This window comes from Zootoca vivipara, chromosome 9 (genome assembly GCF_965207765.1).
Source record: "Zootoca vivipara chromosome 9, rZooViv2.hap1.1, whole genome shotgun sequence".
Classification (NCBI taxonomy): domain Eukaryota; kingdom Metazoa; phylum Chordata; class Lepidosauria; order Squamata; family Lacertidae; genus Zootoca; species Zootoca vivipara.
In genome coordinates, this window is record NC_142592.1 from 45861669 (window position 1) to 46005847 (window position 144179).

At 44.0% G+C, this 144179-nt stretch overlaps 2 protein-coding genes and 1 long non-coding RNA gene across 16 annotated transcripts; 1 reads left to right on the forward strand and 2 right to left on the reverse strand.

Moving 5' to 3' along the window:
- Window positions 1–2329: 2329 nt before the first annotated feature.
- TOM1 (target of myb1 membrane trafficking protein) lies at window positions 2330–34812 on the reverse strand. 7 transcript variants are annotated; one of them, XM_035126696.3, is made up of 16 exons: window positions 34723–34812; window positions 25348–25432; window positions 22693–22771; window positions 22093–22242; window positions 21100–21234; window positions 19311–19457; window positions 18559–18675; window positions 18191–18324; window positions 18044–18077; window positions 17459–17564; window positions 16879–16999; window positions 11519–11594; window positions 9637–9699; window positions 5085–5144; window positions 3911–3950; window positions 2330–3466 (listed from the first exon to the last, which is right to left on the reverse strand). In XM_035126696.3, exons 1-16 carry the CDS (start codon window positions 34772–34774, stop codon window positions 3318–3320), a joined length of 1548 nt encoding a protein of 515 aa, XP_034982587.3. In that variant the 5' UTR covers window positions 34775–34812; the 3' UTR covers window positions 2330–3317. The 7 variants fall into 7 exon arrangements, with proteins under 7 accessions (XP_034982587.3, XP_034982585.3, XP_088532844.1 ...); XM_035126694.3 differs by having other exon boundaries at window positions 17459–17567; XM_088676718.1 differs by lacking the exon at window positions 34723–34812 and adding an exon at window positions 33878–34373 and having other exon boundaries at window positions 17459–17567.
- LOC148684627 (uncharacterized) lies at window positions 34755–39703 on the forward strand. Its single transcript, XR_015951738.1, has 2 exons — window positions 34755–34892; window positions 39350–39703. It is a non-coding gene; the product is annotated as an uncharacterized LOC148684627 (long non-coding RNA).
- HMGXB4 (HMG-box containing 4) lies at window positions 36709–59569 on the reverse strand. Of its 8 annotated transcripts, none has more exons than XM_088676714.1 (12): window positions 59377–59569; window positions 56418–56523; window positions 55707–55852; window positions 55215–55332; window positions 54847–54922; window positions 52892–53895; window positions 51164–51245; window positions 47618–47682; window positions 45137–45242; window positions 43009–43178; window positions 41071–41193; window positions 36709–38838 (listed from the first exon to the last, which is right to left on the reverse strand). In XM_088676714.1, the coding sequence occupies exons 6-12, from the start codon at window positions 53801–53803 to the stop codon at window positions 38794–38796; spliced, it is 1503 nt and encodes a 500-aa protein (XP_088532840.1). In that variant the 5' UTR covers window positions 53804–53895; window positions 54847–54922; window positions 55215–55332; window positions 55707–55852; window positions 56418–56523; window positions 59377–59569; the 3' UTR covers window positions 36709–38793. The 8 variants fall into 8 exon arrangements, with proteins under 8 accessions (XP_088532840.1, XP_088532842.1, XP_088532841.1 ...); XM_088676716.1 differs by having other exon boundaries at window positions 59137–59569; XM_088676715.1 differs by lacking the exon at window positions 56418–56523.
- Between the last annotated feature and the right edge of the window lie 84610 nt (window positions 59570–144179).

The following is a 144179-nucleotide window of genomic DNA, read 5'->3' on the forward strand; positions in this document are numbered from 1 at the left end:
CTGGTTGCTACATTTAAAGTTGGGTGTGTGCAGGACCCTCTCTTCCCCTCTGCTCACTGCTTTCCCTCTTAGTCACTCTGAGCCGGAGAGAAGTGTGATTTTGTGCCCTCTGACACACCCCTGCCCTCACTCAGGCCCATTATGTATTCTGAACTGTTACTGTTTGTTGTACAAACCAGGAGATAACCATGAGTTATATCCCAGAGACAAACCATTGCTTCTCTCCAAAAGTTTCTTTTCCAGCTAATGTACTCGTCTTTGGTGGGTGTCTGGACAAAGGACAGCGAAGGAAGGATGCTGGGTTCACATGTATCATGAAGCCATAGTTAAAACAAACTAAAGCTCGCAAGCCACCAATGACCCATGGCTTTTTATCATGGTTTGTTGCCAGTAAACAAAGCACAGTTAAACCACTGGGCACGTAACACTAAGTTATGATTTAATGAACCATGGTTTAGCATTCTGTGTGAACCGGACCATTGGATACAGCAGCAGTAGTTCTATCAACCCTGTAACAACACATCTCTGGTGCCAGAACAATGCGAGTATAGAATTGCTTTGCCCAATGTTTACAGAATCATAGAATGGTAGAGTTGGAAAGTAGCCCAACATTGGCACATCAACATTTAGGGTGAAACTTAACTGCCTTTTCATATTATCCCAATTACTGTAATCATATATTTGTACCCAAAGTATTAAATGCAAAGCTCCTAAAGGATTGCCCCTTATGTGAATGCAACCAGTGTTAGAAAACTGTAGTTACCCTCAAAAGAATGAGCCAGCTTTTCTATATTATAAAATTGCTTAATATTTCAAAATGACATTTGCAGTTTTGCTTCTGCTTTCTGAAACTTGCGCTGTGACACGTCAAGCATTGCTCAGCAGTCAAAGAGGCTACTGCTGCCTCTATTTTCTGGTAGAGCTCTTGTACCTTCAAAAATTATTTACAAGGCAGAAATAGCACAGGAGCGGTTTCCCCCAGCTTGGAGAAAGTAGTCTTAAACATTTTTAGAACATAAAAATCCTGCAATGGCTTGCCTGAAACGCAAAATAGGCACACAATCATATGCAAGGTAATCCATAAGACCAGGAAGACCAAGAACTGTAAGGAGTTGTCCAAGAACAGTATGCTGCTCTGTGCATAGTACAGCTCTGCTGACCTCTGCTGGTCTCTTTATTTTGGAAGCAAGCTCTTTTACATGGACAAAGGACAAGCAAGATTTCTGCATAGAGAAAAAGTGCGAAACTTGCCTGTCTGTCACAAGAAGTGGCAATCTTACTTGGATGTATTTCCCAGCACTTATGCATGTGGATAAGTTGTGATTGGCCAATAGCTCCTAGCATATGGTGGTGTGCCTACATATAGTGAAATAATGTGTAACATTATGTACACTCTGTACACTGATTTATTGGGTTTCCAGCTCTAAAGAGAAGTACTTTTGTGTGTGAGAAAAGTATAAAAAGATGAAGCTGCTGCCAGTGAACATTGGCTTTCCCTGAACCCTGTCCCTAAGCACTGGCGATGGTGCCTGGTGGAATGGCTTAGTGGAAGACCAGTTCCTAGAGTCATTTTAAGAGGCACTGTGGCTTGGCCCCTCCATCCCCACCACAGGGAACATCCAGTCATGAATGGAAAGCTCTGGCTGGACAGAGGCAGGACAGAAATCTTATGCTCTCCAGGCCTACAATTTTTTAAATCAGGAGTAATGGCTGATGAAAATCATGGAATACACAGAGATGGCAAAACTGGTAGCGGTGGTAAGAGTCACAAGTTTAGAATCTTTCAAGGAGGACTGGAAACCTTCTCTGGTCTATCTAAAATAAAACTTCTCATATGCAAAGTCCACAGTGGGGTTTGAAGTCTAAGAAAAAAAAAGAATAGCAGAACATATAAGAACTTTGTTTAAAAGGATGAAACTGGGTATGATGGAATTTTTAAAATGCAATTTCATGTAATTGCAATTATAAACACCGAGGTTGGGTGAGTGGGAATTCATCAATGTTGTAGAACAGGATTATAACTGTTGAGTGATGAAGTGTAACTTTGAAATGAAATAAAATAGTGAAAGTGAGAGAGAAATTATTTTTAGTTTGGATGTGATGGCTCTAGTAGTAAATACAGATGGTGTCTGATACCAGCAAGAGCACCACTGTTCCTTTCCTTCCACTGCCATCCCAGACAGGACTCTGTTGAGGATACAGAGCCACCATCTCTTCTTGCTCAGAAGCCCATAATCTTCTCCTGCTCCTCCACTTCCCCACCTTGCAAGATGGCATTTTACCCCAGGATCCAAGGCCCAAACGTCAGTGAAAGCACGCACATCTCTAGTGAAGTCAAATATTGTCTTTAATAAGGAATATAAAAGGCAAGTCTCCCAGTTACATGGAATAATTCAGTATTTCACCCCAACGAGCTCCACCCATTAACACAGTGAACGCTGTTTCCTTGGTGTGTTTTCTGATAATGCACAAAAAGTGTCCAGCCTCTGCAGCGAAGAGGGATAGCTTGTGAGGAGGAGGAGCTCTAAGGGAAGGTTATGGCAGGGAAAGAGAGATCATGATCAATGGGGGGCCGTATGAATTAATTTCAGAAGAGGCTGCCTCCTGGATGTTCCTGTTTAGGAGGCAGGAAGAACCCAGTTTTAGAAGGATTTGGTACCACTGAGAAGACATGTGCCTTCTTCCCTGTGTTGCTTCATAAGACAGGTACCTGGGCTGGCTACAGTGAACTTGCGTGTTCTCAAAGCAGTCCTTACGCAATAGGCAGTGTTATAACAGAGGCCCACTGGGGTTGTTACCCTACTCCCAAAAGTGTTCTCTGGTCATTAAAAAGGGTTTCCGCTGTTCCTGCTCAGCCAGGGGAGGGCAAAGGATGGAAAAGACATAGACGAGAGGGGAGCTGCTCGGTTTTACAACGCAGTGCAGCTGCCTATAGGGCTGGTAAGAAACTACAGATCCCACTAGCTATTTCCAGCACGGATTCTTAATAGTCTCTTCATCAGGAAAGGAACAACGAAACTGTCTTGCCCACAAAGGAGGAACCCCAAGCCCGCCGACTCACCGGGCGACCCATTTGGCAGCTCTGCAAACCCTTCCCGCTTGTTTCTCTCTTGCGCCCCCAAATGCAGCAATGCTTAATCTAACCCCAAAGCAGCCTAGAAAAGGAGGCAGGAGGAGAGGAAAGGGGGGTGGGAGAAAGGTCTCTCTTCCCCAACACTCTCTCCTTTCGCTTCCCTCCTCTCCCACCCCAAGAAAGAGGAGTGCAGTGCAGCACACAGGTCCTCTTGAAACCACAGCACACCAGTCCACAGTAGGGTTCATAAAGCAAACATCGCCTCCTCTTCTTTGTCCTTCTTCCGCGGAGGGCCAGAGCTGCTGTTGGAGGAAGGAGCTCCAGTCGGGGGACTGGGAAGTGTAGGCAGCCGTTCTGCCACTTTTGCTCGCTCTTCCAGGAACTTGTCGAACTCTGGCAAGGAAGAAGAAAAGGGAGAAGGAGGAATCAAATCAGAGTTGGAAGAGCCCTGAGCATTGCTTCTTATGTAATCGTTTCCATGGACTGGAAAATGTGTAATTCCAGATATCTTTGGAGATTGATAGTTCACATTCACTGTTCAGGGGTGCCAATTATAAACACAACACCTTCATGCAGGACATTTCTACATGAATAAACATGGAAGCAATACATCCCAACAGACCTGTGCAAGGAGAGCCACATTTTGGGATTTTTCAGAAATCCCAAAGATTGAGAAGCCATTTGCACAGATTGCTCATTCATAGAAAATGTTTTTTTTAAAATATATATATAAATGAGTAGACATGGAATCAATCAGCAGACAACATCCCATGCCTGCAAGAATTCATTGGAAACGTAACCCTCAAAGGCAGGGCACAGGGTCTGCTAGCAACTTGCCTTCGCTGGTGACTCCCTTTGGATCCACTGTGTCGTTTCCCTGAGAAAAGAGAACACAAGGAAGTGTGGAAATTATGGCAGATCATATGAAAATGTGCAGGGCTTAATTACATGGACAGAAAATTCCATTTTTATTGGGCCAGGGATCTAGTGTGTGCTTACTCACCTTGGTTTCCATCACCCATACCAGTAGAAACAGATAGCATTTTAAGGCAGAAACAGGATGACATATGAATAGCAAAAGTCTACTTCCCCAAACTACCATTTTAGTCAAACAACAGCCATTGCCTTTCAGAAAGGATGAAATGCAGCGAAATTAGTTCTACACCAACGTCAGAACAGACAAGACTCCAGGGCAGTGGAAAAAGCAGACCCTGTTTTAGCCAGTAAATGAGGAGGCTGATTCACACAACTAACTTTCCTGTGGCAGGCAGCTTCAGCTATGTTTTGCCTGCATTTTGTTCATGGCAAACTAGTTATCTGAGAATTGAAAACTCAGGTCATGTTTGGGGTTTATGATGATGTAACCCTGGACTGCGGTGTGTGGAAATGAAATGACCCATGGCAGATAGTGTGGCGATGCAAACCACACCTTAGCTCAATATACCGCAAGCATCAGGTGCTTATAGTAGTTTGCAAAGTAGTAAGAATGGGAAGGGGCATTAGAAGCAAAGGAAACTGCATAATGACATGCCAGACCACTGATGCATGTAGCTCAGTGAAGTTTGCCGCAGAGGCAGGCAATGTAGTGCCTTCCAGATGTTGTTGGACTCCAACTCCCATCAGCCCCAGCCAGCGTGGCCAATGATCAGAGATGATGTGAGTTTGAAACAACATCTGGAGGTTTCCAACAGGCATCTTCCAGCCCTACATGGAGATGCCAGGGATGTGAAACTGTGACCTTCTGATGTGCTTTACCCCTGAGCTAGGACCCCAACTCCAGAGTCAGAACACCCAAAGGCTGATTCCAGGTAGCTCTGCTGAGCATCTATTACAGATATTTAAAAATAGAAAACTGGCCTCATACCATGTCAGACCACTGGTCCATTTAACTCAGTACTGTAGATATTGACTGGTGGCAGCTCTTTGGGGTTTTAGGCTCTACCACTCACCTAATAAGTACGTTCATAATCAGCCATCACTAACAAGTATGTGCTTTGGCTATGTTACTTACCACATCAGTAGAGAGCCACTGCTCAATATCTTCCATGATGGCAGCTTGGGGGACGGGAACCTGGCAGAGAAAGAGAAAACAACAAAGAAAGGCAAAAAATGCTCTCTTAAGTGACAGCTGCTTATTTTACTCAGCACTTTTTTTAGGACCAGTATCTGATGGGAATCCATTTCTCGTACCTACGGGACCGCCTCTCCTGGTATGCCCTGCGGAGGACCTTAAGGTCCACAAATAACAATATTTTGGAGATCCCGAGCCATAAGGTGGCTAGATTGGCCTCAACTAGGGCCAGGGCCTTTTCAGTATTGGCCCCGACTTGGTGGAACGCTCTCTCACAGGAGACCAGGGCCCTGTGGGATTTGACATCTTTCCGCAGGGCCTGCAAGACGGAGCTGTTCCACCTGGCCTTTGGGTTTTGATCTGGGCCATTTTAAAATGAGGCTGCATTTTAAAACCATTTTTTAAATCTAAATTGTATTTTAATCTGCATTTTAATCAATTGTTTTTCTTTCTTTTACATTTTATTGTAACATTATTGATGTCAGACGCCCTGAGCCTGGCTCTCACTGGGGAGGGCGGGGTATAAATAAAAAATTATTATTATTATTATTTATCTAATTCCAACATCACTTGAGAATGGTTAGATGATTCTCAGGTTCACCTTTCAAATGGCCTAGGCCTACACCTGACCATGAATGACACTGATAAACAGCTACGTCACGGACTGGGTCTCATGGGGGATATCAATTAAGCAGTAGTTTCAGAAGTGACCCTCAAAGATGGCAAAGTTGTTCAGCCACAAGATCTGTCGTGCATACACAGTATTATCTAATATTATGCCACCTTGGGAAAAAGGGCAGGATATAAATAGAATAAAACCAATAGGGAAGCCCTAGCTGATTTTTAGTCTTTATTAACACAACATGAAAAAAGTTTTTATTTCGATTCTTAGCATGAAACACTAAGAAGGGGCAAGCATTTTTTTAAAATCCAGGATTAGATTTTGGTGAATTGCGACAAGCTGCCTATCACAAGCTGCAATGTATTCCAGTGAACTTCAAATACCACAGAGCAAATCCCTGTAGCCACGGCATTTCGAAAATATCAATATTGCAGTCTTTTGCATTCCTGGTCAATTCAGGACACACCATCCTGTTTTTCAAGCTTTCCTGCATAAATCTAAGAGCAGGCACCCCCAAACTTCAGCGCTCCAGATGTTTTGGCCTACAACTCCCATGATCCCTAGCTAAGAGGACCAGTGGTCAGGGATGATGGGAATTGTAGTCCAAAACATCTGGAGGGCCGAAGTTTGGGGGTGCCTGTCTAAGAGGATCGGAAACTTCTGATTTTATTGAAAGCAGCGAATTTGCACATGCTGAACCACATTCCAGTGCCACAGGGAAATGCCTCAGTGGAATTAACATTTTGCCACCACTTCCTGATGCTAATGCTGCTCAATGCTCTCTCTGCCACCACTGAAACAGGCACATCATTATTAGTGAATTGGGATGTGGCATGTCAGATCTGCTAAGGATTCTTCATTCACTTTCTCTCACCCTTCCTGTTCTTAACGGGTCCATTTCACTTTAAAGTAAAATTCAGTGAGATTGTTAAATGCAATGCTATCTGGACCCCGCCCTTCATATTGTCACTTTAGAAAATTGCTATGCTTGCACCTCCAATTTGGAGCACATCTTGGGTCTGGTGGTAAGCCCAGAATTGGTGGACTGGCATGCAAGGTCCACCTGGCCTATCCGTTAACTCCTGGCTATCTTCAGTGAATGGCATGCATTGGAGGTTGCCTTCCTGCATGTCTCAATCTTGGGTACTTGAATGTGCCTGCCCGTCTCCAGCATGCCACCTTCAAGATGCTTAAAACCATTTCGAGGAAGATAATCTCTGTTTGAGACACAGAGCAGCTAATGGCCATGACCTTCCTATGCCCTACTTGTGAACTGTCAGCAGCAGACCTCTAGTTATGGCTAGAAACCAAATGCTGGATTATCACTTTATGGACCCCGGTGGGACCCAGGAAAGCATCTCATACAATCTTAACACCCATGGAAACGTAAGGCCATGCTAAGACTATTGGACTTAGCTGAGAGGGTGAAGTTGACGTGTGCAATTAAGAGAAAAACCATTGTCAATATTTACTAAAGATTGGAAACTCCTTTGCATGAAAAAGAATTGAAGTGGATTTGCATGAGGATTGAAGAAATTATTGGTTTATAGAAAGAGGAATTGTTGGGTGTTATCCTGGAGTGGATGTCTTGAATATTTTTCTATATATAGCTGACAGACGAAAAATCAGAAGTTCTATTCTTTTCTCTTTTTCTCTCCCCTCCCTCCCTCTTTTATTTCTTTTCTTTTAAATCTATTTTTGGATTGTGTTTTTATTTAGATTAGTTTCTTGGGTATTTGATATTAACCATTGTGTATACCTTTTTCAAACTTTAATAAAATCTATTGGGGAAAAAGAAACAGAAGGCCATGCATAAATTCTTTGGTATTTTAGGTGAAGAGCTGAGCTATTGCTACTGAGCATATAACCTGTATTTGCAGTCTAACAGAATTCTGTCTTCATCCTAAACAGAAGGGAAGAGCCTGTGTGATACACTGGATTGTCTGGAATGATACTGTAATTCCAGGAAATGAGGAAGAGGTAGCTATGGTAAGGAGAAAGGCATGCTTCCTACAACGATTCCTTCCAAAATTGGACCCTGTGCTAATCCAAGTTATGGGAAGCTGCTCAAGGTGGAAAAAGTGATCTCCATAATAATGAATTTTCAAAAGTGAGGTTTCCCCTTTCACTGTGAAGAAGTGCTTCCCCCCGTCCTCGCCAGCAATCAGATGATCTCCCAGATTCAGAGGTTCTTAAATGCAATAAGGAATTTCTGCTTTAAAAAAGAGACAGAGAGAGCGCAGAGGAGAACAACTAGCAATTCCCATAGGTTACCTTAAGCAGAAGTAAAAGCAAACAGATTCTTGCTATTAAGTGTAGGAAATTTTGCTTCCAAATCAAAGAAAAAGTGTAAAAGCAAAATGTCAGACTCCATCTCACCCAAGAAAGAAAAGATCCCTTTAAAGCCATTACTCAGAGCCTGAGCTATTCTTGCCTAACCTTCCTTCCTCTGCCAAGGTAAAAGCTCTTATCTGCCCAGCCTCCATCAGACTGGTTAGCATAACTGGAGATGTGCTGAGGTTTGAGATGGAGCGGCACAATTTAAGAAAACGAAACCAAGATCTCCTTTGTCCCTAGAAGAGCTTTCCAAGACAGAGGGAAGAGAGGCATACACAAGCCAGTTGGTACAGTGTGTGGGCACACCTTGGACAAAGCATCTCAATTGGTCTTCTAATCCTGTAGCCATTTCCCTCCACCGGTTCAACTGTATATATTGAATTTGGAACCACAGAAATAAAAATGACAGACAGCCCAATACTGATCAAGTTACGAGTGTAAGTTCCCCTTGAGCTGGCTCTTATTGGGTGGCAGAATCCTGAAATGTTGGTGCTGCATGGAGGATATGGAAAATGGTGTGCCATGCATGAGCTCCCTTCTGTGATGTGGCAACCTAAGAGCTGGCCAGTAGTACTAACCCATCATCCCATAGATGTTCTCACCTGGTGGGAGAAACATCTCTAGTCTCCAGTGCAGGAGGAAAAGACAGCAACGGATCATGGGTACAAGATCCCTGGCTGAAAGAGGCTTGGGGGGGGGGGAAGGTTATACTAATAGATTCAGAGATCAGTTTTTATTCCACTAAGGCAAGAATGGAAAATCTCTAGCCTGCCAGGCCTAGGGTTGCCAGATTTCAAAAAGTAAAATCCCTGATATCCACAAAGTTGTTGAGCTTTTTAAGGAAGACCCCAAAATTTTTAAGCATTGTTGAACATCCCCCCAAATAGTGATGTTAAGCCAGGGGTAGGCAACCTCAGGCCCGTGGGCCGGATGCGGCCCAATCACCCACAGACGGTCCAGGAATCAGCGTGTTTTTACATGAGTAGAATGTGTCCTTTTATTTAAAATGGATCTCTGGGTTATTTGTGGGGCATAGGATTTCATTCTTTTTTTTCCTTTCCAAAATATAGTCCAGCCCACCACGTGGTCTGAGGGATGGTGGACCGGCCCATGGCTGAAAAAGGTTGCTGACCCCTATGTTAAGCTTTTGGAGCTGTTCCTACTGCTTTTTCATATATCCAGGTTTTCCCTTACATTTTTACGCTTTGGCAAAAATTTCCCAGCGCCATTTTTACACCCGGAAGCCAGGACATGTCAGGAGTTTTCCTGACGTATGGCAAGCCTAGCCAGGCCTCTCTTTGCTTCTGGCACTCCAGTATATGTCCCCATCCCAACCTGCATTGAACTGGCTTCATGGCCAGACTGCCATGAAGCCTTACGGACTGTGGATTTTATTACTGGGAGAGGTTGCTTGACTTCCAGCCCAGCCACATTACTTTCTCTGATGTCTGTCCCCACACACTGTTCAGCCAACACCGCACCCTTGCATAGCAGCCTCTATTTTGCTCTTCCTTGGCAGCGACACATTCTCACCATTCCTTGGCGCATCATCCAGTTTGCGATTGGGGCTCCATCAGTGGAAGCACCTGGCTCCGGCTAGTTGAGAGAGAGTTTGCTTTCAAAGCAGCTGGAAAAGGTGGGAAATGTGGGGCAGGGTAGGGAGAAATGCAGGCATCTTCCAGGATAAAGGGCTCATGAGCTCAGAAGGGAGAGCAGCCCCCCCCTCCTACAAATTAAAGAGAGCTGGGAAATTTCCTTCCTCCTTCCCATTTTTGTTGAGACACAAACAGAGTGAGGGAGAACCCCCCCAACCGAGCTCATGGCTTATGACCATAAAGATATAGTTGCATTGCCTCCGGGGACGGAAAGGTGTGCAAACCCTAAACCAGTTTCTTTCCCTATGGATGGGAAGGTCTGAGTTGAAGAAGGATGGCCTGCAAGCCTTCTAACCCAGACCTTGAAAACAAGCAGGATTTTAAAGCCTGTGTGATCATAGTTAGTCCAACCTCATATACTTAACAATGCATCGGGCCCAGGGGCTAATCCAGCTGCATTCCTTGCCAGACTGCTCCACACCCTTCTCAAGTGGCTTTGCCTGGCTAGAATGTCCCATTGGACTATAATAATATCTCTTGACAGAGAGACAAGAAAGAGAAAAGAAACCTCTAATTTTGTGCGGCTGGAATGTAGCCTACAATATGATGGCACAAGTCATATCCTTTGCTCTGCCCACCTTGCCTCTGGTCTCACCACTGCAAGTCCATCCCATCACTGGCTTGTGGCCCCTAGAAGGTTCTTAAGATGGAATGTAGCATTTGGACTGAAAAAGGCTCCCCACCTCTGTATTAGCCCCTGGATGGATCCCCTAGACATTACATATACACACAACCTCTTTTTACTGTATTTTTGTGATTTTAAAATGATTATTTAGTTGCAGGTTTTTAAGGGTTTTACATCTTGCATTTTGATAGCTGCTACTAACTTGTTACAGCTCAGAACCATAATACACATCAGCAGTAACTGAAAATGACTGTAGTATTACTGAATTATTATTATTTTTACTTTTTCGTCTTATTGATCGAGAATTGTTTCAAAACGTTACTATTTCTCCGTATATACTGAATTCTTAAATAAACTGCTTGATATGCTGATGCTTGCTTGCTTGTTGTTGTTGATGCTTTGTGCTGTGCAATTAGGTACTTATGATTTAATAGTGTGCAGTTGCATGCTCTGCCACTACCGCTGTGGGGACAGGGGAGATGTGTGAGTCCATGTTTAGGTGTTAATGAGATAGGAAAATACACGAAACTATGTAATTAACCTCCAAAGCTGCTCTGATGAACTGAGTGAGCAATGACCTAGGTCAGGAACTGGCGTGGGGGGAGGGGAGAAGAACGATCCCCCTCCGGTCCGCATACCGGCACGTCCCTTGCCCTGTCCCGAAGGTGATTTACGACCTGAGGCTGGTGAGCTCTCAGGCACGCGTAGCAGAATACTCACAGAGATATTAAGCACCGTGTAGAGCCACTAGGTGTGCACTAAACTACTTTATTGCTAAGTCTAGAAACGACAGAAAGCAAACAGGTCTTCTCATGTCCGAGAGAAGAGCAGGGAAAAAACCAGTGGCAGGAAACAGAATACAAACATCCGTCTCCCGTGACTCCAGCAGTCCTTCTGCTGAAAACATAAACACAGTCTTGTGACCGTCCAATAGCTGCGCGGTGAGACAACAGAAACCTAACACTACTCCCACTAGCTCCAGCCAGTCAGGAATTTTGGGAGTTGTCGTCCCCCCGAAAGCCTCATACGGAGGGCACCATGGTATACATGGACCTACAGCTGATGTCTTGGGAAGGCAGGGGGCTAATCTTTTACACAGAGTGGTCATGGAATACCTTTATAGTTAGCAACTCACCGCTGCTGTGTTCTGTTGCCGGGCATCCAAGGCTCCAGCTAGTCCTTGCCTGGCCAGAGGGTCTTCATATTTCACCCTGGAAGAGAGAAACAGGTCAAAGAGAGGAAAAACCAAGCGGAGAAGCTACTGAAGGTTATGGCATCATCTTTGAAACTAGATATAGAAAATGGATATGCTTCGGGGTCCTGCTTTTGCTAGGTAGACAGGATTGTTTACATCCTTTGTCATAAGGAAGAACGACTGAAATTTGGTGAACGTCAACCTACACACTCTCTCATTGACAGCAGGGCCAAGCTGGGATAATTTCTGTGAAAATGTTAATATTCAAAGCACTCTTACTAACCATTCAGCATTTTTTTCAGGCTGGATGTACATGTGCTAACAAAGAGGCCCAATGGGCTAGGATAGTCTAAGTTAGTCATTATATGAAGCACTGACTTATTTCTAAATGGACACTCTTTGCCCTTCGTGACATAAGCTCATAGCCCAATTGGATCAATCGCAGCACCGTGATGTCATCGGGTCTAATATGTGATGCCGATTGGGTGGGATCACTTGAGGATGGAACGAAACAGAGAAAGAAACAAAGAGCACCAGGGCAAGAGCAGGGGAGTGGTGGTGAATAGTCACAGACAGCCATGGAGAAGTTTATAGCATTATAAAAGGTTTTCAGGTTCCAGGGGGTGGAAGCTGGACATTGCCCGTTTTGAAGTGGGTCTGAACCAGCCAAACATGGCTCAGTTGTACTTAGGAATCCCAACAAATGTGACGATTATCTATTTGGCTGCCAGGAGTGCTCAAATAAATGCATGAAAAAGTGAGCAATGCAATTTATAAACAAATACTAAACAAATCCATGCAAGGCAGGTTAGTCTGAGAACCAGTGACTTGCCCAAATGTGAGCATTATGGCTGAACAGTGGATGCTAGCATGGCTCATCTATATCTTCACCCAAAGCTTTTGCTATTATACTACCTTAGCTCACACACATATATATGCATAGTTAGAGATCCCACTGAAACAGGGACAAGCCCTAAAGCTGCACCAATATTCCATGAGTTTTGGGAGAGTTTATTGTGGATTTTGCAACATGACCTAGCACTGTGCCAGCCTTGGTCCTGGTGTCAAACCCAAGCTCACCCATGTACTAAGAGGTTCTAGGCAAACCCTTTCTCTCCATCTCAACCTGTAACATAAAGAGGGACTGCCCTCGAGGGTTTGAAGGAAGGTAAAATGATATAAGGAAATGTGTCTATCACACACCTTAGAGATAGGCTATAGAGATTATCCCATATAGGCATACTAGCATTCTCAGACCATACACAACTCCTTCATTGCTAATATACACCACACATCTAGAGTTGTGTGTAGAAGTAAGTTAATAATAATAATAATAATAATAATAATAAGTAATAATAATTTAAAAAGAACATTTTGTGCCCAGACATTCCAAATTCTGGACCAAGAAAATTTCTGCACTCTATATTGTTCAAATGAAGTACATATGCATAATTTCTCTTATTTTGTACAACAGATGCTGTGATCTTTACAATCTTGCATGATTTAGTCTGGTATTGCTAATTATGAGTGGAGTCAAGGAAATATGGTGGACACTGAAGCTTTAACCCAACCACCTCTCCACCTCCTGAGATTTCTGCAAACATTGCCTCCACGCTTTCAAGCAGAGCTTTTAAGACACAGGGACTAGAAAACTGCCATTTATATATTAAAAGGGGAAAAAAGAGAAAGCTGGGATTCTCAGAAAACTAAATTCTGCACTCATTGTCCCATTCTGCACTTTTTCTATGCTACTGCAGAACTGTGACATGCATATAAACCTGGATGCACTTCTGTTCTACCTAAGCACATGCCCTTAAAATACATTCTACATCCCTCCACATTTCTATTTTGTTTTGGGAGAGACAGTGGGCAAACTTATGCAGTGCAGATGGGCTTGGACAGACGTAACTGTTTCTGATTAATCAGTGCATGCACAGCTACAACAATACCTCTGCACTCAAATATCATGACTGCCCCATTTCCTGCGAGAAATACCTTCAGTTTCAAGACCACCCCGCCAACCCTTTGCCCTCACCCTCCAATCTATGCAGATTATTTCTTACACAAGAAGGCCAAAGTTTCCTTGGGCGATGATATCCCAGTGGTGACTTCCCCCAAGCCATGTCTTTGTCCCTCCCATGGTCACCGGGAACTGTTCCCTGCTGGAGCCAAGGGGTTGGGCCACTTTTGCTCAAACTTTTCAAAAAAGAGCTTGTCCGTGAAAGGCCCGCTGTGCACAATGGCGTCAAGAATGAAGTAGAGTGCCACCACCATGCCACTGATGAGGCAGAAGGGCAAGAAGGGTTTGAGGTGCTGCCAGAAAGTCTGCAGACAGATGTTCATGGGGCTCTGGGAAGACACACGAGCTAGCTGTGGTGGTTGCCCACAAAAGGGGTCTCGGTCTGGAAGTGAAGTCGCAGGAAGGGAGGGGAAAAAAGGCACAGGAGAGCATGAGGGGCTGTAGAAGAGACAGTCCTGAGATGGCTTGCTGGCAAGAAAAGTAGGAGGCAGATAGTCCAGCTGGGAGAAAGAGGAATAAATAGAAGGAGCCTCTTTATTGGAAAGATCACACTCGTCACAGGAGGATCAGGTTTTGCTGGAGAAGTTAACAGTGCTCAGTTCCAGGGTTGGGAGGAGAGTGGCCGGAGGGTGCGCCAAGAGGTTGGGTTTCAGCATAAGATCAGCTGCTTCCAGCCTTCTCGCTCTCTGCCTTGTTTCTGCACCATTCGACTGCACTCCGCACTCAGCAAACCATTTGCTGAGAACAATATTCGGACAGCCTGGTACACAGGCTCACAGCATCCTCCTCCCTGTGTCTGGTGTGCTTCCATCAGTTGGTGAACTCGGCTGGCTCTTTGCGAGGGCAATCTGTGAGTCAAGAATTATAAGCCCTTTCAGCGGCAGAAAGAGCTGCAGCAGCGGCAATTAGAAGGATGCTGGCTCGCAGCCCGGTTTGCTAAGTGTTTGGGGTGGAGTGCATTTCGTGCCCAAGCGTAACCGCACATGCCCAAAACAAACATCTGTTTCTACAATCAGTAGGGGTCACTGAAAGGCTTCTTGCAGGTTTGCATTACCGAGCCTAGGACTTTTCCCTCAGACACATCTGTGGGTTTTGGAACTACAAGGCCGAATTTGCCGAGTACAATGGAAAGACCAGATCTTCCACACCTAAGTCCTCTACAGAATAACCATGCTTAGCATTATATAGTACTTCCTGAGCACGCAGAGTGCTCTGCATAATTTTAACCAGAAATCCTTCAAGCAGCCAACCTGAAAGATAGGTCGTAATTATAACCAGCCCCATATTGCAGATTTGGGATGGAGGGGGAAAGGGAGGCTGTGAGAATAGTGGCTGCCCTGAAGCCAACTGGTGAATTCATGGCTGAGGTGAAATTGACCTCAGGAACTTCCTCGTAGAGTTTAGCTGAAGCGTCAGGCTCATCCTATTTGCGGGAAGTAAAGGAGATGGGGAATGTTTCAAGCCAAGATCCACTCAGTAGTCACTGGCCATCAATTCCTCGTCCCCTTGATGTTATACACCATGATGCCCTGTTGCACAGGGGGAGCATTCTGGGGAAAACATTTGATGGCCCTTCTTCCCAGAAACCCCCACAGCTCAATGGTACATCATGGTATAGCATGTGAAGAGGCTTCTGGGGGGAAAAGACTGTGGCTGTCAGAAGGAACACTGATTGCTCCAGCTGTTACTGCCATGTGGTGACTGTGAAATAAGGCATAAGGATGTGAACAGAAGGATGTGAATCCTTGAAATTGTCTCCCAAGTTCCACAAAAAGTTTTCATTGGAGACCTTTTGGCCTACTCTTACATTTTGGCTCTCAAGAAATCTAGATCATTGTAACTGGGACAGCAGGAGCAAACAAGGTATGTGACTAAAGATACAGATAATGTATGGTGCAGGGGAAAGTAAACCTCCTCTTTACAGGAATATTCATTCCCTGCTTTAACCCCCCCCCCCCAAAAAAAATAGTTCAAGTCATTTTTGCAGGTGTGAGATTTGTTTTCAAAACTAAGGAGAAAAGGGAGATTCCAAAATCTAGAGACTTTCACTCTAGGTTACCCCAGAGAATTTTTTAAAATGCATTTATTTACTTAGTACCGCAATAGCTATTTCCCTCTGGGGACTGTACAAGAAAATACTAAAGCAAAATATAAAAATCATATGAATTCTGTAATGGAAAGAAGCAATGCTAAGTACAGTAGGTGCATTAGAAGAAGAGGTTTCTCTCCTTTTCCAGGCTACAAGCATGGGCCACCATAAGAAACAAAATACAAGTATTGGGTATAGGTGTTGTTTACTCTCCTGGAGTATTCTCTGCAGCACTGACACACAGTTCTGCTCTCCATTTGGCCCACGCTGTTAACAATAAATTATCCATTTCACTGCTGCTAAAATTACTGGAAGCCATTAAAGAATGACAACAAGAAAAAAAAGAGTAGTGGAGAGAGTTAAATGCTAATGAAAATTCAAGTCTGCCTTTATTAGTTCTGGTGGGGATGGAAAACAGCAGCAATAAACAAAACAAAAACAAATCCGTCTCCTAAAAGACCAGGGTTTTAAACAGTACAGACAGTCTGCTCTTGAAATCTGGAACTCCACCACCAAAGAACATTCAGACTGGAAAATCAAAGGTGGGTGTGATGTTGGAAGACTCACTCCTGCGCTACAAGCAACCATGCAAAAGGGAAATGGAAGCCGGCAAAAGAGCAGGGACAAACATGTAGGCTTTTTCCTATCCAGAAAAACTGGGCATGAGCAGGGCTGAGCCAACAGAGTTTGGAAAACAAAATATCTAACAGCGATTCACTGAAAATAGAAACTATTTGTCCCCAAAGGACTCTGTGCTGGCACTCAAGTCCCTAGGGGGCTTCAACGACACATGCTGAGTACAAGCTTGTTTGTTTCGTATCTCTTATTAAACATACTATTCATCCGACAAGCACCCTTGATTTCAGTTTTTCCTTTTCCTACTTGTGATACACTAGAATTTAGGGCTTATCCATTTGCTTAAGCACATGGAAAAAATATCAAGGGGCAGAGGGCCATAGTTTCTAGCAAGATAAGTCCTGCATTTGAAAAAATAAAATAAAAATTCTGCATGGATATAAATCATATTTTGCACCAAAAGCCAAATTCCTCTTTTCCTATACATTATGCAAACCTGCATAACTTCTCTTGTTTTGGGTATGAATGAATGAACATTCATTCTTAAGCCTGAACAGCCAGCATGCAACTCTTGTATACAACACCTAATTTGCCACAGCAGGTGCTGTCACTTACTCTTTGCGCTGATCGGCCAAGTTGCTGCCTCGGGTCAGTGCAAACATGTCAAACTCTTCCTCCAGCTTGCCAGAATTGTTGAGGGACTGCAGTCCTGCACTGACGCTGCCGGAACCCAGATCTGCAAGGTGTAAAAAGTCAGGAACAAGGTAACATCTAACGCACGTTCCGATCCGCAAAGCATAATGTGATAATACGTACCTGTCTGAAAATAGGATCACAGGAGGTTTCATTACTTTTTGCCGGAAAGGATAATTTTACGAAGGGTTGCATGCGCCATGCCTCCTCTGTAAGCCACCTCTCCCCTCCCTCCAACCCCCCCCCCAAGTGCTGCTATCAGGGTAAGTTATGAACATCTGCATACGTTTGCTGCATACGTTTGCTGCTCGACATGACTGATTCTGCTACCTTATATTAAATTAATTCTGAAGTTTGTAAAGCAAGGACTGAGGGAACATAAAGAAGAAAAGATACAGAAGCTAGAAGACAGGTGAGCTAGTGGCTCCCAGAATCATGGGGCTGGGGGTAGGGGGCAGAAAAGGGAACCACACAGCAGAAGGGAAACAGGTAAGTTACTCACTCATTTCTGCAAGCTGAGATGAAAGCGTGGAGGCGGCTTCTGGGCTTTTTTCTACTGCTTTAGGTCCCACATCAACCAAATTGCTTGCATTTTCTGCATTGCTTAGCTGCTTTAAAGAGACAGAAAGTTTGCTTCATTATTTTGAAACTATTCTCACAGCATTTCTAACCAACAGCAACAACAGCAACAACAATAAAATTATCCTTATTTATTACTTATACCCCACCCATCTGGCCGAGCCTCCCCAACATGGTTCTGCTTCAGGAGGCCATGAGTTTTGAATAACTGAGGAAATCTAAGACACCATTCATCACCCAAAATAGTCTGAGAAATTTGGAAATAATGGAATCAGCCTCACCAAGAATAAGACAAAATATCTGACTCCACCACACTGAGGACTATTTTACCCTTCTAAGAAACATGAATAATAATAATAATAATAATAATAATAATAATAATAATAATAATAATAATATATTTACACCCCACCCATCTGGCTGGGTTTCCCCAGCCACTCTGGGCGGCTTTCAACAGAGCATCAAAAACCTTGTTAGCATGCATTAAAAGGAAGGAACACTCATTCACCTTAGCAGGCTGGCCAGATCGGAGCCGTTCGAACCTATGAGAAAGAGAGAGGTGAGCAGATGGGCTCAGGTGGAAGGCTTACACAAGCTGTTTTGCTTGCAAGGAGGTGAGGGCAGGGGAACGAGCAGGGGAGGGGCGTGGGAATACCGTTCGTGGCGCAGGAAAATGTTGTTGAGGTTGTCATTGACAATGAGCAGCTCCTCTGTTAGCTGTTCATTGAGGATGCGGGGGATCAGCTCCAGCACACGCTGCTGCATCGCTTTACATGTCCGGTTCAGTTCCTACCCGCGGTAAGAAAACGTACATTGTGAAAACTGAACCAAAAAGCCTAGGTTAACAAGTGGCAGCTAGTAACCAGCCCGGGCTAAAAATCCGTTCCTATTGCTCAAGTCACTGGCACGATGGGTTATTTTTGTCGGCATAAGCTAAGCCCACCTCAGCACTTGCTGGCCCGAACCAAATTAAGTCCTTACTCACAGCAGCAGAAGCAAACTTGTGTTTTAGCCGCTTCCTACCTGGAGCAGGTCAAGGTCGGAGGTTTCAGCTTGTCCTGGCACAAGCTCTGTGAGCATCTCAGACATCACTTTCACATTCCCATTCACCACTTCCAACTCGCTGCGTAGTTTCCCAATCTGAAAGCACAAACGCCCACCCATTAAGTCCAGCTGGGCTTTCCACTCTCAAGAGAAGGACGAAGGAAATTACCTTGTATTATCAGACAACTGATTGACCTAGCCCAGTACGATCTGATCTCTCCAGAGACAGGTTTTCCCCCATCCTGCTGCCTGTGACGTATATCTGTGTATACATACGCACGTGTGTGTGTGTGTGTGTGTGTGTGTGTGTGTGTTAGGACCTGGCCATACCCTTGCTAAACAAATGAGACCTCTGGCAGTGCTCCTTCAGGCACATTTTCATTACTGTTGTAACTGTGGAACTTGCAACCATGGAAGAACCGGGGTTCCTTTTAATGAAATAGTCTTTTCTCCATATGAGGAATTGAATGGCTTGTGGAACTCGGGGGGGGGGGGAACCCCCAAGCTGGATGTATTGGAACAACATCACTACACTGTAGAGATGGAAAGACCTAGAAAAATTGGGAAAGTGTGTGGAATATTCAAACTAAATCAAACTGTGGTGTGTGTTTTTTCAATTTTCCTGGGAAAAAATGGCTTTGGGGAAAAACAGGTCCCACCCCCCAATTTTCCCATTCCCACCCACCCCCTTCCAGGCCTTCCCATCTCTATTACGCTGAAGTTGAACCTACCTGGTCTGGTGTCGGTGTGATGGGGGCATCTGCGGTGGCCCCTGGAGAGACAGGGAGAGAGACAGGATGCAGAATAGACTCTATTGCTTGAGGAGAGTCTGCTGCTGGTGAATTCCCTCCGGTAGGGGAGCCCGAGGTATATACGGTCTAGAGAGGAATCCGTAAAATAAAAGAGAAAGCGGTTCAGTAAGAGCTGAAAAAAGCAAAGGATATTTATTTTTATTCCAACTCTATTAATTCACCCAGCAATGTTCTACGGCAGGCATCCCCAAACTGCGGCCCTCCAGATGTTTTGGCCTACAACTCCCACGATCTCTAGCTAACAGGACCAGTCGTCAGGGATGATGGGAATTGTAGTCCGAAACATCTGGAGGGCCAAAGTTTGGGGATGCCTGTTCTATGGTGTTTTCTACTTTCTTTGGTGTTCCTCCGAGTAATTTGTTTATTAATTACATTTATATGGCACCTTTTTCTTCCAAGGAGCTCAAGGTAGTATACATGGTTCTCCTCCCCATTTCATGCATGCAACAACCGTGTGAGGTGGGTTAGGCCAAGAGATGGTGACTGGCCCAAGGTCACCCAGTGAGCTTCAGGGCTGAGTGGGGATTCGAACCCTGCTCTCCCAGGTCCTAGTCCAACACTCTAGCCATTACGCCACAATGGCTTTCCAGTAACGAGCTGGACATGAAGCCCACCAACCTCCTTACATTCTCTGGGCTGACCGTTAATCCTCCTCTATGGATTCCAAAACAGACTGCCCTCACTGAGACGCACCCCAGCCACAGGTCCCAATGAGCTGGCGGAAACTAGGTTTTCGTCTCCGTATGTGCAGTGAGGACTCTAGTAAGCTTCAATGTACTGCTTGCTTTTTAAAATTGAAGAGACTGAATTAGGTCTTGTACTAATGGAGAAACGGCTGAAAATATACTAGGGTCAAACCTTTCAGGCCAGCTTTTCTTCACCATTGTGAAGTAGGAAACCACTTCAGACAAATCCAAATGTTTCCAATAATCCAAATGTTGCTGTATCTTATAAAATAGCGAATAAACCTATCTGTATTATATCTGAATGCAACAGCAGTGCATACATTATTGCTGAAAATGCAGGGAACATTCAAATTTTTTACACTTTATCTTGAACACAGAATCTGGACTCTCAGTTTGTTCCACTTCTGCAAATGCCTTTCCCTATGGTTCTTCACTCTTCACATTTGACTGGCTTTGTATTTAAGCCCTTCCAGGGCAGTCTCGAGCAGGTTGGGCGCCCTGGCGCTGAGGGGCGGAGATCGCTCTGGCGCCCCACCCTTGCAGGGCGCAGCATGGTTTCCGCGTGGCTTTGCCATGCAGCGCCCTGCCTACCGGCCCGGCGCCCTGGCGCACTGCGCCACCGGGGCTCTACCTAGAGCTGGCCCTGAGCCCTTCCCTCGTCGCCATAGACAAGAAGCAACAGCATGCAGGCGAGTGCTTGGGATTCCATGCAGGCTTGTGAACTGGATGGCGGAGAAGGTGGGGGCAGTAGCTCACTGCATCTCTCCCCCAAGCATGAAAACTAAGTGGGCTGCCAAAGGAGAGAGGGAACCCCCCCTCCTCTGTCCCTAGAACAGAACTGCAGCAGGCTGGTGCAAGAGGAATGGAGCTCTCTGCCTCTCTTTTGCCACCCCCTAGCAAGCTAGTAAATATGCTTGCAGGCTAGTAACTTTTGTGGAGTTATTTGCAAGGCTGCCTTATGCTCTTTCAGGAGCTACGGGCTTAAAAAGACCCTCGTGATGAAAGGAAAGTGTTAACCTTACCCTTTGCGGTGTATGGATGGGTGAGAGCATATCGAGATCAGTCATGGGAAACTCCAAGCCTTTCCTCCTCAGGTCCTCATAAACAGCCACAACTCCTGTCAGGTCTGGTGTACTACGGAATGCATCTGCCCAGGACTGCAGAGACAGAAAACAGGTCTCATAATCTGTCTTCCCTTTCTTAAATTCTCATGGGGGAGAAGAGCAGGGTGTGTTATTGCTAAGACTCTGTAAGAGCACAGAAAAATTGCATAATGTGGTATCGGGAGCAGGATTCAAGTTTCCTGAAAATCTCTGCTTTATTTGTTTATTTAGCTTCTAGGCCTTATGGCTTCAAATATATGGATTAAAAAATGTGTCAACTATGTCAGCTGAAACTTCAGCAGTGGCTGAATAATGTTTGGTAGCTGAAAGCAGGCTTCAGTGCCCTGTCTGCCTTCTTCTTCCTCCTACCTTCCTTCGTCCGACGCAGGGATACATTATGCAAAACAGCATATGCTGCAGAACACATTATGCAAATGAGATAAAATTATATTATGCAAATTGAATCTCTCTCTCTCTCTCTCTCTGTGTGTGTGTGTTGCAGAATTCAACTTTTCTGGACTGAGGATTTGGATTGTAAAGAGTGTAATTTTTTACTTTTTAAGAAACAGAATACACTCAGACCTGAAAAAAACCTGGGTGTGTGCCTCAGCCCAGGTTCAGACTCAAAATAACTATATATATTGTGGGGCTCACGTTTTAATTCTGTGTCACTGTTCGCATGCAGCATGGTAGGGGCAGACACTGTGCTAGAGAGATTAATGCACAAAGTAGCACCTTGCCATACTTATATAATAATAATTTAATAATTTATTATTTATACCCCGCCCATCTGGGGTATACTTACGTCTGAACTGACATCCTTTGCTCCCTTCTGTTTCATTTGCTGGGAGTTATTTGCCCGCGAAGGAAGGCAACTGTGCACACTTGTTGCAACTCATCTCATGCACTCACCTGTATGAGGGTCAGCACCTTGTCATGTACAATGGCCGGAGGGTTGTTTTTGGGAAGAATAGTTCGCACCAGCACACCTTCCACAAAATCCTGGCTAGCAATCAGCGTGTGGAAGCGGTGGCCACAGTTTTTGACACATGTTTCAAGGACCTGTAGAACCAAATAAGATCTCAGTGAAGGTGTTTTAGGTCCTCCTTCCCATGCAATCCCAACTGGAAATATCAGTATATCCACTGCAAATGTTCCAAGTGGCAGGCAGGCATAAGGATATGTTTCGGTACCCAGGGTATTTCCACTTGCTTTTGACTAAATCAAACACGCACAACATATTTTTGTAGTCTTTTGGCGCTTCCCCACTGCTTAATCCAAGATTTAACATCCCCGCTCAAAGGTTTTTATTTTATTTTATATACCTTCAGACTATCTCTGTCATTGATTTAACTACTGAACTAAACAGAATCAAATGATTATAATGGCACCCTGCCCTAAAACTCCCCCTGAAACAGATGGCAAGAAGCAAATGCAGAAGGCTGCTGGGTCGGTGGGTGGGAAGAAATTGATGGGTTCTTGTGCTTCTTGAGAAAGGGGCATCATACTCACTGTCAAAGCCAGCATCACCTCATGGAAGTTCTTATTCCCCACAATCCTTTTCTTTATGGCTCGGAAAGCATCTTTGGGGCTAAGAGCAGAAGAAACAAGATTACAAAAGATTGGAACAGAGACAAAATATGCAGCTGGAATTTGCCAGGCCATAAGGTTTCATCAGTTTTGTTCCTCAGTCACTACTGTTAAGAAGCCTACCCAATTCAACCAGCCAATCGAGGATGCTACGCTAGCCATTCCCACAATATCAGTACAGTATCTTATCCCCAAAGTGTATTTGCTTGAATTAGAGGCAGAAATGCAGATGTCAACAGGAACAAGAACGGCAAAGAATGCAAAGAGCAAGATACAGAGAGGTATAGAAATTTAATACAAATTAAGTAACTAAAAGATGTTCAAGGGAAAGTGTTATTCATGAAACATGTCCAGGTAAAGTCCTATATTGTTGTCTCCTACAGAATGAAATGAAAGAGTCATATCATATAGCATGCCAGAAAGGGACAGCTCTTGGGCAAAATCAGAGAAGAACATAAACAGCCCGCCTACTGAAGAATATCCTGTTTCAAAGAGCACATTCGTTTTGCAAGCTTGAGATCCATTCCACCAGTGGCTTTAAAGGAGTAATTGTGAACAGAAGATGAAGATGAAGAATTCAGAAAGCAAGACATACAAACCAAACAACCGTTATTTATTTTGGCATGTCTTGCTTTCTTGACACTTTACAAGCTTTCTGGATGAAACCCAAAACTTCAGCAACACCTAACAAACTTTTCAACACAGGGCACTGTGTTGTGGGGTGGGGCTTTTTTGGCAGGAGTGGGGGCAGAAGGTGGAACGAGATGCATTGTAGTATAGAGAAAGAGAAGCAGAAGACAAATGTAACCATGCTAGGAGGCAGTGGATTTTGAGAGCAGTTAATGATGTTTGGGGGCTACCCAGTGGTAATCGAACCCCAACTGCTGTGCTGTTGCCTGGTAGTGCTGCCAGAGGACTCGTGGTTGTGGCGAGGGGGTGAACCAGCAGCTTGCAGCTTGCTGGGGGTCCCCCCCCAAACCTGGAACTAGTCAGGAATAGGATTACTAGCCTTCACCAGGCAGAGGGCCTTCTCGGTAGTGGCGCCCGCCCTGTGGAATGTCCTCCCATCAGATGTCAAGGAAATAAACAACTATCTGACTTTTAGAAGACATCTGAAGGCAGCCCTGTTTAGGGAAGTTTTTAATGTTTGATGTTTTATTCTGTTTTTAATGTTCTGTTGGGAGCCGCCCCGGGTAGCTGGGGAAACCCAGCCAGATGGGCGTGGTATAAATAACAAATTATTATTATTATTATTAACATCACCAATGACACTTAGCATATTAAAAGGGCTTCACAATATTTATCCCGCTAACAAAAATTAAACCAATGAACCTTGCATCTCCCGAAAACAAATAAAGGCAAACAACCGCCCATGGAATAGACCACATCATCAGATGCACATCTTTTACTCTCACAACAAAAGATGGGGATTCAGTAGCCTCAGATAGGTCCCAAGCCCACAGCTAAGCTAGGATGCAAATCCATTTCCCCCCAATGTCCAAGTAAAATATGGAACCTACTAGAACAGACCCAATGAGCCACAATGGTATTGTATGAAAAACAAAAGTGTGTGTGAGTGAGTCATGCTGGGCTCATGGTGGGACAAAGGCCTAGGGTTGGAACAGACATAGGGGCTCCAAGGCGGGCGCGAGGAGATACAGCTGACAGAAACAGGACAATGCAGCCCGAAGCCATACCACGTTGCAATAATGAAAAGAACAAGACGGCTTCCTTTATTTTCTGTATGGGGAGATATCTGCAGCCACGTAAGCACTGAGCTGCATTCCATAGAGGCACCACTCCTATTGCATGTTGTTCTTGCCCTTCCTGAGGTCGCCAGCGAGCCCACTGAGAGTTATTTATAGTGTTCAGCATGGATGGGTTTGGCATTCCTCAGATTTCTGGATGCCTCAAAGCTGGGTTGTTCAGGGTATGTGCATGAGAGAGACAAAAGATTGGCAGGGGGAAATTGGAATTGGAAACTTCAGACTTCTTTGCACCTCTCTGCTATTACTGTACTATCCGTATACCTGGGAGAACCTCAGTTGGAACTGCATAATGTCAGAGCACTGAATGGGGCCAGGTGAGATTTTTTCCTGTCTCCGTAGTCACCAGCCTGGAGAGTATTAGACTCCCAGCGAGGGAAAAGAAGACAGAGACAGAGAAAGAGAGAGAGAAAGAAACGGAGAAGGGAAAGGAGGCCAATAAAGAAGGAACCCATCAAGCAGTAAGCTGTGTGAGAAAAGGAAAAGAACAAAAAAAGGAAAGAATGCAAGAGAGAGTTTAATGCTATGTAAAAAAATTACGGGAAAGAGCTAATGGTATATCTGGCAGCTGGCGGTACAAAAGCCGGCTTCAAGCAGAACGTTGCTCTGGAAGCATTCTCTTCTGAAGGTGTCAAGGGACTTGGGCTTTTAAGACTAATGACTTACATTGCCAACCCCTACACAAGCAATTTTCCCCTGAACACTTTCCCCACTCATACACATTAGCGTAGACTGATGCAAGTCCGTCAGTGAGCATGTGCAAGCATATGGATAAGGCCACTTGTCTTGTAAGCAGCACTGGCTTCCTTACCCTTCTTCTGTCTCATTAATGATATCACAGATTTCCATGTTGAGGGCCCAGTTTTCGTTCTGTAGGGAGCCATCAGTAGCTTTCTCTGGAGGAGGAAGAAAACAGACAACATCCTTAGATTTGCTTTTGAAGTATAGAATCATAGTTAGAAGGGACCATGAGGGTCATATAGTCCAACCCCCTGCAATGGAGGAAACTATTTTTCCCCAATATCTTCTTTTTCACCATTTTATATCCCAGTAATTCTTACTGCTGAATTTACTCTATCACTGCTAACTTTTTAATATGTTTACAATAATTGTCGAAACAATCTATAAAACATACTTCTTTAAATACTTTTTCATCCTGATCTCTTATTCTGTTTGTTAATCTTGTCATTTCTCTACGTGGTACCTCTACTTACGAATTTAAAGCGTTCCGAACGCACATTCGTAAGTCGGAAAAAATCGTAAGCCGAATCCCATAGGAATGCATTGGGAGAAAAAAATCGTAAGTCGAAGCAACCCTATCTAAAAATTCGTAAGTAGAAAAAATCCTATCTAAACAGCATCCAAGATGGCGGACGGAGCTCCGTTCGTAAGTAGAAACATTCGTAAGTAGAGTTATTTGTAAGTAGAGGTACCACTGTATTAATTTCGTCTGCCATACTTCCTTTGTTGGTATTGTATCAGCTATCCACTTCTGAGCACATGCCATTCATGCTGCTGTTGCATACATAACAAGAGATTTTTGGTCTTTAAATACACTTACATCTATTATACCAAAAAGAAAAGCTTCTGGGTTTTTAACAAATCAATCTTTTAAAACATTTTTTTCCAGCTCATTGTAATGAGATTAAAAGTCCCAGGCTTTATGAATGGCAGCTGCAGCGGAACTGAGAATGGAAGAGAGGAAGAGGCAAGATTCCAAATATACACCTCCTGTCCAATAATCTTTTCCACAACAGACCTAGAAATAGCCTCCATATGGTCAGAAGCACTGGCAGTCTGTGAGGTCACCATGACATCAGTAGCCTGTGCTGGCCACCACCAGCCACTCAGCTGCCATGTTCCTGAATGGTGGCAAACCCAGCAGCTGCTAAACCTTTGCATCACAACACCTTCTGGTACAGGCTACAGGTCCCCATCCCTCATGTCGCCAGATGCTGGTACAGTAGCCTATAAACAACTGCCTCCTGAGCCACTGCCGTTCCCAGGTCTCCACCTAGCGACAGCTTCTGACTGTAACCAGCCAACACCTAAGCCCTATTCCAGCTTTCTCTTCATGCCACTGGCTTCATGCCACTCACCCTCTGGCAGTGCAAGTTTTCTCCTTGCAGTACAGCATCAAGGCGCAGGAGGGAAGACAGTGACTTCCTTGTTCTTCCTCTTGTGTTGCAAGGAGAATTGCAATGGGGCACTGAAGTGAAGCAACAGGCAGCTATCATGGCCAGCAGCTAGGAGCAGAATCTCCATGCTGCACGGCCAGAGAGTAGGGCAAACAACACGGTGAAAACACAGCAACCCGTTTGTAAACTTCCAGAAATATCTAGGTTCTTTCACATTCGTAAGGACTCCCAAAGAGGCCCCATAAATCAAGCCAAATCAGGAGCAAATACATGTGAACGTATAAGAAGGAGGGAAATCAAGCTTCTTATTTCCATATGGATCTCATGAGAGGATAGCAGCTTGCCTTAGACAGCAAATTCTGGGATACTCATTACAGGGCAAATTGTATTTTCATTATATTTTTACTGGGGATGGGATGGGGAAGAGACACACAAAAATGTCATGGGTAAACTCTGGTCGTACAAAAGTGCAGAAGCTGTTTAGCTTCTTAACATCCAAATGAATGGGATGGGTAACAGAAAGCAACGAGGGCAAACCAAGTCTTCTTTTGATGGTGTCTCTTTCAGTCGGTGTTACTCACTCACAGCAGAATGTTGAACAGCAAGTTGTTATTACCAGCGTCTCCACCCTGTAATCAGCTCAGCCTTAACCCTTTGTGGCAAGTGGGGCAAGTAAGTCTAGGCAGAAGCCTGGACAGTGTACAAAGAGAAAACGGACACCAGCCTAGCAGCAGTGGCACATGAAAGTCTGCAAAACAATAGGCTGAAAGAGGGAAAGAGAGAACAAGTCTATCAATTGTTCACAGTAGCATGTACCAGTGGCCAGTGGAGTAGTGGGACAACTAAGCATTGTACTTAGATGTACAGGTTAGGATGGCCATCAATTGTACATGGAAGTGCTCCTCTGCCTTTGACAGGTATAAGGTAAGGAGAACTTCCAACACTTCAGGGAAGTTTTTAATGTGTGACATTTTAAATGTATTTTAAATTCTTGTTGGAAGCCGCCCAGAGTGGCTGGGGAAACCCAGCCAGATGGGCGGGGTACAAATAATAAATTATTATAATATTATTATTACTTGACTGCATTGCAAATATCAGAAAAGGTTTTCTTAGGAGAATTTCTGAAGCTCTGTTGAAAGGGATGAACCTATCACTGCTGTCTAAGGAGTAGTCAAGGATGTCAATGAGATAAGGAGGGCTGGAAGTAATCTGCACGGAAAAGGCTTGGCAACAATAGTCCTTGAAGGGTAGTACAGTCGAACCTTGGTTTTTGAACAGCTTAGTTCTCGAACATTTTGGTTCCCGAACACCACAAACCCGGACCGAGTGACTGTTCCAGTTTGTGAACTGTTTTTGGAAGCCGAACGTCCGACGGGGCTTCTGATTGGCTGCAGGAGCTTCCTGCAGCCAATCAGAAGCTGTGCTTTGGTTTACGAACGTTTTCGAAGTTGAACACACTTCTGGAATGGATTCCGTTCGACTTCCAAGGTACGACTGTAAATGATGGGTAAAATATATAGCTGCTAAATTCATCAGGTCTTGATGATACACTGAAATTCTCCGGATCAGAAGCTAGCAATTTTAGTACCTTTTAAAAACAAAACAAAACAAAACAAAACCCAAAACACACATGTGAGATAATTTTAATTCTATTTTCAGAGTATACCATACTCAAACTTCATTAGGTTATTAAGTTTTTATATGTGTTGGAAGCTACCCAGAATGGCTAGGGCAACCCAGCTAGATGGGCAGGGTATAAATAATAAAATCACCATCACCATCACCATCATTATTTTACTGAACTGGAAGGTAATAGCAAATGACAAGGATAGTTAGGGACAGGTGTAGAACAGTAAAGATGCCAAAAGCTACAGTGTCAGAAAGTGACCTATATTATTAGAGCAGGTATATCTTCAGTTTCTGGAAATGATGACAAATGTCACCTATTCTTTACGAATATAATACCTTTAAAATCTCCCCGCCCCCAGCAATGAAGGCTAGGAACTTCTTTGAATGGATGCCAGCCTCAGCAGAGGTAGCCACTTTCTGTGCGCCAAGCGAGGAATATGGGGCTGGTCTACGCATGCAGCAGAGGAACAAAACAGAATCAAATGAGCTACTTTAGACTCAAAGTGGGGGATACCACTTTTGAATACCTCTCTGTGTAAAAAGACTCACGGATTGAGCTGCTGAAAAGGGGGATACTTTAATATTCCTCTTCATTACATTTCCCCCTGCCTCGGTTCTAACTGCAACTTTGCTAACCTCTACCCCAATGTGAAGAGATCTATTCAAGGTCCCAAAATATTTACTTTCCAGAAAGGAATGCAAACAAGCTGCACATACTCCTCTAGCAGTCCAGGAAAGAGGCTTACTAATAAGAAGAGAAAGTCCAAAGGAGTAGAACTCAGCCAAACAACTAGATGACTATTAACTCACCAATTCAGAATCCAGTTTTATTATGGCCAACAGCAACAGCTTTGGAAGCTGAAACAATTCCTTGTATTTTGACGCATGTAAAGTACACACAGAAATCAAAGCAGAGACCAACACCAGCCAGTACATGGTGAGATTAGCAAATAAATCCAAGGACAATGCGAGCAGCAATATATAAGGAAGGCTGGGCATATGCTGCATATCCAAAGTAAAAAATAAACGTAGAAAATCCAAGCTGCTTTCAGAATGAAGGCTGCACATTTGCCCTAGGCACACCGATTGTCGGACAGATAGATACAGATATATTGTAGTATTTCATCTATTTTAATAAAAGTACATAAATGTCCACATGTCAAACCCCACACAACTTTCCATGATGTGTTTGCTGGTCAGCATAGAACACACACAGGCAAAGTTTTACAACGGGTGGCTAGCATTCAGTTCAGTTTACTGCTAGGTTTATTGCAGCCCAAGAGCTTAACCATATTCTCACTAGGGACCATAGACTCATATTTTAGACTCAGCCGCATACCTGCAACACTGATATAATACTAGCATAGCTTATAGGATTGATGGAAGCGTTGCTGTGGTAACAACAGGGAAGCATACTGAATCCAATTTTTCAAAGTGTCCTGTAATAATTATAATTATGATTATTAAGTTCTGAAAGGAAGTAAATGTGATGGAACAGAACCTGTTCTGTGAAGATATAGGCCTAGGACCTGCACCTACGTACCTAGACCAGAAGTATATGGATGCCAGGATAGAACCTTTGCCACTGAAGGTGTTAGGACATGCAAACTGGGGACAGAGCTGAGCTGCCAGCTTGGGTATAGGAGATCTTTGGGAGAAAGGGACTGTTCTTCTCCTACCTAGGTAAAGGTAAAGGGACTCCTGACCGCTAGGTCCAGTAACAGACGACTCTGGGGTTGCAGCGCTCACCTCACTTTACTGGCCGAGGGAGCCGGCGTTTGTCCGTTGACAGCTTCCGAGTCATGTGACCAGCATGACCATGCCACTTCTAGCAAACCAGAACAGCGCATGGAAATGCCATTTACCTTCCCGCCAGAGTACCTATTTATCTACTTGCACTTGACACGCTTTCGAACTGCTAGGTGGGCAGGAGCAGGGACTGAACAACGGGAGCTCGTCCCGTTGCGGGGATTCAAACCGCTGACCTTCTGATCAGCAAGCCCTAGGCTCTGTGGTTTAGACCACAGCGCCACCCACGTCCCTCTTCTCCTACCTAGCATAAGACAAAGGTGGGCATCTTGTAGATGCAGACCTACCACCCCACAAATCCCTTTAAATTAATTTAAAATAGCACAAAATATTTGACTGAAGTAAATTAACCCAACAAAATATGAAGTATATTATTATGTTAAATTATTTTTCAGTAATCGATTATAAAGGAAAACAAATCTGAAGAAGTGTGCATGCATACAAAAGCTCATACCAGTGACAAACTTAGTTGGTCTCTAAGGTGCTACTGGAAGGAATTTTTAAATTAAAATAGTTATCAAACACACTTCTCTTCCAGACCCAAAGAGAACACTCTGTTATTACTACTATTTCAACTTATCACCTGTTTTATGGGAACTGTCAGTGCCATTTCCAGCAATTAACAATCCCTCTGACAGACCACAGGCATTCAAGTGGAAGTGGTTGTGGGTGAGTGTGGGTGGTCCAATTCTGACACCTGACAATCTAGCTCAGAGGTTTTTTTAACTGCTTGAGAGGGAGTCTCCTGAAATACATATATGCAAAACCCTTCAACAGGTCCGTCAACAGCTATCAGTCAGTCAAAATCCTTCAACAGCTATCAGTCAGTCAATCACCCATTTCCACCACCCTTCTGAGTGATACCCCCACCCCCTTTCCCTACATAAGCGCCTGGGGACTTCAGCTTCAGTGTATCTGAAGAAGTGTGCATGCACACGAAAGCTCATACCAAAATAAAAACTTAGTTGGTCTTTAAGGTGCTGCTGGAAGGAATTTTTTTTATTTTGTTTCGACCACGTCAGACCAACACGGCTACCTACCTGTAGCAAAATCCTTCAACGCTCAACTCAAATTGTATCATCTCATTGCTCCCATCCTTCATCTGAGTGAATGTGGGATTATCAAATAAAAAAGAAAGGAGGGAGCATTACCACATGGGACCTCTGGAGTGACCTTAAAAACAGAGAATGAGCTACACGCCCACTCAAACACTGACTATCTACAAAAGAAGTGGGCCACAGGGATGCCGACAGTGCTACAAACCTCTTCTGTCACTCTAATTGAGCATTTTAAAGAGCACCTTTTTAGACAGACACTTCATACAGCTGGAATTTTAATCAGTTCCAGCTTCTTATTCGTAATAAATCCACGGGATGGATTTTGAGTTAGTGATTTTTTTAAAAAAAAAAGGAAGGGAGGAGGAAATCCTGGATTTTACTGCTTTGATGAAGATTTACATAAACACAAAGGCTATTCATTGGTCACATGAAGGATCTGGATGCTGGGCTCTGCTTCAAGAGCTGTAATTAGAACCATCTACACCTTCTGAAAACTAACCCAGGGCAACATGGCTTCTGCACAGAAGGGTGTATAAGACAGCAGATCCACAGGAGCACAAATCTCACTAACAACAAACATGCCAAATTGTAGGTTAGCTTAGCAAATGGAGCACTCCAAGCTTCAGCTTGTGCAAGCCTCTCTGGCTTACTTCAAAGTCAGTTCAGGAGGGTGTCAGTTTGCCTCCAGGGTGTGGTGACTGGCAATTTTGTCACACAACATTAAAGTGTTATGTTTTACAGGCCTGTCAGGTTATTTCAGATTTCAGGGGGCTCGGGTATGCTCTATAACTGAAGCATTTACTAGCTGTCCTCAAAATAAGTGCCAGGGAGGATGTTCCAGTGAAAATTCTCAGTGCAACTATCAGATTAAGAATTGATTTTTAACCCTAGCTATTCTCTGTGATATGGTTCAGGGCTGATTACATTGTTGTAAACAATACATGTGCCTCCCTTGAAAGGGGGCAAAGCTTTTAAGCTGGTTTTCAAACTATAGAATAGGGATTTTAGAAATATCACCTAGAAATAAATATTGCAGTATTCCATTCAGTTTCAAATCACTTTTACTCAAATGATTCATCAGGCACTACTTCACAATGATCCTAATTGGATAGATTTAGTCTTCAATTCAGCATATTATACATTGTTACTAGGAGATATTTTCTGAAGAAGGACATTCTCAGTACAGTAAAGGTAAAGGGACCCCTGACTATTAGGTCCAGTCGTGACCGACTCTGGGGTTGCGCGCTCATCTTGCATTATTGTCATGTGGCCAGCATGACAAAGCCACTTCTAGCGAACCAGAGCAGCACACGGAAACGCCGTTTACCTTCCCGCTGTAGCGGTACCTATCTATCTACTTGCACTTTGATGTGCTTTCAAACTGCTAGGTTGGCAGGAGCAGGGACCGAGCAACGGGAGCTCACCCCGTCACAGGGATTCGAACCGCCGACCTTCTGATCAGCAAGCCCTAGGCTCAGTGGTTTAACCCACAGCGCCACCTGGGTACAGTACAGCCAAATCAGTGTGTGCCATGGGAATGAAATAAGTACCGGTAACTACGAAGAGAACTGTTATTTTATGCTAGCTCTTCCTCATGTTTCAACTTCTGAATCATCCTTCATTAATCAGTCACAAACCCATGACCAATAATCATTTAAAGGGATTAAGTCTACACTGGACAGAAAATGCATGAATTTAACCACATAATATCTATATTGTCGTCTTAACTTTTAAAAAAATAAAAATAAAAAATACAGTAATCTCCACCTACTGGATCCTGACTCACCAGTGGGTCTGATAATCTCCAGAATTTTCCCATGCACTGTGGAAACTTTAGCTGAACATAGCATTATCAGAAGATGGATATGAATGACAGAACAGAGCATTTAATATCTGCCAGCCTTTAGTGCATCCTTAACTAATGAAAACTGGAGAAAATATACAGGATTAGGCATCCCACTCCACTCCGCCCCCCTTTTTGGTGTGGGGTGCAGTGGCAGTCAAAATTGTGGCGCCCCAAAGCTCTGTGCACAGTGCAACCAAACTGATCACACTCCCCTAAATCTGCCTCTGTGGTTGTTCCTGTTTGTGTAGAGTTTACAAGGAATCCCGAGGGATTTATATGCCCTCAGCTTTATAATCACTTGTAGCACACCTCCTACAGATACCACGACTGCCTCAGAAATAAAAATTTCCCTGCCTTCCAACTCACGAGCCAGTATCAGCGATAGTCATCTGCTAAACATCCTAGCAGGCCAGCCACCGGGATCCACCACTTTTTGTGGCTAGACGACCCAAAGTGTCAGGCAGCTGGGTCTCACTGCTGTTTAAATTTCCCACAATGCCCCAGTACAACACTGCCAGCTACCCAGTGCTGCTCCTGCCATCCCAGCACATGAACCCATGGATGAAGGACCACAACCTGTGCCTCACTCTCTTGGCCCCCCAAAATTTTTTTTAAGGAAATAAAAACTGGATGTAGGGTACATTGCCAAAATATAAGATAAAAAAACAAATAAAATAAAACCTACATACAGCAACAGTGTTTTGTGTTGTGTATTACCGGTACTTTGATAAAATACATATTTTGTTATTTGCAAATGGCTTTAGATGGTTCATAAATTACCATATAGCATATGTTCAACACAAAAAACAGTGACAATTTGTTGTTGACAAAGGACCGCTGGACAATAAAGGGCCCCATTACCTTCAGTCGCTTAGGACCTCATCAAACTTAAATCCGGCCCAGCATGTACACATTTAGTGGTTCGCTGGAAACAATATCAAGCCTGTTTCTCTGGAAAGGAGCTTCTCTCTATGTCTCTCCTTGGAACAACCATATGTGACTAGCATCTTTTAGGATTGGCTTCTGAGATCTCTAGGTCAAAGACCAGCTTGCTTGGAGTTTTGCACGGAGGTGCAAACAGAAGGCCAGAAAGCAGCACCTGTTTAAAGTGTCCTGCCAACAAATGCTGTTGCGACACCCGCAGCTTCCTCCACGCCTCTACACAGAGCCACTAGGTTGGCAGCCGAGGGACTTTCAGCGGGACTTTCCCCTGAGCCAGGTACTTGACAACCTCTCCATATTGTCCTCAGGCAGCCCCCTGCCCTCGCTTTGGGAAGGGGGCCGGGGTGAGCAGCGAAGAGGCTTTGGCTCCAGGGGGCGTGGCGCCGACTCGGAGCGGGGCGCGGTCCCTTTAAATGAGAAAACTTTTTATCTAGTGCTCGAGACTCCTCCTGTCCCCCCCCCTCACCACAAGCCCCGATTGGCTTAGGAGCGCAGCCCCGAGAGCCCACCTCCTCTCTCGCTCCCCATTGGCTAGCACTCGTTGCCGATCAACATAATCCCGTCTTTCCATTGGCCCAGCTACCCTGAACACCGCCTTTGGGGGACTACAGGCCCCGCCTATTCACAGTAAAGGTAACCCCCCCCCCCCGCCTGAGGTAAGAAGCTCGATGTGGGGGGGGTAGAGAGAAATACGCGCAAACGCCACAGAAGCGAATTTGCGGAGTTGGTAAAAGGAGGGCCGCGGCGAGGTTTGGCGTTCTTACCGATGCGCTGCCCCACGGGAGAGCTGAAAGGGTTGCCCAGGAGAAACTCCATCGCCGCTGCCGCACAGCTCAGCAGAGATCAGCTGACATGGCCCGCGAGAGCGCGTCACGTGACCTCCTCGGGACCGAGAGAGGCGTGTCCGCGGACCTCCCACCCCCGCCCTCGTGACGTAAGCGCCCGGCGCGTTCCAAGCTGAACTTCAAAGGCGATGTTGTTGGGGAGCTTTACGGAAGGGATGACTCAGCGGGCCAAGGGGAAATGGAGAGCCCGATCCCAAACATGCTCGCCGGGAAAGCAAGTCCTAATGCGTGTGGGACTTGCTTTTTTGCCAGCATGCTTGGGAGTGGAGGCTTTCAGCGGAGAGAGGTCGGTTGGCTTATGACGGTGGTGGGTGACGTCACAGCGGAGTTAACTGGGACGCAAACACGCACACTCACTCTCCACCCCTGCCCTGTGGTTTAATATGTTCCTTAGGCAGTTGCTGCTTTTGGAATAGCAACGTGGCCAGTGCAGGTCTATGAAACCTGGGGGTTTCATAGATCGTTCTGCCTGCCAAACGAAAATGTTTCTCCTCCGTGTACCATCCAGACTAAAGCACAGGATCAAAAATTTCATCAGCTGCTTAAACTGTAGCAAACTAGTTTGGAGCTAGTCTTGGATTAAGAACAGGATACAGATACCATCGGGAAAGATTATGGACTTCTTAGCCTGGCGCTGACTAAAATCTAGTTGGAGAGGCAGGTTCATCAGTTAACACAGCAATTAACACGCATAGAAATTTTAAACTGCTTCCAGCGTTCTCGGTCACTAGAACGTCCTTTGGGAGTGTTTAAATCCTGCCTAACCACAAAAAACCTCACAAGCAAAAGAATCACCCACAGGAATGTTCGCTTGAAGAGTAAATGTTTCCATATTTGACAACATACGGTATAGGTCAAGGGTCAGCAACCTTTTTCAGCCGTGGGTCGGTCCACCGTCCCTCAGACCATGTAGTGGCCCGGACTATATTTTTTTTTGGGGGGGAAATATGAACGAATTCCTATGCCCCACAAATAACCCAGAGATGCATTTTAAATAAAAGGACATATTCAACTCATGTAAAAACACACTGATTCCCGGACTGTCCGTGGGCCGGATTGAGAAGGTGATTGGGCCGCATCTGGCCCCTGGGCCTTAGGTTGCCTACCCCAGGTATAGGTGAACCATTGTGTTCTTCAAATAAACACACTAGGATTCCTCATGGCTGTTTCATATTTAGGCAATTACAGCACTGGACAGTATTTCAACCTGGGCAGCATAGGAGGCACAAAGTCATTCAGAACCACAGAATTTGTAGAGATGGAAAGGACTCTGATGATCATTTATTTAGTCCAACCCCCTGCAATGCTGGAATATGCAGCTGTCCCATACAGGGATCAAACCTGCAACTTTGGCATTATTTTAAAACATTTATATGCCACCTTTCTGAGTAGCACTCTTCCAGAGTAGTTGCATAATAAATTTCAAAAATAGTATCAATGAAAATGCGTAACATGAAACAAAATAGTAGTTCCATAGAACCAGCAATTCATGAAGAACAGGTTAGGGAAAAAAGGGCTCCTAGCCAGTGTTGTTAATGTAAAGACACCTTCTGACATACAGTAGTCTTAAACCTTCTGACAAAGTCTTAAGAATTAAACAGAAACCCAATTGCAATCAGTGAGTTAACACAGTGACCGTTACCAGTAGATCATACTGCTTGCTTTCAATCTAAAGAAAACTGGTGGAATGAGTGAAAGTAGAAGGATAGTTATGGACTATACAGAGGCATGTAAAAATTACTAAAAAGAGAACTTGTATAGTTGTGGAGTGTGGGGGTAATGAACAGGGATGTTGTAAAACATTTATTTTTTAATAATAATAAAAAAAGTAATTTGCCAAGACCAAACATCTCATAGATGAAATATTGGTGGTCTTGAGGAATATGAAATTAATCGAGATTCAAGTTCCGATTTTTAAAAAAAAGTTTATATACATTAGGCAAAACATTTATACAATGCAATTTGGACTAGATGGCAGGAAATAACAAATGTAAAAAAGTATGAGGGGTATATTCAAAGCTCTCCAGTACCAAATGTCACACAACACAGATTATACAAATGTTTACAAATTTTAAATAAAAATACATCAGTACATTTATCTTTTAAAAAGTCAAGTTTGCCATAGTGCAGATGGCAGAACTGAAGTAGAGCCCCTTCAACTCTTTGACTCAAAGCCAAATGTTACATGTCTCCTCTAGAAAGTTTCTGACAATTATCCAGGTTTAAAGTGATTGCGCCAGGATTCTCTTCACCGCTCAAATGTTACTTGAGACACAAAAGGCTCTGTAAAAATCAAGACGTTAGCTCCCAGCACATGGGTTTGTTTACGGAATAGCACCTAATACAGCTAGCCTGTCCCCCTTGGGATTAACTAGGGAAAACTTGTGAAGAAAGTGAGAACTTTTTTTATTAAAACGTTGCCAAGAAGTTTGGAAAAAGTGGGCAGAAATAGTTTTCATACACTGAGACTGTGATCCTAAAGTGGGTGGAGCACATGGAATGCAAAGGTGGTTCTATTGCCATATTCAATTCCCTGTTGGGCTTGAGCCAGCCGGGTGGAATGTGGGTACAGTAGAGGCTTTTAAACTGCCAGGAAGACCCTAGGGGTCTGAAGAAAGAGCATGTAATTTATTTATTTAATTTACTAGTCCTGGAACCAAAATTATCCAACTGTCTTCCACTTTTAAGTTTTCTAAGTAACAAGTGGCAAGGGAACTTAGGGCAGAATATAAAGTTTTTAATTTTTGTCTCCATCCAACATCCAAATCCCACCGCTACTATTTCCTTCATTGCCAGCCTATGCCTGAAAAAGGCAGACAAAATGCAATTTTGGCAGGGTATCCAGGTAAAAACACGTAGTTCTCGATTTCCAAACATGGTTGGTGGAGGGGATTTTTGCTTTCATTATAAGCTATATACAGAAATATACAATATAAATTAATCTACTACAGATGCAGTATATGAAAATGTAAATACACACGTTAAAAATGCCACACTTCATCCTAGGTGTGAGAGAAGTGCTTCCTCAAAGAGCAACAGGCACTCGAAGCGCTAAATCCTGTGGCTGGGATAAAGGACCTGCCCTCTCCTTCTCTTCCTCTCAGCTAAAAGCCCTTAAATTTCAGCTTAATCACTGCCTCTACAACGCACATTTCAGCACCATGAGAGGAGGACCATGTCAGTTCACTGCTGGTGATAAGCAATTATAAATCAGTATGTGAACTGTAAGGGAGCTGGAGGAGCCCCGGCCCTCAGTCTTTTATGGTGTTACCTTAGGTACTAGTTTTTGAAGGGTGCTGGGGGTGGGGGTAGAGAGATAGCAGAGGGGAAGATAAATTAGCTAAAATCAGGAGGAGTTGGGGCTTGTGGATCCTCCTCTTTAGAATATCCCAGCACAGTGCTAAAATACCATAATCCATTGATTAGCTACAACCTGTGAAGAAGTGATGCAGGCTTTCACTAGGATTTACTACTTATCCATCTTAAGAAGCCCTTGTTTCTCCTAAGAATTTGAGAATTCACTCACCACACCTGCTGAATCTGTATTTAGCAACCTACCTACAACTGGAAGATTTAATGAGGATTCCTGGTGCCAGCACAAGCCCTCAGCAAAACACTATTCCCCTCAACTTTCTTTCCCAGCATTATTTTAACAACATGCAAGCCAACTCTTCAATTAAACTTGCTTGACTTTTCCAAGTAAAACCAATTCATTAAAAAAACCCAACCATATTAAGGCTAATCTATCAAAATATTTCCCACCTCTAATTGTAGAGACATCCAATCTGAGATAAAAACCGATTCCCACAAATTACGGTTGAAACTTTTCGTAAAATCAAGCAAAATAGTTACAATTCTATTTGATATGTTACAGACAGAAAAACCTCAAAGCCCTATACATTGTCCTCTGGAAGAATACCAGGATAGTGTCTCTGTACACACTTCTGTTACTTGGCAGCATGTTGTTCACTTCCCATTATCCTTTTCCTGTCAGAGTCCAGGCATGATGTATGCAATGTTGTCCAATGTGTTTGACTGGAAAGGTGGCCAGGGGGAGAGAGAGAGAGAAATGCATATTAAATTGAATCAGTATCTTACAAAAAAAAACCCCACAAGCATGCTTTTGACATTAATGCAGCAGAACAAATGACTTAGGAAAAACCAAACACCTAAAGACATGACAAGGGTAGACAGAGTGCTTCCTTTGGAGATGCACAAAAGCCTGTGGATCTTTCAGAGGTACTGGGGAATATTTTCATTCGTCCTGGGCTTTGATAGCTGTCACTAAGCCAATAAAGAAATATTTCAGCACCAATGATTTTGTGGCACCCTTTTGGCTGGTCTTGGTAGCTGGACCAAAATCTGTGGTCCTCAGGACTTTCGGCACATGAGCAATAAGCTCCATGATGCTTGCAGGGGTTTACTCCAAGGATACTAGGAGTTAGGTCCTATCTAATTCACTTCTGAGTAGACAGTAAGATTGGGTCACTGACGGTGTGCTTTATCTTTGCTACTCATTGCCAAAATGGTCACCTTGCCTCCCCAGACAGAGACTCAAAATGGCAAGACTCAGCCTTCTGCGGAACTGGAAAGGGGAACAGATATCTTCCTGTATTTCTGTTATAACCTCCAAAGCTCACTGCAAGTCTTAAGAGATGATCTCCACTGCTTCCTCAACTCCAAGCTGGAGAAGAAAGGACAATGGAACATTCACCATGGTGAGCAAAACTGGACTGCTGCTCAGAATTATGTTTTACTGTACTGACTTTCTGCTTTTTAGCACTGAATGTATTAGCTTGCTGCATCATGCTTTAATTTTTAACATGGAAGGTGCCTTGAGCATCCTAGAAAAGGCAGGATATGAATATTTAAAATAAACTCAAGACATGTTTTTATAAAATTGCAGTTCTTGCATAACACAGCCGCCTACTGGTAGAAAATATTAACAGCAGGTTGCAGGAGGGACAGCGTTTAATAAATGTTTCAGCTGCCTGGGACAAATGAAGCAACCCTCCACATAATTAGGTGTGCTCCACAGCCAATGTGCTGTGATGGTTAAAGGGTTAGTTTAGAATGGGGGAGACTTGGGTTAAATTCTCATTAGGTGAACTTGAGCCAGCCACCACCTCTCAGGCTAACCTACCCCACAGGGGACGGGGGTACCATCTCTGTTGCCTTGCATTCATTGGAGAAAAAGTAGGATACGGATGCCAATTTGTTTTCTAAAATGCACTATACTATCCTCTATTTATTTATTTTACTTTATACAAGCTTTCCTTCAATAACAAAACCATTATTTATTTATATCCCACCTGCCCCAATGAGCTCAAGGTGGCGTAGTTTTGCCCCTTCTCATTTAATCCTCACAACAACATCCCTGAGACTTACCGTAAGTTAGGCTGAGAGACAGTGGCTAGAAAGGACTCAGGTCCTTCCCAACTCTACAATTCTATGACTGGCCCAGGGTCACCCAGTGTGGTGCAGAGCAGGCTTGGGATATGAACCCTGGTCTCCTAAATCCTAGTCCAGCAGTTTAACCACACCACCACACTAGTCCTCTAAATATTCTATTCATATACAGTCATACCTTGACATCCGAACGACTCGACTTCCGAAGGTTTTGACTTCCAAAGTCGACAACCCCGGAAGTCTTTTCACCCCGTGTGCGCATTCTGCGCCTGTGGAACGGATTGTCTTCGTAAGTCAAGGTACCACTGTACAATGAATACAAAATCTGGTATGGAGTGTATATTGCATCATCTCACATACAAAAAAGTGTGCTTTGAACACAGGAAAAGGTGGGACTGAAGTGCAACAAGGAAGACATGTGGACGCCACCAACAAATTACATACAAACTGTATGTTCAACCCAGCCAATGGGTGCCAGTATTGCACCCTCCATATGTTGTAAATACAACTCCCATTGTTACTGACCATTGACCATGCTTGCTAGGGCTGATGGGAGTTGGAGTCCAACAGCTCGAAGGCACCACACTGGCTACTCCAGGACTAAGAAATACATGATTGTGCAAAGGGCAGATGGAAAAAAAGACAACTTGAATCCTGCTACGTTCAATCAGCATCTCCTTTCTAGAAATTCCTTAAGCTGTGAGAGAAGAGGGTACTAACATGGGAGTATCCTACATATAAAGCAAAGTGCTGAATGTGTGTGCTACAATTATGGCAAAAGCCATGCCTTTCATGGGCAGAGGGAAGCTGTAAGAAATAGTGTGAGACCTTGGCATTCCAAAACAACACAGAACTTACCAAAACATGTTTGGGGCAGCCGTTTAGTTCAGGGAGCTGGGACGTCAGGCATGCCAAAGGGCCTAGAGCACAAATGATTGAATCTAGGAGCACTGATAAACTTCCTGATACAGCTACCATACCCTGGGAAGGAAAAAAGGAAGAAGTAGTAGTAGTAAGAGATTTGTCTCGATAGTTTGTTATCTTTGTCTTAGGCCCAGCACAGATTCTCTCATTCTCATGGAGCTGGCAACCCTGATTTGCTTATTGAAGCGCTCTTCCCTTAGAAAAGATGAAGCTCAAATGCAGGAATGAAAGAACAGAGATGGAAGATATACTTTCTCATTTTTGAAGTCATTTCTGGCCACTTCTACTCAACACACCATGGCTGCACAACCCTGCGCCCTATGTCTAAAGTACCAGGAAGAATGATAAATATGGGAGCACAGCAGGTGACAAAGCACTGTACCTGGAGCTTCCATATAGTCATCATGACCACAAGCCACAAATTAATGGCTATATGAGGGGTTCGAAAGCCTTTCCAGCTCAAGGGCTTCATTCTGTTCAGGGAGGGGCAGGAGACACATTCTAGTAAAAGGCAGAACAATTAATGTAAATCTTATCTCTGTACAAGAGGCTGGTTTTTTCGACACATCCCTTGAGTGCCCATCCAGGCAAACAAAAGTCCTTTCTCAGAGTTCAAGGACTCATTCCAGCCAGACAAAAACAAGCAAGAAGTCTATCAAACAGGGCTGGTGAGAGGCATCGCCAGGGAAGAGGGTATATGGCTGGGGAGAGTCCCAAGATTCATGGACAGGGCTGGAGGGTTGCACTTGGCCCCTGGGCTTAAGGATCCACACCCCTGGGCTATATTAAACTTCCATGTTCAGAGGCAATAGATCTCAGTTTCATATCCTAGCAGGGTTTCCCAAACTTGGGTCTCCAGCTGTTTTTGGTTTTTTTTTTGGACTACAACTTCCACAATCCCTAGCTAGCAGGACCAGTGATGACGAGGATTGTAGTCCAAAAACTGCTAGAGACCTAACTTTGGGGAAACCCTGTCTTATACTAAGAACATAAGAGAAGCCTGCTGAATCAGGCCATTCTGGTCTCTATTCAGTGTCCAACCACATACCCATGGGAAGCCCAGAAGCAGAGCCTGACTGTAGCAGAAGTAAGTCATATGAACAAAGTTGGAAACAAAAAAATCACCTGAAAGCAAAAAGTAAATAAATAAAGAATACGGATAAAGGGAAATGTACTCAGGAATTGAATATCCAGACACGAAATGTAGTTAAACTAGTAAATGAGGGTAAAATCAATTTGGGTGGATTGTTACTTCATGCCACTTTACAATGCAAGAGCTTTTCACTCTTAATGGATTCATCATTTCAGGGCAAACTGTTTGGGTAGCTGCCAAAATCCCCATTTGGGCATTTTAATTTAATGTCATTAGCAGTAATGCAGGGCGTGTCATCTTGTTCTGCACATGCAGTCATCTCAGAATGATGCCATGAAATGGCTGCGGGTAGTTTGTATACTAGACTAATGTGATCAACAGTTTCCATCTAATCCCTCAAACACAGCAGTAGCCAAGCAATATATTTTGGAAAACATTTATTCTGCTTTATATATATAAACCTTAGTTCAACCAAACATCTTGACATAGGATTGGAAACCATGAGATTTTTTTTTAAATGATGGCAACTCAGGAATGAAGCTTGCTTAACCTGCAAAAGTGGAGTCCTGATACACAACTAAGAGCCCTTGGGGCAAATAAAGTTCCACGGAGTGGTGTACACACTCGTTCAATGTGGCACTGAATGCAGTATGCAGAACAGGCAAACTTGTTCAATTCAGCTTATTCCAATTAGTTATCTGAACTTTGTGAATAAAATAACAGCTCTATTGTTTGAAAATGAAATGACTACATTCACGTGCGAAGGTTCCTGCACCTACCTCTGTCTCCTGTAGCCTGTGGCCAATAAGACTTAGAGATTCACCCAGCAATTGCAGATGTGCAGCAACATCTATGGGATCCGTTTCAGGAACTTTAACAGGTGATGCAGAGAGCACTACAGTGCTAGATGGAGACTTCTTATGGGGTGAAAGTGCCCCTGTTAGAGAAGCTGAAAACAGAAAGTAAAACACTTTTTTTTTTTTTTTACTTACAGCCTCTTTGCAATTTTGAAGTGACCTGGAATATCAATTATACATCTGGCCACTTTTCTAATGCATCATTTTCCAGTAACAGAAGTAGCAGGAATTCTTTCCCACCTAACTACCGTGTTTCTCCTAAAATAAGACACATCTTATATTAATTTTTCCTTAAAAAACACACATCACGGCTGATTTTCAGGGGATGTCTTTTTTTTATTAAGTATGGTACAGCATTATTAAGTATGGTACGGTGCTTTCTTGCGCCACCCGCTGAGCCTGCTCCTGGGTCCCAGGGCTTCACGCGGCGCGGCTGAGGCTGCTGCTGGCTCCTGCCGGGTCCTGGGGCTTCACGCGCCGCCCGCTGCCGGGTCCTGGGGCTTCACGCGGCGCAGCGCGGCTGAGGCTGCTGCCGGCTTCATGCGCCACCTGCTGAGCCCACTGCCGGGTCCTGGGGCTTCACACAGCGCGGCGCGGCTGAGGCTGCTGCGGCTTCGCGCGCCACCCGCTGCCGTGTCCTGGGGCTTCGTGCGACACAATGCGGCGTGGCTGAGGCTGCTGCCGGCTGCTGCGGCTTCGCGCGCCACCCACTGAGCCTGCTGCCGGGTCCTTCTGGGTCCTGCGGCTTCGCACAGTGCGCACCAAAGCTCCTGCTGGGGCTTCGCGTGGCGCGCGTTGAGGCTCCTGCCAGGCCCCAGGGCTTCACCTCTCTCTGGGTCCTGCTGGGTCGGGGCTTCGTGCTGCACTGACAGGCATCTTCCTTTTCCTCTTACTAATGGAAGCGCCATCCAGACCTGCTCCCACCACTACCCGGTACGGCTTATTTTCGGGGTATGTCTTATATTTTTTAAACTCAAAAAAATCCTGCCATGGCTTATTTTGTAGGCACGTCTTATTTTAGGAGAAACACGGTAGCAGAGCCACTTCAAAGCTCCCTCTCCTCTTATTTCTGCATTTTCCATAATATGAAAACTCTGCATCAACTGCAGAGTTTACATAGCCAAACTATATGGCTATAGAAGTTCAGCCCATACTATTTCTTTAACCCACTTTATTTTTAATGCAGTTTTATTTATTTATAAATCATCTCTTACATTTGGCTCTAGCTGATTCACAAACATACCACAAAACAGCTAAAAAGGTTTTCAAAACAGTAAAAAAAGGCAAAATATAGGTGTTCATTTTTTACTGTTTTTAAACATTTTCATCCAGAGGGAAAAGCTTGTTGGAACAAAAAATGTATTCAATTGTTTTGCAGCTACAGTAGCAACAGCCTTAAGGAAACTGAGAATCAGTCTGTCCTTAATTATTCAGGTTTCACATTGTCGGCCTAATTTGTACAGATCTATTTGGAATTTGCTCCAACAGCATTTTTGAGCAGCTTTATATTCTGCACCATACACCACATGTGGAATAACTTTCCCCGGAAAGATCTTTTAAGTGCAGATCTTAGATTACCTCCTTGAAAGCAAGCATAGTTTAATATGGCCTTACTTATAGTTTCGAAGTCCTGTGGATACCCAGGTATGATTTTCATTAAACTGCATTCCTAAATATTTAAAGCCTTTAGGATTCCAAATAGTATTATTGTCTGTGTATGTGGCCTAGGCCTTTTAGTAAGCAAAGTAAGTTCAGTTTTAGCATAGATCAAAGGTAGATGTTCTTTTTTTTCAAAATGAAATGAATTCAAAATCTTAAAAGGGTCCCTCATACTAAGCATGGACGAAGATACAAAGGGCATGTCATCTGCACATATAGCAATATGGAGGGTCTGCCATCAAAAACTGTGTGGGATAAATACTGATGATCTTTGAAGATCCTGGATTACACACACACACACTCAAAATGGACTAACAGACACCCTCGTCTTACACTTGAACAGCCTCATTTTAAGAATGGTATGTAAGAAACTGTGGAATATAGAGGTTACCTTTCAGTTTCGGTGCACCCTCTGAGGAGGTTGCTTTCCTCTTCACTGTTGTAGCCTCTGCTTTATTCTGCTTGTGTTGCAAATACTGCGCCTTCTGCTTCCAAACCTGCAAAGAATAGGGAAAACAAAACTAGTGTTAAAAAAGGCAACATCAGCTGTCCAACCATACAGATGGAGCAATTGTAAAGCAGGATGTCTGGCCAATTTTGTGTGTGTTTGTGTGTGAATCAATACCAAACATTTCCCATTCACAAGCAAGGGTAGGTGGGGCTTCCGGATTCAGCGCCAGCGTCGATCGGCGGGGTTTCGTCTCGTCTCCGAGACGGCCCGTCTCTGCTAGGAGTGGGGAGGGCAGCGAGAGCAACGCTGCGCCCCTTAGAACCTCGGGAAGGGCGTCCCGAGGGCAATTTGCTCGGCACAGACCCAATCCGGACTCCCCAACTCTTCGGTTAGCTCTAATAAGAGCTCCGGAGCGAGGAGGGTAGAAGTCGCGGGGGCCATTTTGAGCGGCAACGTTATTCTAGCAGGGAGAAGCTTCAAGCCGAAGGCGGAGAGCGCTGGATTCTTCCGAAAATAAAACGATTGGAAAAGACTGTAAGTAACCTCACGATTTGGATTATAAAACAATTTGGTCTGGGAGAGAGGGGAGAAAAGAGGAAGCCACCCCCCCCCCCACGGCAACAAAGAGACAGTAAATAGAAACCCGAAGCCATAAACAGAAGATTTGTAATTCAAAAGGATCCCTCAAAGGCATCAAAGAGAATATCCCCTTTGATGCAGGGTGAAAAGGGGAGAGAGACTGTGGTTTATGACTGCCCTGCAGCAATGAGGTAAAGCCTAAGAAAAACCTTTCTTTCCCTCGGGAGCCGGCAGCCTAGGCAACTCAGTGAGTTGATCAGGATTTATAAGTCAATTTTTACTTCACTTTGTATTTCTGGACTTTGTGGAATTTCTTTTTTGGCTTAAGTGCTTGTGAAATGTGAGTTCGAACTTTATTGTTAACAAGACTTGAAGAATGCAGCCAGCTTGTTAAAATGGAGTCGAGAAAATAAACTGTGATCATATTCCACCCCACGTGATAAGTTTTGACCTTGGCAGGACTGAAATATGTCAACAAAAAAGTGTTCCCCTGAGTTCCAGTGGTCTGTTTTGACCTTAATGTGGGAAACAAGAATAGAGTTATGTCAAGAGGAGACACGACGACAGGAGTTACAGCAGAAATTTCAGGAGGTGATGGCGGAATATGATTTTCTAGGAGATGAAGCTTTTGACACTGAAAAAGAGCAATGTGAGAATGGCAATGATGGGGAAGGAAAAGATGAAGATGAGGACTGTGATGATTCAACACAAAATGAAACACACCATGAAAAAAATGATGACTCTACTCTACAAAAAGTTGGATGGAGTGCCCTGTCTTTGAGGGGGGCACGATTGGTATTATTGGAACTCCAGAACGCCCACAGGGAAGAAGGAAAAAATATGCAGAGAAGAGAAGAAATTCAGGGGTCCTGTATGGTGACCTGGATGGCAAGAGACTGTAAACAGGGGGTGGGGTGAAGGGAAAGTGATGTTGTGATTATAAGGATGGATTAACAGGTTTATAACTGGTCTGCTGATTTTGGAATTTGCTGGATTGGGGGGGGTGGAGCCGGTAATCGGGGATGTAAGGTTAAATTGAGAATAGTTATAGTTTTAAAAGTGAATGGATTTTGGAAAATGTGAAAATATGGAGGCTTATAGAGGGAGAAAAAAAAAATTAGGCACGGGAAGAGAAAATGGGAGTTTGAATTTTCAGTGATTTGAATATTAGATGAAAATGTTAACAATTGATTTATAAGTTGTATAAGATACAAAGGTGTATTTTTATAAAGTAAGAAACTGTTGCAGATGATAAAAAAGGGATGAAAACCGGGGAAGGGGGGGAGGGGAAGCCCATAAAATATGGTTTTTCAACTATGAATGCAAGAAAAATTTTTCTGTTTTGTATTGTTTTTTTCTTTTTCTTTTTTTTCTTCGCCCTTTCTTTTTCCCCTTTTTTTCCTATTTCTATTTTTCTCTTTTTTTGGTATAACAATAGATGGTTGGATGGATGTCCTCCTGCGTACTGCCCTGGTTTGCTGGAGCTCCCTGGTGGCAGGGGGGGGCTTTGGGGTCAGGGGAGGGGGAGGAGGACAGAAATCCAAGCATAAAATGGACCATTTCTGACTGTTCACAAACATGGGATACTTCTGTGGCAGGGGAGGACCCATGTGGGTGGGTAGGAAGGAGGTGGAAAAGGGGTTTAAGTATGTACCGTTTTTTTTGTTTTTTTGTATTTTGTAAAATTAATAAAAAGTATGTTTAAAAAAAAAAACACAAGCAAGGGTAGGTGATATGCAATACACAGATTTGGAATATTACCATGGTGGCAGGATTCCAGGACCAAGTCAGTTTTCTGCCTACATGTGTTACTTTCTGTAGAAATGTTTATCAGATATTTACCAGCTTATCTTTCTCCGGAAGCTGCTTCCAAACTTCTGCCAGCTTTTTGCTCAGATCACCAAAATCTAACGGGGAATCAGAGAAATCAAGCCATTCAGAGAAAAGCAGAGATTTTCTATGTACATTCAGTTAACTACTTGAACCGTTATAGGACTCATTGTTTACAATACATATGATGCTAAAATTTCTCATTATTGCCTGCATACATGGAATAACAATCCATGGAACAGTTGGGGGGGGAAAAAATCACAGCGAGGAATTTGAGCAAGAATATAAGAAAGAGCCTTGCTGGGACATACCAGAGACCTAGCTAGCCCAGTATCTTTCCCCCACAGGGGCCAACTAAATGCCTATGGAGGACATGAGTGCAGTACCACTCCCACTTTTGTTCCCCAATGAACAATATTTAGAGGTACCATGTTTCTCATATTATAAGACATGTCTTATATTTATTTTTTCCTCAAAAAAACACACTATGCTTTGGAACCTGACAGAAATGATACGGCAATTTGTAGCAGAATCACTAAGACACCCCAGGTCTATTTTCCACTGGGGCAACTGAAAAAGAAAGTACTGTAGATCTTGTCAAAATGGCAGATCTTTTCCATGTGTAAATCACACACAAAAAATACTCAAAACCAGTCTAGAAAATTTAAGTGGGCAAAAGTTAAGGCAAGCACAAGGGCTCACCCAAACCACCACCCAAAAGCTTGGTGACAGGACATCTGGTAACAGAGGGCTAATGAACAGAGAGCTGGATCTGATCTGCAGGAAGACCTAAGTTTGGCTGCATCCGCACTACACATTAGAAGCATCATGCCACTTTAGAGAGTCATGGGTTGCCCCAAGGAATCCTGGGAACTTGCAGAAAAGTCCCACTTCCAGCCAAGATGCATGATCAACCTCTAAACCACCTGAACTGCACACCCCTTTCCCTACACACCAAAAAACTGCCATTAAAAACCCTGTTTATGTTGATAACATGGAAAGAGAGTGCACATCCCAATCAAAATTATTCAGGATTCAAACTCCATCAAGTCAGTTGACCAGCTCACCCCGGCTGAGGGCCCCCATTAAAGTAAACAGCGCATGGTACCCAGGGCAAGGAAAAACAAACACACACTTTATTAAAAATAGGTTGTGTGACAGATAGGGATAAGATAAGGAGGACACAATATTGGTTAGAAGGAAAAAAAACCCAAACACAGCATGCTGTTCCCTGCTTAGGGTCTTTTAACCATTTCCACGTCTGGTTTTCACTAATTAGGTTTGACCAGCAATAAGAAAGTTCTTATGCTTAGTGTTGTATTATCCTGCTGTGGAGTCTGGATAATGATTTTATGGAGCTCAGAGTCTTATCTAGCAGCGTAGTGGCAAATTCAGAGGTGTGGGGTCTTTTCAAAACAGTCACACACACCTGCCTTCTAAGATTATACAACAATCCTATAATGATGCAATAATAATTAGGGACACATTCCAATGATTGCTGCAAATCTTCATGCACTGCCTTTCAGCTACAGCTACCATTTTCTGTGCACCTCTATTGTGTGAATCGAGCCGTGTGGGTTCAAGCATAGGAGGAATCGTAACGAGTTAAGATCTATGCAAACAACTTGCTGCAGAAACCAAATCAGCGGCAAAAGCGGCATTGCCAGTAGCTACTTAGAATGTAAGTAGAAAAGCAGCAAATAATTTTTTGGAAAAATTTAAATAAAAATCAAGTGGTGCAGACAGTAGTACCGTGTTTCTCATATTATAAGACATGTCTTATATTTATTTTTTCCTCAAAAAAACACACTATGACTTATTTTCAAGGGATGTCTTATTTTTTTCCTCCTCCTCCTGCTGCGGCCGGCATTGCTGCTGCGCCTATCACTATGTCTTATTTTCGGGGTATGGCTTATATTCCTTGAATGCTTAAAATCTTGCTATGGCTTATTTTATGGGTATGTCTTAAAATATGAGAAACAGGGTATACTGACCTGATTCTGGAGGTATCACACAGCCATCATGAAAAGTAGCCTTATTCTCTATGAATTTGTCTAATCCCCCCTTTTTATTAAAGGTTTTCTTGATTTACAGAAATCAGATTTGTTACAGATTTGTAAATTTTTACAAATCGGTTTCATTTGCTAAGACATTGGGAAGAAAGAGGGGGACAGAAGTAGATGGGGGGTGTCAGGTGACGATGTTTCTATTTTACTTAATATGTGTGTGTGTGGGGGGGGGGTTTTGTCAGTGTCACTTGTGCAGGTTCTCTGTTGTTCCCTTGTGTTCCTTTGGTGGCGAGAGAGGTTGGGGTTGGCCTAGCGTATGGTTGTTCATTTGTGGTTGGCTGTAGTGGTTTTTGTTTAGTGTGTGAGTGGGGTGGGTAGGTGTTTTGGATCAGGTTAGCCATATTGATTTGTATGCTGCTGGTGGATTTTTGTCATTGTCTTGTTGGGCTGTGTATGTGATAAAGGGGTGTCATTGTCTTGTTGGGCTGTGTATGTGATACTGGGGTGAAGCCATCTTCTTCTATTTGTCCCTGTGTCAGTTTCAGCTTATTGGTTAATTTTTCTAGTAGAGCCGTTTGTCTAATCCCCCTTTTAAAGCTCTCTTACATTAGTGGCTGGTCTGAGTCCATCCCACACAATGTTGTAATGCATGCTACGTGGTCAGGACTTGGGACAAAAAGTGGAAAGTACCAAGAGCCAAGAAATTCAGAATTCTATGCTTGGGAGGATATGTGACAGCAGAATGGAAGGTAATTTCCACTGCTATGCATATATGTGGCATTTAATCCTGTCATCTACCGAGAAAAAATACTGTATGTCTGCCTAACCTCCTAGTATTCACAATTTAAATGCTAACATGTTTGTTCCTAGCAAGGGTGCTAATCATTTTTGGTTTATGACATAAGCCACAATTGCCCGTTTCTAACAGGGATCTGGAGGTCTGATATGTCTGTGTTTCTTAAGTTTGAAAAAAACCCTTCAGTCCCTTTACATGGGGTTCTGCAGAGGAGACAAGTATGCTGATCTAGACTCCCCAAGCTCCAAAAGTCATGTGCACAGAGCCATCATAAATACTTTGAAACAGCCTGAGTAAAGGACTTTTGAATGCCCTGCTTGATAATCACACCTTGACCAAGTAGTGAAGAATGGCATTTGCATTACAACTCTTAGTGCCATTTTTATTTTTGCTGCCACTAATACCAAAGAAACTGCCCAGAATGATTGGTTATATGCTTTTTGAAAAAGTGTATCACCCAGATTCATAATGGGAACACAGAGCCTTAGCTGGAGCAGACAAAGTTCCTTCATTTCTTCTCCACAGCTTGTGCTTTCATTTTGCAGTGGCCCAATGGGCAGGATCCAACATCGTGCCAGTAAAAATGTCAGGCATTCCCCTACCTATCTCTCCCCTACCTCTCCTTTCCAAAAGGTCCCCCAATTCTCTGGAGCAGAATTGCTGCAGGGGGAAAGAGAGAAAGTGAAGTGCAGTGTGTCCAAGTGGGTTGCCACAACTGGATATCTCCCAAACCTTACCGGACACTTCTATTACCTATTCCTGGATGCTCAGCCACAATGTTCACACGATACTCTTTACAGAATACTTGGTAGGCAGACATGTTCTTCTTCTTTGGCTAATCAGGAAGAGGAAAAAGAAAGCAAGAAGTTTATATTGGAATATGTTGTAAAATGTTCAAGCTCCTTTAGAAATCCCCAAAGAAAATAATCTTCTGGTGCATTCTCTTAGACAAGTTAGAAGTGGGTTAATTTCAAGCTGACTTGTTGTATGATGTATGTTATCTAGCTACTTATATTCTTACTCAGTCCTTGAGGTCATTGTTGGAGGCCTCTCTGAGTGCAAGTGCCAAATGAGACCCAGAGGACGGATATGAAAGAGAAGATATTCTCTGTGGCAGCACTGCATCATCTTTCTCAGAAAGGCATGCCTGGTGCATACTTGGTAACCTTTTCAGTAGCAGGCAAGTACTCTTTTATTTTCCCATGTGTTTTAATGGATTTTTAATCAGTAGATTGCTTAGCGTCAAGGTTATTTATATCAAAAAGGGAAAAAGTCAATGTAAGTCTGATTTAAATAAAGTTTCCCACTGATACTTCTTCCTATTTCCTAAACAATGGTGGGAATCTGACTATTGTTAATTTACAACTAAGCAATACCATTTGTTATTATTTTTAATGCATTTTTTACAACTTATATATACATTATACAATATTCATCATTTATCTCTTATCTTCAGACTTCCCAGTCCATCTCCTCCATGGCATTTTCGGTAGTCTTTTGTCGGCTGCATATTGTATTATTCTACCCATTCCTTTAGTTAGTGTTATCTGCTCCTCATATGTTCATTCCTACTTGTAGGTTAAATTGACTATTATACCCTGTAATATACTCTTCAAAGCACTTCCACTCATCTTATCTGAGACTCATCCTTATTTCTTAAATTCGCATTCAGTTACTAATTCTGTGTATTCTATCAATTTATTCTGCCAAATTTCTTTTGTGAGTATCTCTTTTTCTTTCATTTTTTTTGGATAAACTGTACCACTCTAGCTGCAGTGGTCATAAACAATACCATTTAAACCACTCTTTCTTTCTTACCACTATCATGCTTCTATCAGCGTTAGTCATTATTGGTTATTACTTAGTTATTATTATTTAGTTATAGTTATTATTTAAGAGAAACACAGTAGATATAATTTTTTAAAAATGCAGTGTAAACAAAAAAAAACTGATTTATTACAAATGTAAATTTTTATCCACACTGGTTTTTTCTGCATTTTGAGGTTTTGATTTTAAAAGTTTCACTGCCCATTTGTATTTAACTTTTATTGATTTGTATCTGGTGTGTTGTGTTTTATACTGCAATTGTATTCTGCAATTGTTTTGCTATTCTCATTGCATTTTATCAATGTTTATATACATGACTCAAAGAGCTTCAGCTACTGGGCAGCACAGGGCTGCCATCAATGAATAAAATAGCTACTTCTACCAGCTACTTTTACCAAAATATTTCTAAAGCAGAAACTGATTTGTTTCAATGTTGAACACATTGGGGGGGGGGGGGGAGAGTGTACTCCTTGAGAGTGTTTCTGGTTGTCTGAAGTTCAGGAAGACAACAATCAAGATAATTTATATATTCGGTTCCTATTTCTGAAGTTAACTAACAAAACCGCAAAGAACACTCTAGCGCCCTCTATTTTGGGAACAACAGTCCTCAGCATTTCTAATTACCCACTTGTGCTGCCACTTTTTCCTTTTTACCTTTTCTTTGTCCAATTTTTCAACCTTCTCCTTTTCTTCTTTCTTCTTCTTCTTTTCACTCTGGCCATCTGTATGGAAAACAGGTGGCGGTGGAGGTGGAGGAGGAGGGGCAGGAACGGCAAACTGCGCACTGGTTGGAGAGACTGGGAGTGGTGCTGTTACTTCTGCTACTGCCAGTGAAGAGGAAAGCCCAGAAAGCCCAGAACTCTTTTTGGATTTGGAATGCTTCTTTTCCTTGTGCTTCTCCTTGTCCTTCTTCTTCTTGCTCTTCTTTGATTTCTTCTTCTTCTTTATCTCCCGGTACGAATCATCAATTACTAGCTCTCCAGCTTCCAGTTCACCTCCAGAGGACGAACCTGATTCCGCTTGTGGTTCCAGGCCTGAAAGCTCAAATTCACTGCTTTGGCCTTCGGGGAAGAGGGGTGTGTCTGGGCTAAAGCTCTCAGCAGCTGGAGAGGGATGTGGATCCTTCTCCAGTGGTTTGTGCTTCTTTCGGGATGATTTCAAAAAGCCATGTGAATCATGACTTGGGAGAAACGATCCCTGTTCATCCCGAGCTGACTTCTTAGAGGATTTCTTTGTGGCTGACGGATGTGGAAAGGGCTCCTCTGTTGTGCTTCCCCCCTTCTCCTTAGGTGAGAGGATGAGTTTCATCTTTAAGCCATCAGGTTCACGCAAGGTCAACGTTTCATTGTTCACAAAGGGGGGCTTCACCTTTTTGGACTTGTGGAAAGTACTTTCATCCAAGGACAGGTCACTGCTACTGCCACTCAGCTTTTTCTTGTGGTGTTCCTTCTTGCCTTCTGAATGGCCAGAGGCAGAGAGTGAAGAATGAGATGACTTTTCAGATGTCTTCTTCGAGGACTTGGAGCCTGTGGCCAAAGGCGAGGTGATGGCCTTAAGCAGATCCATAGCAGTGTCAGCAGAGGGTGGGGTTGTCACTACTTTTTTCCTCTTCTTTGCAGACGATTCCAAAGGCAGGGATAACTCAAACGAAGAAAGTTCTGAAAGAGTTCAGAGAAGGAGGATCAATGGAAGTGTACCCAACAACAAACACATCTTCACTTGCACACCGTCATATCTTCACGGCCTCATGTTCAGGTGAAGATATTCGGCCTTGAACTGCTAAGAACTATCCTACAGCAAATCAATTTTGGTTTATAAATCAGTGAGGCCAATTGGCGAGGCTGAAATATAAGGACACATTGGTTTTTAAGAGGCTGTTTTGTTTCTGGTGTATTCAGTAATGGTTGGCAGCTCTTACCTGACCTGTGAGTGGTGTCAGTACAACATTCTGGGAGAGGGGAGGTGGCAGTGATAAACAAACACACTGACAGCTGATCTTGCCTCTTCTCCTATCGGTAAGCCAGTGACACCTGTGATGGGAGGCCAGGCATGAAAGTCGACCACATGGCTGTTCCCCAAGTTGGTGAGGCTTATTTGACAGCAAGACAAAACCAAGCCCTGTGGAATACCCTACCAATGGATTCATCAGGCACCTTCTGTTTCAACCTTTAAATGTCTGCTGAAAACCTTTCTATTCCACCAGGCTTATTCGAGCAATTAAGAATACCCATTTCCATAACAGTTAGCTGATTTCTGACTTTTAAATTTTATTTGTTGTTTATTGTATGGTTTTATGTGTGACTGTTGTAAGCTACCCTGATGCTATTTATGAACAGTGGTATATAAATATTTTTGTAAGTAAATGAAAATAAATTAGCAGACAAAGTGAATATGCAATATATGCAGCTGCCTCCCTTTCACTGATTGGCCTCTCCCTTGTCTATCTTTGGACTGGAAGCTTTATGGAAAAAGACCTGGCTATCTATCACTTTACCTCCAGGAAGCACAAAGCCTATTGGCAGAACCTTAGAAGTACAAATTGAACCTTAAAATCACCACTCAACTTTTCTCCTTTGCCATATCCCTTCCTATGTTGCTTCCACTCTTACCTCTGTAATAGTACTCATTGGAGTGCTTCCTCTTCTTCTTATAAGCGTCTGTCCCCAGCAAGAAAATGTCACTTTCCTGCAAAAGAAGAAAAAGAAGATAACAGCATTTTGGAAAGAAGAAAAAGAACCAAGTAATGAAGGCATATACATATTCTTTTCTAATACAGATGATCATAGAATTCACATTAGCTAACAGAAATGCTCTCTATGGCATGGCATTTCTGTGCTTTGAAACAGAAGATGGTCTGAGTTGCCATGTGAATTGATATTCTCACGAGAAAGCAGAACTTCCCTGTTTAAGAGTGGAAAACAACTTTTCCAAGCTGAAGATTTAGAAAACAAAACAAAAACAAAGCTCAAATAATCACCTCTAGACTAATAGGAGAGATTTCAGGTCAAAGGAAATGTTTTGAGGAAAAGCTGTCTGTGTTAACATCCCCAGGGAATTGAATGAGATAGGTCACACCTCATTATTTTTCAGGCTACCTGCAGAATCAGGCAAACAACAACATATCAGTTTGCATCCTGCAACAATATAATGATGACCTATGCATCCAAAAGAATAATTTCTATTCTGTAATGATCATTCAATCTCTAATTCAAACAACAGTTTAAGATGAGTGGATGATAAAAAGTTACATTCATCTCATCCTAGTTTTTAGAAGGGGATACCATTTTATAGAACTTTCTAAAATAGGGAAATAGTATGACTTCTAAATCTGTTTCTATAACCCCAAGAATCCTGTTCTCTCATTTCTCTTAATGTGGCATTTACTACCAACAGAGCAGTCCAAATTGGGTGGGAGAGAGGCAAAGTTGGACTGGCAAGCTTTTCCCATTCTCTTCTCAGACTCTCTCACCTTCAGCCTCTTCTGTGAATTCTTCCTGACCTGAGCAGCTATCTCCTCCTCTTCTCGAAGCAGGTCTTTGTAGGAACGTTTCTTTTCTCGCTGGGTTCTGCCAGCTACAAGTCCCACGCCATCAATTCGGTCGCTCTCTAAGCAGTCTGAAGGAGGAAACACTGGCATGGTCAGAAATAATCTATGCACAAGAGAAAACACTATGCACAAGAGGAAGCAAGCAGTCACAGACACACACACACACAAAATCTACTCACTACTGTAAAGCACTGCCCCAAACCTTTAGGGAAATGCTTTAGGCTGCCGTATCAAAAGCTGAAGCTTTATTCCTACTCTTGGGTTTCCCCCCCTTGGATAGCAAGAACTGAAAAGGCTTCTCAGCCAAATGAGGACCTAGGCATCAGTGTTGTGTTGTGTTGAAGGTCTGGATCCAGTCCCCAATCCAATTATAATTCTACGGAGCTGACAAGGGTTAGGAAGTGTTGCTTGTGGCCAAGCCTCATAAAAATTAATCAGCACTTTGGAGCTATTCCTTGTGAGACTCATGTTTCAATCCAGGTACACTTAACTTTCCGAGTATAAGGGAGGGATCTGGAATGCTGCAGAAACCCAATCCATGCAGGACACTGGCTTTCTTTCCTAGTCTCTCACTCCACGGACGGGGGGTTGTACTTTCCTTGTAACACCTCTCAGATTATGAAACAATCCTACCTTCTTTTTTCTTGGAGTCATCATAAGCCATGGTGGTCCTGCAGGGGCCTGGGAATGTGTTGCCACGCCTGGGCTCCTTCCCCCGTTCCCGTCTACAGGACAAGGTCTAAGAAACAGAGAATGAGAATAACCCTCCCATAAAGTGGAATCATAATGCAGAAGGGGACTGAATGAAGATTTTTTTTAAAAGAATGAAATGGGAAGCAGGAGGGTGAAGTGGTGTGCCTTCTCAGCAGTTTATCTTTATCCTCCAGACATTCCAGGGCTTGGAGAAAGATCCCAGATTCAGCAGGCGGTTTGGTTCAGCTGATTTTCATGTTAAAAGTCAGGAGAGGAATGTTTTTCAAGGTGAGAGCTAAGCCTGTGTTCCACTAGTTTTAAACAGATTAACACCATGTGATATACAGTATTTCAATGAAACACAAGGACAGTGACCAAATAACTATATTGGGCTTTTGTATTGTTACAAAAATGTTCAGAGTGAGTACTGTATTGAATCCTGCATTTTTTAAAGGAAAGTGTGTAAGAGCCATGGAGGTGAGGGAATGAGAGTTTTATAATCTCTTATTCTAGGATAAAGTGAATTGACTAGAGAGAAGAATTTAATTTTTCAGTCCTGTGTGATGTTCAGTGATGTCAAACTTTAGAAGCTAGTGATGGTGCAGCAATAGTAGGCATGTCCTATTATTCCCACAGGTGTTGTTCAGAGTACCAAACTGGGGAAGGAAAAGGGAAGGAAAAGGAGGAGAAAGAGAAAACTGAAAGAAGCAGTCCTTTTTCCAGGGCCTCTGCAGCATTTCCAGTCTCTGTCACCTCAGATGCTCAGGATTTCCCCAACCTGCCTCAGGAAGGATACTGATTCAGGAAGTGGGGCACTTGCTATTTCTGTTCTTGAATAATGCTTTATTCCCCTTAAAATTACAGACATGCAATATCTCTCAAAGCATAATTGTGCAGTTTTTATTTTGAGTCTCACAATAATTTAAAAGGATTCAGCTCCTGGATAAACATGATTTCCCCTGTATAAACCATTTGAATTTTGAATGCATTTATACATAGCTGTCATAAAAATGCTGAATTAAAGAATAGGTTCTTTAAAAGGGGGAGTTTTGACCTCCTTATAGTAATGTATTTTACAAACAATTCAAAAATACAAGATGTTAACCGATATCAGCTGTTAGATATCTTAATGTAAACTAGTGGGTTAAGTTCCTGAAGAATATTTCAGCCTGTGAATGGAATAATATTTCACCTGATGAAGAAGACTTTGAAGAATAGTTATCTGCATATTAGAATTCCCTCAGTAATTTGTTCTGATGCATATTATTTATGATGCATTCATAACAAATTCACTAACAGAATAAAGGGAGCTCAGAAACCTACCTTGTTTTTGCATATAAGCTAGAAAACAAGCCTCTGCTTCTTCATGTACTTAAAGGTCAGGCCTCACACAGACAATCATACAATAAGCTGTAACTCAGCAGAATTGGTCCCTGTGCAAAGCAGGGCTCCCTGGTTATAGGCAGGGAGAACTGGACGATTTACAGGCTTGACAACTCAATTCTATACACACTTATTTAGCAATAAGTGGGCTTGAACAAAGTAGGATTTACTTCTGATGGGTGCTCACGACCAGCGCTTGCAAGTTCCCTTTCAAGTGATTTTAACAACCCCAGCAATTTAATTTTGTTACATCACACAGCCATCTTTCATAGGAATACTTCTGAGGCTTCCAACTTGCCAGTAGTGAATAGGCTATCAAGCATTTGACTACAATAGTTATCGGAAACAGTTTTAAATGACATGGTGCCTGGAAGAGTGGTATACCACAAGCAGTACGGGAACATTACCGCCCATACCATGAAGTCCACACAGGCGTTGGTTATGTGAAGAAAGGCCCATTACTCAACTGCAAGGGACTTACAAAGTTGCAGTTTTATAAAATCAGAAAAGGTCAACTTATGTTTCCAGCGTTATTCTTCCTCTAACAGCTCTATTTGTTCACACATCTGGGTTAGCTCAGTTGACAGAGCATGATACTCTTAAATCTCGGGGTCATGGGTTCAAGCCCCAGTTGGGCAAAAGATTCCTGCATTGCAGGGCTCTTGGTCCCTTGCTTCCTTCCAACTCTACAATTCTACTAGCAACCCTCTGAATATTAGGCCCACTAGATGCCTCTTATTTCCTAATACGACACCCCTAGAGAATAGGCCAAACACCCAAGCCCTTGTGGAGCAGCACAGCCCCATGCGGCAAGCCCTGGGCCAGCTCTTTACTCTTGACCTGGAGCCCAACCATGCCCCGCTGCTTCCTTCTGGCCGGGTCAAAGCCTGCATTTCTCCCCCATTCAGCACCAGTCTGCCACCATCCCATTCATTCATTCTGAGCATCTAATCGAAGCTCCACAAAGGCCCCCGAGTTCGGAGCCCGGCAGCGGAGCACATTCCGGCTTGACACAAGTCACCACAGAAGGATGCCAGAGATCCAGGAGCAACAACACCCCTTTATTTTGGAAAATCAACTCCCGCCCCTGCTAGTTTTAAGAAGGGGCGAGGATCGTTTCCATCACTCCCGACAAAGGACAATGCCTCGATTATTATCGCCCAAGTGGCCGGAAAACAGCAGCGGGCGGAGCCTGCGGGGAGTTGCACGGAACAGCACCCGAACCCAGAGCTAGCAAGAGCAGCGGCCAAGCCCGCGACGCCGGCCGCTTCCTCACCTGCGGCTGCTGCTGCTGCCCATTTCTGAACTGCACCTGGTCCAAGCCGCGCAGCAACGCCCTCTGTCGGCAAACCCCGCTCGCCCCCGGGATGCCCAGGCGCTACGCCCACTGCGCATGCGCACCCGCCCCTCGAGGGGGTGGGGGCAAGGACCCCGCGCGACCCCTTTCCCGCCTGCTCAGTTTGAACTGGCCCCGGCCGTTGGCCGCCCTGTGGCCCCTCGCCCTTCGCGCGCTCACCCCAGGCGGGCTTCAGAAGCCTCCGGAACGGGGCGGAGGAATTTGTCGACGCAGCGAGTGGCGGCGGGCAGATAACGGAGCGACCTGCCCCCTCCCGGCAGAAGGTTGTCTTCCCTCCCCCGCGGCGGAAGGGGGTGGGGGAGCGGCCAGACTCAGATCGCCTCGCCGCTTCGAGCGGCCGCCATCTTGGTGTGGGAAAGGGACGCCCGCCAGTTTCAGCCGCTAAGGCGAAGCAGCCGAGCGCCGAGCTCCTCCGCTCTCGACTCCGTTAAGAGAGCAGAGGCTGGAACCTGGCGCCGAGTGCATCGATTTGCCAGGTGTTTGGGCTTCTGCGAGCGAAGTACAAAAGCTGGTGCTCAGGATGCTACCGAGCGGCGGTTCTAGCACCCCTTTGAGTTGCAATTTTTATTTTTCTTCAGAAAATGGGGAAGTAAATGTACAGTAGAATCTGGAGAGCCAGAGTTTATAGGATTGTTTATAGTTCAATCCTAGGCATGTCTGCTCGGAATCAAGTCCCCGTATATGTACAGAAATGGGACTCCCCCCCCCGGTTTTGTGCAGAATTTGGGTAACTACAGTGGAACAGTGGAACTACAGTGGAACTTGCTTCCTACCGTAATAAACCTCCGTAGCGTTGCCCGTCCTCAAATACGTGAATACAAAGAGGCATTTGTTAGTGATTTGTCTTTTTGTTTAAAGGTTTCCTCGTGTACCTAGACGGCAGTTGGCGGTGTAGCACAGGTCTCACTACGATTCTCAAAGAAGGTTTAAGCAGTTATGTTGTAGGGGAAACAGGGAACTCAACCTTAGTCCAATTTGTGACCAGCTCTTAATTGGATCAGGATGTGGAACAGGTATGGGAAAAGAAGAGGAAGGAATAACCTGAACTCTCAGGCATACTAGGTTTCCCTCCATGCCCAATAAGAGAATGTTAGCACCCCCTTTTTTCAACCATGTGTTCACCCAGTGTTTACTTTCTGCTGGGGTTCACCACTGTTGTTACTCAAAATTGAAAAATGTTTACACTAGCACATTACATCATTACTAACCACTTACACATCACTCCCCCCCCAGATGAAACTTGTTAGCAAAAAAAAAAAAGGCACAAATTTGCACATCCTGATCTATCTATCTATCTATCTATCTATGTACTTCTCATAGGGACGCAGGTGGCACTGTGGGTTAAACCTCTGTGCCGCTTAGGCTTGCCAATAGAAAGGTCGGCGGTTTGAATCACCGCAACGGGGTGAGCTCCCGTTGTACGGTGCCAGGTCCTGCCAACCTAGGTGTTTGAAAGCACGTCAAGTGCAAGTAGATAAAATATGTACTGCTCCGGCAGGAAGTAAACAGCGTTTCCGTGTGCTGCTGATTTGGCCAGAAGCGGCTTAGTCATGCTGGCCACATGACCCAGAAAAACTGTGTGGAATCAGACAAACGCTAGCTCCCTCGGCCTGTAAAGCAAGATGAGCGCTACAACCCTAGAGTCGTTCACAACTGGACTTAATTGTCAGGGGTACCTTTACCTTTATGCACTTCTCATAACAAGTAGTACAATTTATGTTGAAATACAATACATTTCACCATAGTGGAGAAGACGGTGACCTAGGACCATGCTTAGTCTGCTATCTAGCTTCTAACATTCAATGGGCAACTTCAGGACCCCACCCTCCTTTCTGATAGTAATTCATATTTAATCTGAGTTAGACCAAATAGCGCTTTAAATAGAGGACTCATCAAATGGAGGACTGGCCTGACATTCATTGCCTATTATCTCTTCTGAGCACACAGCATTAAATCATGAAGGACAGTTTTCACAGGTGTGGTTTTTAGGAAAATGATGTCATGGGCTAAATTTGGTACCCCAGAATAGCAAAATTGATCCATGGGCTGGAGGTTCTTTATCCTGGAACAATATAATCCACTATTGTTTACCTGCTAGTTTCCCCCTTAAAACTACTTCTGCCTCCAATTAGTCATTATCATGTAAACAAATCTAGAACTGCTTCAAATTACAGGGCTATGTAGACAAGCTATCAATAAACACAAGTATAGGAAGTAATTCTACCATTAGAGGCTGAAGGAAGTGTATTTTGTATCACATTTGAAAACCAGGATGATGATGACATAGAATAGATGAGACAGACATATGATTAGTGAATAGGGACAGGGAAAGTGTAGAAAGCTTTTCTCTCTGCTTCCAATAATTAGGCATAAATGTACTTCCTTTGAAGGTTAGTTATAGCAAATGGTTTAGAGGCATGGTTAGGTTGTGTTCCAGATTGTATGTGGGGGTGAGAAAGCATATGTTTTTCTTTCAGTCTTAATCATAGAAATGTCTTGTTTCTTTGAAGGAAATGAATTTTAGTCATTAGAATTCAAAACACTTTGCTACATAAAGTTACTGAAATGCTGTCTAATACAGCACACAAAGCTTACACGATGAGCTCACTTTTTACTCTAGTTTCACAGAAGTGTTTTGAAAATTCTATTATGTGTCTTCCAAGCCAAATTATGAAAATAATAATAATAATTTATTATTTATACCCCGCCCATCTGGCCGGGTTCCCCCAGCCACTCTGGGCGGCTTCAAACAAAACATTAAAATACAGAAATCCACCAAACATTAAAAGCTTCCCTAAACAGGGCTGCCTTAAGATGCCTTCTAAAGGTCTTGTAATTGTTGTTTTCTTTGACCTTTGGTGGGAGGGCATTCCACAGGGTGGGTGCCACTACCGAGAAGGCCCTCTGCCTGGTTCCCTGTAACTTGGCTTCTCGTAGCGAGGGAACCGCCAGAAGGCCCTCGGCACTGGACCTCAGTGTCTGGGCAGAACGATGGGGGAGGAGATGCTCCTTCAGGTATACTGGAGAAAAGACAATTTCGAGCATTATAGTGTGCTCCCAATTGATCCTCTGCAAGCAGGAGTTGAATTCAGCACCTTTTAAATTTGTCACCAAATACAAGTTCTGCCAGGTGTTCAGGAGCTGCTGATCAGAGCTTCTAAATGCATCTGATCCCTGCCACAAGTTGGATTTGCTTAAGGTGCTGAATTTAAGTTTAGCACTGAATACAAGCCCTGCTGGAGTTATCTGCATGTGGGAAATTGCACATTTCCCACATGCAGCTGATTGAGGGCAGCTGATCCCTGCCACAAGCAATAGTTTGCCCTTTTGGTTTATGCACTGCTATTTTAAGTTCCAGTGTCAGTTAATCAGAGGTGCATTCCTTGGCCATCGTAGATTTGAGAACTGGAACAGAGTCCAGTTTAAGTTTTGATAACATTAGTAGATGATTCCTGAAAGTTCCATTGAATTCAGTCAAATTTACTTCTGAATTAATATACATAGAATTGGGCTGTTAGCTAGCATGATACACTTGCATCCAAACTTGCACCTTCACTGTAAATCTGGTATATCTTTTTCCATCAGTGTAAAGCCATATTTTATTATGTGCTGCAGCAAAACAATATTACACTCTTCCACAAGTATTAAATCAGCTTGAGAGGCTTGGATCTGCTCCTTCAATAACACTGCTCCTTCTCTCTTATTCCACCACAATACCGTGTTTTCCCTTTTTTAAGACCCCTTCTTATAACTTTTTTTTCCTAAAAAAAACCACAGGGTGGCTTACTTTCGGTGGGATGTCTTATTTTTTTATTATTACCGGTACAGTTTTTGCGGCTCAGGGCACTGGCTCAGGGCACTGCTGGGCTCTCTTGAGTGCACGGCGCTGCAGCAGCCATTGGTTCTGGGTGGCGGGGCGGCAGGCGTCCTTGGCCGGGCCAGGCGGAGGCCACTGGCTCAGACGCTCCGCCCGCCGCTGCAGGGCGCTCCAAGCTCCTTGGCCAGGCCAGGCAAGGAAGAAGCAGTGAGCCCAGCGGTGGCGGCAAGCACGGAAGCGGCAGGGACGGTGGTGGACGAGTAGGCGGAGTGCGGGGATGTAGCCAGCAAGGCAGGAGCGCGATCAGCTGTAAAGCGGAGCTCTTGGAGCGCCGCTTCACAGCTGATTGCACTCCTGCAGTGCATAGAGTGACTCTGTGAGTGGAGGTGCCTGTGGGGGTTGGTTTCCATAGCACGGAAGTATGGCTTATTTTCGGGATATGTCTTGTATTTCTCAAATGCTTAAAAACCCTGCCATGGCTTACTTTATGACTACGTATTAAAAAAAGGGGAAACGGGGTAATAGTGCTTTTTCATCCTACGGACATGAACAAACAAATAAGGAAATCAGAAAGTCTCCCACACACTGCCTATTTTGGCCGTTGTTAGTTTGCTTATTTATTTTCCATTCTGTAATTGTTTCTGGTTGAAGAAACCTGAATAAAAGATTATGATGACTAATAGATTTGCACATTATCAATGCTCAAACACCCCCATAAACTGCTCTAGTAAAATTAGTAGGATGAACAGCTGTTATCATGCTTTTATTCCAATGACAACTGTAAATGAATTTTAAGGCTTTGTTCACATAGAATTTGTCTATAATATTCAGAGAGGCAGGCAGCTGACTGAGCACAAGAACAGCAAATCTTAGGAAGAGGAGGAGGCAGAAAGAAGGAAAACAGATTTCCCCCTTCCTTTCTGGGTATGTACATCTCTTCTTGAGATAAGGCAGCACAGCACCTGTTGCATAGCTGCCAAGTTATCCCTTTTTTAAAGGGATTTTCCCTTATGCTGAATAGGCTTCCTCGCGAGAAAAGGGAAAACTTGGCAGCTATGACCTGTTGTCTTATCAATATAAAGCTATGATATTTTTAAAATTTGCATTCTTCATTCTTACTTGAAAAATTTAATTTTAAAGAAACCACCCACAAATTTTCCCTGGGCTCAGTAGCCTGTTGTTTCTAGTAGCCAATGAAACTAGACTTTCTCACTTTCTATATATTTTATTTCCTTCATCTACATATTCCCTTCCCATAGACCATTTTAAAATAATGCTTACAGCCTAAGATACAAGACGTAATACAAGAAGGAAAAGCAAAAAGCAAATTCATGTTCCAACTTTTTCATAATGTTACATCATCATGGAGTGGGCATCATGTGGGTGGGCTGGGGAAACCCAGCCAGATGGGTGGGGTATAAATACTAAATAATAATAATTATTATTATTATGGGCAGCCAAATGGCAATTGGTCCCAGCTGAGCCAGTGGAGAGGTCCTTGCATAAGGAGCTGCTTTATAACACATCACACCATTGGTCAATCTAGCTCTGTATTGTCTACACTGACTGGCAGCGGGTTTCCCTGGTTTCAGACAAGAATATTTCCTATACCCACTTGGAGATGCTGGGGATTGACTTTGGGCTTTTCTGCAGGCAAATCATGCACTCTCCCGCAGAGCTATAGTCTTTCTCGGTGTTTCACCTCTTGCTCTGATGCATGAAAATGGAATAACTGCTAACATTCTGTAGCAGCAAAGTGAGTGTCTGACAACAGAGGTGTCGTACAATCTTACCCCTCTAGTCTGTGACTGTTACTGCATTTGCTTACAAGGCACAGTTGTATTGGCTGAGTGAGCTTTGGAATAGATTTAGGGTAGGTTTGAAGCTTGCGACCCACCAAGCCAAATGCAGCCTAATCTTGCACTGTGGTCTGCTAATTGCTTGAAGGTTCACAGTGTCTACATCAAAAATGGGATTTTCTAGGCCCAGTGAGAATGTGTGCGCAGGAAGTGTAATATGTGTACGCACACATACCTATGTGGAGGACCTAGTAAGATGAGAGTGGTGTCTCTGAAATATAACAATCAAATTCTACCTTTGGAAATAGACAAAGTGGTAGTCTAATGCCCTGTGAAAACCAATGAATCCATTTTGCACTGGAAGTCGACTGCTACTGTCTAATTATGGCAATGTATATGCAGTGTTTCTAGTTATCTCTGTTCTTGATCAATGCCACATTCAGCTCCTTCAGAATAGATTTAATTGTGCCTAGATTTTCTTATTTTACTCATTTCATAAATTGTATATATTGCTTGATTGTAAAAACTCAAAAGTGGTTTACAAAGAGACAAGAGTGAAAAGCAAATACTGTATTTAAATAATTCAAAAAATAGTATCAGCAATAAACAAAAAACATATGCACATGCCATCTCAACTGGGGGACACAATGGAAAGGGCCTTCTTGCAGTGCCCCCACATTTCTGGAATACTGTACAGTACTTTACCAGCTGTGCTTTGGTAGACCCTAACACTTCAAGATTTTATGATAATCCTTGCTTATGTGTGCTTTTTTCAATTGTTGCTTGCTTATGTGTGCTTTTTTCAACTGTGTTCTTGCTTTTTAAAAATAGTTTAAAAATATTATTTGGCCTGGTTGGTTTATTTCCCCCTGACTTCTATTGTATTGCATTTGAACTTTACAGCATCTTGGGTCGTTTTTTAAACCTTAAAGGTGGCATACAAATATTTTAAAGGGGGGGGAATCATGCTTATGCACATGGCCCCTTGGTGGTGCTGTTAAACAAGGTTTCCACTCCTCTGTCTCTTACACTGCAATTCTGATTAGAATCACACACTTTCTTCCCTGCCACAGTTGCCTAACGTATAATCACAGCAAGACACGGACGCCCTTCCAAACACTGAAAGTCTGCATTAAACATGAAAGTGTGCATTAAACATGAACCAGCCCTACTGAGTAGATTCCTCTTTAAGCAAATATATGTTTCCCCACTATATTACTGTGATATTGGTGTTTCTTCCTCAATTTCTTCGTTTAACTAGATTTTAGATACTGGGAAATTAGAACAACAGCACTAAGGGGCACAGAATGCTGCTCTACCTGTATGCCAGGAACTCAATTTTTCACTAGGCTGTACTTAACATGATTATGTTATGAGAGGCCAGCTATACTGAGAGGTCAGTATATTTGGCCCATAGACCAGAAGTTTTCTACCATTGCTGTAGACTAACAGTACTACATTTGGAGCAAGATTTGGGAGCACTTGGCCAGAGCAGTCTGAGTGTGCTCCAGCAGGCCTCTCTTGTTAAAGAATAATAATTTTAATAATATTCATAAAATTTATATCCTGTCCACCTTGCCGGATTTCCCCAGCAACTCTGGGAACTTACAACATAAATAAAGACACAACAAAGCATCAAACATTAAAAAACAAGTTACAGGTAGGTAGCCGTGTTGGTCTGAGTCGAAGCAAAATAAAAAAATTCCTTCAGTATGGTAGCACCTTAAAGACCAACTAAGTTTATATTTTGGTATGAGCTTTCGTGTGCATGCACACTTCTTCAGATACACTAGAAACAGAAGTGTCAGACCCTATATATATACAGAGGGTGGTGGGGGTGGGTGGGAATGGGTGATGGGCTGATGGGAGTGGTAAACCTGCCATCTACAGGTTTACCACTCCCATCAGCCCATCACCCATTCCCACCCACTGTATATATATAGGGTCTGACACTTCTGTTTCTAGTGTATCTGAAGAAGTGTGCATGCACACGAAAGCTCATACCAAAATATAAACTTAGTTGGTCTTTAAGGTGCTACTGAAGGAATTTTTTTATTTTATTAAAAAACAAAATATCCTATACAAGCAGCAAACAAACCAATAAATCAATAGAAACCAACAACAACACCAACAACAATAAACAGTTTACAGTTATACCCAAATTAAAATAATTTCCAACCCCAACTAAATGTTTAACCAACATCAACATCAATAAACATGACTCTGTGGGCCAAATTATAAAGCTTATCATATATGTGCAGCTCCTGTCCAAAATGGTGCCCATGCAACTTGTTCATAACTTTTACTCAAGAGATCCAGCATCATGATGATCTTCTAGAAGGTCTTATCTGATGCATTCTTCAGTTCCCCATCCCCACTATACATGATTGCTGATGTTTGGAAGGGAAGGGAGGGAGGTCTCAGGCATCAGGGAATCTGATCCACCCACGGAAGGCTGCCAGGAATAGATAAGACAGGGAAAGTTCTTACCAATGTCTTTTATTCAATATTCACAGACAGAGGCTTAGAAATGCAGCCTCTTGGATTAATGGTGTTGCTCCAAGTAATTCACCCCCCCCCTTCTCTTCACTTCCTCAATCGTCAACAGCAGCACCCACCTTATTGTGGCCATTTAGGGTCATTTGTCTCCGAGCCCTATGCTCTCCTACTTTCAATGCCCACCGGGTTCTGGGAGAGGGGGGCAGGTCTGGAATGCTAATGTGTCAGCCACCTGCTCCATCTCTGCCTCCTCTTCCTCTCCCATTATTTCCCAACTTTGCCCTTCATCTGCCTCTGTGCTATGACCTCCCGCAAACCACTGTTGTAAATCTATACTGTCTTCCTTTTCTCTGGAAGGTTTAGGCTGGGGAGGTGGCCACCACCACTCCTCCTCTGTCTTGTCTCTGACATGAGGTGAAACAAGTTCTGTTAAAAGTTATAGAGGAAGGAGAGGAACTTTACTGTCCCTAAAGTTTTGCAGTGTTCAGTTCAAGTGCTATGTAGTTGGACTTTCTCCCCTTAATATACCTTTCTGAAAAACTGAAATCTTTTCCAACTTACACACCTTTCTACCTGAAAACCTATTCACTCTGGTGGTTAAAATTGACAAGATTTGTACACGTTCCTCCCTCCCAATAACTGGTTTTAGGTTTTCTAATCATTGAACATTACTAAAAAAATTAGATTACTCAGCCATTATTGGCCTAAATGCACTGAGTACCATCAGATTTTGTTTTCCTTTAACTAAATAAAACTTTATTATTATAATAAATAAGCCTGCCTAATATGTCATATCATCTAGCCTTCAGGGCTGTATCCAAGTTCATCAAGTGGAATCAGACTAGATGAAAATTTTCTACCCTTGAGGCTTCTGAATGAAAAGAGGAACTAAAATGAGATACGAACATTAATGGAGACTCATCAGCATCAGAATAAACTCAAAAATAGACATGACATCTTGCATTTGCATAACTCTGTCAGCTGCTACTATAGAGACAGGGATCTATTACCTCTGTTTATGCTGCTGCTAACATAATTTATAGCAATTTATTCTATAAAAGTAGATTGTAACTCTGTTGGCTGGGAGGGGAAAAAGAAATCACCTTAGCTGCTCTGAAAATAAAAATGGTAATGTGTATAATAGATTTCTGATAAAGTAATTTGAACGGTGAGCTAATATCTAGGCTTGGCTAAATGCATTTTAGTGAACCTCATCACAACCCAGCAGCTAATCTAGATGCATTTATAGACAGAAAGATAATTCCATCTCCTGACCCATGCAACTTTTGTTGAATGGGACATGATATCATTCCACCCACAATATCATATTCTCTAGAATTCCGGAGAGCGGCTCACATCTGAAGAAAGAGAAAGTGCTAGGATAGAGTCAAGTTTTGTTTCATTTCATGTATCTTAATATGCCAGCTATAAAACAAACTTCATTCTTATGCATTTATACAGTTGTTGAAGCACAATTCAAACTGCCTTAGAGGTTAGATGCTACTTGGAGCTATCCAGGGTGCTGCCCACTATACTTGTTCACCTTTTGGCCTTTTACATTTGCTTTTCTTGGCCTTGCTCATCTGGGTCTGCCTTTTGCTTTGCTTGACTTGATTTTGCTTTCTGGAGCCTGAAATAGTGGTATGTGACCTGGTGCCCCAAGACTCTACGGACTCAGGTAAAGGTAAAGGTACCCCTGACCGTTAGGTCCAGTCGCGGACGACTCTGGGGTTGTGGCGCTCATCTTGCTCTATAGGCCGAGGGAGCCAGCATTTGTCTGCAGAAAGCTTCCGGGTCATGTGGCTAGCATGACTAAGCCGCTTCTGGCGAAACCAGAGCAGCGCACGGAAACACCGTTTACCTTCCTGCCGGAGTGGTACCTATTTATCTACTTGCGCTTGACGTGCTTTCGAACTGCTAGGTGGGCAGGAGCTAGGACCGAACAACGGGAGCTCACCCCATTGTGGGGATTTGAACCACCAACCTTCTGATCGGCAAGCCCTAGGCTCTGTGGTTTAGACCACAGCGCCACCCACGTCCCTACGGACTCAGCTATATAGCTGCAAATAAACATTTTAAGTGTGTTCTAAGTGCAATATACCATGTGACACTAGATGGCGATGGTGAACCTTAGGGAAAATTCAATGTATTTTTAAAAATGCTTAAAAAAACAACAAACCCATTTACAGAACGTTTTTTAATATGTGTGTAGATTCCACCTGAGTCTACTACATGTTCCCACTTTGGCTGGAATCCTGTCCCAAGGGTGGGACCACCTCTGGGGCAGAATGCTAACTAGTTTCCAAAAGCTCATTTACTGTGATGCAGTTAGACTCCTCAGAGATTTGGGATTGGCTGCACCTCTAGATAACAAGTTAGTGGCTAACCTGAATTTGTTGCCATGTAATCTGTGAAATGGCTCTTTCGCCTTTCCTGTTTTTACAAATCATTTCAGCACAGCTGTGTGGTACCATTCTGCAAAGCATCCCCAGTTCTATTGAAGAGGGTTTGCTATTACTGATCTAAGCTGGAGACACTTTAGCTTTGCAAAGTTAATGCTTCTCTAGCCACCCCCCCCCAAAGGTCATCAACACCAGGAACACCCAATCTAAGGGTGGAACCAAAAATGTATTTATGGCAAGACAACATGGGGCAGTTGCACAGAGTGATACATTTGATGAAGAGGCATTGCACCATCAGACATGCCTTTTAATTGGAGCTCTTTCCCAACCATTGCTCTTGCGGCGGGGGTGGGGGTGTGCACACACAAAATGCTATACGAAGGTCACAGCGCCAGTTCCTCCTTGGTCAGAGTGACAGAGAGAAAGCAGGAGGGGCAGCAAGAGAGAATGTGTGTGCATGGGGTGGTGTGTGTTTGTGCTTTGAAAATATTGGCAGGAGGGAGACAGATAAGAGACTTTGAGCTAACTCACAGGAGATAGAGAATGTGAAATGAGTGATGGGCTCTCTGCTCACACCAGTCAGAAATAAATGCTACATATATAAGACAAGTAGGCTTATGGTGTGTGAGACAGTGTGTGTATGCCAATGCTCGTCTTAATCCTGTTTAATTTATTACTTAGCCAGCAGAGTAAACAGTGGAGTTAAAGGTTCCTTTTTTCTCCCCTGCCTTCTAAAACAAACAGCTGGATGATATGTGATACCGTCCACAAGACTGGGGGAGTGAGGTGTCCAGCCTGCCAAGATCAGGCTGGCAGCACCAGCACTGAAACAGACTAGTTCCAAAGTAACTCTGGAGAAGCTGCCTGTTGGCTTCACAATGGCAGCTAAGTCCTGCACAGGAGGGAAAGTCTGAAAATTGGGTCTGTGCCTTGTGCGAGGGATTCCTCTCCTTGCAGGCTGAGCTCAAGTCACAATACAGCAGGAGCACAGAGTTGGGGAAGTTGGTTCCTCAGAAAAGTCACGGCCAACAACAATTCCCAATTAAGCTGATACGGCACTGCCACCGTGGTGTACAATGAAGCTGTGACACCACTGGGAATTGAGAGAGGAGAGGATTTTGAGTATTTAGGAAACCAACAAAAGAGTGAAAGAGAGAAGGGTCAGAGCAAAGGACACAGGGTGTGGGTAGGTGGGGGTCATATACCATCTGAACAAGGTGGATGTTTATTTGATTTTTTATATATTTTAGTCCATGTATTTAGTCCACTTCCTATGAAACATCTCTAAGTGATTAGCAACTATATCCTTCTCAGAGGAGAGTGGGGTAGAGGCAGCATCTGACATGTGCTTTAAGGTGCCATTAAAGGTAAAGGAACCCCTGACCATTAGGTCCAGTCGTGACCGACTCTGGGGTTGCACGCTCATCTCGCATTATTGGCCGAGGGAGCCGGCGTATAGCTTCCATGTGGCCACCATGACAAAGCCGCTTCTGGCAAACCAGAGCAGCGCATGGAAACGCCGTTTACCTTCCCACTGTAGCGGTTCCTATTTATCTACTTGCATTTTGACGTGCTTTCGAACTGCTAGGTTGGCAGGAGCTGGGACCAAGCAACGGGAGCTCACCCCGTCACAGGGATTCGAACCGCTGACCTTCTGATCAGCAAGCCCTAGGCTCAGTGGTTTAACCCACAGCGCCACCTGGGCCATTAGGACACCAATATTCTAAGACATGTGGCTTCATTATGAGTCATGTTGGCCATCCCTGCCCTTAAATATCAACCACCTAATCTGTCCCATAAGAGATGCAGGGCTCTTGCAGATAATACACTTTCTTGCTAAGGAAGAAAGATATTCTTAACCAATAACAGACACGATTTCTGCCATGGGCGTAGGCAGGGGGGGCAGGAGGGGGCAGCTGCCCCCCCCTAGAAGCAAAAAAATTAATGTATTTTACAGACCATAACCAGCACTTTTCCCCTCCAAAAACTGAAGTGGAAAGGGCTTTGCTTTAGCAAGAGCAGCTAAGCCTCCACTTGCTGGGGGGGGGACACACAGCAGTAACAAAAACACATCAAATAAATAAAGCAAAGTGGCTACCAGTAGTTAAGCAGTTAAGACAATGGAGCATATATCCCCAGGCAAGATTCGATAGCTGACCATTTCACCCTATTGTTCTTAAGTGGGAGCTGTTAATGAGCATTCAGGAGCATTAAGTGTTCTATTGGCGATTTAATGAGGGTGCAGACTCAGGGGATTCAATTTGACTAAGGTGGCTCTGCAAGGCTAAAAAGAAGTGAATAAGAAAGGGGGGGGGCTGTAGCTTTGACAGACACAGTGATGTTTATAAAAAGCATTGGTGTTCCAGTCTGCCCCTCCTCCTGCATCTGTATACTGTAAATCAGGGGTGGCCACCTCCCAAGAGACTGATCTACTCAGAGTTTAAAACTGGGGGTGATCTACCCCCTTTTGGGGGGTTCAGGTCAAAGCTGTTGAGTTTTTTTTTAAGGAAGGGAAGCCCTGTTTTTTGGGGTTTAGGTCAAACTTGTTGAGCTTCTTTTAGGAGGGAGGGAGGTCCATTTTTGTTTAGGGCTTCAGGTCATAGTTCAACTTTTTTGAGGGAGGAGGAAAATTTTGGGTGAGCTTTTTTTAGGGGTGCCAGTGACCTACCAGTGATCTACCACAGACATCCAGTGATCTACTGGTAGATCACAATCTACCTGTTGGACGTGCCTGCTGTAAATCAAGCAGAGAGAAAGCTGCTTATAAGGCTCCTGTACATGCAGAGTTCCAGCATCCCAGCATCACCCAGAGGCACCCACAAATATGAGTTATCCCTCTCTCTATTTCTTCCTTCCTTCCCTCCCTCTTCCATCCTTAATAAAATACGGGGGGGGGGCAGATAAGCCCCACATAGAAAGCCCATCAACATGGGGGGATGACTCTTTCAAATACGGTATTTACCAGTAATTGGGGGGGGGGAGAGGGGCACCTAGGCCTCTAGGAGTTGGATGCTATGCCTAGGAGTAGGACAATTCAAGAAAGCAGAATGATGCATATGCTATGGTAATATATCAATAGAATCATAGAATTGTAGTCGGAAGGGACCACAAGGGTCATCTAGTCCAACCCCCTGCAATGCAGGATTTTTTCCTAAGGTGGGGCTTGAACCATGGTTGAAATATTATGCTGATATGCAGCAACGCCTCGGAGCCGTCGTGGCTGCGGCCGTGTCTTGCCTCGCCCTCGCCCGCCCTTCCACCCCCTCTCGCCTGCCCGACCCTCCCGTCCTCTCCAGCCAAGCAGGGTAGCCGCCAACGCTACCAGCCCCAGAAGCACAAGGTGACCGCTGCTGCCACTGCCACGATGTCATCAGGCCCGTTGGCCCTTTAGCCCCGCCCACTTTGTGGCCCCTCCCCTTCTGTGCCTTGGCCCCGCCCCTGAACGACCATGGCTTGCCCCCCCCTAGTTTTGATCCTGGCTACGCCCCTGATTTCTGCCCTGTTGACACAATGTGCTACCACAGTGCGAGTAAGAAAGACAATCTTGCTTGACTGTACGTGGAGCATTCCTTTAAAAATACAGGCTGGCTACTTTCAAAGAGCCCTAGCTTCAGAGCTCCTATAGCTCACTGTTTTGTGCCTGACTTGCTCAGCTGAGCTGCTTTGCAAAAATGAACTAATATTGATACTTGTTTCTGAGCTGAAGGGATAATGCTTTAATCCTCTTAGGGTAGGATTCTGACTCCAATGAAATCAACAGCCAGATTCCCAATGGTTTCCGTGGGAGATTAGGTTTTTGAGGAGGGATTTGAATGGGGTAACTTGACAGAGAGAGGCTTTTCTAAGCAGTGGACACAACATGGACACAGGCGCAAAGCAAAGGAGGTCTGTAGGGCATTGAATCTCTTTAACCTCAAAGGCAATTCTTTTATGACCTGAAAATGTTCATTTCCCTCATTACTCTTACTGCCTTCATAGTCCAAAATGTTATTAGCAAACATATAAAATTAGCCAACCCTCTTTAAAATCTAGCTCTAGTGTTGGGTTGGAGTGACCTCTTGGGGCAATGAATTCTATAGGTTAATGCTATGCTGCACCAAGAATTATTTCTTGTTTTATTGGTTCACAACCTGCTGCCCTTTAAAGTCAGCAAGTGGCTGCTGCTTCTCGTAATGTTGGGGGGGGGTTGAGGTAAAGAGAGAGAATCAATCTATTTTGCAGCAAACCTTTGATCATCCTGAATGTCTCAGACATGCCACCTTGTAACCATTCACCCTTGCAGGCTAAATAGCTCTCATCCTGCAGTCCTTCATCTTATGCAAATTCATCTGCTCTGTTGACCTTCACCAGACCTTCCCAATGACTTCTACATATCTTTCCTTCACTAAACACCCTCCTGAAAAGCAAACTATTCTGACCCACAACTTCTTGTGTTATTCAAAAGGTCAATTCCTATGTCTGCACTGATTCATGATGATGAATGTGATTCCCCCCCACATTCCTATTAATTGCCCCCTAATCTTCAAAGAGATGCAGATGCTTAGTTTCTTTAAATTCAACGCAGATGCACCAACTTCTGTTTTTTAAGTAAAGGGATTTCATTTTGTTTGTTTGTTTATGAAATCATTTGGCCCTAGGATCACACTGTGGTCTTGAAGTGTGTCCGCAAACTGGCTCACAATAAAAGAAGAGAAGCACAATAATATCCAGTTACAATACTATAAAACTGTGCTGAAGATAATCAACCAAAACACTATCTGCAAGAAGACAAGAAATTCAAAGCCAGATTAAAAGCTAGGGAGAATAAGATCATCTTAGCTGATTGCCTAAGATTAAAAGAGGAGGAGGCAGCTGAATCTGTTGAGGATGTTCTAGCTCTGATTTTCCTACTCTGAGCAGAACATTGGACTACTTGGACCACCAGCAACACTCTAGGAATACTCTAGGAACCTCTTTATGGTGGAAGTTCCACAGCTTGGGTGCTGCAACTAAAAAGGCTATACTCCAACCAGCCATATTTCATAGATGGTGGGTCATGGAGCAAGGCCTCTGATGATGACTGCTTTGAGCACATTGCAAGCAGGCACCTGTTAAACTTTGGTTGCCTTTCAGGATCCCCTTTAACCCCAGAGTTCCCTCTCTTCCCTCCCTTCAGCTGGAAGGGTCATCTCATCCAAGCTCTGATGATGCATTGAAACACATCAAGGGATTTCTGATAGAATCTTCTCCTTAGCATAATTAACTTGTGGCCCTCCAGACATTGTTGGAATCCAGTTTCTATCAGCCCAGAGATTAATTAATTTAAAGGAATGTTATTCCACTCTTCAGCCAAAAAGGCTTTCAACACAACTTTCAGGATCACTTAAAAAAAAAAAAGTCGTAACTGTCAGTCTTAACATCTAAAAAGACACAACCTAAGTGGAAAATGGATTGGGAGGGAGGAGGAAATGAGCAAACTCAGCTACAAGTTTTAATTACCAGTTCTAATGACCAGCTAGGTGGAAAAGCTCATGGAGAGAACGTGCTAAAAACGCAGTTAATTCCAGTGCTGTCTCCTTGTCCAAATATTTTCAGATGACAGCACCTCTAAAAGTGCAACTTAAGTTTTAGAACATGAAATAGGAACACAAGCTTTTAAATATCATCTAGTTCATATATCAGTTAACACTTATTTGCCTCCTCTCTCTCCCTTGAGTGGTATTTGCATTCAAATTTCACACAAAAAACCCCAATCAAAATCTAACACACAGAAAACACACAAACCAATTTCCTCCCATTTAAAACCTAATTGCAGTGGAACAGCTGAAAGAAGAGACTGACATAACTTTCTTCTTCAGGGAGAGAGGCGTTTTCTTGTATTCATTCATGAATGTCAGACAAGCAATTGGTAAGCTGTTCAATTGCACAAATCTCCATTAAATGCAGATGTCAGTCTGAGAAAATATAAATGTTCTGAAGTTTTTTAAAAATGCAAGAGAACAATTTCTGCCCCAAACGGTCAGTGGCTCAGGGATTCATAAATTCAGCTGCACAGATGCCAGTGGTGATTTTAAAATTGTGTCTGGCAAATAACACCCCTGAAAAGGCAGAAAATAGACTTCCATTTCTTCCATGTGTGCATGACCTGGCAACTTTTAATACGATTTCCCCACCCAATTGTCTTCCTTGTCATCTTTTCTAACCCCATGTCACTTTGCCATCCTTTATCATCTCTGCAACCATTTTGCTTATTCTTTTTTGCTCTACTTTTAGACTCAAACTGCTGTTTCCCTCTTTTCTCCTAATTCCCAGTCACAGCCATAGCCACTGTAGGCTCAGCCTTGGAGGTGTGTGTGTGTGTGTGTGTGTGTGTGTGTGTGTGTGTGTGTGTGTGTGTGTACAATCAGAAGATACAAACATGTTGGGGAAAATGGTGGGTGCAGCTCCATCATCATCCAAGGAAATGCAGCCAGACTCTCAAGTGGTGAGCCAACATCAATGCTCCATGGACACAGAGGGAACCAATGTGTCCTTGGAATGGGGGCGGGGAGTGCATTCTGCAACACTGGATTCACCCAACATGGAGAACCAGGTAGAAGCACCAGTTGCAGCCAGAGGAAAATCTGAGCTACCCTCTGCTATAGTGGCCCTCCACACATGCTCCTAGGATGGCTAGCTTGAATCCCCTTGTGACAAATGTGACAGACTCTCTGGGTGTGCAGCAGGTTCAACCCTCCCTGTTAACAACGCTAGAGAAGACTGTTTTAACTATTTGTGACAGTGTTTTATTAAAACCACAATCAGGTGTTTTACTTGTGTGAAGGATGCCCTGTGCCCACTTATTCCCCATTCAGAGGTTCACAGTAATGAGGAGGCACTTCTGGAACAAAACTAGATTAATAATAATAATAATATTATTATTTTTGTACCCTGCCCACTCTGGATGGCTTCCAGCATAATATACAGACACACAACAGAACACCAGACATTAAAAGCATTCTGATACAAGGGCTGCCTTCAGATGTTTACAGAAGGTCATATAATGATTTTTCACTTTGACATTTGATGGGAGGGCATTCCACAGGGTGGGCTCGACTACTGAGAAGGCCCTCTGCCTGGTTCCCTGTAACTTCACTTCTCGTAGTGAGGGAACCGCCAGAGAGCCCTTGGAGCTGGACCTCAGTGTGCGGGCTGAACAATGGGAGCTTTATATTTATTTACACTCAGTGAGGGTTTTAAGCTTGATGACTACTCACGCAAGGCACAATTCTTAGTTCCAAGCAAACACCATTTACAGAGAACTCAACAACAACAGCAACAACAGCAGCAGCAACAACAACACCTTTTATTTATACCCCACCCTCCCCAGCCGAGACCGGGCTCAGGGCAGCTAACACCAAGTATCTAATACATTTAAAACACAAAATCAAATGATTAGTTTAAAATAAAATTTGAATCACATTTAAAATCATAATAAAATTAAGTGGGAACCCATGAATCATAACTGTAGGGGTAAGGAATTAAAAGTTCACTAGGCCTGGCCACCCATGCTGGTCCCACACGGGCCAATAGAAAGAGCCAAGGAGGCCACTTACATACAGGGTCCCATAGTATAAGGGGACCACCAGGGGTCAGCAAAGAGCCCAACCTTACAGTGTTGTAGAACACCCCTGAAAACAAATCAGAATGAATACTTAATAAAGACTGGACTAAAGGTGCTTTCAGATGGCCACCATTTTCAGGTGAGATTCAACCACATAAATTCTGATAGCACAATTAAAGCTGATTTGGGGCTCTGGCAAAAACAAACAAACAAACAAAACCCACTCCCCCCAATATCAGACTTTTTGCAATAAGGAAAACTATGGGAAAATGCGTTGGAAAATGTGAGGTAACTCTGGCTTTGGCAGGTCATCTAAACTCCCCACAAGCAAATGGGTATGACTGCTAATAAACAGGCAATGGCGTCTAATCTCTCTGCAAACAAACCAGGTTGAATGCTCATGAAACAAGTCATCTGGAAGCAAACGTAGCCTCGCCTTTGTGTCAGCTTTGTGCAATGAGATCAGGATGAATGCTCCATAAAAACAGGTTGTCTGGAAGGGGCTAGAGGAGGAGGAAGCTGAATGTGTCAAAGGAGAGCTCAAACCCAGGCAGGGTTTGCCAAGGCAATTGCACCACCACCATCTGGGCTAGAAAGCACACAGGAGCATATTACATCTCTGCTGATGGCTGGGAAGGGAATGAAGTGGTAATGCATATGCATGCAGGTGCAGGAAGTGACACACGGGCAGGAAGACAGTGCATATGCCACTTGAGAAACAAGTCACTGTGTGCAAACCCAGTGGGCGTGGGGAGGCAGCCAACTCCACCTTGCCTGAACCCAAGGGGTTCTGTGGATGTCTTTGTCATGGCAATGGTTTATCTAGTGTTCTGCTGCTCCTGTAACCCTTGAGCTGAGGGGTCTTTGGTACACGGTTGCCCTGATTAGATAGCAAGACTCTTGGGGTGAAATTATTATTTTGCAGGATCTTTGATTTCCGTGGTAGTTCACAGGGCACTCTTGGTTTTCCTTGTCGCTTACGCAGGGCACACCCCCCCCCCGCTATTCCAAATGAAACAAAATAGTCCGCAAGGAAAATAGTTTATTCTGTGGAAAATCACAGTCTGCCAGCAGTGCGCACATTATAGAGATTACAGCATTAAAAATTTAATTTGAGAAATTCTAAAGCACTTCATATTAAAAACTCCCTGAGATATACTTAGAGAAAATGCTTGTAGAACTCATAAGCTAAGCAATGCTTTAGTTATGAAATGTTAAAGTATGCTTTAATTTATCAAGAACAAGTTTGTGTCACGAATATTACATTTCCATTAATGCAGGATATATTTTTCTGTTCTTTTACTTTTGTCTTTTTTGGCAGCTCCCTGCTGTAATTTTTTTCGGGGGGGGGGAAGGGAAATATAAACATGCCTCAATTATATTAATGTATCATTATATATTTTTTGGAGAATCAGTCTAGATGATACCCTGGGTCCCTACCAAACCTGTGATCCTGTATCTGTGAGGATACAAGGGAACCTGTTGAACCAGTCAAACCACCAGGTAGTTCCTTTGTTAAGGTAATGGCCCAAGCCAGTCAGTTGTACTCATCATTCACATCTTAAAAAGTGGGCTCTGTTGCTATGGAGACAAATGGATGGGCCTTTCCCCATCTCACCTGGCTGGATGCCACATCATCCGACCTGGGATGAAGAAGCGGCCAAGATGGGGAGGGCTGTATATGTGGAAGTTGTGTGAGTCTGGCTCATACTGGAAGCTGGAAACACGGAGACAAGTGTGCTCTGTGCTGAACCCTGGGGGCTGTCCTGGAAACCTAATAGGGATGCAAAATCTGCTGGTGTGTTAAATATTGCGAGCCCTTCCATCTTATGTCCAGGTTGTATTTATGTGTAAATGAAACCATATGTCCTAAAGACGCCGCAGTCTCTGCTGACCTTCATTCCAAGGAAACTAAACACTTGGTAATGGCGGGAACCTTTGCTTGCAGATTGGGGGTGGCACTCAAAAGTATTAATGCTCAACTCAGTGAAGACTGATTCATAATGAAGTTCTGTCTCAGTCTGCCCCCATCTGCCAGCCTTCTATTTACAACCAGTCCAGTGGGCAGAACTCCGTGTCAGCTTCCTCCTCTTGCTTAGTCTCAGAGTTGACCTTGTAGAACTCAGCAGAGAGGAGGATGGTGAAAAGCAAGAATGAGTTGTTTCTGCCTGTCATTGGCTCTTGGCTCCTCCTACTGTTGGCCTCTGCCTTCCTCCGTACTAGTCCAAATGGGTACCAGCCACCAATGCAACTTGCCTATGAGCAAGTTACAAGTATGCATGTGGTGTGGGTGTGTGTTGTAAACAGTGGGATCGAAGAGAAATGCAGTGCAGAAATGGTCATTAACAAACCAGTAGTTGATGGGTTACGCGGACATCCTAACCTTCGTGAGCTTATCAACACAAACATTTCAAGCCATGGATGATAGAGCTAGACCTCTTGATGAACTAAAGTTCCTTTGTTCGATGATAGCCACTTTCAAGGTCAATTACAGAGTGTCCTGGGAGGCTGAAATGTTTTTTTTTAAATTGTTTTTCCCCCCTGATGCCAGATAAGAGTCCATTTATTCCTTTGCATAGAGACTGGTCTTTCTGTCCTATGTAGAACGCAGAAAGGCAGTGCTGGCAGATAATGGCGTGTAACACATCAAGATGAACACTGCTAATTATATAATTATCAGTTCTGCATATTAATTCCCTCTGAGCTTACTATTCACAAGTCCACCCAAGAAAATCCATGTGTATGTGTTTGTGTGCATCTACTTGTAACAAAGGACAACACTTTCTGGAAGTGATGAAATGCAATGTGTAGTCCACAAAACCTTGTGCCATAATTTGTGAAAGATGCCGAAGACTCTTTGCTGTACGAAAAAATATCTCTCACTCCTGCCTTGAACCAGTCCTTGCAAATTCTAAGAACTGCCCCCTTGCACAATTTCCCCAGTTCTCTTGATCTCCAAAGACCACTAGCTCTTTCCAAGTCCGTAGAGAGCCTGTGTGACTAAGGACCAGTCCCAGCAACCTTTGTGAAGCTTCCCTCCCTAAGGTAGCTAGTAGCTGGAGCAATTAATCAAATGTGAACGTAACAGGGGAAAATCAACCTGCCTACACCTTCTGCTTGCACAGGCCACTGCAATCATTTGGGTGAGGGTAACAAGGGAGAAATGAATGTAAAGTCGGCTGAACAATCAATAAATCTGGCATATTTCTTCTCACTTGTCAGTCAGGAGGGAATGAAGCTACACTATATATATTTAAAGCTATCTGATTGCTGTGCCTAGAGCCAGATGCTATGGTTGCTTTTGTTTGGTGGTACCGTAGGTTTTAATGCCCCAGACTCCCTAAGTGGGTTTGTGTGCTTCTCTGCAATTTCCCCCTGAGGAAATCAACGCCAATGCCAATTTTTCAGATGAGAATATACTTGGGCTGGCAATGTTCCTGTCATGGGTTGCCAACCAAGCACCCATGGATGCACAGCACACTTGGAGGTCTTCCCAGGTGCCCACAGGGCCCTATCCTCCCCTCCCCCTGAAATTGGGCTTGAAACGTGTCCAGAAGAGGGCAACCAAAATGGTCAAAGGCCTGGAAACGATGCCTTATGAGGAACGGCTTAGGGAGCTGGGTATGTTTAGCCTGGAGAAGAGAAGGTTAAGGGGTGATATGATAACCATGTTCAAATATATAAAAGGATGTCATATAGAGGAGGGAGAAAGGTTGTTTTCTGCTGCTCCAGAGAAGCGGACACGGAGCAACGGATTCAAACTACAAGAAAGAAAATTCCACCTAAACATTAGGAAGAACTTCCTGACAGTAAGAGCTGGTCGGCAGTGGAATTTGCTGCCAAGGAGTGTGGTGGAGTCTCCTTCTTTGGAGGTCTTTAAGCAGAGGCTTGACAGCCATCTGTCAGGAATGCTTTGATGGTGTTTCCTGCTTGGCAGGGGGTTGGACTGGATGGCCCTTGTGGTCTCTTCCAACTCTATGATTCTATGATTCTATGAAAGAAGCCTAATGCAGCTAAGAGAAGGCGTCTTCCATACCCTCCAACATTTCTCTAATGAAAATACTGTAGAGACATCCCATTCCATAATGATAATTTTACTATTTATACCCCACACATCTTACTAGGCTACCCCAGCCACTCTGGGCGGCTTCCAACATATATAAAAACATAATAAAACATTAAACTTTTTTTTTAAAAAAACCCTTCCCTATACAGGATTGCCTTCAGACAGCTCAGGGGTCAGATAACTCCATACCCACCAACATTTCTCCAATGAAAATAGGGACATCCTAGTGAGACATTCTGGGATCAAATCAGAAACCGGGACGGCTTCTCTAAATCAGGCACATGCCTGGAAAATAGGGACACTTGGAGGGACACTTCAAGCTTAGTTACAACAGGGGAGGGACAATTTCTTGGTGAAGTCATAGGTGTGGAGGGAAGTAGTAAGCCTTCCCTCCCCAATGGTGACCCCTTACACCAAAACATGTCCCACCCTACTGCAATTAAGCATTCTTGCAGAAGGGTTCCCTCCCAAGCCTAATTGTGACAAAGGGAGGGGTTCTAGATGTCCAGAGTCCCAGTCAGTAGAACGAGCAGGAAGGATCCCAAATGCAGCAGGGCTGAATCACCCCATTTGGAAGGAACACGGTACCTTCTAAAGAACACAACCATTAAGAGTAGAGCAAAAATTACCTAACAGCACTGTTGAATTAGCTCAGATGCTGTCTGGTATGAGCTAAATTTATAGAGAAGGAGAAAACAGCAACTTCTGGAACTGCTGATCTGGTACGTTCGCTGAGTGCTAAAACACACGTGCCATTATTAGGGTTTTGGGGAAAAGATGTCTGAGAACAGCGCGATCATTTCTATTATTTTAAAAATAGCTTTTAGATTATGCCCTTTATTGAGTTGGTGGCATACCAGCCTGATGGCCATTGCATTTGAATTTCCCGTTACATCCATTTTGTGCCATCAAGGCAAACTCATATTTGCTGATTAATGCTATAAGCCGAGAGATTTGCTCTTCCCTTTTGTTTCGTTATTTTTCTAAATTGAATTTAGCACTGGCAAACGGCTGCACAATAATGGATTTAGAGTTGGAAATATTTTTCTTAATCTCTAGCACACAATGCCTGTGTGTTTACAAGATATGCAAATTTCTTTGCCACTTCTCTCCCCACCCCCCTAATACCTTTCCACAATGTGAGTCACAAGAACATCCCTCCGAGTTAACTGCAAGTTAACCCAGAGAGATGCTCATTGAATTACATAACTGGAATGAACCTCCAGGTTATTTAGCCTAAACCATTGAATTGAGGCACTGGGGTGTAACATTTAAACAGCACTGCCTCTAACACCCAAACACAAGGATATCTCCCCCTGCCCTGGGCAGTAGTGTAGTGGAAGATTTAGAAGTGCAAGACATCCAAAAAGAGTCCAAAAAAATGCAGACAGCAGATTATATACATAATCTTACATGCATCTATATACCTATATATATATATATATAGATACAGGGCTGTAGCCAATGAACTCATCCTGTTAGTGAAAGGACTTTCGCTTGCACAATGGAACTTTTCCTTAACTCTTCCAACATGCCCTCATCCACTCCAGAGGGTTAGGGGACCCTCAAAGCAGATAAGGGTTTGTTTGCATGGGGGGCGGGGCGGGGAGAGGAAGCGGAAGTTCAATTGCACAAGCAGAATTCCTTGTGATAATGGGATGGCTCTGTTGGCTATAACCCATTACAACCCTCTCTGTTCCCCCGAGCAATGGTACCTAGCATAATATCAAGTTTATTAGGATCAGCCAACAGTCATGGCAAAGAGTTCTTAGCAGTTAGCCTGTTGGATTTGGGCTGGGTGACCTGGGACTGATGGGAGCTGTAGTTCTTATAATGCAGTAGCTCTCATTTTTATATATAATGCTTGGTTATAGCTGAGTGCTATGTGCTCCATAACTGGACATGTTCCTGCTACTGCGACTGATGCTGACTCATCTGATCACCCATCAAGCTATGCGCAAGGTGCACTGCATTCAGAGCATCTGATACCTGTAAGCTACAGAACACCTGTGCCTATACTCATCTTTGCTGATCCAAACAGCAGACTGGAATGAAAACACACGCAACAATTTAAGAGTCATAGAATGGAGGTGGTATGCTAGCTCCTCTTCTGCTTTGTAAACAAACAAGTGGGATATTTTCTTTTCTTTTTGAGGGTGAGCTTTGGCGGGTGGGGGAATGATTCTGCCGCGTCTCAGCCCAAACAGGGGAAAGTTAGCAGTGAAGGCACCCTAACTGGCTAGTCCCTGCAGCATCACCAACATACCTCCACCCTCCCCAAACCCTGGAGAAGATTTGCATCTATTTTAAAAGGTATTTCTGAGGGATGAACATAAATGTACAAGCGATGTTCATAAAGGTGGCAGACAGCCCCAACAGCTGCATGAGGGGAGGGGCAAGACTGAAGGCTAGTGTGCATTCTATAATTAAAGCTGCAAAACTAGTTTGTGGATAAGTATTCATTGAGGGGCACTGGCTAGCGTAGTCCATTGCACAGAATCCTATCCAATTTTGTATTTCTTTGTAGTTACTATTTTCAGCATTTGTGCTACAAAACTGCACCAGGCCACCGGCAATGAAGGAACCAGTTGTGTGGGCACACTCTCAGCTATTTTCTGCTCCTGCTTCTATAAACAGGAAAGAGCAAGCAAAAGAACACAGGAATCTGTTTTGTAGTGATTCAGACCACTAGTCCATTTAGCTCAGTATTCTCTACACTGACTGGCAGCAGCCTCCCCCAGTTTTCTGACAGGATATTCTCAGCCCAAGCTGGATAATTCCAGGGATTGAATCTGGGACCTTTTGCACACAAAATGTGTGCTCTTATCACTGAGCTCCAGAAAGGTATATTGTACTTAGGGCATGTGATGATGTTCGAGGAGTAAGATTCCTAGGGGCGGGGAGGAAGAAATTGCAGGGCAGAGTTTATAAAAAAGAAATGCTAGTGATTTCATGTCCCTCCTCATACATTAGTGACATTTTGTTATCACAAGTATTATTTCAAAGGTTCTGGAGTATAATCAACAGTCGCCATCCCCACAAATGCGCAGAATAAAATGTGTCTAGCACAAGTGAGAATCCATTTATTGCCTCCGAGTTGCAGGAAACTGAAATTACCGCTTAAATAGCCTCTCAGTTCAAGCGAGGGTAAATCGATGCTGACCGTGGAGAACAAACAGTCCAGATTTTCCCAGAGCTGCAGACCATCATAATTAATCTATTCTTGTCAAATGAATATGGAGGTGTTATCTCCCTTTTCCCTGCTTGCATCTCTTTGATCGTGTACGGTGGGCATTATACAGTACTTGGGAGGTTTGTCAAGTTTTTATTATTTGGGTAATTTCATATTAAAAGGGAAGGTGAAGAACCTTGCTGGTAATTTGGCTGCAGGGCTAGAATGAATTCTTGCAAGCAAATCACTGCGGAGTCATTACTCCTGCCTGCTAAATATCTGGATCAGCTGATGCGCAAATCGTACTTCCAGTCATGCCTGTACAAGATTACACTGAAAAGATTCTGAATCACTCGCTGGCCACTGTGACATAACATCTGCAGCAACTCTGTGTATCCTCATTTGACATGCACATCCACCGTGGTTGAAGCTTAAGTAGGGAACCAATGTGGGCCATTTTTGAAGTACTCAGACCTCCCAAAAGAGCCAAATGAAACAGTCTAAAGCCGAGTAGCCCACTATCTGAAGCAGTGAAGAGGGTTCTGAACCCTGGGGCCTCCTCATATGAGAAGCAAAGGAAGCAGGACCCTCCGTAAGATGCCCACACTGCCAATAAGCCTATGCTACCATCAGATCTGGACATCCTGCCTCAGCGCCTAAAGTTCATCACACCAGTGGCCTGGGTTCTTGGGCACTCTCTGAGCTTGGATAGCTCAGTTGGTTAGAGCTTGGTGCTGATCACCCCAAGGTTGCAGGTTTGATCCTGTATGGGAAAACTGCATTGCAGGGGGTTGGACTAGATGATCCTCAGAGTCCCTTCCAACACTACAATTCTATGATTCCAGGATCTCCTCCAGAGCTACAGAAGCATCTATCTCCAAAGTGTAACCACCAAAGTGGTTGGCTAACTGCAAATTAAGCTTCTCTGGGGCATGGGGCAGTGAATAGGAACCGCTGCCCAGATCAGTGCCTGACGGAGAGCCAGGTAGTGTTGGCACCCCTAGCTCCCAGTCTGAAGCAGCAGCTCTCATCCTGGCTTCAGGTTCTAGCCTTCTTCCCAACCTGAGGAACAGGGCTTAGCTTCAGCAAGGTGGTAGCCTCACTCATATGCCTCCAGATTGTACCCTGATGCTTTCCCTCCCAGTGCTCTCCCACCCCCCAAATGTTTAAGCATACTCTCATTTTGACTCAAGAACACCACCACTTTACATTTCAAACCAGGGAAAATAAATACAGTAAATTGACAAAAGTACAAAGATTCACAAAATGTTTAAGGGTATGTGTACTACTACGTCCCCCCAGAAAAAAAAGTACTGGTTCCTCCCATTTGAGAACTGCCACAATTGCAAGAAGCTATTGAACAGCCTTCAGTGTTTGAACTCCTCAGATGCTAGTTTGGAACATTATTCCTATTCATTGTCCCTTTTCATCCCTTCTTCTCTTTCTTCTAGATTTGCCACTGGTTCCTATGTATGCCTTATTGTGGTTGAGCCAGTACATGCATAATTGAAATCAGTACATATTTTCCCCTTGCCATTTTACCCTTCCTCTGTGGTTGATTTTGGATTGTGGACTGCTTGGGGGCACAGAGGTGTCATGCCTGCTTGCTTGTTGCTTATTCATTTATTTATAATATTTATTTTCAATATTTTTAGCGTCCCCTTCTCCTGTGTATAGAGATGGCTCTATATAAATAAGAGATGCCATTATAAATGATTTATACATGGTGAGACATAACAATAATGAAATAATACAGCCAAAGTTAAGCACCTTTAGACCCCATTGATTCTGATGGGAGAGTTAAGCATGTGGCCATTGTTTGGATAATCCTGGGCCATATACATCTTCCATGGTTTATACAGAGTTATCCATCCATCTGATCTTTCTAAATAGTTGTGGACTAATATTCCATTCCTGCTGCAATATTTCTAGGGCTGTCACCCTACTAAAGAAACCATCAGTGGATCATCTGCATGAGTTTCAGCTGATCTAAGTGATCCATCAAATTGGAATGTGCATAAAACCAATAATCCACATGCAAATAATGCTTTCTTTGTTTATAGATGATGTATGCATGTTGTAGTGAGCATCATGACAGAAAAAGGCACTGCCTCATGTCAGAATGCTTGCCACCTGCAGCTTTCTTCTTCTTCTTCTTCTTCTTTTCTTCCTCTTCCTCTTCCTCTTCTTCTCCTCTCCCCAATTTATCAAAACAGCCATTTAGTTTTGAAATAAACTAATCTAACCAATTAGTCAATTAAGGCTGCAGTTCTATGCACTGACTAGGGAATAAATGTCATTGAACTTGGAGGGCCTTAAAGGTAAAGGGACCCCTGACCATTAGGTCCAGTTGTGACCGACTCTGGGGTTGCACGCTCATCTCACGTTATTGGCCGAGGGAGCCGGCGTACAGCTTCCAGGTCATGTGGCCAGCATGACAAAGCCGCTTCTGGCAAACCAGAGCAGCACACAATAATGCTGTTTACCTTCCCGATACCTATCTATCTACTTGCACTTTGATGTGCTTTCAAACTGCTAGGTGGGCAGGAGCAGGGACCGAGCAACGGGAGCTCATCCCGTCGCGGGGATTTGAACCGCTGACCTTCTGATTGGCAAGCCCTAGGCTCTGTGGTTTAACCCACAGCGCCACCCGCATCCCTTATTCCTTATTCCTTAGTAAACAAGTATATGATTGTGCTGCATCAGCTACAGCTGACAAGTTTCAGTTTAATTAATATATGCAGCATAGCAATGGCTAAACTCCTGCTTTTGCTGCTTTGCCCCATGGAAGTTTGAATGGGTAGCAACTTCTTTTAGGGGAGGAGTGAATAGCCCCTTGCTACATTTTTTAAAAATAATAATTATGATGAGTACTAGACACCTACCTGTCCCCATATATGCATCTTGAATACAGAAAACAAAATCAATTTTCAGGCTGGTGGATGATCCTAATTAAATAAAATGAATAATTTATTCAAATAAAATGAGACGTGCTGAGACTCTCCAGGGAAGCTATAAAAATGATAATGCCTTCTGTCAGGAAAGAAATCTGCCAATGCTTGCCTTATACTCAGGCCTTTTTATCTCCATGGGTAACTTAAGACCCTTTAGATGCTGGAGCATCAATATTGTGTGTTTTGGATTGTGCCAATTTTTGTTGTATAATTATGGGTGCTTTTTGCATGAGACACATCATCATAAACACCTCTTTTTCTTTTCTTTTTTTACAACTTGTTTTCTTTTCCACGCAAGCAGGAAACTTCCACCTCCCCCAAACCCAACTTTTTTGAGATTCTATTTGCAGCCAGGAAGTCAGCGATGCCGAGAGGATAATTTTTCCGTGACATGTGCTGAGCGATTCTTGCATAAAATTGCTAAGCACTTGACAAAGTCATAATCACTAGTTAATGATCCATTATGCAATTGCCATAATTAGCATTCTTATTGATATTACCTTACTGGAATAATTGGACTAGTATAACCTTTATTTGCAGAAAGGGAAAATGGTCCATCAGTGCTGTCAAAAGACTAGCATCATTTGGACATTGTCTCTTTTGAATGGCTTGTGCAAACAGCTTAGATAATAACATGACGGCAACTTGGAATTTATTGCTCAGCACATATACAAAAAGAAACAAGAAAATGCATAAAACATTCTAAGTAGATTTCATTTTAACATTCCCAAGCCTATTGCCTGGTCCTGTGACTGTGGCTTGTTTTAAAAGTTTTTAATACTGAATGTTAAATTGTTGGAACTTGCCCCAGGACCTGCTAGTGAAGGGCAGGTGAAAATGTTTATGATAATAAAGGTAAAGGGGCCCCTGACAATCAGGTCCAGTCGTGTCCGACTCTGGGGTTGCGGCGCTCATCTCACTCTATAGGCCAAGGGAGCCAGCGTTTGTCTGCAGACAGCTTCCGGGTCATGTGGCCAGCATGTCAAAGCTGCTTGTGGCAAACCAGAGCAGCACACGGAAACGCCGTTTACCTTCCCGCCGGAGCGGTCCCTATTTATCTACTTGCACTTTTATGTGCTTTCGAACTGCTAGGTGGGCAGGAGCTGGGACCGAGCAACAGGAGCTCACCCCATTGCAGGGATTCGAACCATCGACCTTCTGATCAGCAAGCCCTAGGCTCTGTGGTTTAACCCACAGCGCCACCTGGGTCCCTAATGATAATACTTAAAGCCAAAAAAAGTCCATCATTACCAGGCACTCTGAATTTCGGTTACGAAATTTCCATGACCTGGAAAAGAATAAATTCTGCAACCTGAACTCATGCAAACCTGTTAAATTATTATCCTTTCAATTGGAAACATTTTTTCATTGTAGTTTTTGACTTTCTTATTTGCAGGGGGACAGAGAGGGAAGCAATGGTGTGCAGGAACATATGGAGGGAGAAAGCAGCCGTTGGAGGAAGGCGTGGAAAGTTGCACCAAATGACAAAGCCCTGCTTCTTACACGCTTCAAATGCTCCCATACTGGGGCTTCTCTGTGAAACCATCTTGCGGCTGCCAATGTGTGCAGCCTGTACCTGCCATTGGTGTCAGGTGAGTTCCACGTTAGTGACTGAAAGCAGACCAGCTTCTTCACTTGCTAAAAAGCTGTGATGTAAAGTGCTGCAAACTGAGCTCACGGGCTTCTACCTTTCAGCAAGTGCTCAACACACACGACCCATTCTCACTTTTTGTAGCAACGGACATCAATGACCTGTCCACCACCATTCTCATAAGGCATGTGTGCTGCCATGAAAGGGAATGCAAGATTGTGGCCCCATCTGCACCATACACTTAAAGCAATATCATACCACTTTAAGCAGCCATGACTTCCCCCAAGGAATCCTGGGAACTGTAGTTTCTAAAGGGTGCTGAGAGTTGTTAGGAGGAAAAAAAAACCAAACCCATTCTCCTCACAAAGCTACAACTCCCAGAGTTTCCTGGCAAGGGGGATTGTTAAATCACTCCGAATTGTAGCTCGGTGAGGTGCTGCTGGGAGTTGTAGTCCAAATCCTGGGCACCAGGCTGGGAAAGGCTGGCATATAGAGAAGTAATTCTGTATCTATATCGGCAAGCCCCAAGTGATACCCATCTCTTGTCTTCTCATGGGACTGAATTTCCCTGAGAAGAGTAAATCAGCAAGCAGACAGACCGTGCTCCTTGCCCAGCCAATCCACTGCTTTGCTGTATGATATATGCTCCCCTGGCTCTCCTTATATTAGGATAATGAGCCAGCACTGACATTTCTGTCTCTGCTGTCAGGCCAGCAGAAGGCCTAGATTGGTCCTATTCCAATATTATCAGGCAATTAACCTTGACATAAGTCTTTTCTTTCCAGAAGCCTGTTAGTGCTCTTGGAAATTCAATTTTTTTCTTGATAAGGGGGATTCAGAGAATGGGTGAAAAATTATCGCCTACTACGAAGGATGTTAGTCTCTTAAATAAGGTGAGTGCAGGTATCGCTGAGCCACTTTTATCCTCACCAACGCAGGGGTGTAGGGAACTGCTAAATGGAGGACGTTTTTGCCATTCTGTTACAGAATCGATTTAGATTAATACCTACAAAGGGAAGATCACAGTTATTTGTGCCCTGGTAACTTCCAGTTTAAACTACTGCAATGTGTTGTATGTGGGGCTGCCCTTGAAGATGGCCCAGAAATGTCTGCGCAGAAGGCAGTTGCTGCGATATTGGCCAGTTGCTGGGAACGTATCTCCAGATGTTCAGAAAGAACTCCACTGACTTCCCGTTCACGACTGAGCTCCATTCAAGGTTCTCTCTTACCCATAAAGCCCTTCATGACTTGGTCTACTGCTCCCACATCAACATGTTCATGCTTTAAGGCAAGCTTCCTCAACCTGGTGCCCTCCAGGTCCCAGCTACAGGCTGTGGGAACATCAATCTGCCTTTTCAGAGGCTACATTTCTGGGAGAGCACCTGGACCTTCCAAGTGCCCCTATTTTCCAGGGACAGTCCGGGACTTACAGAAGCCGTACCAGTTTCTAATTTGATCCCGGAATGTCCCACTTTTCCTTAGGATGTCCCTATTTTCATTGGCAAAATGTTGGAGGGTGTGATAGGATGCCCCTATTTTCATCAGAGAAATGTTGGAGGGTACTGTAGTTATGTGACCACTAAGCTGATAAGTAACTATACAACCTTTAGAGGACACTTGAAGGCAACCATGTATAGGGAAGTTTTTAATGTTTAATTTGTTTATGGTTTTTTTTTAATATTTTGGAAGCCTTCCAGAATAGCTGGGGCATTTGAGCCAAATGGGTGGGGTTCAACAACAACAACAACAACAACAACAACAACAACAACAACAACAACTGAATAGGACATCTGGTCCCATCACCTTCTGGCAAATAGAAGGGGAAGAAATGGAGGCAGTGAGAGATTTTACTTTCTTGGGTTCCATGATCCCTGCAGATGGTAACAGCAGTCACGAAATTAAAAGACGCCTACTTCTTGGGAGAAAAGCAATGACAAACCTAGACAGCATCTTAAAAAGCAGAGACATCACCTTGCCGACAAAGGTCCGTATAGTTAAAGCTATGGTTTTCCCAGTAGTGATGTATGGAAGTGAGAGCTGGACCATCAAGAAGGCTGACCGCCGAAGAATTGGTGCTTTTGAATTATGGTGCTGGAGGAGAGTCCCATGGACTGCAAGAAGATCAAACATATCCATTCCGAAGGAAATCAGCCCCGTGCTCACTAGAAGGACAGATCGTGAAGCTGAGGTTCCAATACTTTGGCCACCTCATGAGAAGAGAAGACTCCCTGGAAAAGACCCTGATGTTTTGGGAAAGATTGAGGGCACTAGGAGAAGGGGATGACAGAGGACGAGATGGTTGGACAGTGTTCTCGAAGCTATGAACATGAGTCTGACCAAATTGCAGGAGGCAGTGGAAGACTGGAGTGCCTTGCGTGCTCTGGTCCATGGGGTCACGAAGAGTCGGATACGACTAAACGACTAAACAACAACATTTTCATTGGAGAAATGATGGAGGGCATGAGTTTCTCTGAGCACACCCGCAACAATCCTTTGCATCTGTGGTGCAACAATCCTTTGCAACTGCAGTGACTAGCTTTGATCTAAAGGAAACCTATAACTTCCTGGAACAAAGCTTGAAAACCACTACTACAGAACAGAAAGACCATGGGGTAGGCAATAGCATCATGATTTGTGTTTGCATTTGTCTGTACAAATTCTACTTTAATCAGGGTCACCAACTCTCCAATTGATGGAAGAAGACTTCATTTGGGCACTCACTCAGTTGCACAAGCCTAATTGATAATCCAGCGTGATATAATAATACTACTGCTGACGTCCCACTGGAATGCTACCATGGTGCTGGATCCAATAAATCACTGCAATCTTTAAAAGGAGTGTTAAATGAGCACTGCATTATAAACCACAAAGCACATTAATCACCCTGCTACAAACCGTAAATATGACAAGTACATCCATCAACCCAGCACCTTTCTTTCAGGTCCACGTACAAGCACGTTAGTAAGTTAATGGCTTTAGAAAGCCCGCCTTTCTTTAATATACACCCTTGGCATACAGAGTCTTTTATTAATCATGGTTATGGGAATTAAGGTCTTGGCTCAGCTTTTCACAAGTACTACTCAGGCACTAAAGTAATTTGTGGGCTCCTTTTTCTGAATCAAGGCCATCTGTGAGAAACCTCTGCCCATCTAAAGGTGATTTGGCTTATCGATTTGGCTCAAGTGCTCAGAACCCGGATAAGTTTGCTCCCTTGTCAGTCGCACTAGCATGTGCCAATAGTCTGGTGTCAGAGCTGCTTCCTAGCCTGTTAAACGCAAATCCGAACTAATGTAGGAAAGGACTAGCTGGAAAATGAGGAGTGGTGGGAAGCCCCAGAAGAGGAAGGCTCAGAGCCAGGGGAAGAGTGCTGGTGGAACACTGAAGAGGATGGGTGGGGAAAGAATGGTTGGATGCTGAACAAGCAACAGGCTTGAGCGAGAAAGAGGAAGAAGAGGTAGAAAGCACTGCAGATGTAGGACAGGCGGCTGAGGAGCGGAGGGGGCTGAGTCCTACTGTATTCAGCTCTCCTCCTCCCTTGTCTCCAAGAGCAAGAAGGGCTTTGCATGTAGCAGAGCAAATAGCACAGAGAACACAGGGAGCCCTTCCCAGATGGAGTTAAAGACTGCAGAGAAAACTGCTGGTTGGGAAGGAGACATTAGGGGGAAATGGGAGGCAAAGATTAATTCTGGCAACTGCTTTACTGAGGCCAGTCTTGTCCGTAGGTTTCTCTGTTTGTAGCCTGTTTCCTTGAATAAAGAATCAACTTTATTGCCTGTCTCTGAGTCTCTGTGCTGACCTGCAGCTGAACCAGCCCTGACAGATGCCAACTTTGCTCCTTCCACCCTCCTCCATAGGAAAAGCAATTGGTTTTTTCCTCCCTAGTTTGCAGTGAAGAGATGGAGGCAGCTGGAAAATGCTGTTACTAGGCTAGAGGTGGGAAGCGCGGGGAACATATATTTTTCTCTCTGTTCAGAGCCACATTGTCTTGGGGGGGATAATGTGTTGGGGGTCACATGTGTGGGCAGGGCTAGAGTGCGGGACCAAAGCTAGTAATGGGGGGGGGGCAGACAGGGGCAGAGCTCAAAAGTGGGCATGCCACATCCTTTTCACTCTCTTCACACACTCTCTCGGATTGCTTTCAGAGGGCTTCCCCCCCTCCTTCCATCCATTTTGGTTTGCCCTCTTGCCACTCTCTTTCTGTGTCTTGCCCTTGCCTACCTGAAATCAAGCTACAGGTTTTGCACCCCCTGCCTGGACTCATTAGTCTCATCACAGGCAGATGCTCCAGCTCAGTGGGAAGGTATCGGGGAGGGTGATCTTACAGCCCCAGCTAACTCCAATTTCTATGAAAAATACCCCACATTAAGCAGAAGTAAAACTTCAAAATGAAATGTCAAAGGGAAAGTACAGCTCTTGATCTCACACTTCATAGCTCAGGCCAGCATTTAGAGAACACCTGCTGAAAATGGGGAATAATTAGAGAAAATTCATGTCGATAATTACAGAACCCAGCAGCTCGCGCGTGCTGTAACAGAGTCCAGAGGAAAAAAAACACCACACACAACCACTGTCCTGAGAAGTGAACCAATTCTTGCATATCTTAATTGGCCTTCGTGGACTGAAGGAAGAGAGAGTTGCATGTGGGGGTTACTTTGCTTATCCTGAAATCATCTGACCAGAAATAGTTGTCTCTGAGTGCCTGACCTGCCAACATTATATGCATTCCAGAGGGCCACATTCTAAACTATAACAGACATTGCTGAACACAACCTGACAAAATGTAATAACCCTTAAGCAGCTTTGCAGGGCAAAGCCAGCCATCCTTCCGGGATGAGGCAACCCGGTTAATGAATTGTAATGTTTGGTGGCAGATGGGAGCAGAGCAGGTTGGAGTCTTGTTAGCCCACCTCCGATCTGTCTTCCTGAAATATCTTGGCACACTTTTCACACCAACAAGGTTTCTCATCTTCAGGATGGAAATTGAATTTTCTCTCTTATAGTCCTCTAAAAAAATAACACATTTTCCTTTCAGTATACTTGAACATATTACAGTACAGCATGGAGCTCGGCACTAACCCCCAAATTTGTTGTTGTTTAGTTGTTTAGTCGTGTCCAACTCTTTGTGACCCCATGGACCAGAGCACGCCAGGCACTCTTGTCTTCCACTGCCTCCTGCAGTTTGGTCAGACTCATGTTGGTAGCTTTGAGAACACTGTCCAACCATCTCATCCTCTGTCGTTCCCTTCTCCTAGTGCCCTCAATCTTTCCCAACATCAGGGTCTTTTCCAAGGAGTCTTTTCTTCTCATGAGGTGGCCAAAGTATTGGAGCCTCAGCTTCACGATCTGTCCTTCCAGTGAGCACTCAGGGCTGATTTCCTGAAGAATGGACAGATTTGATCTTCTTGGTCCATGGGACTCTCAAGAGTCTCCTCCAGCACCATAATTCAAAAGCATCAATTCTTCGGCGATCAACCTTCTTTATGGTCCAGCTTTCACTTCCATACGTCACTACAGTACTGGGAAAACCATAGCTTTAACTATACAGACCTTTGTTGGCAAGGGGATGTATCTGCTTTTTAAGATGCTGTCTAGGTTTGTCATTGCTTTTCTCCCAAGAAGCAGGCGTCTTTTAATTTCATGACTGCTGTCACCATCTGCAGTGATCATGGAACCCAAGAAAGTAAAATCTCTCACTGCCTCCATTTCTTCCCCTTCTATTTGCCAGGAGGTGATGGGACCAGTGGCCATGATCTTAGTTTTTTTTATATGTTGAGCTTCAGACCATATTTTGTGCTCTCCTCTTTCACCCTCATTAAAAAGTTCTTTAATTCCTGCGCACTTTCTGCCATCAAGGTTGTGTCATCAGCATATCTGAGCTTGTTGATATTTCTTCCGGCAATCCTAATTCTGGTTTGGGATTCATCCAATCCAGACTTTCGCATGATGAACTCTGCCTATAAGTTAAATAAGCAGGGAGACAATATACAGCCCCAAAATATTCCTATGTAAAAGCTATTTCTTGGCTTTCTATCATATCCTGGTCCAGAGAAGGAAAGAACGGGGAGGATGGGTGGGTCAAATAGAGAGAGGGAGGGGAGGGGAGGGAAGGAGGCTGTCTAAGAGAGAGAGAATTGGGTGTCAGAGTGAGAGAGAGGAAAGAAAGGGTGAGAGGGTGGTGGTGGAAAGGGCTGTCAGAAAGAGAGAGAGAGAGAATAAGGAGTGGTAGAAAGAGACAGCAAGATAAAGAAAATGTTACCACACCTATTTTTGACTCTGGGCACACCTAATGCCAGTATGAAATTCCCAACAGATTGCCCCCAAGGAAATGTGTCCCTCAACAGTAAAAGTTACAGGTAGGTAGCCGTGTTGGTCTGAGTCGAAGCAAAATAAAAAAATTCCTTCAGTAGCACCTTAAAGACCAACTAAGTTTATATTTTGGTATGAGCTTTCGTGTGCATGCACACGAAAGCTCATACCAAAATATAAACTTAGTTGGTCTTTAAGGTGCTACTGAAGGAATTTTTTTATTTTGCTTCAACAGTAAAAGTTTGCCTACACTTGCTCTGGGTGTAACAACCTGGCATAAAGCAAGAACAAAACTCAGTCAAAGGCTATGTGGATAAAAAAGCCCTGAAGAGATATTATTTGTAAGTGACTCCCAAGGATCTGCTTCTTTAAGACAGGCTGAAGTCTGGGACTAGTACTGGGCCAGCTAGAAAGACCTAGGAGCAGCCAGTGGCAAACTTTGGGCTTTCAAATTTCAGCAGTGCCCTTAGAGACACCAAAATTCCATGCCCCCCCACCTCTTGCCTCCCATTCTACGTTGTTGCTGCAGTGCCTCCTGTGGCCCCCTCTTGGCTCAGCGCCCAGTGTAGGCAAATCAGTCGCACAGCCCTAAATCTGCCTCTGGAAGGAGCAATATCTGGCCACCAGGCCTGAGGCTCCCACCCCTGATGTATGCCATGTTGAGCTACATGATTTTGTGATCTTCATTGGTGGAAGGTAGCCTCACAGGGTTGTTATGACTGAGAGGATTAATTTGGGGTGTGTGAGAGATCTGTGTCTTCCACCGTCAGCTCCTTGGAGGAAGGACAGGTTAAAAATATAAAAATAATTGAAGGGAAAAAAATCACTCTAGGGATCAAATGGGCAGAATGAACTTTTCCCAATATAGCTGAGAAGCGAGAAGTGCGCAGGGGAGCCTGATTCCTACTGTGAAGTCAGTGCATGGGGAGGGCAGGCTTATCTCTTCACGCCCCCCCCACTCATGATCAGAATGGAGAGTTTGCGACTACAAAAAAAAGTCTGCCCTGGCACCAATAGAGACACCACCTCTCAGGCTGCTAGCTATGCAAGGGAGCAGGATCTTGGTGCTAATCATCATGGGGAACTGATGAAATAAACCTCCCATGTGCTGCCTTCACAGTAAGAGTTGGGTTCCTCATGCTTGTCATTATTTACAAACAAAAAACAAAAAAACCCCACCAAGGTATGTTCTCGCCACTACGTACTAAGCAAGTGCCCAGATTGGCAACAGGGAGCTACTACTGCCTGTGGGGAAGGGCTTCTCTGCCGTTGACCCCGAGTATGAGCAACGGCAAGGAAGATGGCATCCTCAATTTATCAAGCACCCTAATAAGACGTCATGTCAAAAGGAAATGGAGAAAATTGCTTTTGGCCTTTGTGGAGCGAGACGGCAGAGAGGCCACCGGGCTATGTAACAACCTGCCATCGGACTCGGAATTGAAATGGATGACAAATGGGCTCAGGAGATCAAACCCCAAAATGAGTACATGTGACCCCCCCCCATCCTGGATAGGCTTTGCACACCCTTGACAGAGACCTGAGGGGATGTCCTTTTCTGAGACTTTTGCTTGTCAGGGCAACAGAAGGATGATTGAATTAAATTAAACTGAATTGCTTCTGTCAGTCTCTTGTCACTGACACTTCCTGCTATTCAGTCAAGGGCTTTCCTCGGGTTCCCAGAAGCTTCTTTTGACCAACTAAACTAGGTGACAAGGTTCACAAGTCGGAATGTCACTCCCAGGAGATGGCATCAGCACTGCAGATTGTCTGGTTGGCCTCTTATGGAGTCAGATCCACAATCGGGCTGGCAGTTATGGCAGGAACGCACGACTTATGGTGCTCACACTTCTGTAGGCTATATTGTTCTACTGAGTGAAGCCCCAGCCGTGAAATAGACAGGTGGGGCTCATTGCTCTACTGTGTATTCCATCTATACCTTGCTCCCTTAACCCCTTTTCTGAACCAACCTTAAATGCTGAAAACTTTTCATGAGGACTTTGCTTTTTTGTTTTAAATCAGAATCTGAAGCAGGAATGTGGCAAGCTGAATTTAAGATTGGGAAAATGAGAAAGCAAGAGAAACTGAACTGGACAGATTTGTCTCTCCCTAGAAACATGTCCCTCAAAAATGACAGCACACAATCCATATTCTCCTACAGGACCGCCTCTCCTGGCATGCCCCGCGGAGGACCTTAAGGTCCACAAATAACAACATTCTGGAGATTCCAAGCCATAAGGTGGTTAGATTGGTCTCGACTAGGGCCAGGGCCTTTTCAGTACTGGCCCCGACTTGGTGGAACACTCTTTCACAGGAGACCAGGGCCCTGGGGGATTTGTCATCTTTCCGCAGGGCCTGCAAGACAGAGCTGATCCGCCTGGCCTTTGGGTTGGATTCAGTCTGACCCCTGTGTTTTCCTCCCTCATGGTTTTGATTTATGGACTACTTAAAATGAGGCTGCATTTTAAATTTTAATATTGTATTTTAATCTGTATTTTAATTAATTGTTTTCTTTTATGTCTTATTGTAACTTTATTGGTGTTAGCTGCCAGTAGCCTAGTTTTGACTGGGGTGGGCGGGGTATAAATAAAAATGATTTATTATTATTATTATTATTATTATTATTATTATTATTATTCATGTGACTTACATCAAGAAATACAATCCAAATATAAAATCACATACAAATTAAACATCTTAAAAAGAAATTAAAAGTGATCGTACAATAAAACCCCAACCTCCCCACGACACCACACAATCACAAGAAACTACTACGCAGCAGGAAAACAGAATTAGCAATCAAATGACTGGGAGAAAAGAAAAGTATTGACCTGGGGATAAAAGGAGGATAATGTCAGCACCAGGTAAACCTCTTTAGGGAGAGTTTCCACAGGCTGAGGAGGACCACTGGTGTAGAGGCCCTGTCTCATCAAGGGCCACCCTCCACACATCTACAGGAGATTGACAGGCTGACAGGGAGAGAAGAGAAATCAGACTCTTTGGATAACTCATCTTTGTAAGGTTTCTGCCATAAGACTGCTGTACAGTATCACTCATGTAAATAGTTGTGCTGTCTGTCTCCCATATGGCTGATAGGAAGGGTCATGCCTTCTGTTACTTAGGTTGACAAGCCTACTACCAGTTTGCAAACACAGTTCTAGGTTTCTCTCTCTCTCTTTCTCTCTCCCCCCCCCCACCGCAGCTGATCTTAACACAGCAGTAAGGCGGCAAGGAGGGTCAAGTTTATAAATGACTATGGAAAGTTGGTTTCCATGGCTGCCAGCAATTACTGTGCAGACTTAGATGAGTGGCGATTACAGCCCAGAGCTGTTTTTTTTAAATGCACATCAGCGAGGCAAAATAACAAATGACAGATTTAATTCAGTGCTACAGAAAGGTGGACACAGCTCACTTCCGGAACTGAAGACTTCTCTATCAGAAATGTTCAGACAGATGCCTTTGGCCAGATGCCCTCATCTCCCCTGCAATGCTGAACCTCTTTAGACTCTTGAACTCTGTTTGGGCCTTCTAACCCTTGTGAAAGGAAAATAATGTGAGTGCAAAAGACCACTCTCCACGGCCACCCAGCTCCACTGACCTCCATGTGCTGGAGGACGGAGGTCTGCAGTGAAGAGGGATTAGGTTCCCCAGATGATGTAGAACCTCAATTGCACAGAGCAGGCAAAGCAACTGGTAAGCAGAGCCAACTTCTCCTGGTTTTGGTCCCCATCCTCCTCCCTGTTGAGTTCTACAAGGGTAACACTGAAACTAAGGAGGAAGCTGACAAAGTGTCATCCCTTGGATTGGTTGTAAGTAGGAGGATGGGCAGGTGGGGGCTGACTGAGGGGCAGGCTGAGGTTGGTGGGGGCAGTGCCTTCTTTGTCCTAATGGACCAACCTCCTGTGGCTAGAATTGCTGAATGGGATCATGCCATTCTTAGAGAGGTGTGTACAAATGGGAATGAAATAAACCCGTGGAGAATGGAGCAGAATCACCTCTGCTGGCCAGGCCCATAATTTCCATGTGTTTATTGTGGGTTATATTCAATGCTAGTCATACTTGGAGTAGGCAAGACTAACTTTTTACTCTAAGTAGAACTTAGTTGGATGCAACCCTATGTCGAGTCAGTAGACCCAATCTGTATACAAAATATATCCACTCTCTATCCAGCAGAAATGTAACGTAGACAGAATGGCTGCATCCGCATCAGTAGTGGTCTTATGCTCTGATGTTCTTAGTACCAGGCCAGGGATCCTAGCCTAGCCAAAGATGATGTATGAGTTCTGCTTCCTCTTCCATTCCTGGTTTAGGAATACTGTATAGGATGCCTGCCTTATACTCACTCAGACTATTGGTCCATCTAGCTCAGTATTGCTGGCAGTAGCTCTCTAGGATTCCAGACTGGGTTCTCTCCCAGTCCTACCTGGAGTTGAGGGAGGTTGAACCTGAGACCTTGTGCATGGCCCTTGCCATGGTTAGAAGGTGGGCCAGCCCCTCCTGCCCCTGCTTCTCCCTATGATGGGCCTATTCTACGTAGATGCAGGGACGGCACAGCACACACACCTTCCTAGTGAGGCTGGTGGTCGTAGGAGATGCACGGACTCAGCTTTGACTGCTTGAGACACCCTTGGGCTTGTTCAGTTCTTTCTTGCATTGGACACCAAAGTCACCATGGCTGTGAAGAATGAAAGGAGGCATGCAAGTGGAAGATCAGCCCTTCTCACTCCAAAAGGGGCAAATGCTCTCTCTCTCTCTCTCTCTCTCTCTCTCTCTCTCTCTCTCTCTCTCTCTCTCTCTCTCTCTCTCTGTGTGTGTGTGTGTGTGTGTTTAAACTGTGGGCTAAATGATAGCCCCTTTCATGGTCCTGGGTGCCAGCTTGCAGGTCATGTGGACAGGGAGCAATGCTGCCACCAGAACATTTCCGCGTGCTGCCTGCCATTAATATAGTTGTCAGATGCTTTATTTATAACATTATAAACCCATATTGCAGGGCCATTCATTACTATTAGCAATCAATTAATAACAGATTACCATCTGTGCTGGTGCAACTTGGTATTGCTATTTAAACCACAATAAAGGTTACCCAATTAAGCAATGTATAGTGATTAATACTCCTAGCTGTGGGACTTTACTAGGGCATTTCAAACTACCTTCACACCATCTGTGCATCACTGAAATGAAGGAGAGAGAGAGAGAGATGCAGTTCTGCTGTTGTAGGAAGAAAAGCATTATGAAGATTGAGAGCTGAAATATGCCGAATAATAGCAGAACTTTACAAGCACCAAGGTGGCAGTTCTAAATGGGATTTAGCCTAGATTTAGCTTCAGGCACCCTACCATGAATGCTGAAAGAATGTCTTTGCAGCGGCATGGTGAAAGCTGGAGGCTATGCCTGGCAGATACACACAACTGGCATGCTACAGATTGATGCAGGCGAGAGCCAAGAGGCTAGTTTTATCCCATGGCCACAAAGTGATGCAATGGCCATGAGAATAGTTATGTCACTGGGTGGTATCGGTGTCTTCACATACTGTATCCGTCCAGAGCCTTCACAAGCAAGTAGGCTGAAACTTAAAATATAAATAAATGCATCCTCATAAGCAAAACAGGGAACTCATAAACCAGTCCGTGATCACAGAGATATTACTGAAATATGAAATTAAAGGATGGATATTAGAGTATCTAAGACTTCAGACCCCAGGGAGGTCACTCTGGTGCTGCATATGCAGCAGTTTGACTTCACCCCTGGAGGTGCACTCCATTGCCTCTGAAGACAGATGGATGCCAACAACTTTAGCTTACCTTTAGATATGATGCTCCATCACGACCATTTTTATGCAGAGGGGTGGATGAATTTGTCAATTTTTGTTTCTCATTTTTCCAGTTTTAAGTTTCCAACTTTCCAATTTCCACATCACTTTGCAAATTCCTATTTTTAAATAGTCCTTGTAAGGGGGAGAGAGTATAGAGAACCTCCCCCTCTCATCAGGAGTAGCTCCTCCCCAAGCAGCGATGGAAGCACGGCCTCTGAAGAGGCTAGTCAGGAAGCAGAGAGAGTGTGCCAGGTCTCTGGCAGCATGGGAGAACCCCAGCTCCACAGGCGGGAAGAGAGAGAGGCAGAAAGGGGGGAAAGGGAAAGCATGGAGCGTAGACCTTTCCCCCTGGTTCCGGAATTACGGAGGAGGAGAAGGGGGAGGAGATTCACTGTCCTGAGGCTATTATGTTGGGAGAAATCGCGCAAAGGGGCAGTGCCGGATTCTCGATCGGAATGAGCAGACATGTTTTCAACACCTCGTTACACTGTAAATAGAGTGCACCAATAAAGATTGTTAAAAGACAAGCATGTGGAAGGTTGTTACTCTGGAGTAGTCACAACAACCCCTGACAGTCCTCATGAAGATTCACCAGGCTTTTAGCTTGAATTTCTCCCAATACACACATTGTTGTATCCAATTTTGCCCAAGACACACATTATTGCAAAGCATATTTTTCCTAATATTTATACTTTATTTTTCCTAAAGCAAAGCATTTTGTGTGATATTCACACTAATACATGGATTTTTATGCGCACTTTGCTTTAGTACATACCTCTTTCTATGCATTACTCATCTGGAGAACGTCATTGCAAAATTCCAGAGAAGTGAAATTTCCAAAAGACTGCTGTGTTTTAGTTTGCATATTGCTTTGGAAAGTGCAGATTAGATTGCACAGAATTGCACTAAGGGAAGGGGCATCAGTAACTGGAGGTAGGTCTGGGCTCATTTTGTTAAGGCAAACCTCTCTGTGTCTGCAGCACTGGAAATATTTCCACACGCTGGTGCCTTTGAGTCTCAGTGGAGGGGATTGCCTTCCTCTGGGAAGTGGGCTCCATGCAACTGCTTAAATGGCAATATAGAATGGAGGGTAATTTCAGGGCACACACAAAATGTCAGCACTCACACCGCCTGTTTTAATGCAGGCATTTCAAAAAGGCAAAAGAAAAGATCAAGGCATTGATTTCCTTTCTTCGGGAGGAACTTGAAAGGACAGAAAGGCAGTTGCTTGCAATTTATGATGCTTCCTCTCTAGTGGCAAAATGGGTGATACAAAGAGAAGCATCATGGTTACTGCATAAGCACCAGTGCATCTACAATATCTTGTGAAATCTGTACAGTGGTACCTCAGGTTAAGTACTTGATTGGTTCCGGAAGTACGTACTTAACCTGAAGCGAACTTTCCCATTGAAAGTAATGGAAAGTGGATTAATCCGTTTCAGACGATGAAAAACACCCTCTGAAACAGCAATTTAACACAAATTTGACTGTCTAACGAGACCATTGATCCATAAAATGAAGGCAATAATCAATGTACTGTACTATAAAATAAATAAGACAGTATTTTAGATGAAAAAAAATAACATTTACAGTACAGTGGTACCTCGGGTTAAGTACTTAATTGGTTCCGGGGTGCCATTCACACCCTGAAAAGTACTTAATCTGAGTGGCGATAGCGTGTGTGCGTGAAGAGCCGATAGAGCGCTTCTGCGCATGTGTGAAGCGTTCAGACCGCTTCTGCGCATGCGCGTGCGGCGGAACCCGGAAGTGTTTAAACACTTCTAGGTCCGTGGAGTACTTAAACTGAAGGTACTCAAACTGAAGCGTATTTAAACCGAGGTATGACTGTCCTGGGACTAATGGCATAATGGACCCTAGGGAAGGATGCTAATGTTGCTGGACTCCAACTCCCACTACCACTAATTTTTAGCCATGTTGGCAGGGCCATTGGAAGTTGGAGTCCAGCAACTTCGTCAGGGCCAGAGGTTCCCCACCCCCCTCCAATTCTTCAACGCAGGTAATCTCTGCTTGCTTAATCCCAAAGCAGATGGCTAGATAGAAAAATTAGATTGCAATCCTAGGCATACTCATCTAGGAATAAACATAACTGAGTGCAGTGGGATTTGAATAAACAGAATAGGATTGTTTTGCATATCTCTCACGGTATTAGGATATGGAGTTTATAATCTCCAGGATCTATTTTAGATTTTAGGTGGCTAAAATTTAGAGTTATATTCCATATAAAGAAGGGTGGGGGAGAGGAAATAAGCCAAACAATCTTGTCAGTGGCATGACAGACCCATTTGACTCACAGGCTTTAATTGTTTCTCAGATTACCTACGTGGAAATGGTCAAGTACATACCTGAGGAATGGTACAGGGCAAATCTAATAGGAAGGGGATGTTGAAACAAGTTCATTTCACCATTAGCTGCAGCCACTTCATCATTTCTAGAAGAACTAATGGAGTTTAGCTCAATTAATATAAATGCATTCCTTTGCATTTAAAGCAGAGCAAAATGCCAAGACATATACCTTCATTTTAATGGCACTTTATTGTGGGGCTACAAAGGATGTCTTTTTTTTAATAAAAAATCTATTTATTAAATTTTCCACTACAAATCACATCCAATCATATCCAAGTTAATTATACGATTCCCAATTTAAGAAACAACAACATTCCAATTATGCCTAATTATTATAATAAATTTTGGGACTACAAAGGATGTCAAGGAAGTCCATTTTGAAATCTGACTCCAGCAGTGGAGGAAAGTGGTTCTTGTGGTACTGTAGCTGGAGTAGCCCTAATCACTACTTAAAGGTAAAGGTAAAGGGACCCCTGACCATTAGGTCCAGTCGTGACCGACTCTGGGGTTGCGCGCTCATCTCACATTATTGGCCGAGGGAGCCGGCGTATAGCTTCCAGGTCATGTGGCCAGCATGACAAAGCTGCTTCTGGAGAACCAGAGCAGCACATGGAAACGCCGTTTACCTTCCCGCTGTAGCGGTTCCTATTTATCTACTTGCATTTTGACGTGCTTTCGAACCGCTAGGTTGGCAGGAGCTGGGACCAAGCAACGGGAGCTCACCCCGTCACAGGGATTCGAACCGCTGACCTTCTGATCAGCAAGCCCTAGGCTCAGTGGTTTAACCACAGCGCCACCTGGGTCCCTGAGGGTCACTACTTAGTCACCCTCAAAGTGTTTATTTCCCCATTACCATAGCTGCCAAGTTCTCCCTTTTTTAAAGGGAAATTCCCTTATGCTGAATAGGCTTCCTTGCGAGAAAAGGGAAAACTTGGCAGCTATGCCCATTACTACTGGGTTGGAGTACCTTAGAGTACCCTCCAGACCTCTCTTTATGGCTCTTTGAGTCCTCCTCAGGCATGTGGGGAGGCAGCTGCTCCCCTAAATGAAGAAAATCAATAAAAAATAACTGAGGTTCTGCCCTCACTAACATGAAGCCCGCCCTGCCCCGCCCCCCAACATAAATCCTGCTGGATGAAGGACAGAAAAGTGTGTTTGTAGAAATAATCCAACTGTAGGAACCCAATACATACATTGTTTCTCTGCTCACTTTTTGCAGACAGCACCAGCAGACAGCATGTTGTGACCCTCACAAGGTTATCCAGAAGGGAATGCAGCCCTTGGGATGATAAAAGGGTTATTCAGCCTTGTATCACTAATACATGTGAGATACTTACCCTCCAACATGTTCCAGCAGAAAACAGGGACACTCGTCTACTGGGGCTTTGCTCCTTCGCAAGTCGTATGACCCTCAAGAGAGCACGGCACCCCAAAATGTGTTAATCCTGTGTTAATCTTAGCTTTCTGATATCCAGAAGAGCCAGTGTGGTGCAGTGGTTAAGAGCGGGAGATTTGTAATCTGGTAAACCAGGTTCGCTTCCCTGCTCCTCCAAATGCAGCTGCTGGGTGACCTTGGGCTAGTCACACTTCTCTGAAGTCTCTCAGCCCCACCCACCTCACAGAGTGTCTGTTGTGGGGGAGGAAGGGAAAGGAGATTGTTAGCCGCTTTGAGACTCCTTTGGGTAGTGATAAAGCAGGATATCAAATCCAAACTCCTCCTGCTAATCACTGGCTTGTGTGCTGTTATTTCTTCTTCTTCTTCTTCTTCTTCTTCTTCTTCTTCTTCTTCTTCTTCTTCTTCTTCTTCTTCTTCTTCTTCTTCTTCTTCTTCTTCCAAAGGGTGCACTAGACAGGAGAATATCTCTGTGTAGCTTAGTGTGGCCTGTGTGTATATTCTGAGATGCCAGGGCAATTACTTCCTTCCACCAGCTGGCATTCTTGTTCTGAAGCTGGTTCCAGTGAATCAAGGACACTGTGACATGCACAGGGAGCACTGCTCTACAATCGCCAATTGCGTTAAAGATTTAAAGTGCCGTATAAGTGCTCAGTTTTATCATCATCACCGCCTCCACTGTTTCCTACCCTGCGTCGTCGTCTCTGTTTATTGATGTTTGCATGCTTCCCTCTGCCAGAATGTGCTGTTTCTTTACACCATGGATTAGGGAGACTCAAGGAACATGAATTATTCTTGCTGTTCAGATAGTTCCTGTTTGGTATTCTGGTGACTGTAAAGAAAATGGATTTGTCATGTAGCTAATATAAACAGTGAGAGGGTTTTTTTGTACTTTGAAAAAATTATGAGAACTACCTTGATGCTGTCTCTTTAATTATAAAATGTCAGTGCTGCAACACTGTCTAGGAGAGAGAAGGGATGGCTCATTTCAAGCATGCAACGCCATAGCTCAGAAAGGAATGCTCTTGATCAGTGCGCATTGCAGGATGCCAGCAGCTCATTAGGCAATTGCATGTTCCCGCAGACCCAGAGGTACTTTGATTTCCATAATCATATTGTTTTCATCTTTTAATTATTGATAACGTTCTTAGATGAACATAGACTTTCAAATATATATTAAGCCATGTGGCCTTTTTCCAGGAACGCAAACAAACTTCGGAGGGACCAGAGCTTTTTCCCCAGCCGGAATTCATCAGAACTGCGTTCTGGCACCTCTCAGGTGGGTGCCATTGCCATTATAAGAGAACAAGGGAGGCATCCCTGGTGAGTTCTGGCACCTCTTTTTCTAGAAAAATAGCACTGGGAGGGACCCAGCGCAGATGAGATGCAGGGTCTGTAGACTGATCTTGCCCTTTCTCAAGGAAAAGAAGTATTGGTTGTGGCTAAGTAGCGGCATCATGACTTGGAGGAAAGATTGCACAACTGTGATCTGCCAAACCAAAATATTGATGGACTGTGCTCCAAGAAATGGTGCTGGACTACAACTCCCATCAGCTCTGATGCTTGGCCATGCTGACTGGAGCTGATGGGAGCTGGGAGCGAGGCTGCTCTGGAAGCTGCAGCTGGTGCAGAATGTGGCAGCTGGGCTGCTAACTTATGGTTACCATTCCCCCCCCCCAATGAATCCGGGGACACTTTTTTATTTTTGTGAAGCTGAGTAGCAACAGGGAGTCAGTAGTGGGGATGGTGAGGCAAAAGATCCTGGACCCAAGCACACATGCATATTGTCTAAAGGTGCAAAGCCCTTCTTTCACACCCTGTGAAACATAAATGCACAGAGTTTTTAAAAAACTGGGCAACGGCCACCCACCCGCAACTCCCGAGCCTCCCCCGATCAGTCAAAACAAAGGGGGGAGGGGGCAGGAGATCTGTACTGCCGGACGCCCCCGGTTCCCCTTTGGCAGTAGCAGCGGCAGCAGCAGCCAGCAGCCTGGAACCAGCTTGGTAGCTCAGTTGGCTCTGGCTGGCTTAGGGGGTTCTTGCTGCTTGCTGCCGTGGAGCCCACCAGTTTGCCTCCTGGAAGTCCCCATATGGTGTGTCTTGTGCGCAACACATCATATGGGGTCTTCTGGCGAGGAAAAATGGCGGGCACCATGGCAGCGAGCAGCGAGCAGCTCCTGAAGCCAGCCAGAGTCAACTGCGCTACCAGGCTGGCTCTGGGCTACTGAGGCTGCCGCTGCCACGTTTCCCGGGGACAGATTTGCAAATCTGGGGACATTCTAGTGATGGAATTTATCCGGGGACAGATTTGCAAATCCGGGGACTGTCCCAGGGAACCGGGGGTGTCTGGTAACCCTATGCTAACTAGAGCCAATTACTGTCGCCCAGTAGCACCCTCATTGAATGATCTGAATTGGCTGCCAATGTGCTACACAGGGACAAGTGTAACATTCTGATGTTAGTATACAAAGCCCTTAGCAATTCCAGAACCAAATACTTGTGAGATTGCTCCCTAGTTGGGAATAATTGTCTGGTAGAACAATGATTCCCCATCCTTGCTCTACACCACTTTCCATGTTAGGTGGTGACTAAATGTGAAACCAATAGCCCACCAGGGCTTTATCTATAACCTACCTTCTCTCTCTCTCTCTCTCTCTCTCTCTCTCTCTCCCCACCTTCCTCACTCTCAGCAGGACTGATATGCTTTTAACAATTGCGTGTCAGAAAGGGATGTGCGTTCCGTCAACATCAGCCTGTACTAACAGAAGAACACTCTTTACCAGCTGAATTGCTGACTGCCGTGCAGCCCTTAGACACAAGAGCCTGGCCTAATTTAAGGAATTGACTTTCAGAGCATACCTGCCAAGTCTCCCGCTGAAAAATGTGGGATCATCAGCCGCGCGGCACTGGAAGTTGTGTAGAAGCAACTTCCGTGGCCGCTCTGCCCATGTGTGGGCACCGGAAATCGGGCAGAGTGGCACCGGAAGTCACTTCTACGCATGCCCAGCGGCCATCTTGGTGACGGCCGCTGCCATGTGGCCGCCGGGCATGCGTAGAAGCGACTTCCGGTGCCGCTCTGCCCAATTTCTGGTGCCCACACATGGGCACAGCGGCACCCAAAATAGAGGCTCCCTGGCAGGTAGGAAATCTGGGGGATTTCCGGGATTTTTCTCCATTCAGGAGAACAGCGGGAAACGGACTAAAATCCGAGGGTTTCCTGCGAAAAACGGGATACTTGGCAGCTAAGTTTCAGAGCAGAGTGTGTGTCATCCTTTCAGCCTCGAGCCACACTTAATTAATGAAGCACTGGGGAAACGACAGTTTCTCAACATCTTTGTGCTAATGTGTAGCCTTTTGCATTTTGTTTGTTGATTGCATTGTTTAAAGAGCGACAACAAATGAGCTCTAAATTAATTCCAGCAATCATAAGAGGAGCCTGCTGGATTAGACCAATAGCTCATCTAGCCCAGCATCCTGTTCTCACAGTGGCCAACCAGATGCCCATGGGAAACCCACAAGCAAGACATGAGGACAAGAGCAGTCTCCCCCTAACCTCTACAAAACCCCTACAAACCCCTACAAAAAAGCCCTTAGTTGTGCTGCCCCTAAGGAGTCCAAAAAAATCAGGCAGCTGTGTTGATACATTATATACCCTCAAATTCCAAGATGTTTTTTGACTAAATATTGCTACATAAAGACAATAATTTAATGGGGCTCCTTCACTATATCCCCAAGGAAATCAGTTCCATGTCACCAAATACTATCTCAAACATACTGATTGCTTTCCCAGTCCCCACAACAGCATTCTGTTTCACCTGCAAGCATCATGTGGCCTCCACAGACTGCACCCTGGACAGGAAGAGTGCATTGCTTAAGGAAACAGCCTCCAAAGCTAATCTGATTATTCCTTTTAAAAAAATATGCAAAGGAAAAGCAATAATCCTTTATGGCAATTAAGTGCTTTAGATCAGGCAGGGCTTGAGTGGTTCAGTCTGGCTGCTCTTTGGACAAGGATGCCTGAAGACCAGTGTCAGAAAGTGACCACTAGGTGTTGCTATTGTCTGAAGGTGGGCAGTACAGACAAAGCGTGAATTATGCAAACCATTCTCTCATCCTGTTGCATTTTCAGTAAAAGCGAAACAAAGCAAAACTGTGTAACAATTTAAATTAACATTTTTAATAAAAAAAAATCTCAATCAAGATGATTGCACAGTGGTCAAGTTTGCACATAATGCAAAGCCAAACCATGACATAGCTTGAAACAAAATAAAAAAAAATTCCTTCCAGCAGCACCTTAGAGACCAACTAAGTTTGTCATTGGTATGAGCTTTCGTGTGCAAGTGCGCATGCACACAAAAGCTCATACCAATGACAAATTTAGTTGGTCTCTAAGGTGCTGCTGGAAGGAATTTTTTTATTTTGTTTCGACTGCGTCAGACCTACCTGTAACATGACAAAGCTTGAAAGAGCAAACATGCAAGCGCTGGGAAAGGACCATAACCAGTGGTAGACCATCTGCTTTGCATACAGAATGCCCCAGGTCCAGTCCCCAATAGCATCTCCAGGTAGAACTGGGAATGTATCTGTAAGGGGGAGGGCTTACAGAGAACAGCCCCCCCCATCCGAAGCAGCTCGTCTCCCAGCAGTCATGAGAGCGAAGGGTCTGATGGAGGGAGTCAGGAAACGGAAAGGGAGTACCAGGGCTCTGGCAACATCCAAGAGCCCCTGCTCCATAGGCAGGGAGAAAGAGAGGACAGGAATCAGTCAGACCGGAGACCCTTCCCCCCAACACCGGAATTGAGGAGGAGGAGGAAAGGGAGGCGCTTCTCAGTTCTGAGGCTTTTATGTTGGTCTAGAACGTGGAGGGGGGCAGTGCAAGAATCTGACTCGAGCGAGTAGACATGAAACCAGCAGTTCGTTACACTGTAAATAATGTGCACTAATAAAAGCTTCTGAAAGACAAGCATGTGGAAGGTCGTTACTCAAGAGTAGTCACAACAACCCTGACAGTATCCAATCTGAAACCCTAGAGAGCCACTGCCTCTTTGTGTAGACTAGGCAGTGCCGTTCCTCCCATGAGGCAGGGTGAGGCAACTGCCTCAAGTGGCAGAATCCACAGGGGCGGCAGATCTTGCTGAGGATCTTTATTCCTCCCTTGTTCCTGATGTAGATCTTCATTCACCCCTTCTTCCGTGGCAGGGAGCTGGACACCATTTTGTGGTTTGCCTCAGGTGCCAAAATGTCTTTGGCAGGCCCTGAGACCAGGGAGCTGGCCCATCCATTAGCCTCAATGAGGCAGTTACCTCAGGTGGCAGGCTGGGGACAGCTGGGAGAGGGCAGAAGATCAGAGCTCCTGAGGAATGTAGCTCCTCCTTCTGATCCTCCTTTTTTCTCCCCTGATACCTTCAGAACACCAGGGCTTCCCCAGGTGTCCTGCAGCCACATTGGGTGGTATTGGGGAGACAGTGCCATTTTCTATTTCACCTCAAGCGACAGAGCATCTTGAACCAGCCCTGGTGTAGCTAATACTGAACTAGATGGACCAAGTGTCTAATTCAGTATAAGTCAGCTTCCCATGTTCCTATATGAAGGAAATTCCAGCTGTTTTGCTCCTCCTTTGTGCTAGTTGGAGAGAACAAATGTTTCCTCTCCTAGGCCTGGGAGTTTTTGCGCTTTGGTGAATTACCTTTCCTCCCCATGTCTGTCTCCAGGGTCAATAAGATGTACCTTCCTGTTGAGGTTCCCCTTTGAGGATTGTTTGGTCTTTGGTGTAATTGTGGCAATAAACTCATAACATGGAAAGATAATGTAATTGGGACAATAAGGCATAGAATGTAATGAATGCTAGTTGCCATGAATGCAAGAGGGGTGTGGTGGAAGGTTTGTTCATACATTTGTGCTCCTGGCAACAAAAGGCCTTAGTGTTTGCAAAAGCCACATTAGTTCTGCATGAGGAGATGGGCTCTTTGTCATCAACGACTAACCTATGACCGCAGAGTCCAGGGCTGAGATCAGGATGAAACAGGGCCAAATGCTGTTGAATCGCCCCAATTCCCTTATACTATGGAAGCAAGGTTCTGGTACTGATCTGTTTTCCGGTAGAACACCAACACATCTGCATGTTCTAAAACAATCTTCTACCAGCACCTGGTTTAATTTCCCACAGTGCCTCAGAGTGACACTAAGCAGTGCTATGTTTCTAGGAAAAAAGGTGGGCAGAACGCCTCCCTTGTTCTCCTGAGAGGTGCTGGAACTGAGTTCGGGTGAATTCTGGCTGAAAAAAGGCCCGGGCACTATGTTGGCATCATTCTGACAAGAGAGCCTGCATGGTGTAGTGGTTAAAATATTGGAATAGGACCTGGGAACTTCAAATCTCCACTCAGCCATGAAGCTCATTGGGCAACCTTGGGTCAGTCACTGTCTCTTCAGCTGAGAGTTGAATTCAGCAGGACTTACTTCTGCATACATATGTGCTGTTAACTGCCCAGTCCTATCATATGAATACTCTCTCTTTCTTTTCAGGCTGCATTTTCAGCAAAAGCAGCCTTGTGCATTCCAGCCTACTAATCAACAAGGAAGGGATTTAGCACCGATGCAATCTCGTCAAAGTAAATAGCTTCCATCTCTGAAAGTGCACAGTCAAAAAAGTCTCCTTTAATCACTTGCTTGTGTGCTGTTATCTTCTTCTTCTTCTTCTTCTTCTTCTTCTTCTTCTTCTTCTTCTTCTTCTTCTTCTTCTTCTTCTTCTTCTTCTTCTTCTTCTTCTTCTTCTTCTCCTCCTCCTCCTCCTCCTCCTCCTCCTCCTCCTCCTCCTCCTCCTCCTCCTCCTCCTCCTCCTCCTCCTTCTTCTTCTTCTTCTTCTTCTTCTTCTTCTTCTTCTTCTTCTTCTTCTTCTTCTTCTTCTTCTTCCAAAAATCAAGCTAAATCACAACACATGTAAAAACCTGATTGCTCTTAGGTAGGATGTGTCATCCTGTGCCAGGCTGTCTAGAGAAGGGCATTGGTTGTAAAGTCCTTGATGTCTTCATATTAATTGGGTTCTGCACTGGTTAGTCTATGCTTTTAGGGAATCAGAAGAATATAGGAACTTGCTGTATACTAGGTCAGGTCTGCAAAATATCACTGGAAATCTCTTTCCCTGGCACTTCAGAATACAAAGCGTATTCTATTTACTTATCATATTTATGTACCACCTTTTCTCCAAGGTGTCAGATGCTCTCCCACTCTAGCCTTACAACACCCCTGTGAGAGAAGCTATGCTGAGAAAGAGTGCAGACCCTCCAAGTGTCCCTATTTTCTAGGGACAGTCCCAGATTTACAGAAGGCCATCCTGGTTTCTGATCTGATTCTGGAATGTCCCGCTTTTCCTTAGGACATCCCTATTTTCATTTGAGAAATGTTGGAGGGATTGTCTCTATTTTCATCAGAGAAATGTTGGAGAGCATGAAGCGACTAGCCCATCTTGGTCACATTCATAGAGTGGTGATCTCTCTCCACAGGAAACTCTGGGATTTGTAGCTTTGTGAGGCGAGTTGGGGTCTCCTAACAACTCAGCACCCTTCACAAACTACAGCTTTTTGGGGGAAGCCATGGCTGTTTAAAGTGGTATCATGGTGTTTTAAATGTATGGTGTGGCTGTGGACTTGGCTGAATTAGGGATTTAAACCCAGTTCTCCCCAGCCCTAGTCTGACACTTTAACCATCCTGTGAGTGCCTGCAGGCAGGGGCGGATTTCAGGTCCTCCTGCCCTCAGCTCCTGCATAGTTTTCCAGATGTTTGCCATGTATAATTCATGGCCGGCAGCAGCAAAATGAATTATGCTCAGTACACAAATAGAGTTCAGACGTTGGTGCTGTAGAATTCATCCTAGAAACCAAAGGGTTGCTTCTGAATGGGAGAGGTGGTGGAGATTTCAAGATGCCTATCAGAGTTATATGTGGTGGAAGCAGAGGGCAGAGAAGAACATCTCCCTGGGAAAGGAATGTTAATGGTTCAAAACCAGAAAGTTACATTTCTCCCTTCTTGAACAGAATGGCTTAATAAAGTTGGAGATTTGGATATAATGGCCAAAATAACGTTGTGTCTAAGAGAGAGAACTGCAAATGAATCTAGAAGTATATTATGGAAAAAATTGGTTGCTTCTTTTACAATATTATAAAGAAAATGACTACCTCCTGTGTAAGCAAATTTAAGCAGGTTTTGAGTTTTCCTACATGAAATGTTCTAATTTGATGTTGTCATATTTTCCTGCAGAATATTATGGTCTTAGTATTTTTTCTGGAGCACTTTTGTTGATTATTGTTTGAGAGAGAGAGAGAGAGAGAGAGAGAGAGAGAGAGAGAGAGAGAGAGAGAGAGAGAGAATTCAGCTTGAGATAGTGGTTGGATATTTTGAATGAAATCTTGAGAATCAGGCCCAGTGACAACACACAGAATACCCCCAACCCATGGCAGCTGCAAAGACCCCACTCATGGTGTCTGCCTTGGGCCCCCTTTAAAACTGGGCCTATAAAGTGTTTGGAGGCTGCCATTAAAATTTCCCACAATGGCCTAGAGTGGTGCTAGCCACCCTGTGCTGAGAACAAACATCAAATGCATGCCACCAATAATTTGAAAGCAAACATATTTGGATACATGGTCAATCTTGTGCCATTGACTATTTCTACCAGAACCGGAAATGCAATGTAATTGACACCAGCTCATTATTGTGATGTCTTCATTTTTTCTTATTTGAACATTTGCAGACCTCCAGCATCTACTGTGATCCAGATGGGCAGGATGGCAAACATATGAAGGGCAATGGCCTTCGATGCAGTAACAAAAGCCAAAGCACTCCTTTCTCATCAGCAGCACTAAACTGGGACTCAGAAGCTTATGTAGAATTTGGCCCACACAAAATATTTAACCATATTATACAAGCATTCCAGATGCAGTTGTGGACATGTGGCAGATGCTGATCAGTCATTCCCGGAAGCAATGACAAGTGGGGAATAGGGAAAGAGAAAGAGAGGGAGGGAGGGAATGATTTGCATTGACTCGTTCCAAGAATTAGACTAGTCACCTAGAAAATCATTTCTGTTTTCTCCCATCATTTTACCCTGCAACACACCTAATTGAAAAATCTTAGGTTTGACATTTTGAAATAGCTTTTGCATTATTTCACCTGATTATTTTTAAATCCGTTCAAATCTTATATTTGTATTTGGCCTGCCTGAGGCAGCACTCAGGTGTAGTGGCTGCAAACTAATATGATATCATTACTTCAAAGGGAGGTGTTGTCAGCTCACTTCAGTATATGTAAGACAAGAAACAAAAAAGATTGACTATTTGTTGCAATCGTTGTTTCAGTTTCTTGTGGAAGAACAATCCTTTGACTTCTGAACAGACCAGAACTTCATGTTGAAATCTATTCTTTAGCAGGAGAAACATCAACACCTGATGTAAATAATTTCCCCAACTGCCCAGTAGCAAACACCAGGACTGGGGAGAAATTTAGTTTAGTTCACATTTTAACACAAGTCTACATAATTTGCACATCTCCAAAACAATATATGAAAAAAAACAGAGCTACAGTTGTTGTTGTTGTTGTTGTTGTTGTTGTTGTTGTTTAGTCGTATCCAATTCTTCGTGACCCCATGGACCAGAGCACGCCAAGCACTCCTGTCTTGCACTGCCTCCCGCAGTTTGGTCAAACTCATGTTGGTAGCTTTGAGAACACTGTCCAACCATCTTGTCCTCTGTCGTCCCCTTCTCCTTGTGCCCTCAATCTTTCCCTGCATCAGGGTCTTTTCCAGGGAGTCTTCTCGTCTCATGATGTGGCCAAAGTATTGTTTTCCTCTATTTCTTTGCATTGCTCGTTTAAGAAGGCCCTCTTGTCTCTCCTTGCTATTCTTTGGAAATCTGCATTCGATTTCCTGTATCTTTCACTATCTCCCTCTCATTTTGCTGTATCTCCCACTATTTGTAAGGCCTCATTGGACAGCCACTTTGCTTTCTTGAATTTGCCAGTGTGGTGTACTGGTTAAGAGCAGTAGACTTGTAATCTGGTGAACCGGGTTCGCGTCCCCGCTCCTCCACATGCAGCTGCTGGGTGACCTTGGGGTAGTCACACTTCTTTGAAGTCTCTTAGCCCCACTCACCTCACAGAGTGTTTGTTGTGGGAGAGGAAGGGAAAGGAAAATGTTAGCCGCTTTGAGACTCCTTAGGGTAGTGATACAGCGGGATATCAAATCCAAACTCCTCCTCCTCCTCCTCCTCCTCTTTTTCTTCTTCTTCTTCCTTTTCATTGGGATGGTTTTCGTTGCTGCCTCCTGTATAATGTTACGAGCCTCCATCCATAGTTCTTCAGGCACTCTGTCCACCAAATTTAAATCCTTATAATAATAATAATTTATTATTTATACCCCGCCCATCTGGCCGGGTTCCCCCAGCCACTCTGGGCGGCTTCCAACAAAACATTAAAATACAGAAATCCATCAAACATTAATAATAATAATTTATTATCCTTATACCTGTTCTTATCCTTAAACCTGTTCCTCACTTTCACTTTGTATTCATATAGGATTTGATTTAGATTGTCTCTTACTGGCCTAGTGGTTTTTCCTACTTTCTTCAGTTTAAGCTGGAATTTTGCTTTAAGAAGCTGATGATCTGAGCCACAGTCAGCTCCAGGTCTTGTTTTTGCTGACTGTATAGAGCTTCTCCATCTTTGGCTGCAGAGAATATAATCAATCTGATTTCGATGCTGCCCATCTGGTGATGTCCATGTGTAGAGTCGTCTCTTGTGTTGTTGGAAAAGAGTGCTTGTGATGACCAGCTTGTTCGCTTGACAGAACTCTATTAGCCTTTGCCTCGCTTCATTTTGAACTCCAAGGCCAAATTTGCCAGTTGTTCCTTTTATCTCTTGACTCCCTACTTTAGCATTCCAATCCCCTGTAATGAGAAGAACATCCTTCTTTGGTGTCATTTCTAGAAGGTGTTGTAAGTCTTAATAGAATTGGTCAATTTCAGTTTCTTTAGCACTGGTAGTTGGTGCATAAACTTGGATTACTGTGATGTTAAAAGGTCTGCCTTGGATACGTTATCAAGATCATTCTATCATTTTAGAGATTGCATCCCAGAACAGCTTTCGCCACTCTTTTGTGGAGGGCCACTCCATTTCTTTTATGGGATTCTTGCCCACAGTCATCTGAATTGGTGGTCATCTGAACTGAATTCGCCCATTCCCTTCCATTTTAGTTCACTGATGCGCAGGATGTCAATATTTATTCTTGCCATCTCATTTTTTACCACATCTAGCTTACCAAGGTTCATGGTTCTTACACTCCAGGTTCCTATGCAATATTTTTCTTTAGAGCATTGGACTTTCCTTTCTCTTCCAGGCATATCAGCAACTGAGCGACCTTTCGGCTTTGGCCTAGCTGCTTCATCAGCTCTGAATCTACTTGTACTTGTCCTCCACTCTTCCTCAGTAGCATGTTGGATGCCTTCTGACCTGAGGGGTTCATCTTCCAGCGTCATAACTTTTATATGCCTGTCTTTGTCCATGGAGTTTTCTTGGCAAGGATACTGGAGTAGCTTGCCACTTCCTGCACCAAGTGGATCACATTTAGTCAAAACTCTCCACTATGACCTGTCCATCTTGCGTGGCCCTGCATGGCATAGCTCATAGCTTCTCTGAGTTGTTCAAGCCCCTTCACGACGACAAGGCAGTGATCCATGAAGGAGAGAGCTACAGTATACTTTGCAATTCACAGCTCTGTGAATTTTGCAATGCAGTTCTCCAATTTTAAAAAAAAACCCAAACCATAATGTGTATATTAAGGGGAAGTGTGTATAAAAATATTAGTGAACACAACAAAAATGCATTATATTAGGCAAAATTGCATACCAAAATATTAGGAGAAATGTGCACTAAACTGCTGATTAATTTTCATGAGGACTTCTTTAAAAAAAATACAATAAAACTGATGTGAAAATGTAATGAAATGGGCTTGAGATTGGAAAAAATAAGGAAGAAAACGCAATGGACAAATTAGTTTATCCCCAGAGATCAAGTGTAAGTGCGCTCATTTTGCACTATAAAAATCTGCATAATGTTAGTGTTAACTGCTTTTATTTGATTCTTCTTCCAAGGAGCTTGGGGTGATGTCTTTCACTTGCATGATTCACTTACCCTATGCACATGACAAAAAAATAGATAGGCAGGTACATTTTGTTCTGATAATGTCTATTACACACATGGCAATAGAGTTCTTCTTATTTGGTGATCACTCATAGCCGAGTAAGATTGTCTTCCATGAACATGGTCTTAATAGTGAGTCCATAAGTGACCGTGGAGGCCAATTCTGGATTCACACGTCCTATCACAGTGGGGACATAGGTTTCTGGGCAGGAGCTGATCAAGGTGAGGGTTTGCCAAATGTGCCTTCCTCTTAGCATGTTTCTCCCTTGCGTCCTGAGTTCGAGTGTCTTCAAAGTCCATGACACCTTTGGTAAAGGCTGTTCTCCAATTGGAGCACTTGCAGGCCAGTGTTTCCTCATTGTCTGTGTTCATACGACATTTTCTTAGATTTGCCTTGAGAGAGTCTTTAGACCTCTTTTGTTGACCACCAGCATTACGCTTTCCATTTTAAAGTTTGGAATAGAGTAGCTGGTTTGGAAGATGATAAGCAGGCATCTGAACAACATGACCAAGCCAATGAAGTTAATGTTGAAGATCTTTGTTGGTGATCTTTGCTTCTTCCAGTACACTGGCATTAGTTCATCTGTCTTCCCAGGTGATATGCAAAATTTTTCATATTTAATTTTTATTAAATTTTATAAAAAGAAAGGAATAACATCCATATAATAATACATTGTTATAACATCCGTATTCTAAAATAGAAAATTAAAAAATTAAAAATTAAAAATTAAAAACAACAACAACAACAACATATACATTCTATTTTTTCCTCATTTTAGTAGGGGACTTCCCCGGGTCCCCCTTCTAATGGTTCATTGCATATCATTCTTGGCAAATTCTATATCTTATTATCCAAATCTAATAACAATATCCTTTTCTCAATTTTACAACTCATTATAATATTCTAACCTATTTTCAATTATCTTTCACTTAATTTCTTAACCTGCAACTTCACAATTGCTTATAATTCTCCTCATACATCAATTCTACAATATTTTTTAATAATAAATTCTAAATTTCTTCCATTCCTCTTCCACCTTCTCTTCTCCCCAGTCGCGTAGTCTTCCGGTCAGGTCAGCAAGTTCCATATAGTCCAGCATCTTTATTTGCCATTCTTCCACTGTAGGTATCTTCTGTGTCTTCCAATACTTTGCTAGTAATATTCTGGCTGCAGTTGTGGCGTATAAGAACAAATTTACATTTGATGGAATCTGTAAGGGGGAGAAAGTATAGAGAACCTCCCCCTTGTATCAGAAGTAGCTCCTCCCCAAGCAGTGATGGAAGCGAAGGCTCTGAGGAGGCTAGTCAGGAAGTGGAGAGAGAGGGCCAGGGCTCCAGCAGCATGGGAGAGCCCCGGCTACACAGGAGGGAGGAAAGAGAGGGGGATAAGGGGGAAAAGGAAAGCATGGAGCGTAGACCCTTTCCTCCGGTTCCGGAATTACGCAGGAGAAAGAAAGGGAGGAGATTCACTGCCCCGAGACTCCTATGTTGGAGAAGATCACGTGGGGGGGGGGGGAGGCAGTGCCGGATTCTGCATCGGAATGAGCAGACATGTTTTACACACCTGTCTCACTGTAAATAGACTGCACTAATAAAAACTGTTTAAAGACAAGCATGTGGCGCGTCGTTACTCTGGAGTAGTCACAAGAACCTCTGAGATAATCTTTCGAGGAGTTGGAGATGGTGTTTATAAGCGGTCCATGTTGCACAAGCATACAGTAAGGTTGGTAGTACAATAGGTTTGTAAACAAGCATTTTGGTTTCCTTGCAAATGTCCTGGCTCTCAAACACTCTGCACTTCAATCAGGAGAAAGCTGCACTCGTGGAGCTCAGGCGATGCTGATTTTGGCATCAATGTCGGCCCTTGTGGAAAGATAGCTGCCCAGCTAGGAGAAGTGATCGACATTTTCCAACGTTACACCGTTACTCTGGATTTGTGGTGCTGCAGAGGGGTTATTTTGTGCTTGTTGGTGCAGCACTTTGGTTTTTTGGGTGTTGAATGACAGGCCAAGCTTGTCGTAAGCTTCTGTGAAGCTATTTAGGATGGTTTGGAGGTCATCCGCTGAGTGTGCACACACTACGCTGTCATCAGCATATTGAAGCTCTAAGATGGAAGTATGGTAACCTTATCTTTGCTTTCAGCCTACTGAAATTAAAGAGTTTTCCATCTGTTTGATATAGATTTCTACCCTGGTGGGGCATTTACCTTTGATAATGTGTAGGATAATGGCAATGAAAATAATAAATAGAGTTGGGGCTATAACACAACCCTGTTTAACACCTGATCCCACTGTGAATGGTTCACTTTGAGAGCCATTGTTATCTGTGATTGTTGCTGTAATATTATCATGTAATACATAACCTAAAACCATCCCAATTTGAGTGGGACAACCCAGAATTACAGAAGCTATCCCAGCTTCCCACTGGATCATGGAATGTCCAATTTTTGGTCTGCTACTCTGGCGTGAATCAGCTGGCTCACATCACAGTGCCAAACTAAAAAAGATGCTCATTTTTTGGTCTTGCGTATGAGAGCTTGGGACTAAAAAACCAGTGTCCTGATTTTGATCAGTGGAATGTTGGAGTTTATGGTAATATCCCCCACACCTTTGCGTTATTAATGAAGATAATAAAAAAGGAATGTCATCGCATTCATACAAAAAGCCTGCAGAACATCCCCTGCCAAAATGTCAGCTCCTTCCGTTTCCTTCAACTTATAGTTCTGCAAGATATGAAATAATAGACACAGTTAACCATAAGCTGAAGAAAATGGAAGATGACATTTTGGCAGGCAGGCCCTAGAACACTGGAACTTAAACTTCTTTCTCTCTCGATTCCCGCTCCAGCAAATGAAAATTTTAGCACACTAGTCATAGATTAGAGCTTGAAACTGCAAAAAGTGTGGTGATCAAACCCCCATATATGCTGCATATATGGTGGCTGATTTGTCAGGGGTGGGATCTGGGGAGGGGAAATGGTTAGAGCGGTGGTAGGGATCACTTTTCATTCTGAGGGCCATATTCCCTTCTTGGGCAACCTTCCAGGGGCCATGTGCTAGTGGCAGGAGGGTGGGTGCTGCAGAAAAAGTGGGTGGAGCAACAAATTCTAATTTTACCTCTGCACAGTAGTCTAGTTTCCGGTTTCCCATTCCTGAGCTAAAATTTAAATAAATCTGTGGCCCTGATTTACCCTAATGCAAGTGCCAGGTGTGAGTGCAATAAGACTTCCTTTGCAGTTCCTTTTCATTAGAAGGAATAAACATTTGGCATCCCATTAATCTTCCTCTCCTTCCTCCTTCTCCATCCAGGAAGTGCCAAGTCATTTTCAAGACACATTAAATTGCCAGAAGAACTCCCAGACAAAGCCACTCAACCTGCTGCTCATTTGGATAAAGTTAATTACAGCGAAGATTAGAATCTACGGGGCTTGATTAGTGTTGTGGAGACTTAGAGAATCACACCATCCTCTGAGAGCTGCACACCGCCTTCCTCCCACCTCCTCTTTTTCTTTTTTTGTCTCTTCTTATTTTCTTCTCCTTGTTGTGCTCTTAATTGTTTTGTTTTCTCATATCTTGCATATTTGGCAAGACGTCCGGGATTAGTGAGCTGCATTGCCCCAAGACAGCATTTGCTGCTTTCTCGATTCAGCTGGAACGGTTTCAATTTGGAGAAGAAGTGCAAAGCTACATCACTTCCCTCTGTTTGTTTTGAGATATATGTTCATTTTTAATCTCAAATCCACGGCTAGGCAATACCTTTAGGACCTACTAAAACGTTGCAAAGAAACGAGCAAGGTTTTGAGCTCCTCAGAACTCTTCACCAGACAGAGTGTCAAGCAAAACAGGGGGAGAGGAGATGAGAGTGTGGAGCGGTTGTCCCACCAAGACTAAAACTTCTGCAAGTGCAAACATTATAGAAAGTGGGATTACATCTAACTGCCCTGATACCATCATGAGTACAAAGCATCACAAATAAAAAGGACACCTGGAGAGACGCAAAATAGCTGCTGAGGTTTGCAGTAGAAGCAGTGTTAGAATTAAGTTTTAAAAGAAGCCCAAAGTGTTGGGGACGACGACAGCTAAGCCTGAGCCCTTGCTTTTTGGGTTTCCCTCAAATGTAACAAGTATCTCCCTGAAAATAAGAACCAGAAGTGCATCCCATAGAGGGGAGGGTGGGTGGGACATTTTCAGCCCAGCTTTAGCAGGTGCAGTTGACCTTTTCAAAACAGTAGGACCAATTGGACCCAGCAATGAAGGGACTAGTGTACTATCCAGATGTTGCTGAACTACAACTTTCATTATCCCAGACAGTCGGCTATGTTGGCTGGGGCTGATGGGGAGCTGGAGCCCAACAAATATCTGAAAGGCCGCAGGTTCCCCATTCTTGCTCTGGCAGTAAATTCTGCAATGAAGTCCTGTGCCTTTATACCGTTCGCACTGCTGAAGCAGCGGAGCAAGCACTCTGATGGGAAGGAAACAGGAGCGAGCGACTTATTGCCAAGGTTCTGCCATAGTAAACTATCAGTGCTTGAGAGCACATAACAACAACAACAACAACAACAACAGCAACAACATCTTATTATTCATACCCCGCCCATCTGGCTGGGTTTCCCCAGCCACTCTGGGAGGCTTCCAACAGAAATATTTGAATACACTAATTTCTTAAAGATTAAAAGCTTCCCTAAACAGGGCTGCCTTCAGATGTCCTCTAAAAGTCTGGTAGTTATTTTTCTTTTTGACATCTGGTGGGAGGGCGTTCCACAGGGTGGGCGCCACTACCGAGAAGGCCCTCTGCCTGGTTCCCTGTAACTTGGCTTCTTGCAGCAAGGGAACCGCCAGAAGGCCCTCGGCACTGGACCTCAGTGTCCGGGCAGAGCGATGGAGGTGGAGACGCTCCATGTATGAATGTGCCCTGAAATGCACCTGTGGTGATGTAGAGGCAGTCAGGGATGTGGGAGGGAGAAGGGAAAGTTTTATGGAGTAAGAAAAGAAAAAAAGTGTGGTAACAGACCTGGTGGTAGATGCAAATTAAACACTTTTCACTCTCCTGAAAGGAGGGGTAAAATATTTATGCGTAAGAGTACGTGGGAGTTTTGTGTATGTGCCGGGGCTGTTTACATGCAGAGTAAAAGATTTTTAATGGATTTAAAGTGCATTTAGAAAAACCATAGGTGAGAAGGTTTCCCAGTATTTAAAGTACTACAAATTGGTGTTTATTTGGTGCAGCGGCTCTCAGAGTGTGAGATACATTTTCCTAGAAAGGCATGGCTAGCTGCCAGAAGACTGCCAAGCTCCTTTATAACTCCTCCAACCGGAGCTTAAAAACACACACAAGTAGTAGATGTACTTGGCAGGCACATTGTATGTGTTCAGAGGTACTCTTGCCTTTATATTAACTTTACCAACAAAGCACCCAGCGTCCATCAGCTTCTGCAGGAGAAAATAAAAGGAATGTAACCAGTTATTTTACTTATCTATGAGGGTTTTTTCTTTCTTTCAAGTGACAACTCGGCCTTCTCCCTGTAGTCTCTGTGCATCAATGATCAAATAGTGACTTGTGAATGTTTAGTTCCTGTTCCCCTTTCTGGGCTCTGCATAGTGCTGAGTTCTGCATAATGCTCCCTCCAAATAAATGTTAAGTAGTACCAGCAGTATTTAAAAATCTTTTAGCATCATCCCACTATTACTCAGCAGAACCAATTGCCTGGTTTAAGGTTATATTACATTGAACTTTCCCTTGCATGGATTAGCCGCTTGCAAGTACTTTATCTCTGCTTTTCCCACAGCCACATTTGAACTCTAGCCTCAATACGGAGACTACAAGCCTTTAAAGAGCAAATCCAAATGTGTGTGCTATGAGGAGAGGTGATAGGAAAGCGGAAAGGGGAAGATGCAAAATGTGAAATCAATTTTGAGTTGCCTAAAGCCACACTTCTTCTTTGATGGCTATGAAGACACCAGGGGATATAGCAGCATATGTATTGACATTTTTCTTCAATCCACAAATGAAGATGGAAGGGACTTCTTGGAATTCCTATGGTAGGAGCTTTCACAGGGAAGACAAGTGTCTAAAATGAAACAAAGGACCCTGTAAGGAGATTTAATTAAAACAGGAACATTAAGGGAACTTTACATAATCAATCAATCAACCGAACAAACAAACAAACAAACATCAGAGAGAATTTGTGCTTAAATTGTATAGTATTTCAATGGCTGGTTTCTACCCAGATGGTAAAAATGCAAAACTTTTAGAATTGCTACTGACCTTGGGAATGTTCCTCAAGACAAGCACCAAGGATACATGTCTGCTGATCTACTCATTCAGAAAAAGCACATTGTAAACTTCCGGGAGAAGGGTGCTACTATCAAAATGTTGGTGCTGTGGGAATCCCTTGCAGATGACTGCGGTGCCTGGAGACAGGCAGTCAGGGTCAGGACCCCAGGCTGCCATCTTGATAACATAGCACACAAGTCATAATTAGCTGGAAGAATTATTGCAATACAAACAATTGGCCTCAGACGTCTAACGAAGCGCCCGTGTCTTATGAGTCAGTTGACCCTTCTGAGGAGTGCTTCCTGGTTCTGCAGAATATCCTGAACCTATGACCCTTACGTTTCTGGGTTTGTTTCCTGTCTAATACTTTCCCCATATGTCTACTCTTTGGGCTCAGGGGATTAATTGCCTCCTCTTCCGGTGAGGAAATACTACCCCTCCTACTTTCCGAAGCTGCCTGTGCTTCTTGAGCGAGCTGACTTCTCTCCCTCCCACTCTCTGCTAACACCTTATCTACATCCCGTTCCATGCTCCCAGCTGTCTGACTGCTTCCTAACTCATGCTGTGTTTCTCTACTTGGGGCAGATGTGTTCATGACAGCCTGGCTGTGCATCCATAGCCATGACCAGAGGAGGACCGACCACTAGGAGGAGCACAGAGAGAAGAAACACCATGGTGCATCTGCATCAGCACAATCAGATGCCTTCATCTGCCCCAGCTGCAACAAAACATGTCTCTCCTGTATTTCTACAGTCACAGCAGGCGCTGTAACTGTTATGTACTGAGCTGATTCCTAGAACAATAGGATCCAAAATGCAGCAGTCTGATTGGTTCGCAGGAGCCATCCAATCCAGCTCCAGGTAGAAGTGAATCCACAACCTGATTGGCCTGCAGGAGCAGCCAATCAGGCTGCTGGCAGAAGTGAATCTGCAACCTGATTGGCCTACAGGTGCAGCCCTGAAGTAGCCAATCACACAAGGCCCATTGTGTAAATAATGTATATAAGCAGACTTTTTGGGAAAAGAGCCATTCTTCCCTTCTTCTCCTTTTGCTACTACAAGCTGAATAAAGAGCATGAAATTCACTCTCGTCTCCGAGTATATTTCAGTAACCTTCCATCAGTTTGACTTCAGCTCCAAAGGCTCACTCCTCCATTGTCTCTTGAGACAGATGCCAACAAAGGTGATTCCTGCTACAGGATACTAAGAGTCATAGATGCCTTAAGCCATCAAGATCTAAGCAGGAATTCTAATAACGTTTACAGATTTACACAATTTCCTTCCCTAACAAGCTTTTTTTTTTTTTGCAGCATCAGGATCTTCATGTGGGCTCTAACAAGGGAGCAGAGGTTTGTAATAAGTGGGTTCGTTGAGTTAATGAGGAGCTCATGACTACAGTGCACCCCAAACTGTGAAATAAATCATTTAATATCTTTTTCAATCATCATGTATTATAGAGAGTGTGTGATGCTTCTTATTTTTTGGGGGGAAAACCCTGTAGACTATGCAGGAGCTACATGCAGTCCCCACACCTCAGCTCTCTCATGGCCTCTTAATCTACTTTGGGCTAATATGCTGCTTTATTACAGGGTAAACCGAGTTGTGCAGTAATAGGAATACCGTGCCTTTCAGCATTGTGGGGAAGACTGTTACAAGGGACCTGTGTGTCTGCTTTCCAGACGCTAACTTCCAGGTGAAGTTGATGAGAAACTTTGGGGAGCCTGCTCTCCTTTCTCAGGGTTTCATTTTTCAACTGGACTAATGCTGGACATTCCTCCATATACAGGACACCTTCAAATAGAGCGGGACATATGGCCACCATTTTCCTCACAAAACCCTATGAAGTCATGGTGTGCCACCCCCCTGGATTGACCAGTGGAGAGGGGTGCCTTTACAGTTCCAGCCTCACCACCACCTTGCGCCTCTGTCACGGTCCGGTCGGCGGGCGGTTGAATCCCTGGCTGAGGACATCAGGACCAGAGGCAAGATGGTGGTATAGAAGCAGGAACAGGTGCAGGGCTGAGGGTCCAGCAGCAGGCAGTCGCAGGGTCAAGGAGCAAGGCAGAGGTGAAGGTCTGGGAGTCAAGGAGCAAGGCAAAGGTCCAAGGGTCGAGGAGCAAGGCGTTGGCAAGGCGAGGGTCCAAGGAGCAAGAGGCCAGAGGCAACCAGGCAGGGATAGCGTTGCTGTGGCAAAGAGCTGAAGGGAAATGCTGAGCTTTTATCCCTCCCAGCTCCTGCCACCAGGTGCAGTGAGGTATCAAGTGGCCTCACCTGAGTGGTCACTCCTTGCCTCTCCAGCACAAGCTGAGGCCTCACCTGAGTGGCCACTCCTTGCTTCTCCAGCACAAGCTGAGGCAGGCCCCAGTCCTACAAAGCACTACAGGCCCCAGAGCCTGACTCCTGCCCATACTCCTGACAGCCTCTCAGTAAGTGGCAGTGATGCCTTTGTTAGGAGGCAATGTCCTTCCCTCCCAGCCAGATTCTGCCATCTCCCTTCATAGTGAAAATGGAAACAGGAGTTGAAAGATAAAATGGTCTCGCAGGGAAGCTCCACATAGAGCCAAAAACACACTTAGAAAAGTTCCGTTCTCATCAGGTATTTCTTTTAGCATACATCACTTTACCATCTGAGAGCCTTAGACCATGCCATCTAATCATGAAATCAAGTGTCTTTCCCAGTTCTGTGTATTCCTTGACTGTTTGTTTGAAAGAGAAGGGATGACAGCATTAAGCGTCATTGCAAAAAGCAAGAATCGACCTTCTTCATTAAAGGACAATGATCAAAATTCTGTAGGAAGGGGATGTGAGTATCTCAACCCTGTATCCTTTTGTCTATTGTCTCCCTTTGTCTGTGTTGAAATGCAGGGACACTGTTAAGCACAGCAGGCCCCCCAAATGCCGTTGGATACTCCCAGCTGGGTTTTTGATCACAGGAGGGACTCTCACTGCAAGGAGTGCTGGCTCTCACATTGCCCACCTGTTCTGTTTCTCCCGGAAGGCAGTAAATTGAAATAACAAGAGTGAGAGTATCCTTATACTGTACAACCTGAAGCTGAGCAAAGCAGAAGCAGTGGGGGGTTCCAGAGGAACGCTTAGCTATATTCTCATATTTCAAACATAGCTTCTCACATCCAGTGTTGTCTGCATAAAAGAAAATGTAAAAACGTACATGTAGGTAGCTGAGTTCTGCACTCCACAAACACCGCACAGATCCTGCAGTCTAGATTATGCAAATTGTGCACATTTGCATGCTGCTTGCTTATTTTGACTAATTTATGCTGTTTCTGTTAATTGCATGGGAGAGACAGAGTTATGGATGGTATTTTCAAGCTTGCCGCTGCTGTCCTCAGAGGTAGAAACTTGGGTTTTAAAAAGGGCAGCTGGATTTATCAGCATGATTCCTTCTGAACCAGATCCTGCACCTGTAGTTTGGGACATGTTGATAATTATATCCTAGGTAACATCCATGCCGGAATTAAGATTGCCGGAAGAAATATCAACAACCTCAGATATGCAGATGACACAACCTTGATGGCAGAAAGTGAGGAGGAATTAAAGAACCTTTTAATGAGGGTGAAAGAGGAGAGTGCAAAATATGGTCTGAAGCTCAACATCAAAAAAACCAAGATCATGGCCACTGGTCCCATCACCTCCTGGCAAATAGAAGGGGAAGAAATGGAGGCAGTGAGAGATTTTACTTTCTTGGGCTCCTTGATCACTGCAGATGGTGACAGCAGTCACGAAATTAAAAGACGCCTGCTTCTTGGGAGAAAAGCAATGACAAACCTAGACAGCATCTTAAAAAGCAGAGACATCACCTTGCCTACAAAGGTCCGTATAGTTAAAGCTATGGTTTTCCCAGTAGTGATGTATAGAAGTGAGAGCTGGACCATAAAGAAGGCTGATTGCCGAAGAATTGATGCTTTTGAATTATGATGCTGGAGGAGACTCTTCAGAGTCCCATGGACTGCAAGAAGATCAAACCTATCCATTCTTCAGGAAATCAGCCCTGAGTGCTCCCTGGAAGGACAGATCGTGAAGCTGAGGCTCCAATACTTTGGCCACCTCATGAGAAGAGAAGAATCATTGGAAAAGACCTTGATGTTGTGAAAGATGGAGGGCACTAGGAGAAGGGGACGACAGAGGATGAGATGGTTGGACAGTGTTCTCGAAGCTATGAACATGAGTTTGACCAAACTGCGGGAGGCAGTGGAAGACAGGAGTGCCTGCCGTGCTATGGTCCATGGGGTCACGAAGAGTCGGACACGACTAAACGACTAAACAACAACAACAACATCCATGCAACTGTGCTTTCAAGTAAGTTGGCAGAATTCTCTACCCTTTCACAGAATTCTTGATTGAATGATAAAAAGTCCATAAGCAAATGCATGTTTTGCAAACTTGCATCCCCCCCCGACTTGCAGACAAAATAGCATCTTCTACCTGTATATAAATATAGCATCTTCTACCTGTATATAAATGGTCACAGAAAACTGCGTGGGAATCATTGTCCTGCAACTACGTATTCATTGTGCTCTTGGGTGATGTGGTATCTCCAGTGCCACACAATGTCATGCACATGCACACCCACATGTCCTATTACAGCAAATTTGGCATGACAGTTACACATCTCACTCTGTGCTTAGTTGCAATCAAAGAGACTCAAAGAGTAGGATTTTGTAGCATGGGAAGCTCATGACAGCTGTCCATACTCCTAGTAAGGGCTGTCATTCAAAAAGGCAGACACTTCATTAGACTAGCAACGAACATCTAGTCATGAAGACCTCACACCCAATGAAAGCCATGCTGTTATCTCCACTGGCCCTACGGCTTTTGGGGTGGAGGGGCAGATGGCAGGGCAGTGTGGGCTGAAACTCTTGGTACATGCTGATTGTGGGGCTCAGATGTGCTGAAACAATTCATTTGACACCCCCACCCCCAGATCCATGCCATGCAGATGTGTACTGATGACACAAGCCATCATGAATCAGAAATGTTCTCCTATTGGAAAGAAGGCCTGCCGTGGAGAAAAGGAGGCAATCCTTTTCCAGTGGATTGCCTACCCTCTCACAATGGTTGAAAGGTCTTCTGTTAGGGCACATGTTAAGTCCTTAAGAGCTGGGTGGATCATGATCCTGCAATGTCCTGTTCATACTGCTTATCTTAGTAACTCATCCAAAACACTTCCACCTCCTTGTTTTTGAGAGACTGCTCCACCATCTAATCCATCTTGCAGTCAAAAGCCAGTCAACCCTCCCTGATATCCAGCCTAAATTTTTCCCTTCTGCTCCGTTTAATCTCATTAGTCTTCATTTCTGTGACTTGGTCCAGCCCCCGCTATTTGCGTCTTCTCCCCCACCTTCATCTTTACCCTTCAAGCCCTTTTGGAAGGTGATCTGCTAATCTCCAGGTTGTTGCTTTTCAGCCGACCTAAGCATACTCTTAATTTCCCCCCTCATCAATCAAGACTTCCTGTCCTCTTAATCATTTTTACAGCTCTTCTCTGGACTCTCTCCTGCTCATCAACTTCTCTCCAAGTAGCGAGGGGCCTTGCGTGAAACACAAGCTTGAGTTCTGGTCTCGTTGCTGACATCAAGATGAGCTATCGCCTTCCTGCTCATGTAGGTGAGCTGCTTCAAAAGTCAATAGCAAAACAAACTCTTATTAAAAATAAAAACCATGTGTAGATCCTGTTCTTGTCCTCACTTGCTAGAGCAGTGAAAAACCATTTAACCTAGTGATCCAGAACAGTTTGATTTCAGAGTGTCAAGGAAATGCCTGTTGTCCTCCCAGGATAAAACACCCTCATTCTACTGTATAGTGCAGAAACAGGGAACACCCCCCCCCCCCGTCTAAGGGCCTATTCCCTCGTGGGCAACTTTCTCCTTGGAGTGTACTGTCAAGACCACATCATCCACACACAACATCTCGCAGATAAGAACCTGCCATATTTTTGTTTTGGCGTGGAGATCTGCCAGGTTGAACAGACCCTCATCACTCTTTGAATGGAAGTACATACTTGTGTCCAGTCGAGCTGAATGCATAGAAGAGCACCAGGGAAAGACATTTGGAGCGAGAACACAACCCTGTTTCACACCTACTTCCATATATCCACAGTGTCAAGAATATTTTGTGTATTCTCTTATCAATAATAAGACAGTCCCTGCCTTTAAGCTTACAATCTACAAGGTGAAACTCGGAAAATTAGAATGTTGTCGAAAAGTGCATTTATTTCATTAATGCAACCTATTATTTTTAATTTTAATTTTAATTTTTACAAATGCTTTCTTTTGAAAATCCCACAGTAATAAAACAAATAGTTACAATAATACAAAAATAAACATCACATTACATTTCATTAAGTACATTCCATTTATAATTGACCCGCCTAACGACAAATAATTACAATTACAACAAATAAAGGCTTGACATATCTTGCTGTGCATGTCATGCATCTATCTCATATATTGGTTTCACCTTTTAAGTTGCATTACTGAAATAAATGCAGTTTTCGACGATATTCTAATTTTCTGAGTTTCATCTGTTCAAGACACGACACAAAAGGAAAATGAATTGGGAGGCAGAAGGGGGGAACATTTATTTCAGGCACTAGTTCTTAGATACAGAATTCTTCTATGTACTCAGTCTTCTGTCTAGGTGTTAACTGTTGATGGGCAACTTCAAAACCCTTGTCCCCCCCTTCCTATGGTTCTTCTTCTTTTTAAACTGGACTTGGACCAAACAGTCCTTCAAATAGGATTGCATGGTAGGATAACTGGGTAGATCCAACTTCCCTTGCTCTTCAACTCTTGTGGCCCAGCTGCCTGCCTGCCTATCCTACTCTATCATCTCTATTGTAGAAGCTAGGTTTGGGCTCCATATGGTTGGGCAATGGTACAGCTCAGAAGCGCCAAGCTTAGTTCCTCTTCACCCCACCATGCGTGAAATATCAGTGTGTCAATTAGCACACAGATCTTTCAATACGGTAGGCAGCACCAGGCTTCCATTACCATGAAGTCGGTGTGGAATGCTTCCAGCACCCACCAACAGTCTGTCGAGGGAAATTTGGCTGACAGTTGTCAGTAGCAGCTCATCTTCCTTGTGTAGCTATAACTTGGACTAAAGTCCATCGCACATTACCCTTATCCATATTGCCTTGCGTAGTTCTAGTTAATTTGCTCTCCTTTGCCACCATCCAGCAATAATTGCAGCCTGGGTTCCTTTCCGGCATCGACTTTCTCTGCTTCCAAATCGCTTCTCAGATGAATTTCACTTCATTATTTTCTCACTGCCCCCTTTTGAGTGTGTTACATCTCTATCTTTACCAGTGTTTGCAATGCCTATTGCTTCCCTGCCATCTGTGGAAACAATTCATGTGAAGCTTGTTGTTTTAAGGGTTTCCCAGGTGTAGCTACGGCACAATGCTGTTTAGAAATGCTTGGCTTTGTAAAAGAGATATCATCTGCCGAGGGCTTGCAGCCTGTACATTGAAGTCTGGCATAGCTTTGACAACTGTAAAACACTGGCTTTTGCTGGGGTGGGGGACCTCAGGCCTGAGGGGCAAATGTGGCCTCTCTGTCCACTTTGAAACTCTTCCCAGGCTACACTTCATCCAATGTCACACCCCTTACTAGCCCTGATCCATCCCATCCTTGAACCCCATTCCTGGCTGCAACATGTCCATCCATAATGATACGCTTCAGATTCAGATGCAGAAACCCCTGAATTGTGCATGGGTTGCTGGAAGCCTACCATACAGAGGGAAGAGTCATGTCCACCTGCTTCTCTATCCACTGATATGTGGCCACTGAAATGTGGCCACCAGGCTGAAAAAAGGTTCCCCACCTTGGCACTGGATACAGCAGTGCGACTGGAGGCATGTCAGGGTTCAGCTAGGTGAGGCATCTGTTGATCGTCATCCCAGCAAGGAGGCAGGACTTCTGTGGCCTGTGAGGAAAACGCCTGTGTTTGACTTCATCTCACTGGCTAGGAAAACAGGGTTTGCATATGTAAGAGAGTGATGTCATCAGGTTGGGGTTTGGGGGAAGAATGAGCAAAATCAGAAGAATGGTTGAGGGCAAGCCTGATTTACCCCATTCTGAAGTGAAATTATTCGCATTAGCATCTAAAGAAAATGGCTCTCGGAAGACCATTAAGTCCAGTCTAAAATCACTGTATTGTCCTGCGTATAAGACTACTTTTTAACCCAGGAAAATCTTCTCAAAAGTTGGGGGTTGTCTTATACGCCGGGTCGTCTTATACGCAGCTGTAGAAGCGATTTCTGGCACTGCAAACATTTTGGAAACGGGCAGCGAGGCGCCGGAAATCGCTTCTGCGCATGTCCAGACGCAACTTTAGGCTTCCGGACATGCGCAGAAGCGATTTCTGGTGCTGCGGACATTTTGGATATGGGCAGGGCAGCCGTGTCCGGCCCACAGACGATCGTAGGAAGAGGGGTAGTCTTATACGGCAAGAATATCCCAAACTCTATATTTTAACTGGAAAAGTTGGGGGTTGTCTTATATGCCCAGTCGTCTTATACACCGGAAAAGGTACCTAACTGTACCACTAGTATATAATCCCATTTACAATCCCTGGCATCGTTTGATAAAATACCTCAGCTGTATTGGATAAGACCCTGAGGCCCTGGCAAGCTGCAGACACCCTGAGTATATAACCGATCAGTTCTGACTTGGTATAAGGACCCCTGCATTTCCTGAAAACAGAATCTTAACAAGGAACAGAGGAAGCCTCCTCTCAACATGCCCTAGTTAGGGATGGAGGAGAATTTAATTTGCTTTATTGTTTAAAATGTAAATGAATCCAATTTGCACCTTTTAGACCAATGCACAGATTGGAACACAATTATTTTTCAGATTTTTCACTTCTCTGAATTTTGCAATGCACTTCTCTCCTAAAACGAACAGAAAACAAACTGAGTAAAATGTATATTTTAATATAAAACACATCCCTGAAATGTGCACACAGGAAAAACACATGTCCGAATGCTATTTTGTGATAAAATACAGGTATGCATGTTAGTACATACTGCATATGGAAATGGGGATGGAATTGACTTATGAATCACCTGCAAAGCTGGCATGGATCAGACAGAGAGCAAAGTAACTAATTATTTCCTGACCTCTATCATCTTTGGGTTCTTGATTTTAACACTTGGGGATCAATGAGCTCTTTCCTCTTTAAGACCCAGGCTTAGCTTCTGTGGCTGGAAGCATAAAAAAAGTAAGTTTGTGGGCCTGTTTCCTGGCTGCCAGAAATTGTGCAGACATTTTGGCATCTCTGAACATGTGGCTTCCTAATCCAAAGAGCTTTGCATACGGAGATATCTCCTGGAAATATTCCATACTGCTTGTGCTTGCTAATGACTTAAAAAAAACCAAGCTCAAAGAACAGGTGGGGGAGAGGGTCAGTATGGTTCCATTTAAATTCTTTTCTCATACAATTTTAAAGCTATTTATTCTCCAGCCCCAAAATGGGATGTTCTTTCCTACGAGGCTACCTAAGCTGCAAATCTCAGCTGCCAGCTGCACTTCTAATGTAAATATAAACAGCATTAGAGCAACTCCTGGTCCCAAGGTCTCTTGGCAAGCTGGACAAATAACGCATTGCCTGAATACAGTTTGGCTTCAGTCTATGCAGGAAGGAAAAGAAGGAAAGGGAAACAATGCAGGGAAGGCAATTTCTACAGTCTGCATCTCCAGGTGACAGTCATATTAAGAAAGCGAAATGCAAAACTCGAGCATGCAGGCAGAGTGCTCCTGGTCAGGATATTCCATTCCGTTCCATTCCCCTTCACACCAGGCTTTCCATTCCCTGCCCAGGCATTCCACAGCCACTGAGCATGCTCAGTAGGCTGTTTGGGAGGCGGCTCTTACCTAAAGCTTCTTTGTACTTCTGTAAACCTTTGGATTCCTTGAAGTCTGCCAATACCACCATCTTTTGCATGAATAGAGGGGCTGTGATACCCAGAGACCTGAGGGAGAGAGAAAGGGGAAGTCTCACTCCATGAGTGGAAATTTTAATATAGTGATGGGTGAGACCTTCCCACCTCACTGCAGATTTGCTTGAGTAGCAGCTATGCCATGTTCACACCTATCGTGTTTCTCCGAAAATAAGACACCGTCTTATATTTATTTTTCCTCTAAAAAAACACACACACTATGGCTTATTTTCAGGAGATGTCTTCTTTTTTTATTTTATTAAGTATGGTACAGTTTAACCTACAAGGTTAAACTGCCTATCACTATGGCTTATTTTCAGGGTATGGCTTATATTCCTTGAATGCTTAAAAATCCTGCTATGGCTTATTTTATGGCTACGTCTTATTTTAGAAGAATACAAAAACGTTGTTTTGTACTGCTTCCAGCATCCAGAAATGACTATTGTATGAAATAAGATAGAAGAGGAGGAGGAGGAGGAGGAGGAGGAGGAGGAGGAGGAGGAGGAGGAGGAGGAGGAGGAGTTTGAATTTGATATCCTGCTTTATCACTACCTTAAGGACTCTCAAAGCGGCTAATAGTCTCCTTTCTGAATAGTTATTTCTGGATGCTGGAAGCTGTACAAAACAACGTAGGTGTGAACATGGCATAGCTACTACTCAAGCAAATCTGCAGTGAATGGATTCATTGATCTGCTTCAGGAGGGCTATAGTCTGCCCAGTTACAGTTCAGATCCGCAGCAACAGTCATTTCTGAATTTACTGCAGATAAACTCTAAAAAAAAAGTGTGTGTGTGCGGGGGGGTGTTCATGTCATTCCAACAAATCCTCCCTGACCGTAAACAGATTGTGTGGAAGTTAATTCACCTGCTACACAATGAAACCTTCTTCCACACAATCTTGTTAAGGCTAGAATTTAAAAGGGGAAAGGTAGAGCAGCCTGTACTTTGGCTGGAGGCAAACATTTCAGAAGTACAACAGACTCCTACTAACAGTGATTGGGAAAGATGCTTGCCTGTAGTTTCATTAGTTGCATGAGTAAAGCAGGGCCTTCTCTAGCATATGCGGTGTCGGGGTGCAAAAAACTGCCCAACGCCCCCATTTTTTGGGGGGTGGGGCAGGCCAAAGTTGTTGAGCTTTCTTTAGGGGGGCAACTCTTTCCCTTACCGCTGCAGGTGGAGGGAGGAGGGCAATCCCCACAGAGGCTTGGGAGGGAAGCTGGGTGCCCTGGGAGGGAAGCTGCACGCCTCATGTGAAGAGCGTGCGTGTGCTGGGCAGGCCTCTCAACTGCCCGCCAATCCCAGGTGCATAGGAGGACAGAGCCGGCCAGCTGCCTTTGAGCCCGCAGGAGAAAAGCCTGCAGCTCTCTGACGGGCTCCGCTCCGCTCTGCTCCGCTCGGCAGCGGTTGTCAGCTGGCCTGGCTCTTCAATCCGCGGACTTCAAATCTCGGCCATGGACTCTGGGCCTGGCACCCCTGAGAGCCCTGTGTCTGGGTGTCTCGCACCCCTAGCACCTATGGGTAAGCCGGCCCTGGTGTAAAGCTTACATATTGTATTGCAAAAGCCAAGAAAGACTGCTGGAGCCAGACACTCACAACTCTCACCACCACCCATGATTGGCCATGCCAGCTGGGGCTGATGGGAGTCCAATGACATCTGGAGGGTCACAGTATCCCCAAAGCTGTGCTAGAAGGTGTTGTCCAAGCTTTCTCTTCCCTCACACTCACACCCTCCAGGCTTAGATTCATCCAATGCACTTCAGTTCTTCCTCCTATTCTTGGGTGCCAGTTGGCTAATACCCTTCTTGATCTTTGCCATGCAACACTCACAGCTATTAAAATCCTAGCACTCCACAAATGTAGAGTATGGTTGAGACTTATATGACGCGTCAAGATCCCATCCTTCCAAGCAAATGAAAGCCAATTCCCTACAATAAATGTAGTCACACGACGGTATGTTTAATGGACAGATGTCAGAGACCTATCACTTTTCCAGGTAAGTTGTGGCAAGAGCTAACAAAAAAAGGTTGCATGCTGCCTGCCCTAAATTTAGCTGTTTGATTTCTTTTAATCTTAATCTTATATTTCCCTAGGTAAATACTCGATTTCCTCTTTAAATACATCCCTCATCCACATTCATATTTGCTTACCCTATCCAATATTCACCATTGCTTTCTCAGCTTCTGTATAGTTAGCCTTTTCACCTCCATCTGTAAATCAGCTTAAACTTATCAGTTTATATTATTACACATGGTTCTCCTCTGTTGACTACTAATATGTCGAAAGGAACATGGTATTACAGGTGTGGTTGTAAAAACCACATAAAGATAGATTACAATTTCTCAGCAACATGATATACATGGCAGTTCTCTGTAAACTGCTCAGTGCTGTACTGCAAATGAATGGTTTGGCATTAACTGTGTTGCAATCCCCTCCCCATTTTTTTTTACTTTCAGCCAATCATCTTCTCTCTTTCCAAAGCTTAAAGTCTACCAGATCCTCTGTCTCAGTTCACTTTGCCTGCCTCCCCACCACATATATCGAAGGTTGGAACTGTATGCACACAGAAGACCCTTTCATGTTTCTACTGATGGTTACAGGTTCTCAACTCCACGTCCCCCTCTATGTGCTCAATATATGTGCTGTGGGGAGAACAAGCGAAAAGGGGATCTTGTAGGCAAGATTTAAATGGTTGCGATCAAAAACGTTTCAGTTCAGTGGGCGATACGTTTCATGTGGCAGGTGCTGCAATGCAAGGACTTCCATGGTTAGATGTGCAAATCTAATGGCGACGGGTGCCCTCTTTTGTTGCGCATGCTCTTTTTTGACAATGCATAACCAGTCACCCTTAAAGGCAGGCCATGCATGACACATAGGATACTGCCCTCCCAACTCCTCATGGCTGTTCCCACACCCCCAACACCTTCTGCCATATCCTTTGACATTCTCATTCCCCAAAGCAGGCCGTCAGGAGGGGCGCCCCTTCTGATCCAGTGCTCTGGTCTCATCAGCAGGGTTGTGCCAGAGTGCTGGACTTTCAGTGCGAACCTGTGATGAGCGCCAGAGCACCAGATTGGAAGGTGTTCTGGTGATCAACAGCAGGGTCATGGCAGAGCTCTGTTGCGACCTTGCTGACTCGCGACAGAGTGAGGATCTTTCGGTCCAGCGTTCTGGTGTGAGTGCTGGACCAAAAAATTGGACATTCCAGGATGCAAACAAAAGCTGGGATTGGCTTTTGTGACTCTGGGATGTCCCACTCAAAATGGGACAGTTGCGGGGTATGCTTTCTGCCTAAGGTGACTGCCTCATCTGTCTAACAATTGGGCTGGCCCTCCACAAGAATGCAAAATACAGAGAAACACGCCCCTCCCCCATAATTGGCAACAGCTCTGTAAAGGAACCAGGGTAATTTTAGGTCTCACTGTTGATCCTCTCATAAGTTAACAATCCACGGTCTCCAGTTTGTATGATTTCCCAGCCATTTAAGTGGCTGTTTAGGGACCTCTTTTTCTTTCTTTTTTTTCTTAGCAAGGCAGTTGACAAATGTGCCTTGCACAACATATGTAAATGGCAACAATTTTTCTACTCTTTCTCCCCCTGCCCCCTCCCTCTGAGTGCAAAAGGCCCATAAAACAATTAGAGCTTAAAATTGGACTCCTAGCAGAAAGGGAGAAAGGGAGTTTATGCCTTGTTAAGTGTAATCAGCTCAGTGATAAGGGGGGCTATTTCAGCTGTGTCTGATATAATTACATCATAAACTCCACATTATAACCAGAGCAGGCAGAGGTGAAAAGGTAAAGAGAGAGTAAGTAATCGGTTGCCCTTCAAGAGATGTGGCAAAGATAAGTTACCGAAGAAAGTTTTGTTAACTTGGGGGGGGGGGGGAAAGGGAAAGAAAACTCCACATACATATCACCTTTCCAAAAACGTAATTCCATTGGAGGTTACATTTGTGTAAAGTGTGGATCGATATTGGGTTATTAAAAGGCTAGATTGGCATTTTGCTGTTAAACTGAGTATGCCAGAGTAAAGAACAGTGCAAATGGAAGCGTAGTTATAAGTAGGACTTGGGAAAAATGGTTGCAGTGTGTTCTCATCACCTAACAGGAGTTCAGGGCACCTGCCATCCAAGATGGCACTGATCATGCTCAATCCTCTCTGAGCTGGCTGTTGGTTTATTTCCCTTCCTTAGATTGTTCCCTTTCCCTGTCAATCTCAGGATCCTTCAGCTAAGTTGATTTCTCCTTCATGCAGTCTCATTTTGGTTTCAGTCCTGTTGGCACGCACCACTAGGGTTTGATATTAAACAGAGGGATTTGAGGGTGCCTCCGTGAAAAGAGAGAGCCAATCTGCCAGGCTTCTTTAAGACTTGCACTTTTATTTATATCTCTTTATATGTGGCAGCTGTTTCCTATTTATATGACTGGTGCTCTATGGCCATGCTACCAGATGCATAGAAATATACATATCAATAGCCGACATAAAACAAGTGTCATGATAGAGGTGGAATACAAGCTTCATTAACATGAGACCCTAAAATTCCTGATCCTCCCAAAGTTTAGTGCTAGTTTAGTGCTGTGAACCCCACATTTCATGCCTGCCCCCAAAACTAAGTAATTGACACATCAATTCAGGGCCACAAGTTAAAAATCCAGCCTTGTCCGACTGACCCCAAACAAGTGCCAATGCTTGGTGCTAACTTTGTGCCATTTTGTGCCACCCCATAAACTGGGTAATTGACACGCAATCCAGTGGCTAGTGGCTGCTGTTCTGATTGCTGGGTGATTTAAGAAGGTGTGTAGTTGGTGTTGGTGAGCCTGTCCACCTGTCCTCTGTAGCTAGCTAGCTAGGTACCCCGGCAGTGGGGTATATTGAGCTCTACTCTACAGTGAAAAAAGAAATGCATTTCAGCATCCTGACTGTCTCCTGTCTCTCTTCCCTTGGACTAGCACAGCAGTCCTCAAATTGCTTTTTCTGTTGCCCTTGAAAACTGCTTTGGGGGTCCCAGTGGACATGCGTAACAATATTAGTACAGTCATACCTCATGTTGCGTCTGCTGCGGATTGCGTTTTTCATGTTGCGAACGTGGCGGACCTGGAAGCTGCTCGGGTTGCGGACTTTTTTGGGTGTGAACGGCACCCTGGAACGGATCGAGTCCGCAACCCGAGGTACCACCCGTACATTGTTCTACAAATCAAATCACAAACATAGCTCACCTTTAATAACTGCACCTGTCTGTTTTAACACACATTTTTGTTGTAACTTAGCTGAATGTCATGATGATAACAAGAAAGAAAGAGAGAGAGAGTTATTGCAAAACATTCTTTCCAGGAAATAATTAAAGTACAACTTTGAAATGTATTGACATATGAAGAAAACTAAACTAAACTAAACTCCCTCTCTCTGTTTCACTGCGGGACTTGCAGGAGATAGGAATTTTAACAACACTGCCTGGTAGTTACATACATTCCAGCTTACCTCTAAAACAACCTGTAAAATGGCCGGAAGATGACTACCTGGAGTGTACTACCTCTAAGCACCATCTGTGTATCTGTTGAAGGCTGAGATTTTTACTCGGTGTTTCTATTTGCCCGCTGGATGCCTGCTCTGGTAGGTCGCGGGTGAAAAAGCAGTCGTATAGAAAAGGACATTAGAGCTTCTTATGCCTCTCTCCATGTGCACCACTATGCATTTATGGATCAAGCAGACTAGGGGAGAGGAATCTGACAGTCGTTGGGGGAGAAAAGCACCCCCCCTAAAAACAGAGTTTAAATCCTCCCCTAGTGTGAGAAAGGACCAACAACAACAACAACGAAAGAGGCATGATGGCACACATTCAGAGTCAATATGCGTGCTCCGAAACACTTGGCAGAAGACCTGTGTCTGGGCACTTCAGATAACTTCCCAGTAAGCATGAAGCGCTATCACAATAGGAGCAATGTGGTAGAGGTGATGAGGAGAGCAAGCGGCCAAAGACACATTAGAGGACGATCACCAAACATGCCTTGCAGCAGCTAAAAATTAGAAGGCAATTTGTGCAGTGGCGATATAGTTTTAAGCTCCCATCGTAGCCCACAAGCTGTGAGTAAATGAGCATTTGTTGCTCCACCCACCACTGAAAGGTTTGCGTAGAAGGGAATATGGCGTAGAAGGGAATATGGGCAGAAAAAAACCTGTTCCCCGCCCCAATATATACATTACTTTATATTGTGTTTCCTTCCCTTCTGGAAGCTTTCTGCATGTTAACAGGGAAGCCCTCCTATGCGATCTGTTATATCTAATCTCTCTCGCCCCTAGCTGAGTCTAAATTCAAGCAGCATTTAATCTCAGGACTCCCCATTCCATCAAGGCAAACAGGAGAAATGGTTACACATGCACGCATTGCTCCAGACTGGCGAAATGCACGGACCTCCTGCCAAGATAAGGAGTGTCTTCTACCTCTGGAAAGAATTCTGTGCAGCTTTCAATTCAGTAGGGAAGTCTCTGATGTTGTCAGCGAAGTACTGATTGACAGCTGGTGTCACAGTCTGCAGGGAGCCAGAAGTTGGTGCTTCCTTAAGTAGCAGAGCTGGGTTGACAATATTTCACCCGAATGTCGAGACGGAAATTTCCATATGGCATTTCCCCAGGATTGGGAGGATCCAAGCACACTAAATGTTACAAAAAATTAAACCATATTTTGGGGAAATGATAGGCAGTATGATTCCTGTGTTTCGTAATGTGGTCGTATCATGTATCATTTGGGCATGGATTGCTCTTTTTTGAAACAGAAATTCCTCACCCACCTTAATTCTACCTGCATGAAATATCACATTTGCCTCACAGTCAGCCCTGCGAAATTTCAGTTCTGTGAAAATTAAATGGAGGAAGTAATGACGGTGCAAAATGAGGGCAGAATGGCTATTCCAATCAAATAATAGGGATTAATTAATTAACAGCGCTTTAATGACAATGACATTTCCCCCATGGCAGACTAACCGAGACATCAGCTTCCTAAAGACCTTAAGACTGGTGGTGTATGCCAGCAGTCAAGCAGAGGAGAAATTATGTTGTTAATAGTCTGAAAACATATTATACTGGAATGATAATGACACTTATTTTTAAACATGACACGTATCAATTTGTATCTTTGCTGATAAATTGCAGACACCTGAAGAAAGTCTATGGTAATTTTAATCATCGCATGTGTGGCATGGAAAACCATCGTTATCTAATGTTTTATAATCCAAATGTCCTGAGATTTTGGATGTGCAATGTTTTCCCCAGTGTGTGTACATAGGGATAAACATTAAACATGCAGTTGGGGTGTGGGGAGAAGGAGACATGGTGTTATAAGTCCCCCTAAGCTCTAGAAATTAATAGATGGTTGGATTTTATTTATTTATTTGGGGGACTGAAGAGAAGACTGCAGGCCAGTGGAAAAATACAGGCTAAGCTTCCTTTCCAAGCTAGTGCCTCACCTGGGATAGAGGCGTGAACATGATAAAAGGGGGTGATGGTCCATTTGAGAGTAATGTTGGGCTTGGGCAGACAGAGGATGCCAAGGTGATAATGATGATGATGTGTTTGTGAGGTGACAGGAAAAGAGTGCTTTTAGCAAGGCGTGCTGGGAAGAAGGGAGAAAAAAAGTGAGAGATCCATCTTGGCCAGGTTGGGGAAAATGCATTGGACTCCAGAGCTCTATCAAGCCTCTCTTGAGATGACCACGCTGTAAGATCTGGAATCCCTCCATAGAAATATGACTAAATCATGTTTCTTAAAGCTACGACAGCCTCTGCCATGTCTTGATTCTCACTGGAACGCAGACCCTGGGTGAGTGCCTGGGACCCTCTGGAATTTTGCTACAACTCAGCAGAGAGTGGGGGTGGCGCCCAAATTTTGTAACAATATGCAAGTTACCCGGGTGCATTGCCTTCTTCCTCCTCCTCTCCTTGCTACCCAATCCCCCCTGTTTCGAGAACCTTTGGGTGGACACAGTTTTATCTGAGGGGATCAGGGGTGGCCTCAGTCTGCTGTGGCCAATTCTCAGGTCAGACCTCCATCAACCCAGTGCAGTTCGGGATCGAGGATTCATCCAGAGCTGGAGCACAGCTCTCAAATGTACTGATTCGACACTTGGCGAAGCTGTTACTATAAACAAATGGACCTGTGCAGTTGCTATGCACACCAAAGACACAACAGGGTTGAAAAACAAAGCATTGACACAAAAAGGACAATCGTTTAGCTTGTGCTGAGAACACTGCTGTAGTTGTTACGAGGTGTTGAAAAAATACCGCAACTTGCCTTGCTGTTACGATGTAAGAACAAGAACCCTGAAGACACCACTAATGTTTTTGTTTGCTTGTCTGAGATTTAATATGGACAATATCCAAGACCGGGGTCTCTGAACCTCAGTGTAAAAGCCCCCCGCCATGATTTTCCTCCAGCCACTAATACCAGCAATTTATTTATATAGTTATTATTTCAATTTCTAGCTCAGTCTACAGTGTTTCACAGTCCCAGGATAGGTTAGGACATAAAAGGTAAGCAACAATCCAATCAAACCAAGCAGATACAAATATAAAAGATATAAAGCATCAAATAAACATGTAAAATAATCAAGAGTCAATAGTGCAGCAGGCAGACAATCCAAAGGTTTACAGCCTGGAGTTCATCACATTCGGTCTCCTCCTGGGAGAGCCTGAGCGAAGAGGTGTCCCTTGCCTTGAACTGGCGCTGAAAAGTAAGCCGTGTGTCGGTGCCAGGAGAGGAAATGGCATCCCTTGCCTTTGAAAAGTGTGACTGGCAGCACAATGACCATATAAATGCCTTTTAAGTCCATAAGCACAGCAGTAAATGCTACCAGTGACCCCCTCCGTCACCCAGGGTCAAACTTCCAAGTTCTGATAATGCACTTTGTAACAATTGTACTTCAACTGGCCATTTTTATTTGGAAGAGGGAGAATATGCTCCTGATCCTCTGTTAGTTTTCTGCTGAAGATTCCCTTCCTCCGCTGGCTGCTCTTTGCTCCTGAAGAGGATGTTTGCAGTCACTGGGTCTTCAGGGGTAAACAGCTGCTGGAGGGGATTTTTTTGGGGGTGGGAGAACTGTTCTGAACTGGGTCCTCAGCCTGGATCAGGAGCTTGCTCCTGGTTTTTGAAGTAGCTTTTTCTTCAAAGTTAAAAAAGTAGCCTGTTTCTAGGCATGCTTATTTTATTTTATTTTGTTTTGTTTTACAAAATCACGTTTATTGTGATGCATAGTTTGGCCGTCAGGACGTCAGTAAAGGAAGGTTTTCAATTAAATCAGTGGAACCTTAACTTTGCTTGAGGTTTTGTATCATTAGTTGCTATTATTTGTCTAAGAAGTCTGAATGCTCTGATGTTCTTGATTGACATTATAAGGCTGACTGCTTTCCATCATACATTGTTGCTGTTCCACCCACATATTCACAGTGTGTCCCGAAACCTCTAACTGGGAACAGTTTGCATTTCCTTTATCTAAACTACCAATCATCCTGTGTTTAAGTGCATGCGATACTTTATTTTTAAATAACAAGCGTTGGACACACATTTTTATCCTCAAGTAATAAAATGTAATGGAAGAATTTACAGTTGGGGTTATAAAGCAATAACCATTGTAAAACCATTTAGCAGGGTTCAGATGAAGGTGAAAGGAGAAGTTCACAAGTTCAGCATCAGACTTCGTTTCCCTAAAGTTCACCCCTTATGAGTTGCAGGTTCCATGTTGCTTTGAAATAATCCTGGCCACCCTGGTCTTCTTAGACAATTATGTCTTGTTCTTGATTTGTTTGGTTCTTCTTCTTCTCTTGATTGCAGGTGAACATACTCAAGAAGTCCGACATTTTCAAAATCTGTTGCAAAACATGTTTGTAATATTCTTGCTCGATCTATAACCACCTGTTCCTTTCATGCAAAACTTGCTTTGCTAAGCCACCTTTGCTAATGGCAGGGTGGAGAAAGTTGTTGCCATCTTATACCTAAAATCCACTCGGTAGCTTTCTTTAGGACTTTTCCCTCTCCCTCTCATAATACTAGAATTTGGGACAACCCAATGAAACTGAATTTTGGAAGGACAAACAAAAGAAAGTTCAAAATCTTATTTATATAGATTCAATTTTTATTACAGCAAAAGCCAGCAATACAGAATATCATAATTCCAAACAGAAGAAAATCAGCAATAACATCGCCAGAAATAGAACAATTACACAAAAGGAATGTGCAATGTGTCATTCAATAGAAGGGATTTACGTTTCCTAATAGCTAAAGTGCAGAATTTGGCCACGTCATATGATACTGGGCTTGAGGAATCTGCCAGAAGGAATTTTCGTAAGATTTTGGGGGGAAATTCCAAATAATATTGTAAGGGTGTAAATTTGATAAAAGGGGTAAAATAAGTCGAGCTCGTTCTTCACTATAAAATCCACAAAATAAAAGAATGTGAGCGACAGATTCTACTTTGTTAGACATGCAAGGGCAAAGGCGCTCATGAATTGGTACCCGAATAAATTTGCCGTACAGCACCGCTGAGGGCATTGCCTCAAAGCGGGCTCTAGAGAAGGCCCATCTATAAGCTTCATTAGTGATGTTAGATAAATAAGGGGCAGCTGTAAAATTAGGCCACGATTTTAGACATCTATCATTCTCCAGAAGTAAGGCATGAATTCCCACTTACGTACATCCCTGCTGGGCTGCCACGACCAAGCCAGACCTCTCCTGACCTCACACCCTTCCATTACATCCCTATCCTGAGCTCCAGGTGCTCAAAGTGCCAATGCCTCCATACCCCACTCCCAA

Coding starts and splice junctions, on each gene's coding strand:
- TOM1 (XM_035126694.3), bottom strand. CDS start 34,774: ATGGAGTTTCTCCTGGGCAACCCTTTCAGCTCTCCCGTGGGGCAGCGC. Junction 25,433..34,722: donor TCCCGTGGGGCAGCGCATCG/GTAAGAACGCCA, acceptor TTCCTCCTCCAG/AGAAAGCTACTGATGGCTCC. Junction 18,325..18,558: donor CCGACCTTGACCTGCTCCAG/GTAGGAAGCGGC, acceptor TACCGCGGGTAG/GAACTGAACCGGACATGTAA.
- HMGXB4 (XM_035126687.3), bottom strand. CDS start 56,448: ATGGCTTATGATGACTCCAAGAAAAAAGAAG. Junction 55,853..56,417: donor TGACTCCAAGAAAAAAGAAG/GTAGGATTGTTT, acceptor TTCCTCCTTCAG/ACTGCTTAGAGAGCGACCGA. Junction 41,194..43,008: donor ACAGGCTACAGGAGACAGAG/GTAGGTGCAGGA, acceptor TTTCCTTCCCAG/GGTATGGTAGCTGTATCAGG.